Source organism: Dermacentor variabilis, chromosome 7 (assembly GCF_050947875.1).
Source record: "Dermacentor variabilis isolate Ectoservices chromosome 7, ASM5094787v1, whole genome shotgun sequence".
Taxonomy (NCBI): Eukaryota; Metazoa; Arthropoda; class Arachnida; order Ixodida; family Ixodidae; genus Dermacentor; species Dermacentor variabilis.
Genome location: NC_134574.1, coordinates 145,232,160 through 145,357,142, shown reverse-complemented (window position 1 = coordinate 145,357,142; position 124,983 = coordinate 145,232,160). Strand labels below are relative to the sequence as shown.

The window sequence follows — 124,983 nt, the reverse complement described above, 5'->3', positions numbered from 1 at the left end:
ATATCGCGAGAGCGGCTTGTGTGAGGAGAAAACAAAAGGAAGCGAGCAAGAAAGGAGGCAAACAACGCAAAAGCATTGCGAACCGGAGTCTGTGTATAGGCGGGCGAACGTGGGAGCGTGCGGAAACGCCCTATAGTTACATACTACAATTCCGAAGAGTGGCGTTTGTAGACCGGTCGGCCTGAACCGGGTCCGAGTTTTTTTAGCGGTTCCCGACGTGCGACGCTCATCGTCCAGACGATCGCCCCCGAAACGCGCCTGCACTGCACGCAACAATGCCCCTATAGCACCTAATTTAAGCCTAATCAACCACTCAATCAGTCGATCTACTTTTACGGGGCTGTGCATCGACTGAATATTTCGGCCTGATCAATCGGAACCTTTCAATCGATTAATTATTCTGCTATTCGGATTTCTGGATTTGTGTACGCTAGCTAAAAAAGAATCACGAGTGATGTTTTCATAGATAAACTTTGAGAAAACAAATACAAATGAACCGTGCAGCAGCTGGTGTGAGTGGGCATATAATAGGTATATTAAACTTAGATGAAATCAGAAGTCCAAGTGCAGTTGAGCTATTCGCTATAGGTGGTGCGGACGGTAATTTTCGAGACCGAATTGAATACGATTCGAATAGAGCCAGAAGCGAATCGAGTCATAACGAACATCGAATGACTTTCCAATAGTTTTACAGTAATGAATAGGCCATTCTCACCATAATTACAAAACGACATTCTCTACCTAGTATATTCGTAACGTTAGCATGTCTCAATGTCATTGCACGTCATTACAATGAATATGTTATGAAGCGGTGTTTGTCAAGAGAACAAATACATATAGCAAGTTTATTCGCATATTCATGTGACTGCGGATGACAGCGGTCTAGCCGTAAAATTATGGCGCCATATGAGTAACGCAGTACGCATAGCGTACTACGCTACGCAAGTTATCGTGCTTTACCTCTACTATAGTCACTTGTATGGAATTGATCCCAAAGTTCGTGATTTGAAGTATTCGAAAGCTATTCGAGCAATATTCGTGTTTAAGCATAACGACTGTTCGATTTGAATACCGAATTTAATATTGTTATAATCAATTCGTTATTCGAGAACTTTGAGTATCCTCAAGCCTCTACTATAGTCACTTGACCATCTGTCCCACTGGCTTGAGTAGCACACACGGTAATTCTAAACTTGGAGCGTACAGAGCACACGGGTGTCACATTTTGTCCCGACTCCTGAGTTGGATGCACAAAGGCGCCATCACCCAGCCCGACGTGCCCGTCCTCGCTTTCGGATCGAGTGAAGCGAGAACTTATATGCCGGGATGGGAGGGGGGGGGGGGGGGCTTCCTTGATTTTGCTCACGCGGCCTCAATCGATTAACCGTTATTAAAGCTATGATGAATTAATCTGAAGGTTGATCGCTTAACCACACATCCCTTACACCCTCAGTATAGCGCTGCGTACGAGTAAAAATGGTACTCTAAGGCTTTGTCCTTCCTTATTCTTTCCATCTAATGGACAAGAGCTCAGTTTCCTTCGCTCGCCCGCTGACCAACTTTTCACGCTCACCGGACTTTCTCGGTCTCCGACGGGACACTTATCCTCTCTCTCTCATTTCCTTTCTTTTTCTATTCAAAGGAAAGACGAAGCGAGAGAACTGTAAAAAAAGTGCGGCGGCAATGGAACTCAAAGGTCCGTCCACAATGGGAAGACACCCGCTGGGCAGTGAAAAAGAGTGGGCACAATAGGCGGGCAGCCATCCGTGAGCAGAAGGCGCGCCTGTCACTTGTCCCGTCACAGTTCTATTGCCTTCTGGTTCGTCGCGGAATTAGACGAGATGACACTTTCGTATATATGCGGTGCACGAGACAGAGCCTGCGAACGTGTTCCGTCGGAATGCCAGCCACGTCACGCATTACGCACCGAGTGGAGCATTTGAAGGACACCTTACGTTTTACTCCGCGGAACAATGCGTGACCAGCGATGCTTGTGACGAAACGGGAAGGGTCCGCGTCCATTCCTTTCGCGACACCGCATCACCTGTATACGTAGCGCACCCGTCGCCGTGGCACTGTGTATGCCGGTGGCGCGAGGTACCTGAGGACTGTGAAACGGCGCGGAAACAATTACATGCACACAGAGGCAGAGACGAACACCACAGCGCGCTCTCGGCGTTCACCGCAGCGACGAAGAGTGTTGACCTCCGTCTCTGTCTCCATGTTGATTTTCGTGTCCTTCGGTTTCACGATACCAACGAGCCCAGGCGTCCACTCTCGTATTTGAGAACATGAATAGCAAACATTTCGGATTAGTTCATTATTGTTGCGCTATGTACTACAGTATACACTACAACGGGGTCAAGATGGACACTGAATGTCAGTCTGCGCCTGCCTCCCCATTCAGTGTTCGTCTTGTCCCCGTTAGTGTGTACTGCACACAGCTCCATAGCGTTGAACGTGCACCAACTAGCCCACTTCATCGCACTGTTAAATTCCAGAAAAGAATCGATGGACTCTACGAGGGTGGCGATACGGGCTTGTTGATCGATCATCATCGAAAGGTATCTGTATAGCGCAACAAAAGAAGGACACAACAAGAAACGCTTGTCTGCATCTTCGTTTATTCTTGCGTCCTTGTTTTGTTGCGCTGTACAGATACCCTTTCGAGAATCGATGTATTGATGCGAAAGCATCAAATGCCTCATTGAGCGGAAAAGCCGTCGTCTGTCGTCTGGACAGACGACAGACAGATTCCATTGGCTGCGACGCCACGTCATGAGCACGCCACGACGGAGCAGAGCGAGTGAAAGCGAACACCTGCGGCAATAGCGCGCCAGGTGCTGCGTTGGGGAGAGGGCATCGCCGCGACATCCACGTCCACCCTCGCTCTCGGAAGCCTGTGTTATCCGTGCGTTCCTATTCCGCGCAAACTTTCGCCTGCTGCTTTCCAACCGCAAGTCAAAACGCGCCGAACTCAGGCACGCGTGCGCTCTTCTTTAGTGACGTCATGCTACTTGAACGGAATTTCCGTTGCCAAGCCCGGTGTTGCGTTTCGCCTGCGACACGCGGTTTTGCCGGCGCGACTGCGGCGGGGCGGCAGACATTTTGGCCCGTTCGGCGTCGCCGCAACGCTCCCCGCCAGGCGTTTCCAGGCGTTTCCAGGCATGTTCCGATGCCACGTGTCTTCATGTGCGTGTGTGAGTGTATGTGCCATTGTGCCCGAACCAGGCGATGCGACAGCAGGGGTCACCCTCTCCTTCCAGTCATTGTGCCCGAACCAGGCGATGCGACAGCAGGGGTCACCCTCTCCTTCCAGTCATTGTGCCCGAACCAGGCGATGCGAAAGCAAGGGGTCACCCTCTCCTTCCAGTCTTTGTGCCCGACCGGCGGCAGGGTGCGTCACCTTAGCCCATTGTACAATCACGTGCTCGTCTATTGAGGGGTTCCTTCTTGCCCTCAACTGCGAGAGTATAAAAACAGCTGCCCCCGGACGCCAAAAGGAGGGCTCCGATTTCTTCTGTTGAGTAAAGTGCTCTCCCGTCTCTCTACTTCGGTCAACCTGACCGCCAACTCTTTGCGATGTTAAAATAAACAAGTTGTTTTGTTGTTACCAGTCGACTCATGCTTTGCCGGGACCTTCGGATGCTTCCAGTTGTACCCCAGGCCGCCAGGCCAACGCTATTCTTGGGGCTTGCGACCCAGGTACAACCACGGGCGTCAGCGCCGAGTTCCCAACAACCGATGCCATCGGTGGGATCCAAACAACTGTCTGCCAGCGGTGAGATCGCGACAACGGAGGCCAGCAGCGAAGAGATGCAGTTGACTGTATGCTGAGCAGCTCAACGACGATCCGGGAGCAGTGCAACGAGCCCTGTGTGACGACTGGTTGCCTGCAGCGGAACGACTGCGCGGAATTCCTGCCTGCGAGGTTTGGTGAGTGCGGGACTTTCTTCTTCTGAGCTTTGCCAGGCTTTTGTTAGTGTCAGAAACAGAGCTGGTAATTGTGGTTGTCGTTGCTGCCGGGTTAGTTTGCGGCAAGACAATAGTAAGCAGTAGAGAAAGCAGCATTCAGAGCAGCCATGGATTTGAAGTCGTTGCGCAAACCGAAATTGTTGGAGCTTGCAAGAGAGTTGGGTCTGGATGTCTCAGACAAACTAAGAAAACCTGAACTGCTAAAGGCTATTCTGGAGTTAGAGGCTGAGGATGACGAGCTGTCGGAATGCCTTGAGACCATTGAAGAGAGGGAGACTGCAAAAAGAGAAGAGCGTGAACGTAAAGAACAGAAAGAGCGAGAGCAACAAGAGCGTGACCGTCAACACGCTTTGGAAATGAAGCGTCTTGAGGTAGAGATGGAACGCGCTCGTAATGGAAGTCAGGCACACGGTGCAGGAGAACGCGTATTGTTCAAAATGACTGACCTGATGCGGCCGTTTAAGCTTGGAGAGGACATTGGTTTGTTCCTGGTTAACTTTGAGCGAACGTGCGAGAAGCAGGGGTTCTCTCGGGAAACGTGGCCACAGCGCTTGCTCACTTTGTTACCCGGCGAGGCGGCCGACGTAGTCGCTCGCTTGGATAGAGAGGAGGCAGAGGATTTCGACAAAGTAAAATCGAGTCTGCTAAAAAAGTACCGGCTGTCTGCGGAGGCGTTCCGTCGGAAGTTTCGGGAAAATGAGAAAGGCAGAAGTGAGTCATATACAGAGTTTGCGTATAGGCTTATGTCAAACATGCAGGAGTGGCTCAAAGAAGAGAAAGCGTTTGGTGACCACGATAAAGTTCTGCAGTGCTTCGGGCTAGAACAGTTTTATAGTCGGTTACCGGAGAACGTGCGATACTGGGTCTTGGATAGGCCAGACGTTTGTACGGTGGCTAAAGCCGCTGAGCTAGCCGAGGAGTTTGTGACGCGTCGGGCTCGCGGAGCTAAGGACGGTCAAAAGGGTGAATTTGGCTCGAAGTTTGAGAGGCCGAAGTTCACACCCATGAGAGCAAAGGGGAACACGCGTAGTGCGGATGCGAGTGGAAGCAGTGCGACCGAACCTAAGGAGACGGCGGCAGCCGAAGCCGAACGCAGAAAGCGGTTCGAGATGAGGCAAGCGCGCGTTTGTTATACGTGCCAGAAGCCGGGTCACTTTTCGGCGCAGTGTCCGGAAACAACACCAAAAGTTGTGTTTTTTTCAATAGGCAGCACTGACGAGAACATGAAGCTTCTCGAGCCTTACATGCGAGACCTCCTCGTGAACGGGAAAGAGTGCCGAGTGCTTCGCGATTCCGCAGCTACGATGGATGTAGTTCACCCGTCTTATGTAGAACCCCATATGTTCACGGGCGAGTGCGCATGGATCAAGCAAGCCGTGGAAGCTCATAGCGTGTGTCTGCCGGTAGCAAAAGTGCTTATTGAAGGACCTTTCGGAGCGCTTGAGACGGAGGCGGCAGTGTCATCTATGCTGCCCCCCCAGTACCCGTACCTATTTTCAAACAGGTCCGATCACCTCCTGCGCGAGAAGGGGCTTTTGTTTGGTGAGGCTAGCGTTCAGGCCTTAACCAGGTCGAAGGTTCGGGAGCTCGCTGCAAAGGCGGTAGTTGCGGGGCCGACGTTATCAAACAACGAAAAAGGGTCAGAGGCGCAGCAAGCTGATATTCAGAGCACGCCCGAACTGAATAAACTTGAGTCTGTAACGTTAAAGGCACCAGATACCGGAGAGGAAAATCCCGATGCGGGAAAGTTAGAAGAGCTATCTACTGATTTGCTCATCGCGCCTACGTCAGACGGACTTAATAGGTTGCTAAAAGTCAGCCGGTCGGCTTTGATAGCCGAGCAAAAAAAGGATGGCAGCCTGGAAAACGTGCGCTGCAATGTCAAAGAAGGTATCGCCAGGAAAACTGCGCGTTTTGTGGAAAGAGGTGGAGTCCTGTACCGGAAGTATCTAGACCGCCGAGGAGTGGAGTTCGATCAGCTGATCGTGCCTCAATGCTATCGTCAGGATCTGTTGCGCTTGTCACACGGGGGTTCGTGGTCCGGACACCTTGGAGTTAAGAAAACTAAGGACCGTCTCTTGCAAGAGTACTATTGGCCAGGGTGTTTTCGGGACGCAGACCATTTCGTAAGGTCATGTGACACCTGTCAGCGGGTGGGCAAACCAGGGGACAAATCGAGGGCGCCGTTGAAATTGGTACCTATCATTACGGAGCCTTTTAGACGGCTCGTTATTGATACAGTGGGACCTCTGCCGGTAACAGCCACGGGGTACAGACACATTTTGACTGTGATCTGCCCAGCGACAAAGTTCCCTGAAGCAGTGCCGCTTAAAGAACTCAGCTCAGTTGAGATAGTTAATGCACTACTGTCCATATTTGCGCGAGTTGGTTTCCCTGCGGAAATCCAATCAGATCAGGGCACAGTGTTTACTAGCGCTTTGACGACAACTTTTCTCGAAAGGTGTGGGGTAAAGCTGTTACACAGCTCAGTGTACCACCCACAGTCGAATTCCGTTGAGAAGCTCCACTCCGTCATGAAGCGCGTGTTGAGAGCGTTGTGTTTTGAACATCGAACTGACTGGGAGCTGTGTCTGCCTGGGGTGATGTTTGCTTTAAGGACCGCGCCGCATGCGGCTACGGGGTTTTCGCCAGCTGAACTGGTGTACGGTCGCTCGCTTCGATCTCCGCTTCGCATGCTTCGAGAATCGTGGGAAAGTAGGGGCGACGACCCAGTCGTGGTGGAGTACGTACTTAAGCTCCTCGAACGCTTAAGAAGGGCACAGGAGTTGTCAGGTGAAGCAATGGCAAAGGCCCAGCAGAGGGCCAAGGTTTATTATGATCGGACAGCCAGGGCCCGTCGTTTTGAGGTGGGCGATGAGGTCATGATATTGCGCACATCGCTAAACAACAAACTAGACGTGCAGTGGGAGGGCCCAGCACGAATTGTTCAGAAACTGTCGGACGTTAACTACGTGGTAAGTCTGCCAGGAAAGCGGAAAGCACAGCAAGTTTACCACTGTAATCTGCTCAAACCTTATAGACAAAGGGAAGCAGTGGTGTGCATGATGGTAAACGTTCCTGAAGAGCTTCCGGTCGAGCTTCCGGGACTAGGCTCAGTGACGAACAGGGAAGACACCGGTCAAGTCATTAGTGACCTTATCAGTAAAGCACCGCTGTCGCCCGAGCAGAAAACCGAACTACACCAGCTATTACAAGAGTTTCAAGGTCTGTTCTCTGAGAGGCCTGGTAGGACTTCTGTACTTACTCATGATATAGAACTTACCTCCCCAGAGCCAGTACGATCCAAGGCGTATCGGGTGTCACCCCGGCAGAGCGATATTATGGAGGCTGAGGTAAAGAAAATGCTACAGCTCGGTGTTATTGAGGCAGGTGAGAGTGATTATACCTCCCCTTTGATTTTAGTTGAGGTACCGGGCAAGGAACCTCGTCCTTGCGTCGACTACCGCAGGCTTAATTCCATCACTAAGGATCAAATTTATCCGATCCCTAACATCGAGGAGCGCCTTGAGAAAGTTAGTAGCGCTCAGTTTATTTCCACCCTAGATCTTGTCAGGGGTTATTGGCAGGTTCCACTTACAGAAGAGGCTAGTAGGTATGCGGCGTTCATTTCACCAATGGGAACATTCCGTCCTAAAGTGTTGAGTTTTGGTTTGAAGAACGCGCCATACTGTTTTTCAAGCCTCATGGATAAAGTGTTGCGGGGACAGCAAGAATTCGCTTTACCGTATCTAGACGACGTAGCGATATTCTCCGCATCCTGGTCTGAGCATATGGCACACTTGCGGGCAGTGCTAACCCGCCTGCGCGAAGCGGGCTTGACAGTAAAGGCTCCTAAGTGCCAGTTAGCACAGGCCGAGGTTGTCTACCTCGGTCACGTGATTGGTCAGGGTCGTCGCCGCCCCTCTGAAATAAAAGTGGCCGCTGTGCGAGACTTTCCGCAACCGCGCACCAAGACCGATATTCGGTCGTTCTTGGGTGTCGCCGGCTACTATCAGAGGTACATCCCTAGGTACTCTGATATCGCGGCTCCCCTGACGGATGCTCTAAGAAAGACAGAGCCTCAAACAGTCGTCTGGGACGAGACAAAGGAAAGAGCTTTTAGCGCCCTAAAGAGTGCCCTAACAAGCCAGCCTGTGCTACGATCGCCAGACTATACAAAAGGGTTCGTTGTTCAGTGCGATGCTAGTGAGCGAGGCATGGGCGTTGTACTGTGCCAACGGGAAAATGGAGAAGTAGAACACCCCGTCCTGTATGCTAGTCGTAAGCTGACCAGTCGTGAGCAGGCGTATAGCGCCACCGAGAAAGAGTGTGCGTGTCTCGTGTGGGCCGTTCAGAAATTGTCATGCTATCTAGCCGGCTCGAGGTTTATCATTGAGACGGATCACTGCCCTCTCCAATGGCTGCAGACCATCTCTCCCAAAAATGGCCGCCTCCTGCGCTGGAGCCTCGCTTTACAACAATATTCCTTTGAGGTGCGTTACAAAAAGGGGAGTCTCAACGGTAACGCCGATGGCTTAAGTCGAAGCCCCTAACGTAGGAATCAGCCTCAAAATTGTTTGTTACTGATGTTTTTCTTCCTGAGGCAGGATTTTTTTTTAACATATTGCTTTTGTTTAGTGTTTCAAAGTGATGATATGCTTTCTAGTGCCATTTTCCAATTTGTGGACGCGTTCTGAGTGATGCTCGACTACTGTAAGGAACTAGGCAGTGGTATAAAAAGGGGAAAGAGCCTGGCAGGGCTTAGTGAGGGTTGTGCCGTGCTTGCTGACTGAGCGGTTGAGTTTCAGCGTAGTTCTAACGCTTGCCGGGAACGAGAACAAAAATGTGAACTCTCCCGAAGTCACTTTGCAGTGTCCCGTGCGAACCTGAACGAGAGAACGAGGCCTTCTCTGTGCGCTGCGCTCAAGAAACGTCGAGGGACGCCCGACTTCGGTTATGAGCATCATCGAGCGACATCCCTCCGGACAGCGGATGCAGTCCCCTGTCCATCGGGATCTCCTTCCCCCGGCGGGGCGGTCTGTTGCGTTTCGCCTGCGACACGCGGTTTTGCCGGCGCGACTGCGGCGGGGCGGCAGACATTTTGGCCCGTTCGGCGTCGCCGCAACGCTCCCCGCCAGGCGTTTCCAGGCGTTTCCAGGCATGTTCCGATGCCACGTGTCTTCATGTGCGTGTGTGAGTGTATGTGCCATTGTGCCCGAACCAGGCGATGCGACAGCAGGGGTCACCCTCTCCTTCCAGTCATTGTGCCCGAACCAGGCGATGCGACAGCAGGGGTCACCCTCTCCTTCCAGTCATTGTGCCCGAACCAGGCGATGCGAAAGCAAGGGGTCACCCTCTCCTTCCAGTCTTTGTGCCCGACCGGCGGCAGGGTGCGTCACCTTAGCCCATTGTACAATCACGTGCTCGTCTATTGAGGGGTTCCTTCTTGCCCTCAACTGCGAGAGTATAAAAACAGCTGCCCCCGGACGCCAAAAGGAGGGCTCCGATTTCTTCTGTTGAGTAAAGTGCTCTCCCGTCTCTCTACTTCGGTCAACCTGACCGCCAACTCTTTGCGATGTTAAAATAAACAAGTTGTTTTGTTGTTACCAGTCGACTCATGCTTTGCCGGGACCTTCGGATGCTTCCAGTTGTACCCCAGGCCGCCAGGCCAACGCTATTCTTGGGGCTTGCGACCCAGGTACAACCACGGGCGTCAGCGCCGAGTTCCCAACAACCGATGCCATCGGTGGGATCCAAACACCGGCGTGACGACTGCGGCGACGTCCAAATCACCGCAGCTTGTTCAGGAGCGTCCCATTTGATTTTATGGCAGTCCGGAAAGGTAGCATGACCCCTTGGGTCGAAATGCACCGGGCTTGGGCTATCTGCCAAGCGTCTCAACGCACTCGCTTGTCCGCGAGAAGTTCATAACTCGAAGGGCCGCTCAGCGGCGCTCAGATGGACATTAATGCTTTCGCATTCACAACTCGTAAGTGCTTAGGTGTCCTCGGTTTCTTTGTTCCAATTTGTGTCTTGTGTCTTTTGCCGCTATTTCGTAAGAACAGTTGAATAAAACCAGCTTTAGTCTGAATTTTTAACCCAGTTTGGCTTCGATAATGGGTATACATGCTCGGATCAGAGAGTTCGTGTTGATGTGGGGCAGTGCTTCCACAGCAGCATCGTTCAGCGAGTTTTTAACATTGTGTGGCTGCTTGTTGGTCTCCCTCTCAGTGAGCCCCCCCCCCCCGCCCCCCATACATAGCTGCGTTACAGGTTTATATTTTGCACTGCGGACGCCACACCGAGGGTGACGTGGTCGCAGACATTCACAACCAGCCACTCATTGGTCGAGCCGGCCTGGTAGGAAGAAGTAAAATCCATTAGTTAAGAGAGGCGTAATGACCTCGCGCACAGAAAGCTTGACTGTTGACTTTCCCATTTGAAGCTCCTCCGCCATGACCATAATTGGCTGCTCGGGGTTCTCACCAACCATTTCCTCCAGCTGCATGGAGAAACTCGAACGACTGAACAGCGCGTCTTACCAATGGCAGACCTATTTTTTTTTCTTTGTCGTAGATGATAATTGGCCATAAGTAGCAGGGGGTATCGGGTTCGATTCCCTGTTTCGGCAAGTACTCTCCTAAGGGACGAGAACGTATAAACGACGGGACGGGATAAGAACGGGTCAAGTTACATAAAGTTGCCAGTAATCGCAAAGTACCACCCAAGCGACAGCTATTACCTGCACCACGGCAGCAATAAAGTAGCCACAGACCAAGTCAAGCCAACTTACAAAGTTCTTGGTCAGTCTGGCCACTGACATCGTGTAGATTGTGTACGTCTGACATCAGATAAAGTTAAGTAAGTGCGATTGTCACAAGCACCTGATTTTTTGCAAGTCCACAAGTCCCGCAGGAACATCCCACAAAAATTTTACCAATAACACGCACGTTCTTTTTTTTTTCTATTTCTTTTTATGGCCAAACTTGGAGCTCACTCTGACATGCTGCGTAGAGTGCTTCTGTTATGCGGTTTCTTCTTTCCAGCCCTCCATAATCATCCTCCAAAAAAGAAACCGCGGATAATCCAACGAGGTAAGGCGCGCGCACTAAACCTAAGAGCTTACGTTGCACACGTACGGGCCATCATCGTAATGTAATGAATGAGGCTACTTTGACGTATGGCTCGGCTGTCGCACCAGGATTCCCCGAGGAAGATTGTCACGGATTCATTACTGCCCTGCAAGGAGTACGTGAACGCGAGAAGAAATGAATACGCCTTCTCACAGTCCGCACTCGCGAGTGGCAAAGAGGGCTAGGAGTAGTCGCGCGTGATTTGGGGAGGCAGGGTGGAAGAGCAGCAGAGCGCGATAAACAGAGCAAGAGAACGCAGCGCCACACCGAGACGCGGCGCTTGGAAAGTTCACAAAAGAGACGGGTGGAAAGGGAGGTTGGGTTGTGAGGCGAAGGTGAGCGAGGGGGAAACAAAAATACGCGAAGCAGAGAAATAAAAAGAAAGCAGAAGCAAAAGGGCGTGCCATGCAAACGCGAGATTTGTCGCCGCCGCCTCATCTGCAAACCGCGGGAAGCTCACGCTGGAGGTATGGTGGCCATCATACTGGAGGCGAGGAGTGTGCGTGTCTCGTCTTTCTCAAAAGAGAGAGAGAGGGAGAGAGAGTTGGGCCTCGCCGAGTGAAGGCGCTGTAGTGGCACGCGTGCGGCGACAGTGAGTGCTCCGGCACACGTGAGTGCGCTACTGTGTTCGTGCGCAGGTTAGGCCCGGCTGCCTTGGGACTCCCGCCGCATCGTTCTTGGACAAGGTAAGCTACTCGCCTTGTTCTGTTTTGACCCGCAGCCGCGAAACACAGACGACGGGCACGCGACCGTGCGGGGGAAGGAACAACGATCACTGGTCGATATGGAAGGAAACGCGTTCGATGTCGTCAGTGGACAACGGACACTTTCCCAGATCTTTGCAAGTTGGCTTCCCAGGAAAGCTTCGCAGACCTACCTCCCCCCCCCCACCCCCCTTTCTCCCGAAAGCTCTCGTCCGCAGTGGCATTTCCATCTATCGAGGAATGCGCTTCGCGGATTTCAATGTTCCACCAGACACTTCTTTTTTTTTTTTTGGTCCCTCTTCCAGTCGGGGGGCACGTTTGGTAGCTGTCGCATTTCAGCTTTGAATACCTTACGAAGCGGCCCCTCTAAGCGAAGCGAGCTAGCAGTCATTACTGGAGCACTAAACATTCACCTTGCGCATTTGTCTACAAATGTAAAAGTGGAAATGGTGGTTTGGTGGACGTGAGCTTCGCGGAGCGGACAGCTTACGGAGATGCGGGAAAGGTCCATTTGCATAGTGCTGTAAAGTCGGCTTGACATGGAAAGCCACTTGGCGACCGAAGCCTACGGATGGTGTGATAAACTAAAACATCCTTTGCGTCGACGAATGCTGTCGCGAGGAAGGGGCCCAAAATATGGTCTGCTAAAACAGACACTCGTCAAGAATGCAGAGATATAACAAAGAACACAGAAAGTTGACGTTCCGGGCCCCTGCGGGTTCCCCTTTGCCACGTGTCGTGTTCATCGCTTGGCGCGTCGTCTGAAATATGCAGTGGTTCTAGCATATACCTACGCTTGTGTTGCTCTTCAGCTGTGTCATGCTTCGATACTTTCCGGTTGAGGCTTTCAGTGCGTGGCGTCCACTCATCCGAAAGGCATCAACGTTCAAAAAAAAGAAAAAATTCCCTACCCCCACCGGAGATGGGTGCGCTTTATGTAGAAGTGTATGCAGTATGCAAAATAACCTTCGGTTACTAAGCTGCCTTGAAGAGCAGTCACTTTGCAGTATCGCTGTCGGTTGCTTATTTCACAAAAAAAGAAAAACGAAAGGAATTCTTAGAAGCGTGGCTTATGATCCCACGCACCTGACAGCAGGCGTTCTTCATACTTGACCACTGTGTACTACAGAAAAGTTCTGCGCACAAACCTGCAGGTTGGAGGCTTTCGGAAAAGGCAAGGCCAGTCAAACAGTGGCGTGAAAATGGGGGAGGGGGGAGGAGGAGGGGGTGTTAACATTTCGGGTGCGGCGCTCACGGGGGTGCAACTGAGAAGTGAAATGTCTAATGGCGTTTTTCACTGGTCGATGTGGAGCCGCCGCCGACATCCTCGAGCGAGCGCTCGGGTTTCACAAATCCGAATCGGCCAGCGGAGCGCTAAAACTCTCCGCGGGGGATCACACATAAAGTCTGCGTACACGTGACACAAACCGGATCCGGAAACCATGCCCGACTTCCGCTCTGTACGTTTCCAAGGCAACCAAAGTCGCCGTTTCCCCGCGCGTAATTTGACCGCGGCAGTCGCAGAGTCCGTCATTTCCATGTCGCGCCCGCAAGGATTGTGCATGGACAACGGTTCTCGAGAAGGCTTCTCGTACAGCACCTGTGTCACCTCGTAATCGCTGTCGTCCGAGCTCTGCAGCAGCACCGAACGCAGCCATTTTGCGAAGCAACACAATAATGTTGTGCGTACCAACCGGGTACCGATTTCGCTTGAAGACGGAAGTGACGGCAACTACTTCCGCCCAAATCCGCGCCTCGGTGGCGGAGCAAGTGACAGCGATCCGACGCGGAGCGAGTTGATCCGAAATGACCAGCGGAAAGCGCGAACCCGCTCCAGATCGCCCAGTGAAATTCGGATTCGTTGCCACGGAGCAAGAAATTCTGCTCCGAATTGACGAGTAAAAAACGCCAAAGAAGCGTAAAGGCGCCCGGCGCCTTTCGCTGAGTGGTGGAACAATGGCATTATCCGCTGACTACAACAAAAAAAAAAATCAATATTTGTAGCAGAGTGTCTTTAGCCAAACCTAATGGCTTACGGTACTTTAGAACGTGGAGTCTAAATGAAATGTACTCGCGTTAGAGTCGTCGGCCCCGAGAAGTACGTAAAGTGTTTCGCAGATACAGTCTCGTATCGCTGGTTGTAACTGCTGTAAAAATACTTCCTGCCAGGGCCGGCTGCGCTAGCGGATAGAGCGAGGCGGCATAAAGGCGCAGCCCATCACTTTGCTCATTGATCTGCCTTCGACAGATCTGTGCTGTCTGTGCATCGCTGCCCGCGTACACACACAGTTCAACAACTTTCGGCGCAGATATGTCGAAGGCAGATGAATGAGCAAATTGGAGGGCAGTCTTAAATAAATTGCACATATTGTGGATGGCTTACACTGTTCTCCAGCGATATTCGTTAACATTGCCTACACTACCTTCATTCAACGCTCTGCACTCGCTAGGCAATTGTTTACACCCTTAAAGATGCCGGTCTGTATTGTGACGAAAACATTTACCCTGAAGTCTTCAAGACGATGGAAAAAATGTACTGTATGCAACAGCCAGCTCGAAACTACACTCGAGATCCGAAAAAAAATAAGAAGCGTAGTTTACAACTATGAAGGAATTCTGAGTACATCCAAGTATCTGACACGTTAGTTTGGTAGTTAAGAATAACCTATCAAAAGTTATTTCGCGCCGTTTCCGTGTCGTCTGTCGCAGTATACATTTCCCCATGTTTGTTGGCGGCGAAAATCCTCCCCAATATCAAAACTTCATTGCTCATTTCCCCAGTCAAATCATGTTTTAAGGGAGAGGAAGCGTTAGCAATCGGACGAATCGAGGACACCTATGAGGATGTTGTTTGGTGTGTACATTCCTTCCAAGAACGCTGTGTCACGCTCATAGGACCTAAAGGAGAGCAGCGTTAAAGAAAGGAAGCGGCTCGCAAGATCACGACCAGTGCTTCGGGACAAGCCCCAAATTGTGTACAAATAGTTTATATTATATTATATGCTCAGTGGAGAGACTTATAGTTTACTTGCGTCCATCATAATTTTTTTTTTCACAAATACACCGCAATATCGAACGAGTACGTACACTTGAAAAATGAGTTTTATCGAATAGACAATATAGGATAAATTTTCCGTCTTTACACGTTACTTTCTATTCATTCTCCAAGAGACCATACGCTCTTAAACTCCGCGTCGAATGTTTACGCTGTCAGGAGATACGCCTCCCGCCTTCCGTCGATTTATCGTCGCTCAAAATCTACTTTCACGACAGCGTCACGGTTCGTGAAGAGTTCAGAAGATGCCAAAGTTTTCGGTGTGGCTGGAGGCCCTGCTACGACACAGCCTGCCGCTGCTGGCGCTGCGCGCAGGTGTCGTGACCGCCGCGACGACAGACGGCGCCAACGTCGACAGGGTCGTCGAGCTGCCGAGACTGCCCGACAGGAGAGCTTCGCGCGCCGTCGCCGGGTCGGTCGGACAGTCCAGCAGCTTCCAGACGAGCGACAACGGCGCGGTCACCAACATGCCGAACACCCGCCGGAAGATGGCGACCCACACTGGCTCACCGTTAACACCGCTAGGGAGCAGAGCTGGCGCCCCGCTCTCGCCCTGCGCCGCAGATCTGCGGGGCGCGGTTTCAAGGGTCAGTAGCGAATTTTAGTGCGTCCGGTATTCTGGCAAGCGCGGGCGGTTTGCCGGATGAGCGGGAGCGTAAACGTAAGCGGCCAGATTGGTGGCGCCAGCTGGTGGTGCAAAGCTCAGCCACATAAACACAGTCAAATACTACATTCTGCTTAGCTGCTGGTGTAAATTTTCGGCAGCGGCGTAATGGCGTAATCGTGTTCACAAGTACGCCGCTGCCCGAAAATTTGCACCAGCAGCGACGCAGAATATAGTAGGTCACTGCAATTTTAGCTCTGTCCGTGGTTGAGCATTACGTCACCAGGCGGCTGCACGGCTCCCACTTACGCCCCGCCCACCCGGCAATCCGCCCAATCCACCCCCGTTTGCCGGAATAGCGCACACGGTATTCTAGTTTCAAATTTACAACATGTTACGGAAAAGAAAAACAAAACTCACCGAACTACCTTATTTAAAAGCGTTTCTAAATAATGTGATCAATTACTATCCAAGCGAACGCAATTGCACAATCTCACAGACTGTAGTAGAAATCAAACAGTTCACACAACTCATAGCCAAATGCGCATCTGGCTATGTAGCATTGGAATTAGTTGCGCAAAGTGTGACCAGATGGCGCTACGTGTCCATGAAATCCGAGCAATGGCGTGCCACACTTGAGCGTGTGAGCATTGCCTCGTTTACTAGATGCCTGTGGTACACCTGTGGAATGGCTCGGGCTCCCAGCGAAACGGGCCTGCCTCTTTTCTGAACAGGCGCCGCGAGGTGGCGATCGCGACCGACGCTCGTTGGGAAAAAATCAAGGAAGAGATTGATACGACGGCATCATGTACCGGCATAGGCAGTGGCGCAGAGAGAAGTTTACCACTCCGCGCCTCGTTCACCCTTCACCTTGTTTTTGTGGTTATACCGCCTTATCTATGTAACAGGAGCAGGTTGAAGTACGAACTATTTGCAGCCTCGCGGAAGAACAGTGGCTGGCGGTTATGAGGGCGTGGGCGTAGCTTCACTGCATACATAAGTTGTATCCGGCTGTAGTGGCGGTCCGAAATCTATATGAGAGAGCGAGAGAGAGAGAGAGATTTCGGACCGACCGCCACTATAGTCGGATACAACTTAAGTCTGCCGTGAAGCCCCGCCCACGCCCTCATAACCGCCAGCCACTGTGCCTCCGCGAGGCTGCAAATAGTTCGTACTTCAAACTTTTCCTGTTACCTAAATAAGGCGGCAACCACAAAAATATAGTTATAAGCGCGTAATTTTATACGTCTTTTCATTCGTCTATGATAGTGGAACGGCGAAAGCCTAATTATTTACTGAACTGAAATAAAACGCTTGCTTCGCTGCAACTATCTACTGTCAAGTTTCACTTCATTTGGCAGTGAAGTTTCAACAGTAAAACGGGCTCAGCAATGAAATGAACTGTACCGAGGACTTTTGAAGAGTCAAATGCTCAGACTCCATACACTTTGACCATGTCTTCTGCGCACCTCATTGCTTCTGCCGATGAGGTGTGCAACAGCAGACGCTCCGGAGGTATCGACTACGACGCCATTTTGAAAACGCCGCATGATGACGACTTTGTTGGCTTCTGTGATTGGCTAGCGGAGTAACACAACGCCGCGCGGTCCGTGTGCCTTCGTTGCCAACTGCTGTTTTTTTTTTTTCAAGTTGTATCCTGCTATAGCCATCGCCTTGCTTTCACATTCAAGCTTTCCTTTTCATCTATGTCGCTGTTTCGGAGCCCACTTCCTGAAATTTTCTGTTCCGTGGGAAAGGGGGAAAGGAGGGGTCGTCAGAAAATTTCAGGAGGGTTTCGACCCTTCCTGGCTAAGCCAATGGGCATGGGTAGCGGTACGAAGCAGTTAGAGTTGTTTTCAGGTGAAAAAATAGATTACGGAGATGTGTACAAGAACGCTAGGGTGAAAAGCATGTATAGCATATCTGATTAAATCAAGCAGGCTCGGTGACTATTTGTCACCGCCCTATTTCAAAGGGAATGCCAAAAAATCGCAATCATCATCATCACGGCCGGCGGGCGGTACCGACGGCTCGTTGCCCAACGCACCGCGTCTACGCGGTCGTTATCGCGGTGAAACCACGTCGGCACAATTTTTTGGGTGCGCTTTTTAAAGGTCAGCTGTCTGGCTCTAGAATAGCTGTCGCCTGTAATGCCTGCAAACATACGCTGAGCTTATAATGGCCTTCGAGATCGGCGTGCCCGTTCGACGGAGATTTCGGAAGCCACGCGAGGTTACGCCCAGTATATTTCCGTCAGCCACATGTGGGGCTCGCGACCAACGCTATTTGAGAGCAGAAAAGGGAAAGGGTAGGGCAGCTGGTTTTCTGTAGCTGCCACAGGCATCCAGTAATGGAGGCAATTATGCGAGTGACTTGAAGACGACCGCATGACGATGATAGCCTGACCACGGCAGGATTGAGGCAAAGAAGGCTTCGCCCACGGTAAATGCTTTAGTATGCGACAGCGAGTAGGCGATGGTAGGCCTGCAGATGAGCCGATGCCGAAGTCGGGGCACTAAACTGGACCGATCCTGGGGGCGATGCGATGTCACATAGATTGAGGATAGTTACACACAAACCCGAAAGTGAATGATCGAGCAATAAAAAAAATCGATTATCTTACACTATGCTCTTCAGGTTTATGAACAGTGAACACACGCATGGAAGCGAACTAGCTTTTGATGCGTTTTCTTTAGCCTTTTCACTAGTTGCGTTAACTTTGACTGACGCTTTTAAAAATTTTCGTCTTTCGCCGTCCCTCGGTGTTCTGTTCCCTTTCGTTTTAAGCGCGTAAGCATTTCTATGCCTACTCAAAGAGAAAGCACGTCCATCCATCACGTAAGACGAGATCGCATTCAACATAGGGCCTGACCTTCGCGCCGCCCCTCGTTTGAACGCGAACTAAGCGGCGACAACGCAGCGCACACGAAGCTATCAGCATTCGTCGCACTCTGTGCCCATCGCAGATCGCGTTCAAGATAGGGCCTGCGCGGCCGCGCCATACCTAGCCGTCGCCGGAGTATAGTTGATAACGGTTCGCACAGAGAGGAGGCAGCGTCATCGACCACGTCTACGTACGAGGTATACCAAACGTGACACTTGTTCAGTTACGTGATCTACTACAGCACGCATCGGCCAGTGTTCATCTTCGACGAAGCAGGAGCATCATCCAAACGCACCATCATATAACATATGAGTGAACATTGCTACTACTCGCCCCCTTCTTGGTCGTCTCGTGCTGGGTTTCACGACTCTTTCGCAGAGTTTCTCGCAATTATACCTAACAGAGCAGCATACGACGACGAAACAGCAGGTGATTCATAGCATACGCTTACGCATCATTTAGATAACTGCCACAGGAGATTCTGTGTGTAATTTTTTCAGATGATTACTAGCGACATTGAAAACTCTAGCTAGTGAAGAACGGGAGGGTTGCTGGAGAAGTAGAACGTATGTATCAACTTCTCAGCTACTTTTCCGTACTACACTGGAGCTCCCCTTTTAGATGTAGCACCAGCTCGCCCAGCAATTCAAAACCATTTCATGGTGTACGTGTCTTCTGGGAGGACAGGCTGCGTTGTACAGTACGAACACCTTGCGCAACAGCTTGTGGTTACGCAATGCCGTGATGCTCTCGTATGGGCCCTCTATGAAGTGCAGCAGCGCTTCGTTTTGTTTATGTGAGGACGCGACCGCGATAGGGCGAGAAAGCTTGTGTAGCCACTAAAGCCCCTGAGAGGTAACAGAGTTGCGTTTCATTAATTGCTGATAATTATAAAACATGCATGCCCCTGCGACGCGTGTGTCTGCGTCAGTACGCGTCGTCTGCTAGCTTTCGAGCACACTATAGCTTCCACTCCAGCGCTGCGCCGTCTCGAAACCGCAAGTATTTCAAAGCATGCGCACCGAGATCCGGCGACGCGCGTAGCCAATCTCGGAAGCCGTGCGCACGGATTATTATCGAACCTGGGTAACACAAGCAGCGTCGCTGACGGCGCCAGGTGCAGCTGCTCGAGCGTCTTGCGGTAGTCCTCGCGCGAGAACTCGCGCAGCGGGTTGGTGCGAGCCATGGTGAACGGGAAGCAGGAGGGAAGCAACGTGGCCAGCAGCTCCTCCGTGAACCAGCGCACTTCGTCCAGGTACGCGGCCGCCGGAAACGACTTCTGCACCGAGCTACCGTTCGGCAGGTTGAGAACGATGTTCGCGTCGTCAGCGCCGCCGCCGGCGCGGCCGCGAGCTACTGTTGGCGTGAAGCTCGCCGACTTGCGAGCTTTGCCGCCTCCGGAGGCCTGCGACATTTCGGCGCTCGGGGACCGACTGCCGCCGCTGCTTCCAGGGCGGCTCGACAACCGACGGCTTCGGGCCCGGTTGCGGACGTTTGTACCCGACAGCGAGACACGATGCGTCACTTTGGTACTCGCAATGGCCTCGATGGCGCTCTCCTTTTCCTCGCCGACGCCATCTGCCTTCTTGTCGTTGATGGTAACGTGGACGTGCTGCCTGCTCGGCGACGACGCAGGGGGCGCTGCCGGCGTTGTCGCTACCGGTGATCCGCGTTCCTGAGCTGCTGCTGCTGCTTGTACCTTGAGGCAGAAACACTGGTCTTCAGAGAAGTTAAGCGTAGCCAATTTGTACTAACTATTAACAAGAAATAGAAAAAACGTTTATAAATACATGAATAAAAGGCAACCACTGTGGTGATTAGGGTGAGTTATCTGAATTAAGTCGTTTCGTTTCCCTGGTATGGCATCAAGCTTTCGTATATGGTTTTTCGATGGGCAGAGTTCCCTCTTCGAATATTTCAACCGCTTAACGTGGCGACTGAGCTCCGTGGCTGAACGAGAGATGTTCGCCAGATGATGGAGACGTCAAGTGATCGACAGTGGTCGAACAATGAATGCCTAAGGCTGGAACCAACGTTTTGACTAGAGGGCTTGTTTGACGAAGACCCGTGTTGTCTCCAGCTTGAGACATCTCTTGCTCATCAAATCTTAATAAGCACTAGCCTAGCTAATACCTGAATAACCGACACGTAGATGTAGGTGAGCAGCACAAACCGGGCTAAGCACGAACATTAACACTCACCCCCATTCAAGTCATCCGACCATACAGGCGCCTTTTCACCGTCGTAAACGTCTCCACGTCTAATTAAATGTTAAACGAATACCACACCCGGTCTTTGTAATACTCTTTTCTTTTTTTTACGATTTAGGCAAAGTAGTAACGTTAACATAAAAATTGTTACAGCGCAAACACATGCAACCACACAATTTTTCTGTAACAATTTTATGTCAAGTATGCACCAACTCGCCCAGAAAGAAGTTGTAATGTAGTAACGTTAATCGGAGGAAAGACGTACGGAAGTGTCGCCAGCCATGCTGTAACATGTACAGGCGCCGACAAAAGTGGTATATACCCCACGCAGATTGCTGCTGCATCGGCGTCGCTCGGCATTTTGGCGAGCTGAAGCACGAAACCTTAACGCGAGTCAAGCGACATGCCTGCAGATAATAAAGGGCACCCATTGGCTGTTTCAATCCCAGATGCTGCCTGTAGATGGCGTTGCGATGCAGTTTGCCGTAAGTTTGCCGTTGCTCCGGCTCCCGCTGCGTTGAGTATACCACTTCTGTCGGCGCTTGTACATCTTGCATAAAGCAACGCCGGGGTCTGTGCCGTTTGTGCCGCAGCGTTTGCGTAGCCTCCTCCTTCTTCCATGTGTTTGGTCTTTGTCAACTGCCCCTTTTAGTATTCAGTCTGAACGCGATTACTAACTAGCTCAGCTATCGACTTTACTCAACCTTGTTGCCAGATGCAAAAGCAATAATCAAATGCCCTCCGCGTCTACGGGACAAGTTCTCGCACGAAATATTCGCCGTATAATTTACTCCGGCCCTTACTCGATCCCGCCCACATCCTTTTCGTATACTCGTGGATGAGCTGGACCACTCCACCAGGACACCTCCGCTGCATACTTTGGCTCCGCGTGAATCCCATCCAAGGAATTTACCAACCTCTTGTGAGGACACGTGTTACCAGCGACGACGACTTGGAAAAAGGAGCCGTTTGTGCATAGAATTCATATTTGTACTATCTTAAGTGCTCCACTCATGGTACCCTACCCTAAATACTTTGAAGAGTATTTTGGTATCCTGAAAATGCTCCGAGAGAGAAGCAGGCCCATATTGTGCTGTAACTTAAATACATTTCGGCGTATCCTGTACCCATTATTTCAAATACTTAGACGGAACAGTCTATCCCCTTAGCGAGTCGGCACAAGACCAACCCCAGCTGCCGCCACAGTCACAATACCTTTGTTCAAGGTATTCAGCAGGCTGTAAGGCTGCGTACACACAAAGTTGTTCCACCAAGCAGTCAGGACCATCGTGGCACGTACGCGCGAATATGTTGTATGAAATGATTAATTAAGATCTCCATAATTCTGCACACGCTCCCACCGCCCCCCGATTTTTCTTTTCACCTTGGTTTTCTTTTCTCGTTGCCACTTCCCCACACGTGTGCATGTCCATGTTGTCCGTTTGGTAGCGCAGCTGTAAAATTCTGCGGCAACGCAAGGCCCCAGCTCGTTGTAGGCATCAAATCTTGCACCGAGCATGGTTTCCGTGCAGCTATCGGCAACAAGGAAATTTAGGCAAAGACAGGTTTCGTGCGCTTAATAAAACACACGTTTCGTGGGAAATACGAAACGGAAAAGTGCTGATTAATACATGAAGCGTTTTGTGTTTCGAATGCGACTGATAAGTGCGTAGGCTATTGCTTCAGTGAAAAAGAAAGAGCTCGATTATCTCGACAAGCGGCGTCGTGCTTTTTGAAATTGATAGTGGCATAATGCAAGTTCTACTGTTTCGGAACCTCCTTTGTAGGCATACCCCACGATATGCCTTTTTTGTAACCAGAGCATCGCACGCGTAATGCGAAGACATGGGATCGTTGCCCACCTGCGGAAAGTTGTTTTTTCATCCCCTTTCATTGTGATTAATTTATCATTTCTTTAACTCAGTAAGTACATGTAATTCCCCCTATGTTCTTCTTGGTGTCTTTGTTGGCTTCTCACAATACGATTTCTGTAACCACGTGACTTGCTGTCGTTGTTTTCGAAGATAATGCGGTCTACTTTTCCTGACGTCCTTTTGTCTCTCCACCTCTCTTCTCTCTCTGCTTTTCTTTCTTCTTTTTTCTTGCGCGCTGGAAAATGCCCTCGTTTGAACGATTGTTCCCTCGAGGGAAGCATTTTACGATTGAAATATCACTGACGAGGCTAAACGGCAATGTGGCAGTGTTAGCTGAGCATAACTCACAGGCACTCGAGAGCAGATTGCTACAATTTCGCCGCCAAAACTGGACCGTATTCACATACAAACGCATTCCCGGTCCTAAAACAAACTTTCGCGCATCGCGTCGAAATGGCGGTGTGCAGTGTCTGGCTACGGTTGCAGAATGCGCAAAACCGAGTGAGCGTCGAAGTAAGAAGACGAGAAAACAATGTTTTATTTGGAATTTACGTGAAAAAAGAAATAGTGGGGAAAGGTACGTAGGCACAACCTGGCGCGGGTTGTGGCCCAGTGATGGTGAAGCTGGCTGAAGCTATATCGCCTAGTGGCCATCAAGGTGTCACCGCCAGTGTTCTTTGTACAGGTAGCCTATTTAATCGGCCAACCGGGCTGCGTATAGGGCAGTAATTACCTTATATGGCAGAATAGCGAGGCACGCGACCAGCGTGCCACTCCCCTGGCTACGCCACTGCTGACAGGTGAATCTTACTATTTGACTGCTAGGTACACAACAAGAAAGCTGCATGCACGAACTCTACACGTGGGGCGCGTTCCTCTTATTCGAACACGTCAAGTGCCTGTGTATAGAGTACTATTTGATTGAATACTTCATTTTCCTTGGCTACCTTGACCGTCTCAAATTCGTGACCGAAAGCTTTCCGGGAGTCCCGAAGACAATGTAGCCACAACGCGGATAAAAGGGTGCATACGGTTGCTGTGTTGTAGACGTCTCTTTTACGCTGTCTATAAATCTACAGCAAGATTGAGCGGCGTTTGCGCAACCAACTGGCCCGTGGACCTCTCCCCGAGAGGGTTCCAGGCGTGGAGGGAGAAGAAGCGGCTGGAAAAGGAGCGTCACGTGACAAAACCGAAGCCAACCAAAGTCGTCCGAACACGTGATAACGTCGCCGTAGGTTTTTAACGTTTTAGTACTTGGCACCGCTGTCATGCCGCTGTGCTTATAGTGCGCGCTCCCCTACCTATGAGACGAAGGGCCCAACGGCAGCGTACGGGTTGATTTCCAGACCCAACGTTGCTACGAAGACTTAGAAAAGTTTGCACGCTTTGAGGCTTATCTTGCCCCGCAACCATAATCGTCATCTGTCTTGCGCACGTATACCTTTCCGTTCTTAAACGCTGCGCGCACCCTACAGCCCGGTACTTCCATGGCCAAGAACGACATGCGCATCATCAGCGTGATATAGCATTCTCGACGGGAAAGTAGCGAACGCAGAGTTCGCAAGAAAGGAAGCGCAAGCAAGGCAGATGACCAATTATCGTTGTGGGACAAGATAAGCCCCCCAGAGGGTGCAAACTTTTTTTAAGAGTGTATTACTTTGCGCGTCTCGAAATCTGACTTTGCATGTAGGTACTACGGAGGACGACGCGTTTTGCTCGCCCCGTTTAAACACCGCTTAAAATTCCGTGTCCAAACGGGCTCACAACGGCAGACACAGAGTCCGTAATGGCAAAGAGGCAGTTCTTTTTGTTTTTTTTTTTGTCAGTGGTTGACTTGTGCCACGGAGGCGCACGTAACATAAGGTTTGTGGCTTCCGGGTACGCCTTCGGCGCTCTGCCACTGTCAGGGTCGTCGGCGATGGCAGGCGATTTTTACATGAGCCACATGAATCCGCCCCTGCGTTTTCTCCGCCCAGCTATATGAACATGAACTTCGTTTATAAATTAACCTACGAATGGGTATTTAAGAACAAAACGAATTCGCAATGACAGCGAATTATTATTCGTCGGTTACTGAGATCCACGTGAAGCTCCGTGTCAGGCTTGGTTGTGAAGCACAGTGAAAAAACGAGCATTTATTGTGGAAGTCAAAGAGAGAAGTCATATTATTATGTAGCATTACTTCAAAGAAAAAAAAAGTATAGAACACGCGAGTCGAACCGACCTTCTCGCATTCACGAGCACAACCCTTTAGCGTGGCGCCACAAAACACGGTGAGCAAGCTTATATTCCGGAGCATTTATCGGCTGTCGCGTAGTGCCGCACGGCTAGGGACAAGCGGAGCAAAGCGCGCCTTCCTCCGCAGTGCCTAGGGAAAGGAAGATCTTGAGAAGCAAAAGTCCCCAAGTCTTCACGTCATCTAAAAAACGAATCCCGTTCCGCTTTTGTAATACACTTCTTTTACGCTACAGGCAAAGAGGTAACGTTAAGAGGCGGAAAGACGGAAGTGCGGATCAGACAACAAACAAGGGTGGATGATGCTCTCCAGAGTGAGAGGAAGAAATACGTCGGCGGGTCACTTAATGCGGTCAAGGCAGATCTCGTCGATGACGTCGCCAAACTTACCTTGGCAATGTTGGTGCGCGACTGAGTGCCGATGCTAAGAGAGACGGTGGGACCTTCCACGTCGTTCAGCGTGCGACACAGGTTGTTCAGCGACTCCTCGAGAACGCCCGCCCGGTAAAGAAGGGTGCGCCTGGACGCCGTGCGAGCCATCTCATCCATCCAGTCAGCCTCGGCTCTGAACGCGGCGGCCGAGGGAGTCCTGCGAGTCGTCAGTTCGTCGTCCACGGTCTCGTCGTCACCGTCGCTATTCACGAGGCGCTCGTAGAGCGGGCTCCTGGCCGTCATCGCCCTCTGCTCTCTCGGTCGCGAATGCGACGGCGGCGCCCTCTTCGTCGTCGCGGCAGCGCTGTCATCGCTGGTGCGGTGCGTGGGACCGAAGACGAGTGCCTCTTCCAGCTGGGAGTTGCTGGCCGTAAGGAACTCCTTGCTTTTTGTGGGACTCGAGGGCCTCCGCCCGCTCTTCCGCGACTGAGGAGAATTGCGATTCTGAACCACCGTGGCGCGCGTTGTCTGCTGGTGCGGCTGCGGTGGCGTTGACTGAGGTAGCGAGAGCGGCGGAGCCGCTGCTTCGCACGCGGGCTTCCTCGCAGAGGATTTGTGGAGCGCCTCTTGCTCAGTTTTCTGGATTTCCGGTCGAGTCCGAGCATCTGCAGGAAGAGGCGATTGCGGCGGCGGTGGAGTGGGCTGCGGAGAAGTGAGGCAAGAGTCGATGGCACCGGTTTCCTCCTCGGTGATGGTGTGGATTCCCGGTCGCATGCGAACGACAGAGACGTCCTGTGCGAGTGACACCGTCGATATTGGCGGCGGGGACGGCATTTGAACGTACGTACGCGGCGACCCGTGCTCGGGAGATTTCGTCGAGGTGTCGTTTGCTGGCGGCTTGGGCGGCGAAACGCTCTTAGACCTCTTTCCTTTCTTCTCATCCAGGGTGGCCTTCGCGTCCTGAGAGGCCTTGGAAGCGGCTGATTCGAAGTGCTTGATCTTCTGGGCGAGTTGGCTGAGGCCGGTGTCCTCGTTTCTAGTCGTGGAGCAAGGCACTGCCGCTGCCTTTGCAGCCACCTTCTTCAACGTCGCCGCGACATTATTCGAGTCTCCCGCGTTGTCTTTCGTTGGCAATTCGCGATGCTTCTTGCGTTTCTCAGAGCCTTGCTTGGCTTGCTGATCTGGGCTGCTGGACTGTTGCGCGCCTGAATTACACGGCTGCTTCTGGGAACGTGCGCCTGAAGAAGCCCTTCGCTTTTTCGTCCAAGTGTCCTTGTCTCCAGCCTGTTCGAAGGCGGCCTTTTCCAAAGCCGCTATCGCTTCGGCAGCGTCGCCGACGTTTCCCTGCAGGTTCTCCAACTGGCACGACCTCTTGTACGCGTCCGCATGTTGCCTCTGCCTTTCCCCCTTCGCGTAAACTTCGACGTTCTTGGCCAGAGGCGACGCCTTTGATTTGGTGGCTTGCCGTTCCTTCTTGGACTTCTGCTTCCGAGCAGGCTCTGCGAGTCTCCTTACGTGCACAGATACCTTGGTTGTCTCCGCGGCCGACGTTTCCAAAGATTTGTAGTCGGACTGCTCGTACTGCGAGCTACCCAAGACCTTGTCGGCAAACTCCTGCGCGAGCACGGCGAACTTAATTAGCAATGCGGGGCCGTCCGCGGTGTCGCACAACAGCGAATCGATGTCGTCCAATCCTACGAGCGGAGCATCACTAACGGCGACGCTGGTCGGGTTCTCTACCTCAGTCGCGCGAACGGCTTCTGCTCCTGGCGGCGGTGGTGGAGGCGGCGGCGGCTGTGGTGGCATGGTTGCATTAATCTCGTCCTTCCCCTTGGAAGATTTCTTGTGCGATCCCGGGCGTGCCTGCTGGTTCGAACTGTTTTTGGCGTTCTCAGCGACACCGGCCATCTCCCTCTTGTCATCGTTCGAAGCGGCAGGCTTCTTTTTCTTCTCATCGTCGACGGACTCGCCACCCGTCGCTGCCCCCGCGATTCCGGCGAGCGGATTCCCACTGAGTTCTTCCGGTGTTATTCCCGGGTCTTTCTTTTCATTGCTGTCTCCCATCAGCGACGCCAAGTCTCCAGCCAGGTCGCCGTGTACCTGGGCCGTGGCGACTGTGGCGGGCGGAACTAACGTGGCCTCTTCCATCGCTGCCAGCTTCTGGAGCAGGCTGTTGTACGACCGCTTGTCGTCCATGTTGATCTGCGTTGCCTGTTCGGCGAGCACCACGATGCTGGTCTGCACGTTGGCCTCTTGTCGCTTGTGTTTCTTCTTGGAACGTCGCTCTCCGCCCCTGCTGCGTTTTTTGGCGACGCCTTCAGCCGCCGGGGCTGCGACTGGAAGGCGCGCCGACGACGACTGGCGGTTCGCGCGCGCCATGCGGTCGAGGGACAAGCTCGTTTCGCTCGCGTTGCGCATGTCCGAATCGACCTTCCTGAGGGTGCACGAGGCCATGAGCTTGGCGAGTCGGTCGCTGAGCGACACCGGGTCGGTGAAGCCCACGACGGAGGCCTCGAGGTTGCCGCGCGAGCTGATAAAGAACGTGGACGGAATGGCGGTCACCGGGTAGACGAGGGCGAACTGGCGGCAGGCGCTGCTGTTTACCCGGAGCCGTATGGGAACGCAGCCCATGACGTCGATGAGCTTGTTCACCTCGGCGTCCTCGAAGGTGGACCGCATGTTACGCGAGGCCATGTCGTCGCCCTCGACGAACACCAGGAGCAGGGCGCGTCGGCTGTGGGCCTCGGCGATGGCCTGGAGCATGTTGCCGTTGAACCACTTCATGATGTTTTCATTCGGAAAGGAGCGGGCCCTGCCGTACCACGCTAATTTCGGCGGGACCTAACTTTGTGGAATCGTGGAGACGTGTCCGTTGTCAACGGTCGGCTCTTCGACTGTCCAGGGAATTTTGCTCGGCCCAGCCTTGGTCAAGGCATGATGGCCGTTTGATGATGATGATGATGATGTTCTCTTTTATAGCGCGCACCCACTACGGGGGATATGCCTAAATCGGGCGGTAGGAAGTGTTTAAGAAGAAGGAATACTTTATAACATGAAGGCTCTAGTGGGAATCGCCACGGCTTATGCAAGCAAGCACATTTTTGCTGCGGCAAAGCTACACAAACGATGGAGCATGTTTTATGATAATGTGAAGATATCTGCCCCGCGGTATATTTAGGCACCTCTGGTCTCCTTGAGGGCCTTGGGGTCAGCGAGAGGAGGAGGAACGTAAACATGCCCGCAATAGAGATCAGTAAGAGGCGATTGGAAGATTGGTGGAAGTAGGGAAACGACAAACAACGCAGGCGTACGAAAACAAAGTTCATAATAGGGGTTCAGAATGTTTGGTTATGGGAATTCGATAGTGGTTTTTTTTTCTTTTCTTTTTTTTTTTTCTCTTTAACATAGGTAGGGCATTAGGCAATATAATAGAGCTTGCTAGCGCAACCCACTACCCCGTTCCAAAAGGGACGCACATAGCATCCATCTATCCATCCATGTAGAGTTACTGTATATCGGTCCCGCAGGTAACTCTAGCTGATTGGCGACGGGCGCAATCGCCCCATGGATGTTGTAGCGGACGCGACGCACCACGAGGAGCTACAGAGTCTGGCGCAAGTCTTGGGTGCGGCGGCCCAGTTTGCACAGGTCTAAGGCATATATGGACGGGGGGATGTTGTCACGTGTGGTGACGTGGGGTGAAGTAAGGGCCCGCGGACATTCCCAGTACACGTGTACCACCTTAGGAAGATGCCGACACACCTGTCAGATGGGATCGCCTAGTCTACGCTGCAGGCGATGAACGATTGCATAATTAGGGAGAGTGGGGATCTGCGATTGTCGGCTGACAGTGTGCACAAGAGGAGAAACACCAATTTGGTTTCGTTCGCTCTTCCTTTTTCAGGTGGCACGTACCCACTATATGGGGGATTCGCCAAGAATTCGATGAATTAGGTAATGCATTTAGCCGAATTCAGAAAGGTTGTTGATAGGCTATTCGTGAAATTTTCTATAGTGACAATTAGTGAGCTTGTGTTTAAAAGTGATAGTTTGTCCGTGATAGTTCTTTATTTAACTGGTTAGTACAGGTGTAGTACGTGATTCTAACGACATAAATATTCCTTCCGTAAATATATGCGTATGGGTTAGACTGTTGGATTCGATATTCTATACTTGCCATTCGTAATCGATAGTTATTCGAAAAAAGTTCATATTTGCCCACCTCTAGTCACAAGTAGGATGAACAGAAATTTTCGGAAAGATGCGAATAAAAAATAACGCACAAGGAATTCACCTAGAAAATTGACTTGAAGCAACTAAACATTCCTCCACGGCTGAGCATCCAAGACAGGAGGCTCCCAGAAAAAGAATGCCCGGAAGGGAAAAATTTACGCCAAGTTGCCTGAAGAGTGATTTAAAACGCTTTTCCTTAATGATAAAAAACAGCGACAGGATAAGAAACACTGGTCAATCGTCTCATCTTCTTCACAGATTGGGTAAAGGGGGCAAGAGTCAAGACCAGAACCGTTAGAATAAATATTTAAAGCAAGTATAGCCTCCCCCGCCCCCCGTCCACGTCGACAACGTAATAGGGCAAAAATACACTTCCGTTTACCTAGTTTGAAATAAGCTTTTGTGCCAATGGAACAGGTCTCAATACTCCGTGAAAATACTTATAGTTGGAATAAAAAAAGTTTGGCATAACTTAAGTTTTTCAGTAGTTACCTGAAATGACGCAGGAAGTGCTGATAAAACAGGGCCCACTGAGAGCCGTTCTGGGAATTCTTGGGATTTTTTTTTCTCTCACCTACTCTGGACACGACACGACTAAGGCTGTGTCGGAAAGCTGCTGGTCGGCTGAATCCGAAGATCTCGGAGTCCTTGTTTCTCGGCCACCTAGGATACAGAGTGCACGCGGTGCGAGCTCCTGTAACAGTTGCGTATTTGAGCCGCAGCGCGTCGCGTCCACCGAATTTGCCGGCTGGCCGCCTCTTCGCCGAAAATCCATCGTCACAGACAGACAGACAGACAGACAGACAGACAGACAGACAGACAGACAGACAGACAGACAGACAGACAGGGAACTATATTGAATCGATCGTCGCTAAAAATATATCTTCATTCACGACAGCGTTACGATTCGTGAAGAGTTCAGAACCAGAACATATCAACGTTCTCGACGTGGCTTGAGGGCCGCGTGCGACGAAGTCTGCCGCTGCTGACGCTGCGCAGAGGTGTCCCGACGGTGGCGACGGCAGACGGCGGCAACGCCGACAGAGTCGAGCATGCCCGCAGACAGCCCGACGGGAAAGCTTCGCGCGTTTGTCGCCGTCGTCGGGTTGGTCTGACGTTTCGGCAGGTTCCAGATGAGCGACAGCGGCCGCGACCACGCCGAACGCCAACCGAAACATGGCGACCCACACCGGCTTTCCGTCCACGCCGCTAGGGAGCAGAGCAGGCGCATCCGCTATCACCGTGCGCCGCGGATCTGCGAGGCGCGGACCGCGGATCCAAGGGTCAGTTTAAGGCACGTAACGCGTTAAACTGAGTTAAACTGATTATAAGTCATTTCAAATTGCATCCGATTGCACTGAGCAAATAATACTACTACTCACGCGAAACTCACTGCGCAATCCCACGTACTGTGGTAGATTTGAATGACACGCGAAGCATTTTGCGGTTTGCTCTGTCGGGGATGTGCGAGGTTGTGCCAGATATGGCACAGCATGCCCGAGTGACGCAAGCGTGAGTGCAACGAGGCGACGACCGCACAATGAAAATAGCCTGACGATGACGACTACAGCAGGAGTAAGTAAACACTGTAACTGAGATGTTAGATAGTTTGACGGATATACCTACCCGAAAGTGCTCGATTGAAGCAAATAATGCGTCGCCTCAATAGTAATCGGTTATTTGTATGCTACTTGCTACTGTCTGTTCCTTTTTTTAATATCTGCTCAATTTAACACCAATTTGGGACGCTGGGTAGTTGAAGTTATAATGGGCACCTACGAACTGCTGCGGCGATAGAAGCGGATCAAGTTGGGTCTCTGGGTGCGTGGAACTGGGTGTGCGCCACTATTCGTAGAACCTCTCTTTCGTCAACTTGGGTCACTAGGTACGTACGTGCCGTTCTTCAATAAACCTGTTTGACGCCAGCTTGAGTCACTATAGTTATGCGCCACACGGCATGCGCCGTATTTCAATGAACCTCTCTGGCGGCAACTTGGGGTCACGTGTCACGTGTGCGTAGCGAACCGTGTATAAAGTGAAACGCGTGAGAGGAACCCGGTTGCAGTACGGTCCTCACGTGTGACGCGTTCGGTGGTGGTCATACGGTGTGTCGCTACATTGCTTCAGTGTTAATCGCGCCAACGTCTACAGTTATCCTGACGTTGTTTCTGCGGCAATTACATTAACCCTGCACAAATACAGCGAACAAGACGAGCTTAATTGTCCGGCTCTTTTAATGCGTTCTCTGCAGGCTCCTATACTAGTTGTGTTAACCTTCACTGACAATTGCTTTTTCCAAATATTTATCGGCCGTCGCCTCAACCTTTCTTGTAAAAGAATCAGTAGCGATACTGAAATCTCTCATAAATCTTCGGACACGCTTCCGCTCTGGTGTAGTACGGAGTGTAGTACGGTGTAGTGTAGTACGGAGTGTAGTTTAGTGTAGTGTAGTACGGAGAGGCTGCTGGAGAAGTGCAACTTATATATCGACTTATCTATAGCAGCCTTTCTCTACCACACTATAGCGCTCCCCTTTATCCAAAGTGCCACACGAACTAGCCCAGCAATTCACCACTATCTCGCGATGCACGTGTTGGAAAGAAAGCCGGTGCTATGCCGTACAACTTCGCACACCCCGTCGTGGTTCCGCAATGCCGTGATCATCGTTTCTAGGCAATCCATGAAGCGTATAGCGCTTCGATTTGTTCGCGTTCGGAGAAGGGGGCACACGGTTGGGCCAAAAGAGGCGCGCATCCCTCGTTATACAGCTTTTCTTGTCAGCAAAACAGTTGAGTGGTAACAGTTTCGCGTTTCAATAGAACGTTTTCAATAGAGGCTGATAACGCCAAGCTTCGCATTATCAGCCTTTATTGAGAACAGCCTCTATCAGTTCTGCGTCAGTGCGCGTCGTCCGCTGGGCGTCGGGAACTGTATTTTTCACTCCTGCACTGCGCTGTTTCGAACCCGCCAGTTCATGGCCACCGAGATCGGGCGGCACGCATGTGGCCGATCTCAGAGGCCATGTGCAGAGAGCCTCCCACCTGGGCAACACAAGGAGCGTCGCCGACGGCACCAGGTTCCGCTGCTCGAGCGTTTGGCGGTACTCCTCGCGCGAGAACTCTCGCAGCGACTTGGTGCGCGCATTGGTGAACGGGAAGCAGGAGGCAAGGGAACTGGCCAGCAGCTCCTCGGTGTACCAGCGCACTTCGTCCAGGTACGCGGACAACGGAAGCGACTTCTGCACCGAGCTGCCGTCGACGGGGTTGAGAACGATGCTCGCCTTGTCAGCGCCGCCGATGCCACGAACCACCGTTGGCGTGAAGTTCACCGACTTGCGAGCAATGGCGCCTCGGTAGGCCTGCGGAACGTCGGAGCTTGAGGATCGACGGCCGCCGTTGCCTCCCAGGCGGCTCGACGAAGAACGGCTCCGGGGCCGGTAGCGGGCGTTTGTACCCGACTGCGACACACGTCGATGCTTGGCTTTGTTTGTCGCTATGGCATCGACGGCGCCGTCTTCCTTCTGGTCGCTGACGTGGACGTGCTGCTTGCTTAGCGAGGCCGCAAACAGCGCGTCCGCAAGGACCACGTGTTGTGATACCATCACCTGGAGCTGGGGCAGGTAGCCGTCGAACAATGCGCACAAGGTTGATGGCCGATCAGGGCTTCCTCTTCCTTCTCTTCTACGCCTTCCATTCCTGATTGCGCTGAAGCGACAGCACTGACAGCAAGCAGCGCCTAGCGAACTATGGAACCAATAAGCGAGGGGCACGATGCGCACTCGTGGACGGCTCTGACCGCGTATCACGAGGCAATTGAAAGTGTCCGAGGCCTGAAAATGTCGAAATGCGCATGCTCGTCCTCTACATCAGATACCTGGTCGCGTATCGTCATCGCGGTTACTCATCCCTCAGGTCATATTTATGCACGCCGACAACCACTGAATGTGTTGAAATATTTGAACGATGTCTTACCCGACCTCAACATTGCGTTTGAGTACACCTTTACAAATTATGCTAAACTACTGCCTGATATTTAATTGACATCTTTAAAGACCAACAAAACCTACGCGCTATAATGACAACGTAATAGCTACTGACGCTTCTTTGTGCAGTGAGGTGGCCGGAGTGGGGATCTTCTCTGAATCTCTTCAATACTCTCTTCGCCTTCCATTTTCACACCCATATTTCAGGCACAATCTGCTTCGTTTCATACATCCTGTGCAATGTTGGGGGTTGGAGGATAACGAGACCCGATTAGCACGCTTAGGATACTCCACAGACTTTCCGTCCGTCCGTCCGTCCGTCCGTCCGTCCGTCCGTCCGTCCGTCCGTCCGTCCGTCCGTCCGTCCGTCCGTCCGTCCGTCTGTCTGTCTGTCTGTCTGTCTGTCTGTCCTGTCTGTCTGTCTGTCTGTCTGTCCGTCCGTCCGTCCGTCCGTCCGTCCGTCCGTCCGTCCGTCCGTCCGTCCGTCCGTCCGTCCGTCCGTCCGTCTGTCCGTCCGTCCGTCCGTCCGTCCGTCCGTCCGTCCGTCCGTCTGTCTGTCTGTCTGTCTGTCTGTCTGTCTGTCTGTCTGTCTGTCTGTCTGTCCGTCCGTCCGTCCGTCCGTCTGTCTGTCTGTCTGTCTGTCCGTCCGTCCGTCCGTCCGTCCGTCTGTCTGTCTGTCTGTCTGTCTGTCTGTAACCGTTTTCCCGCCAACTTGGGTCACTGGGTAGTCCGTGAGAGACAGAGAGAGTGATTGGTCGACAGAGAAACGGAAAGGCTGCTAACCGCACCGTAACTGTCTAGTATGTGGCTTACGCCTGTACAGTGGGGGAAAGGGGAGTAGGGACTTTCTAATGCAGGGGTCACCAAACTAAGTCCCGTGGGCCGGATTTGTCCCGCGACCGGTGGCGGTTTATCCGATGAGGGCCGGCCCGCAGGCCCTGCAAAGCCACCGCTGCACCTCCGCCTGAGCGAGGCGCTTCTTTACAAAACCTTGCTCCATTGCGCATCGTCACAGGAGAGCCGGCTTCACAGCACCATCACGACGTCACCTCATCCGAGAGAACGCCGCCGAATCGGGAGACTCACGTGGCCATTGCGTGAGGAGCGCGTAACGACCCGATTGGCCGGTCCCAGCCACACGTCAGAAGACGCGCCGAAGCTTCCTCGACCTCGCATATGCACACTAGCTGGCCCGAGCACTCTACCACCGGGCAACTCTGGAGCAGCCAGTTCCAGGGATCAAAGATAACATCATCACGTACAGGTAAATTGTAGATCATTACAAAGCCGAAGGAAGAATCTTTCCGCCACCGCATCGGTCTCTCTCTCTGGATCTCTGGAGGACGCTCGCATTTGGCGGCGCCTCCAGGGTAACAGTTATACATCACCATATTGGATCTACTTAACTCAGGCGAGGGATTATAATGGCGCCCTCTGCAAAATTTGTAAGAAGAAAGGTATGCTAGATCATCTAATAAGGGAATGTGTTGGCTCCCCACGCGCCAAGGAAAACATTGACAGTAGAGAAGCATGGGAGGCCTTGCTCCATAGCAAAGCTGAAGACGACCAGCGTCGAGCAATCCGCCTGGCCGTTGACGCCGTGAAGACTCACCGTCCTCAACGCGCGGGGACTGCTTCGTACTCTCCCCCCCCCCCCCCCACGAGCGTGTAGGTTAAGAGGCGGGCACCCCAGTTCGGTGAAATAATAGTTTTCACTCAATCAATCAACCTCGACCTGGCAGGGTGCGCTGCGACCAGAGAGCGCCTTGCACGTTTTTGCATGCGAAACTACATATAGTATAAAGCTCGTTTCTTCAGTCCACGGAATTCGTGGTACGGTGACAGGGGATGATATTTTTAAATAATTAGAAATGATTGTGTCCGCGTAGAGCTTGCGGTGGGGCAAACTAACATTTGTCCCATTTGAACGGGAAAAAACAATTCCGAAAAAAAAAGAAGCCTCGCAGGCAAGTAAAAGCTGCGGAAGTTGGCAAAGTCTCAAAATCAATGTTTTCGCACTGCACGATTCACCAGCATGTTCTGAAACCTGTTGTTTCAACTGGTATTGTTATCAAGTCGCATGGGCTGAATCACCGCCAATTCGGCAACTTTCTGAAGCAGACGAAACCTATGTTCGGAGAGCTCATGTATCACATGTCAGTTCTATGGTTGAGCTGCAGAAAGGTTTTGTCTCGTTTCTTTAACCTTAGGAATGATTTCTTTGTACACGTAAGGACCAGTCTGAGCCGCTACGGTGCAATTCCTAGCAGCTGGAAATTGGCCTTTTGCGTGGCCATACCGGCCCACACGAATAAGCTAAATGTGATACTCCAAGGAGAGGCACACATTATTCATGATCTGTAGATGGACACACAAGCTTATATAAATAACTGCAGCGTTTTCAGAAGCACGCGAAAAATCGAAAGTGACAGCATTTCCCTGCTGCTCAACGATTATGGAGGATGCGAATAAGGCATTATCTTTCCCTAATTTTTACAAGAAACTTCGGCAATCTGCACACGCAATTTGGCGACAGATTCTGCGGTCTTGATGCCAAGGAGGAGGAACTTCAGATGTTCCAATATCTATTCAGCTGCGATGTGGATGTAGTGCCAGGTTCCTTGCACTTAGAAGTAATTGAACTGAAGTCAAACGACTTTTTAAATTACATGTACAAGGAAAAATACCTAAACATTCTTTTTAGAAATTACTAGGTTATCAACATTTCTCCCAACTTCAAGCAATTTGCCCGCGGGTCAGTTTTGGCACTACGTACTTTGTAAGCCAACCTTCTCCAGAATTACAAAGTCGACAGAACCCACCTCACGATGACAGTCGTTGGAAAAGCGTTGAGCAGTGAATCACTATAGCCACACAACATTATTGCCACTGTCTAAACGAGTGATGCACGAGTCGTGTACTCCTCTTTCATGCTTCGGATGGATGGATGAATGTTATGAGCGTCCCCTTTGCAACGGCGCGGTGGGTTGCGCCACCAAGCTCTTGCTATTATACTGCCTAATGTTCTACGGATGTCAAAAAAGGAAAGGAAAAGACCCATGGTGAATTCTCATATAAAAATTTTCTGACCCCCTATTGTGAACTTTGTTTTTGTACGTCTTCGTTGTTTGTCGTTTCCCTACTTCCACCAATCTTCCAATCGCCTTTTACTAATCTCTTTGCGGGCATGTTTACTTTGCCCCTGCTCTCGCTGAACCCAAGGGCTTCAAGGAGGCCAGTGGTGCCTAAATCGACTGCTGGGCAGATATCCTCACATTATAATAAAACATGCTCCATGGTTTCCCTAGCTTTTCCCTAAGAATACTCTGCTTTATCTAGCGGCACCGCCGCGAAGCCTCCGGAATGGACGGCCTCCGAAATGCACGGCACGCCGGTGCGTGCGAACGCTGAAAAAAAACGCTGCATGCGGCAGCCGGGCTCCTCTCTCTCTCTCTCTCTCGCTTCTTTATAGACGCGTTGCGCCATCCAGTGGGGCTGCCGAGAAGTCTGCACGTGGCCTCCGAGACGGGAAGCGTGGCGCGCAGCAGCGTGCGAACGCCGAGAATTGTCCGCTCGCTTGCCGCACACTCAGTAGCACATGCTCAGTGATCCGAGTTGGCTATAGAGGTTCGCTGAAGAGCGACACAAGGCCAGTACGCTTGTGGCTCAGCCTGCTGCTAAAGCGTCGGGTTGCTGTCCTTGAGGAACCCGGGTGACGTGGGCTCTGTTTCGCCCAGACTCGGGAGAAATTTTAGGCGGGAAAACGGGTACCTATAAGAGCGGTACCATATGCACACATTTACCATATAATCAGTAATTCAAGTTGACCTTATTGTTGCGTTGCGAGCTCTATTCCCTCGGTGCAGAAGCCTGATGCTCTCACCGTTCGACCATGGACCCAGGTTGGCGGGAGAACGGTTAGATGGATAGTTAGCCGCCGGAAAGTCCGTGAAGTACCCGAAGAATCATTAACGCAATAACAATATCGCGAAAAAAATATACACCCTTGGAATAACATATCTGGACTTTGGAAATGCGTTTGACTGCGTACAACAAGGCCTCCTCTTGCGGCAACTTCCTATGGTGTTTGTGGCACGGCGTGAACATTGATTAAAATTATCTAACTTCGAAATTACAATGTACAGAATTAAATATAGCACTATCTTAAACACAAACAATTCATTATGATGCGCCGCGGAGATGTATCTTTTAGGCCAGCTATATTTCTATTTTTACATCGTCGATATTGTAAATATGTCGTACCAATATTTTTACGCAGATGACAAACATATTTTTGCCGATAATGACAATCAAGAACTAAACGAGGTCACTTATATATGGTTGGAGAATGTAAACAGATCGTTACTAGGAAACAAATTTCAATGAAACACCAGTAACACAAAGCGCCTGTCGTTTAAACATAAATGTTATCTGCACCCTACCTTTACGCTTTCGGAATGCTACTATTAAAAATTATACAATCAGATTTTCAAATGTTTTATTTAAGGAACATATCTCATGGTCACCCCGCATAGATTCCATAAGAAGAGATCTCTCCAGATATGTCGGCGTTTCAAAGCGTTTGAGGTATTCCATGGACTGTTCCGAAATTATTATGCACTCGTGCATTAAAGCCTAACATACTCCTCACTAGTACGGTTAATGACGACAGAAACGTTTTATCATTATTTTCCATACAGAAAATGCGGTACGCGCCATTAATAACATTCAACTGCATGATAACGCAATCCCGTATTTCAAAAGCTATAAGCTATTACCACTGAGGCAGCTATATAAGCACAAGTTATCCTTTAAAAAAATTCTACGCCAGTATCCTACATGCAAGACTCGGTTTCAAAACAAATAACACAATAAACACACTGCATACGAACTAATAATTAAAATCTGTATTAGGCGTTAATAAGGGTGCTCGATTAATATCCTCTGTAATACCGTACCCCTTAAACCAGTGTGCCATAGAACGCTCCATTCATCAGAAAATGTTTAACCAGTGTGACGTAAACAATCATTTAAAGAAGTTGTCCTTGCGGAACATAACTAAAATCCGTTGTCTAAAAATAAAGACAGCCTGTTTGTGTATCGGTTTCTATTCTCACAATGTTACGAGTATTTTGTATTCAAAACTAAACTGTATTTTATATTATTCTCGTACCGCGTTCCTTCCTCTGAGTGCTTACTACTGTTGCCAGCCTATAATGTTCTTCCACTAGCCTTACGTCCCTAACTACATAATTCGCAAATGTACAAATGCCATTACGTTCGTAAGATCTCTCTGCTATGTTCGACATATCTGTAATCTGTACGTTTTGCAGCCTACTTGTGTCGTGAAGCTGCTGTTGCTATGGCCAACTTGGGCAATTTCAAAGAATTTCGCCTTGTCTCCCAAGGCACTATCAGAACACTGTTCTGACTAATGATGAAATTAATTAATGAAAAAAAGAAAACCTCTGGAATAGAGCCAGATTTCGATTCGAGGCGCCTCGCGTCCGCACCACTTTGCCGGTTGGCCCACACCAAAATGTCTCCTCGCCTCGATGATCACTAAACATCTTTCGTTCGCGACGTCGTTGCGATTCGTGAACACTTCAGAAGATGTCAAAGTTGTCGGTGTGGCTTGAAGGCCTGTGACGACACAGCCTGCCACTGCTGGCGCTGCGTGCAGGCGTCGAGACGCCACCTGGCGGCAGCGTCGACAGGGTCGAGCTACCCAGAGTGCCCGACAGAAAGGCTTCGCGCGCGGCCACAGCCGCCGGGTCGGAGTTCAGCAGGTTCCAGATGAGCGACAGCGGAGTCGCCACGAACATGCCGAACACCAGCCGGAAGATGGCCACCCACGCCGGCTCGCCCATCATGCCGCCAGGGAGCAGAGCGCTCTCGCCCTGCGCCGCAGATCTGCGGAGCACGGATTCGAGGTTCAGTTTAAAGGGACACACTAAAGTGAAAAAATGATTTCTTCTGCATCAGTAAATTGCCGTTCTACAACACCAAAAACACCACTTTGACAACGATAAGACCGCTTGGTAAGCCAGGAAAAGCGCAAGAACGAAATACGGGTGGCGACGCCTACTGAAGTTCCCGCACCTGGAGGCTGTGACGTCTCGGATTTTGATGGCATCTTCTAGGGCCTACTAACTATATATAACGGTACAGATTGACTACGTTGTGTTCTAAAGGAACCAAATATTAAACATGGCAAGTTTCGGGAACCTTTATTCAGCCAACGCGGCCCAAATGCGAAAACATACTTTGGAATCCCTGACGTCACGCTGACGTACCGGCGCTGGGGTTTCGGCGCGAAGTTCAAATAGTGATACTAGAACCTTCATTTTCTCATCTAATAATCAAACTATTTTTTTTAAATGACTGCCTGCAGGGTTCTCAAATAATGCTTCATTAGTCTAAACTAATTTATTGTTTTGCTTTAGTGTCCATTTAAAGCTCGTGACGTATTACTGAAAAAAAGCAAAAATTTACAGATTACAATTCTACTTCATTTAAGACCGTTTCCGAATGCGTTGATCAATTACTACGATTACCTTCTGCTTTATAAAAAAAACTACAAAATTTCTGCTTTGAAGTTTGGCCAGCTTAGGCACTGATAAAGCGCAATAACGAAGCCACAAGAACGCCTGAAAATTCGAACACGAAGACCTGACAAATCCGTGTACTATAACCATCATTCCCATGGTGGCTGAACGATCCGAGAGCCAGAGTTCCCTCCAGTAATTTTAGTAATCTCTATGGACAGAATGCTGGAGGGACGCATACCTACCAGAAAGTACATGACTGAGGCAAATAATGCATCGCATGGAAATTAATCGATTATTTTGGCTGCTTTCCTCGGTATTATTAACATTGAAGAAAAAAAGATACAGCGACACGAATGAGCTCGTCTGGCTCTTTTAATGCTTTCTCTGCAGTCTTTCACTAGTTGTGCTCATCTTCACTCAGTTACTTTTCAAAACTTTCGTCTGTCGTAGTCACTCGTTTTCTTGTAAGAAGCTCGGTAGCGACACTGAAAACTCTCTCACAATTTTGAATGTACTGTAGCGCAACTATAGTGTGCAAAGGTTGCCAGAGGAGTACACATTAGCGCTTCCCTTTATCTGGAATGTCACAAGAACAAGCCCAGCAATTCGCAATTCTCTTATTACGTACCGGAAGAAAAGGCGGTGTTTTGCGAACACCTTGCGCACCAGATCATGGTTGGGCAATGCTTTGATGATCGCATCTGTGTTATTTATGAAAAGCAGCTGCGGCTTCGTCTTCATGTTCGGCAAAGGCGCTCGCAACAGGGCCAGAAAATGGCGTCGTTGGTTAAGGCCTGCCTCATTAATAAATAAATTAAATGGTAACAGCCTTGGGTTTCATTAGAGGCTGGTAACGGAAAGCACCCATGCTACTGCGTCGTGTGCCTCCACGTCAGTACGCGTCGTCGGCTAGCTCTCGAGCACCGTAGCTTCCACTGCAGTGCTGCGCCGTTGCGAAACCGCAAGTATTGCAAAGCATGGACACCGAGATCACGCGGCACGCACGCGGCCGATCTCGGAGGCAATGATCAGAGAGAGAGAGAGAATCGCACCTGGGCAACACAAGGAGCGTCGCCGACGGCGCCAGGTGCAGCTGCTCGAGCGTCTTGCGGTACTCCTCGCGCGAGAACTCTCGCAGCGGCTTGGTGCGCACCATGGTGAACGGGAAGCAGGAGGGAAGGGTACTGGCCAGCAGTTCCTCGGTGTACCAGCGCACTTCGTCCAGGTACGCGGACGCCGGAAACGACTTCTGCACCGAGCTGCCGTTCGGCAGGTTGAGGACGATGTTCGCGTCGTCCGCGGAGCCGATTCCGCCGCCGCGAACCACCGTGGAGGTGAAGCTCGCCGACTTGCGAGCGTTGCCGACTCCGGAGGCCCGCGACATGTCGGCGTTCGGGGATCGACAGCCGACGTTGCCTCCCAGGCGGCCCGACGACGTCGCCCTGCTTCGGGCCCGGTTGCGGACGTTTGTGCCCGACAGCGAGACACGATGCGTGGATTTGGCGCTCGCAATGGCCTGGACGGCGCTCGCCTTTTCCTCGTCCACGCCGTCTGCCTTCTTGTTGATGTGGATGCGCTGCTTGCTTGGCGATGCCACAGGGGGCGCCGCAGGCGCTTTCGCTGCCGATGCTGCTCCTCCCTGAGGTGCTCTCGCGTGTGCCTTGGGGCAGAAATACCGATCTTGAGATAAGTTTTGCGTATCCGAGCTGTACTAGCTTAAGGATAAAGATGGAAAAAGCTGTGGAAAAAACCACTGTGGGGGTCCCGGTGAGGTACCTGGATTAGATTGTTCCGCTTCTCAAAAGGTAAAGTATGGCATGAAGCTTTTGCACATACGGCTTTCCGGTAGGAACCAACAATCAAAGGCGGCCCAGTATAGGTGGTCAATTCGAGGTCGGTTTTAGTGCCTGCCAGCACTGCGTTCACCTAGCGCTGTTCCGATGAGACAAAGTGCGCAACGTCAACGTGCGGGTACAGTACTGGAACGTTGCTACGAATATATTCGCGTTACACTGAGACGACGGAAATCGCACATCCGGGAGTAAATCCACACGGAGCTTTCAGCAACGCACCTGAACAAGTTCGCGTCAATTAAAACTTACCGGGAATTCATACTCATTTCCATTTCATACTCGAGAGTTGCGCACAGAACACACGGACTAAAAGGAATAGACAACACGAACGCAGTCTCAAATGGTTCCTTTACGGTTTCGATATTGTTCCAATATGGTTCCAATGTTTTCAATATGGCACCCGTGACGTCACGGGCAAGGCAACAAGTATCAGGTGCACCAGTACCCCATCGCCAGATCAAGAGTGCTGTTCTGGTCACTTCCAAATTCCGCCACGTTGTAGGATTCCGCCATTTTGCCATTTTCAGCCAATCGGAGAAGGCACAGCTACTTAATGAGCCAATCAGGGGGATGTCGAGAAGGTGTATTCGACAACGTGGTGGAGTTTGAGGGCCCACGGACAGTGTTACTTCATATTGCCCCCAACTCTCGCACTGGAGCCATATACAAGGCACTACCCAAGGAAGCACCTCAGAGCCAATTAAGCCACGCCAATGCCATTGGCCACGCGACCATGCATACAGACGCTTTTACACCGTAGTGCAAGTTTCCACGTCACCTGAAATCATCCAACAGACGGCATTTGTAATATCCTTCTTTCATGATACAAGTAAAAGGGTAACTAAAATGTACAAAGACAGAAGTGCGGATCAGGCATCAAACCTGGGCGGATGATGCTCTAGAGATTGATAGTAAGAAATAGATCTTCAGGTCACGTTAATGCGATCAAAAGAGGTCTCGTCAGAGAGGAGGTAGGCAAACTAACCTTGACAATGTTGGTGCGCGACTGACCGCCGATGCTCAGAGACATGGTGGGACCTTCCATATCGTTCAGCGTGCGACACAGGTTGTTCAGCGACTCCTCGAGAACCCCCGCCCGATAGAGAAGGGTGCGCCTGGACGCCGTGCGAGCCATCTCGTCCATCCAATCAGCCTCGGCTCTGAACGCGGCGGCCGAGGGAGTCCTGCGAGCCGCCATCTCGTCGTCCACTGTCTCGTCGGCACCGTCGCTACTCACGAGGCGCTCGTAGGGCTGGCTCCTGGCCGCTTTCGCCCTCTGTTCTCTCGGTCGCAAATGCGACGGCGGCGCCCTCTTTGTCGTCGCGGCAGCGCTGTCATCGCTGGTGCGGTGGGTGGGACCGAAGACGAGTGCCTCTTCCAGCTGGGAGTTGCTGGCCGTAAGGAACTCCTTGCTTTTTGTGGGAGTCGAGGGCCGTCGCGCGTCATTCCGCGACTGAGGAGGATTGCGATTCTGAGCCACAGTGGTTTGCGTTGTCTGCTGCTGCTGCGGTGACGGAGCCTGTGGCAGCGGAAGCGGCGGAGCCGCCACTTCGCACCCGAGTTCGTTCATGGAGGATTTGTAGGAGTTCTCTTCTGCGACTTTCTGGACTTCTGGCTGAGTCCGAGCATGCTGAGAAGGAGGTAGCGGTGATAGCGGGGGTGACGGGGTGGGTTGCGGAGACGTAAGGCAAGAGTCGATGGCGCCGGTCTCTTCCTCCGTGATGGTTTCGATTCCCGGTCGCGCACGCATGACTGACATGTCGTGCTCGAGAATTGGCGGCGGCGGCGGCGTCTGAACGTGCGTTCGCGGCGACCCGTTCTCGGGAGATCTCGCCGGGTTGTCGTTGACTTGCGGCTTCGGCGGCGAAGCGCTCTTTGGCCTCTTCGCTTCTTCTGTTCTCATCTCCGCTCTTCTCATCCTTTTCTCATCCAAAGTGACCTTCGCATCCTGAGCTTTGACAGCAGCCGTTTCGAAGAGCTTGATCTTCTGGGCGATTTGACTAAGGCCGGTGTCCTGCTCTCTAGCCGAAGAAACGAACACTGCAGCTGCCTTTACGGTCGCCTTCTTCAATGCCGTCGTGACTTTCTTCGAGTCTCCCGTATGGTCCTTCGCTGGGTATTCGCGATGCTTGCGTTTCTCAGAGCTGTGCTTAGCTTGCTGGTCTAGAGTGATTGACTGTTGCGAGTCTGAATTACGCTTCTGGGAACGTGCGCCTGAAGAAGCGCTTCGCTTTTTCGTCCAAGTGTCCTTGTCTCCCTCCTGTTCGAACGCGGCCTCTTGCAACGTCGCGATCGCCCTGGCAGCGTCGCCCACGTTTCCCTGTAGGCACTTCAGCTGGCACGACCTCTTGAACGTGTCCGCATATTGCCTCTGCCTCTCCTCCTTTTCGTAAACCTCGACATTCTTGGTCGGGGGCGGCGCCTTTGATTTGGTGACCTGCTGTTCCTTCTTGGACTTTTGCTTCTGCGAGGACTCTGCGAATCTCCGCACGTTCGCAGATGCCTTGGCTGTCTCGGCGGCCGACGTTTCCAGAGACTTGGAGTCGGAGTGCTCGCACTGCGTGCTACCCAAAACCTTGTCGGCAAACTCGTGCGCGAGCACGGCGAATTTAATTAGCAATGTCGAGCCATCCGCGACGTCGCACGTCACCGAATCTATGTCGTTCGGCCCTACCAGCGGCACATCACTGACGGCGACGCTGGTCGGGTGCTCGACCTCAGTCGCGCGAACGGCTTCTGTCGCTGGCGGCGGTGGTGGAAGAGGCGGCGGCTGTGCTGGCATGGTTGCATTAATCTCGTCATTTCCCTTGGGAGAATTTTTGTGTGATCCCAGGCGCACCTGCTCGTTCGAACAGTTTTTAGCACACTCGGCCGCATCGGCCATCTCCCTTTCGTCACCGTTCAAAGCGGCAGGCTTCTCTTTCTTCTCAACGTCGACGGACTCGCCACCCGTCGCTGCCCCCGCGATTCCGGCGAGCGGATTCCCACTGAGTTCTTCCGGTGTCATTCCCAGGTCTTTCTTTTCATTGCCGTCTCCCATCAGCGACACCAGATCTCCAGCCAGGTCGCCGTGGACTTCGGCCGTGGTGACTGTGGTGCGCGAAACTAACGTGGCCTCTTCCATCGGTGCGAGTTTCTGGAGCAGGCTGTTGTTCGACCGCTTGTCGTCCATGTCGATCTGCGTGGACTGTTCGGCGAGCACCACGATGCTGGTCTGCACGTTGGCCTCTTGTCGCTTGTGTTTCTTCTTGGAACGTCGCTCCCCGCCCTTGCTGCGTTTCTTGGCGACGCCTTCGGCTGGCGGTTGTTTGGAGAGCGCCCTGGCGCCTTCAGCCGCCAAGACTGAGACGGGGAGGCGTGCCGACGAGGAGTGGCGGTTCGCGCGCGCCATGCGGTCGAGGGACAAGCTCGCTTCGCTCGCGTTGCGCATGTCCGAATCGACCTTCCTGAGGGTGCACGAGGCCATGAGCTTCGCGAGTCGGTCGCTGAGCGACACCGGGTCGGTGAAGCCCACGACGGAAGCCTCGAGGTTGCCGCGCGAGCTGATGAAGAACGCGGACGGGATGGCGGCCACCGGGTAGACGAGATTGAACTGGCGGCAGGCGCTGCTGTTTGCCTGGAGCCGTATGGGAACGCAGCCCATGACGTCGATGAGCTTGTTCACCTCGGCGTCCTCGAAGGTGGACCGCATGTTACTCGAGGCCATGTCGTCGCCCTCGACGAACACCAGGAGCAGGACGCGTCGGCTGTGGGCCTCGGCGATGGCCTGGAGCATGTTGCCGCTGAACCACTTCATGACGATTTTTCGTTGCGAGGGAACACGGTTCCCTGGTCCTGGTCGGTATGTTTCACGCCATCACTGGGCCCTAATTTTGTCGGACTGGGCAGACGCCTCAGCTGTCCACCCTCGGCTCTTTGGCCGTCAGGGGAATTTTGTTCGGCCCCAGCCCGGGACTAGGCATGATGGCCGATCCGAGTTTCCTCTTTCTTCTCTTCTACGCCATGCGTTACTGAGAGCACCGTTTCCTACGGAAATGACAAGAAGGGACTATGGCGTTAGTTTATATACAAGATGCTGCGGTTCAAGCAGCAGGAAAGTCCTGTGCAATACACAAATTCGCCTAAACTGCGTTCTTTAGCTTCAAACGGATTTTTGGATGCGCCAATATATCATTTTCAACCAGATATTGCGCTTAAAATTCAAAGATTCGCAACGATTACGCTTTATCTTTAAACGGACTTGTAACTTCGCAAATTAGAAGAGAATATTGCTCTATAAATTCAACGGTTCGTAACGATTACGCAAGTGGGCAGAGACCACTTGACTTGCTGTGTTTACGAAACTCTGAGGACTTGGAAATTTAGAAATATACAAGTGTTATAGATAACGTCACCTGCACGTTTGAAGCCACAAGCATGGATTTGACAAATCTATGCACTAGCCAGCATTTTCACTGTAGCCGAACGATTGCAGTGCCAGAGTTTCTTCTAGTAATTATCGTAGGAAAACTCTGTGTCTGAGAGTATACAGGGTGTGCTACATAATTTTACCCAAAAGCTAAAGATAAGGAAATGCCACATAGCTGGGTGGAACCAAGGTAATGTGGTCTGCCGTCGCTTAGAGATACTCGGATTAGTTTCTTCATTCCGCCTAATGACAAAGTTCGTCTTAGTTAATTAATCAATTTCTCTAATATTATAAGTAGAAAAAAAGTGTAAACGAGAAAATTGTAGAGCAACACGAGAAGCTCCCGATACAACTTTCTGTTGCTCAACACGTGCTACATAAAAGTTTTTTTTTTTTCTACCGTGAAAGAAGCCCGCAAACACCAGCGGCCTCTGGCGGCCAGTCGCGCGGCAATTCTGCGTGCATTCGCGCACCGTTATCGCTGCGTTCGTCTGCTCTATCGATCGGTGCCAAAGTCATCTACCATTCTCCGAGAATTTTATTCATCGATCGCCCAACATTTACGACACGTCCATTTAGTATAGGTACCAAGGCACATTGGACTCGATTTTAAGCATGAAATGCTTCTAGCTCCCGTTGCTCGCGATCAGCCAAAACCAGAACCGTTATCCGGGCACTCAAACGAGAACACCCGGGGAAGTTTCGAGAACACCCGGGCAACCAATCAACACCGCACTACACGCGCTAGTTACTTCCGAAACAACTTACAAAAAACATTGCTTCCAAGTTATTCCTTAAAGCCCGAACCAGACGTACGCGTTGGAACGCGTCCGCACGCGTCGCGCTCACTTGACGTCGCGTCGCGCCCGGCAGAGGGCGCGCACCCAAACGATGCAGGAGTTGCCGCGCGCTCGTCGCCGCGCCAGGACTCATCTCATCGTTACTGCGTGAAATGAGCCGATATTATTTACTAAGCGTTGTGCGACGCCCACTGATACGCCTCGAAGGTAAGTTCATCGCTGAGAGGTGCAGGGCAGTCACAGACGACGTACTGATTCCGTACGTTCTTGACGGCCCGTTCCTGGAAGGCGTCTATACATTCTAGCACGATAGGCCGCCGATCCACAGTGCTCGTGTTGTGCAAGAAGTGCTGGAAGAGAGCGCCGTCACTCTCTTGGAGTGGTCGCCTCAATCCCGGGGCGCCAACATCATTTGAAATGTCTGGGGCTCGTTGAAAGTATCGCTGGCGTACCATCCCCTCTATCAGTCGCCCGAGGATAGGCTTCGATCCACCATCGTCAGCGACTAAAATGTGCTGCGAATGAACACATCGCTGATCAAGTCACTCTACACTTCATTGCCTTCCACGTTGAGCGCTGTCATCGCTGCCGCTTCAGACATGACGAGATACTAACTGATGTTTGGAGCGTGACGTGTCCAATTCCCCGCCGGCGGGCAGGGTCTGTCTGATGTAGTGAATGATTGTCGAGAAAACTCACTTCCTGCTCATTGTCTTAACCTAAAACATTCCTTTATTCGTATCCGTTTGTTTCATCGGGTTCGACCCCCATAGTTATCATTGTTGAGTGCTTTGTTTTCCTTTCGAGTCAAATAAATACTGAGCATGTTGCGCGCACATCTTGGTGCGTCTTGTCGCTGCTTACCGCACACACAGTGAATAAATATACGTGCACGCGCTCAGTACCCCAGCCTTTCGAAAGAACAAACGAAGCATGCTGTCAAAAGAAGTTTGTGGAACGTTCTCCATTATCGCCCGAAATTATGGGGTATTACGTGCCAAAACCACGATCTGATTCTGAGACGCGCCGTAGTAGTGGGCTCCGGAAATTTTGACCGCCTGGGGTTCAACGTTGCCGCTAGTTGTCAGGTTATTACTAGGATTTGCAGCAGCCGCAGACAATGTAAACAGAGACCGCAGATGCACAGGTCTCTGCGGCAGTCCACAAGCTCAAGGACGGTTTTCGAGTTTTTGTCGATCCTTGGACAATAAAGGATAGACTATATAGCGCAGTGGCGGCGGGCGCCGAGTAGTTGTGGGGGCCCTGCAACGCCATTTTCTGGTCACCATGTTTGCTCTAGATCCATTGTCAGCATGTCGTAGAAAACAGAGAAAAAGTAATTATGAAAACTAAGCCGCAATGACCCGAGTTATCGGGTAGAGAAAATTCAAAACACGAGCCAAATGAGAGTTACCGTCCGCTTGAAGCTTTCGCGGCTTTATTGCGTACATTTCACTCTCCGACGACGTAATATGGTGCAACCCAATAGGAGCAGGTCATTGGAGAAATTCGGCGCGCCATGGCTGCCAAGCCTTCTCAGTCAGTAATTATAATCAGGCTGAGCAGGTCCGATCATAGTTTCAACAGCTTTTGCGAGGCGGCCTTCGTTGCATCAAAGTGCTCGGCATGTGATGCGTCATTCCCGTGGCTGCAAAACCTCACCCGCGGCTCTGGGACACTTGGGGCTCATTCGCACCGGCGACTGACAGTGTTCGCGCGACCAAGTTGGTCGCAAAGCTACCAGTCGCAAATGGTCGCAAACCGTCGCTTTTTTCGAAAAGCGACCATTTTGGGCCAGTCGCTCACTGCGCGATTCTTCAGTCGCGCGACCGCGGTCGCAAAACTGATAAACCAATCAGCGGCGTACCGGAAGTGATCTTTCACATGTCTACATCCTACCTCCTCCCGCGTCGCGGCAAATTCCGCGTAGATTCCGAGAGTTCTCGCTGAGAACGATAATCTCCGGGATTGCGACTTGCGGGTCGCGCTCAGCCGGGCTTGCCGGTGTGAACATCAGTCGCCTTCGGTCACATTTTGATCGCGAGTCGCAAATGGTCGCGCGACCTCCTCAAGTCGCCGGTGTGAATGAGCAATTAGAATGGTTGTAAAACGTAATGTCGTAGCTTCTTTCGCAGTACTCGCAATGTAGTGAGAAAGGAAGTCAAACATTATATTTGTAACCAATCATCATATTGTCACTGTCTTTCGTCACGTCCTGTCTATGAAGTACACAAAATGGCCCCATCGTGGCGATGTCATCGGTTCCGCTCAACAAGCTTTCCCTGGCTTGGGTGGCGCGTGGTGGAGTGCAGCTTCCGTCGGCTTCGGGAACACAGCAGACGAATATTGTTTTCATTTTTAACTTTCCATGGCTAGGGCATATCCACATGTCTGCCTGGTGCAAAGGGCACAGCTAAAGTTACTCATCATCATCATCATCATCATCATCATTCGGCAACGTTTTTTGATCCAGTCGACCAAAACTGCACGTTTTCTTTTTTTTTTCGCAAGATGTGAGACCGGATTAGTTGTTAATCTGTGATACGCACAGCGCGACAGCAGAAGCAGGACGGAAAGGCACGACGGAAGCGGCGGAGACAAGCGCTGCTGTGCCCGCGATACGGACAAAAACATCGCCACAAACGAACGTTACCTTCGTCTTCTTCAGTCGTGCCTTTCCGTCCTCTGCCTCCTCGCGCTACGCACATCAACGTTTCTCCGCAATCTCTCCTGTTGGCAACAGCCAAGAGGGGAGGATAATTGATAATGCGTATACGCGTCAACAACAACAACAACCAACAGTGCAATTACACGTCCACAGATGCGGGCCACACGTGTGTCCGAGACGGCCTGCCTCCTGGTCATCGCCCTCCTGGCCGCTGTTTTCTTCCTCCTGGCCGAATGCCACGGCACCGAGAGCAGCCGCGTGGGCTCCGACGGCACCTTGCAACAGTGGCACAGCAACGCCTCGTCGGCAGATGGCCGGACGTTCACTAACTCGCAGGTGAGTGTCTTCGAGAGCGGAACTTCCTTTCAGTCATGGATGAAGGAAGGATCAGCCCCGGCTGGCCCCCGCATGCAGTTGGAAGTGCGTGTGGCGGAAGTCACGTGGTGGCTTTTCCCATTGGGACTGGTGCGGCCATGCATCAACGTTGCCATAGCAACCGCGTTCCAGAAGCTTTCGCTGCTGCGCTCTAGGCCTCTGAACAGTGAGGCAAGTTTTTTTCGGCCCGTGTCTTTATCGCAGCAGATTCTGTTCGCGAGACAAGCTGACTTTAGAGTGTGGTGCGTGAGCTTGAATGTTGTGTTTGGGGTCTATGTGAATGTTAGCCAGCAATAGGGACACTCAGGTAATCACGGCGCGGTTCTTCGTCGTCGTCTTCAACGTGCCACGGAAAAGCACAGGAGCCGCCGCGTCTGCTTCAGTAAAACTGCTACAGAAGTTTCGTAGGCTTTGTTCCGACGCGCTTCGGCAGAACACGCTTCCGGCGGCTCGTAGCAGTACAAGTTCAAAGCTCACACCTATCTGCTCCGTCGAGCTGATTGGAGCCACTAAGCCTTAAGGGCAGACCAACATGGCTGCACTTCCAGCTTCAAAAACGTGACGTCAGGGCCTATTTTGTTTCTTTCGTCCGTGATTTCAGTACTATGCTCAGTACTTATCAGAAGCCCCCTCCCACCTCGTAGCTCGCATCAGTAGGCAGTTGCCCACCTGAAACCAGACTTCAATTGCAGATTATATGGGGGGCATGTGTTCCTCCCTTCGCGAAAGTGGCCTTTTCACGTTCCCGAACTAAGTGCATAAATTATGCGAGCTCTTATGAGCTATATTGCATGTGCGAACACTAGCCTATGCAATGCTTGCGCAGCGCCATATAATGTACTCTCATCGCACCTTCACTGATGTGATGACGACCAAGGAATGTGGAATTGATATGCACATAAATTCACATGAGTGAACATAGACGTTGCGTCGTCAAAATGCCACCATTACTATTCGGGATCAATACTCCATTTTTTTTTTGCTATTAGATGCAAATCAAACGCACGAATTTATCACAGAAGGCTATGATACACAAAAGGGAGAAAGTATAACAGCTTTAGAGAAAGGGTTATAACAAGGCATTTATATGGCAAGTATTCAAAAGCGTGATTTTATTTTTCTCGCAGATACTGTTTACTCGATGATGCAAGACATCTACTCTCCGCCGTATCGTGTCGCTATTTTTTTTTCTTCAATTTTATTGTTATCGTTCGTACCGACAGAGTAGCCGATCTAGGCGACTAGGGTGAAGCGGTCCTACGTGAAGCACTGCAATTAGCATAAAAATATATACAGTCGTTTGAAAATCTGGCCACGGCTTACTTGCTATTAAATACTTGAAGAGCGCTACGAAGACGCGGACTTAAAGAGGAACATGTACGACGGACAAGGCGCTACTTCCAACTAAAAGATTTTTTAGTCCGCGTCTTCGTAGCGCTCTTTTCTTCAAGTATATGCAAAACCAACTCGCCCACATCAAGCTTCTGTTGCTATTAAAGATCAACCGCCTCTAAATAAGGAGTTATGCAGGCTGCTGCTGCGTGTGTCCTGGAAAGTTTGAAAATCAAAGAGCTTTTTTCCTTTTGGTCGTTAAAAAATGTACCACGATTAAGCAATTGATTAAAATGATGCTTAAAGCAACACAGCAACACAATGGTTATCTATTTCACTTATTTCTTCCTTAAGGGCCCAAAGGCTCTATATTGGGGAGGGAGGGGAGAGCACACAGAGACATGTAAGCATGAGATAATACAAGAATAGAAAATATCACAGCAAAATGCGGTTACCATTCAGAATGCGATGTTACCATGCAAAATGCGAGTGAAGCGAGAAGCCGAGGGCGCCGTTTAATATTCACCGCGAAAGGTTCTTTCAAGAGCGCCCGAAGCTCTCCACACAGGCGTTACGGCACTCCTATAACGCTGTGGCCAGCTAGGAATCGAACGCAGAACCTCGCGCTCTGCACCGGAACGTCATAGCCACTGATATACCAAGGCGGGTGCCCAATAATGTCAATTAATGGTAAAAGAAAAAAATAACATAGAAAAAATACTCGCGTTCTTTTTCTCATTTACATATTGCGCACGCATTCACACGCGCTGATCACGGCCACCTCGAGATCGCGTACGAGATGGAGTTGCTGCAGGGGTGTCTCCACCCCGTAGGCGATCACTTGGAAACCGCGGTCCTGCCAGCGTCGGACGACACTCGATGAGATGAACTCGCTTCCGATCGACACGGCCGACGACCCTGCTATGGCCGGAACCAGGCGCTCAATTCCGTAGGCCTCGCTTACTAGATCGCGGTAGACGCTGGAAACTACGTTGTCCGCACGATGTTCCCGACTGCCGTTAACGCCGCTTACGAAAGCGGTCGCCAGGCTCGCTTCTTGCAGGCGTAGCCGGCGCAGGAAGGTTACGTCGTTCGCTGCAACGATGACGCGATTATTTGCATCGGGGTACTCCGCGACAACCGATCTTAAGGCCGCGATCGCGTCGTAGCCCGGGCTTCTGAAGAGTAGGAGGGCAGAAAGTTTCAGCGCATCGAGTTGTTTCAGCACGGAACGTGCAGAGTACGTCTGCTCTCTGCGCGGCTGGGTCTTCTCGCACGGCGTCGTCTGCAACGATAGGCGTAGTCCTTCTTCGGTTACCTTCGCTTCCAGAAGTACTCCGTCGAATCGGCGTGCGGCGATTTCAACCAAGGGGTCCAAGATGTCCGGACTGTCTCGCCGCAGGGAGTTACAAGACGTCGCAAAGATCCTCCCGCGCCTCTGCTCGCCGTCTAGCGGCACAGTCAGCACCTTCTTCGCGCGTCTCGAATGTATCGTGCCGACGATGTTGCAGCACTTGTCGGTGAGGGCTAGCATCATTGCACAAACGACTAAAATTGCAGCGAACTCCTTGATCATTGTTGTTATCCGTGTTGTTGCTGTTGCCTCACAACATGGCTCGTACCCACAGGGGGGATTGGCCACACCAGGTTGGTTGAAAAGGGCATCGAACAAAATACCAAAAGGGGCGAAGGCAATCATTCAAAACGAACCATTAGACAACTAAATGCTAATAGAAAATTGTTGTTGTTTCAAAACATGTCTCGTACCCACAGGGGGGATTGGCCACACTGGGTTGATTGAAAAATGCACCTAATAAAATATCGAAAGGGGGTAAAGGCATATGTTCAAAAGGAATCATTAGGCAACTAAATTTAGCAAAGCAATGAAGGGGGCTAGTTGGTGAACGTTCATGGTTATATTGCGCTCAGTTTTACAAACACGATGTTGCGCTGCGTCCGTCCACGTCCTGTCCTTCCTTAATATCGTGTTTGCAAAACTGAGCGCAATATAACCATGAGGCAACTAAATGCTAAGAGTAATTTCTAGAGGGCCTATACATAAATTTAGGATAAAATGAAAATAAAGTAAAGCGTCCCACAGTCGGTACCCTAGCAGCGAAACCTTCCTGACGCTTCAATGAACTCGTGTATAGCAGTAATCATTGGCCATTGGCTTGTACCTTATTGACAGGCGCCAAAGGACAAGATCTTTGGTGAAGTAAGCGCTAAACCCAGTTTACTAGTTGGAAATGAGAGGAACATTCTGCGGAGGAAGGAGAGGCGGCGGCAAGAAAAAATGGTCCATAGTTTCTGGTTCATTGCAAGAAGAGCAGAGGTTACTCACGAATAAACCAGATCTATGGAGGTAAACATTTCTGCGGGGAATTCTAAAACGGAAGCTCGTCAAGGTCACCTCGCACTGTCATGAAAGGCATTTGCTCGTGTCCCATGGGAAATTTAGGTGTCGAAAATCATATGCGGAAAGTAGGGATGAACCATTACAATTTAAAAATAAAAGAAGTCTAAATCTAGCTCCTGTTATAAAAGCGAAATGAGGAAGAATATTTAAGACTGGGCCACTTAGTGACGCGGATGCGAGTGAGTCACCTGATTCATTAAAAAAAAAAATTCCACTATGACCGGGGACCCAGACAAAGCGGACTTCAGACGTTCGGGGCAAGCGTCGATAATACACTCAGAAGGTGTGACCAATTATTAGAAGTATTAGAGTGCAAACTGAAAGCGCATCAGTAACAACTATTATTTTAGAATTCTGCGGACTCAATTTTCTCATGGCTAGAACACTAGCCAAAAATTCTGCAAGAAATATTGGGGTATAATCAGCGAGACGCAGAGCAAAAGAGAAAATTGTTCCTCTTTAGGACTGCGAAAGCAGCGCTAATTTCTTCCTCTTAACTAGTGGCTCATACCCTCTACGAGGAATCGGCCGAGACGAGGGTGAATAAAGCTAACGAATATAAAAATTATACTGCACTTGCATAGCTGCGAGAAAAAAAAAGTTAAAATAAGCGTTACAGACAAAAATGAATTACGTACCCTAAATCCATATGTACTGGGTAAAAAAGAGACGCTGTTTAACGTAATTACCCTAATTAACCGTTTAAGTACTTTACGGTACATATTTCAAAGTTTCCGGTTAGAACGAATTCTCAGGACTACACCAGTTTCGATATATTTTCAAAGCGTCCAACGAAATGCATTGGCGTTCCAGTTACTCTCGTGCGTCAGTGCATAAAACGGCGGCTTTTTTTTTTTAGGTAAGTGGAACAAAAATGCAGTCTTACCGCAAGTTTGACGCCGCATATCTCGAAACCGGTGCCATCCTCAGAATTCGTTCAAAGTTGATATGCGAACTCACCAGCTACAATCCATAGATAGAGATGTGTTGTAAAGCAAATAATTTAAACTTTAATTAGTGTAACTATGTTAATCATTCGATAAAGCGTTCTTGATTTCTCGTAGAAATAACGGCCGCTTAATCAAGCAATTCAGCTCAAGGGTTAGTATTGTGCTATCTGCCACAGCCAATTTTTTCACAAATTTTGTGCAGTTAAAAAAAACATACGCGTTATACGTAAAGCGTGCACCAAATGAAAGCGGAACACCTGGAGTTGTGGACATATAATTGTATAACATCTTGTATCTTGTATGAAGTTGAGTATCATTGTAAAGAAGTGTCAGTGTCCTTTCTTTTTCGAGCGCAGCTCTTAGGCGCCCGTTCCTGCGTTGAGCGTCGGCGTGCCTCGGCGTCCCACGTAACCGAGCGAGCGAGCACAGCGAATGATGAAAGAGCGAACGCGAAGCGCAGCGGGTGATGAAAGATGGCGATAGCGCAGAGAGCGCGAGGAGGAAAGCGGAGGAGGAAGGTGCAGCGGAGCCACGAGGCGGAGAGCGGAGGAGGAGGGTATGGCGAAAGCGTGAGAAAAGCGTAGCGCCGCGCAAGACGGGCTCCGCGGAGACGATGGCTACGAGACGGCGCCAGAGTAGCGCGCGTCAAACAGATGGAAAGAAAGCGCTGCATGAGCGGAAGTCTGTCTGCGGCTGCTGCTGCGAATCCCGCCCACGCGTCACCCACGCGCTGCCTCTCGCGATCTGCCGATTAGCGATGCAGTTGCGCCGCACTTCGCTCCGTTTGCAACGTGCCGCACGAGACCGATTGTCCGCGGAAGCCAATATATCGCGAAATGAAAACACCTATAGAACCGTGCTCAAATCTCGCATTAATGAGTATCGTAATCGTCGGTGATTTTTTTTTCAGTGCGCTCAACTTAATACAAAATATTGTACAGCTCGATGTTCACAACTCCGGGTGTTATTTGGTCCGCCTTGTACAATAATGTATACGTGCCATCGTATGTGTACACACGATACGCGTGTTTTATACGTATACACGTTTTAAGACACGTTACGTATACACGTTTTAAGTGTCCAGTCGGTTCGGCAGCACTGGTAGTCGGCACTGCATCGTTGTCTTCCTCGATAGAGTTGTTGCTTGTCACAACTGCTTGAGGCAGTGGCCAGTTTGGCCAATGTTGGAGTCATAGAAATTCATTGATGAGCGATACATACCCAATGACCCAAGCTGATCGGACGGTGGGTGCTGAGCCCGTCTCCCTCAGAACAGCAGCCTGATGCTTATGTCCATGAGAACATGGGACTTCCCGTGACCCAAGTTGGTGGGAAAACGATTAGGTAGATCGACGGACAGGCAGGCAGATAGAGGCTGGAAAGGGTGTCAAGTATGCTAATCGCATTACTGCTTTCATTTCAATAAATATATACTTTCAAGCGAACAACTCCTTCACGAAAGACATTTTTTTTTGTCTTCTTCCCTTTGTTATTGCACGTGTGCTCGGTCGGTTCCTCGGCGAATGAAGTGGGCCAATCCCGCCCAGACAGGGTAGTATTAAATCGGGTTAATCCCGATCCCATAGTAACGAGATTGCACTGAGTGTGGTGAGGGGCTTTGAAGGAGTTTGAAGTGAAGGAGGCGCGAGCTTCGCGGGGAGCTACGGCGCCAGCTCAGTTCTTGCGTCCAGTGCGCGAGTCGCTGCGTATAATGCCACCTTTCTTCCCGGATGTGTCGCGTGTTTGCACTTGCTTCGTCCTTTCGGTGCTTTACATGGACCAGAGTTTTCAGCGCTTGCATAGGCGGCAGCCATATTTTACCACGGGTTGAGTGATCAGGCGAACGAGCGCCGCGATAGCGCTCATCCTTATCTTATCGCATACGCTTGCCACCAGTGTGCGCTCGCCCTTGACTGCCACGTCATCAAACCCTCACTACTCGCGCCGGCCGCGCCGACAGATTGTTGCTGTTGCCTAGATTATGTACGTTTGCTCTAAACGCGGGTACCAGAGTAAAAAAAAAAAAATCACCGGCGATTACGATACTGCCCGATACGAAATTTGAGCGCAGCTCTATGTTTTCATTTCGCGATATATCGGCTGGACAATCTGCGGACATTGTCCCGTGCGGCACGTCCAAATGGGGCGAAATGCGACGCGACTGCCTCGATAATCTGGAGATTCACAGCAGCCGCCGCCGATAGACCCTCCCAGACGACGCGTGCTACCTTGGCGCCACCTCGTAGCCATCGTCGCCGTATTGTTTTTCTTCTTACCCTTTCGCCATGCCCTCCTCCGCTTTCCGCCTCATCGTTCCGCTGCACCCTCCTCTCTGCTTTCGTCCTTGCGTCTTTCGAGCCCCCCTGCGCTCCGCATTCATCTTTCATTGTGCTCGCTCGCTCGATTACGCCGCCGCCGCCGATTCTAATCGCAGGAACGGGCGCCTATAAGAGCTGCGCTCTAAAAGTCTGGTTTATTCTGGCCAGAACTTCAGCGTTAGATGAAGCTAACGCGCTGCCTCTGACAACCATTATCGATGGTTCCTTCCAGATTTTTTTCTTTCCACCGTGGCTAAGCATCCCCGCTCTACTTCGCCCCATATTCCCCGCGCGCTCGTTTTCCTCTCACGCCGTGAGTTGTTGTGGGGGCCTATCTCCCATGGTCCTTCCTTTTATTTCTTAATGGCCATAGGCTTCGAGATTGTCACGTGACACTCCCCCCCCCCCCCCAATGTTTTTCACCCTTGCTGATGACGCAGCAGCGCGCTCTCTCGCCCCTGGCGGCGGCCTCGCAGGTGCTGGCCTTCAACGTGTCCAACTTCGTCGCCGTCATGTTCCTCAAGGCGCTGCTCGTGGCGCTGGGTCTCGCCACGGGATTCAGTGGATTCGGCCTCTACACGGCCAGGCGCACCGACCCGCCCGAGTTCACGCTGCAGTACCGGCCCAGGCCGCCGTCGCAAGCGGTGCACGAGCCTCAGGACCACGGACACGTGCGGTATGCGGCGCGAACGATATCCGGCGCTTCGCTCTATCCACGGCCTCCGAGATCGGGCGGCGTCGACGGCGCGCACTGCCCAATCACGGAGGCCGTGTTGTATCCATAGGGTTTTCTTGAAAAATTTAACTAGAGGGAAGTTCCCGGCGCTCCGCTCTATCACGGCCTCCGAGATCGGGCGGCGTCGACGGCGCGCACTGCCCAATCACGGAGGCCGTGTTGTATCCATAAGGTTTTGAAAAATTTAACTGGAGGGAAGTTGCGCGTTGCGATCGCGCACCTACCATGGTAACGGCTATTTAATGTCTCCAAGCGCACACTGGGTTATGAAGGACGCCGTAGTGGAGGTCTGCGGATTGATTTTAACCACCTGTGATTATTTACCGTATTCTTTACGGTATTGCCTATTTTGCCCTTCCCGAATTGCGGCCGCTGCGGCCTGGATAAAATCCGCAACCTCCAAACTCAGCAGCGCAACACCATAACCAAGCCAAGCCACCTCGGCTGGTTCAAGCTCATACCAAATCAACTTTTCAACGGATAAAGAAAAAGAAATGTGTTTCTCCCGAAAGGCGAGGCATGTATTGATAGTGATAGCAAAATATGATGAACTATACGAAGCAGGGCTCGTAGTTATCACCCGTACAAGCTGCAGTAAACGTTCACTTACTAATTAAACTAGCAAGCGTGGAGTCACGCGCGCACAGGCGAACATGAAAAGATCTCGCTCGATGACCGGAAACACTCGCCGACACAACACCGGCTTGCTGAATAGCGCGAACAGAAGGGAGCGAACGCTTCCGCTGCCTAACACGTCTCCGAAACGTGGAGATTACGCGACCTCCAGCACCAGGCGCGCAGAAAGACGGCGCACGCGCAGTCACCAGCCCGATCGGCTCACCACGATTTCGCACCCGGCAGAGATTAACCTCCAAGATATGGTGCGAACCGCAAAATGTTTCTACCATCTCCCGCACGGCCGGGTTGAGGAGACCCGAGCTCACTCTCCCCCGCCCCCTCCCTCCTAGGGCGATCTTAATCACGTCACCTCCTACGCTAGGCGTGCATCAAGCCTCGGATCCTTCTCCTCTCACCCTAGCAAGCTTCCCCTCGCACCCACAACATACAGCGCGCGGGGCGCGAAAGGAGCTTGTCGCATTTGGGCTTTTACGGAACATCACGGCGACGCCAACGACAAAAAATTCGCCCGGAGTGTACACATGATTGCTATCGCAATAAAAGTATTACACAAAGCGCGGTTGCGCTTTGCGTAAGCTAGCGTGGCCTTCTTGTGCAAGCCAGCGTAGCCTTTTTTTGAGCCAATATCGAAGCAAAAAACAAAGGCAGAATTCAACAGAGTTTGGAACAGCACCTCGGAGCACTAAGCTTTCTACGAAAGGCAATTTTGGCTGGATGTCCAAGCTTCGTTCTTCCCTAAGACCGGAAAGGAACAGAGTCCATCCTACTGGTCGAGACTCCTACTTCCAGAAGTATGTCGAAATTAGATTACGTCTTCAAGCGTAATCTCGTAAATAATTTTTATATATTGTTTCTTTATGAAAAGGTCTTAGCTGACTTTACATGGGGCTGGCGTATCTAGGACCTCATTATCTTGTGACTACTTAAAGAAAAGTGAAATCTAACTTAACTGCTGCATCCTCCACCTGATCGCGTGAAGTGCCATAGTTCGGGACGGAGGAGAGCTGGATTGGAGAAGCAGGGAGAGTGGAGAGCTGCCGGCCACGCGAATGCGTTGCTCGGGCCTTGTGCGTGTGCTCTGAAGCCGTAAACAATGGGGGCTAATAGGCCCCATGCGTGGTAGTAGCGTGAAAGAGCAACAAAAAAAAACGCAGCGAGGGGCACATTCCAAGCGTTTAAGAAAGTGTCGACGCTAAACAAGATACAAATAAGAGATGAAATTAGTGAATAATTAACATGAAAGGGAGACAGAATAGAGATACGATCAACATTTAATCATGAAATCATTTTAACCGCTCTGTACGTCGATCTAGTCTTTTGTAAGGTCGACGCAAGTGTCTTACTCTTTTGTTTTTGTTTTCTATCTTTCTTGCTGCGCTAAACGTTTTCGCAGTAACTCCGTGTTGGTTGCGTTATGCTGCCGGTTACTTGTGCATGCAGCCTGTGCGTGTGAGGTGGTAGGCAAGGCCTGTGACGTAGTCTGCGGGCGAAGAGGCTCGCTCCTATGAGAACAAGGGCACGGTTGCATTCCTGTGAATTTTCGGATGATGTCGCGACACTGTGGCTTTCCTTTCTTTTTTTCACTCGGACACGATTGTGACCGCTATATTCACCGAGATAGTTTCTTTCAATGCCCATAGCCAGTGTGCAGCCCTTTTTTTAGGGGATAGCACAAGCACCCTCACTTCCTTTGTGCAGGTGGGCGACCACATACCTGACTTCCTTGAACACGGGTGACTACCGGTGCCTCAAGAGGATTGCATGCGAACAGCCTGAAAGGGCCCGTTTCTATGCCAGTCTAAAGGACACAATCGTGGCCGCGCTCAGGATGGTGCCGTGGTAAGCGCACACCTGTGGTTTTAGACAGGGTTACTGCGGAAACTCGCTCCAAAAAAAAAGAAAAGAAAAGAAAGAAGCTTCCACGTTCGACCAATTGCAAAGTCGAACCACGCTGCATAGAATTTCAGAAACATGTCCTGTTCATTTTATACTCTGGTGTACCAGACGTCACCATAAAATGTTCCTTTTTTTTGTCCGCGAGTACTATTCTGAGTATTGTCGCATTCCGCGATAATGTCGAATTTGTGACTTGGTCAGCTCCGATTGGCTAAAAATGGCGCCACTACAAAATTAGACAACACTGTGGAACTCAAAAATGTCCAATGTTCAGAATCGTACTCCTCATGTCACACGAGAACAACTGAACGAAATTACATGCAGTATTTTAAGCGTTCGCGTAAGTTAATGTTCTGGTATCATTTAAATTTATTGAGCAGAAGAGACAATGTGTACATTATTTCTTTACCGTTTAGCTGGACTTGCAACAACTGCATATTCCACATATTATACAAGCAACCCACTTCTGGGATGACTTATAGGGTGTTGCAGTGCTCGATCGCCTAAGCTACGGTGCTTTCTTCCTTGCGACACTTCGTCGCTGAACGCAAACAAGCAAATGGACCTGCCAACATCACAGAGCTCCCTGGCACAGGCTTCTGCGCATGCTGCCGCCATTCAAATGCATTCAAAACGCAGAAATGCTTCTCTCTCTTTAAGAGAACTAATGGAACAATATTGAGAAAATTTGTTGCATTTCAGGAAGAAAGTTAAATTCTAGTGACTGCAGAAGCGGAATTTTGATATAGAGCTTGGAATTTTTTTCACAGATATAGCCGAAAATTGGCAAGGTTGAAAAACTTTGATGCCATTACAAACACTGCGACTTCGATGCCATTACAGTAATGTATCTTATGGTTGGTAGGTAAATGATGATAATGTTTTATTTAATGAATATTATGAAAGGCAGTGTATCACATGCGCAGTTACCCAAATTGGCGTCAAAGAGCTTCATTGAAGAGTAGCACATAACCAAGTGACCCAAGCTGGTGTTAAGAAGGCTCACTGAAGAGCACCAGTTACCCAGAGCTACACACCCAGCGACCCAAGTTTGAACCCCACCACAGCAGCCCAGTGATCTGCCCATTTGACTGTGGACTACCTGAAAAAAAAATTTAATTCTAGAGTTTTACGCACCAGGACCACGATCTGATTATGAGAAAATTGGCTTGTGCTAGTTGGTTGCCAGTTAGTTCAACGTTGATAACACCATCGTACGTGACATATTATGAGGCACGCTGAAGTGGCAGACTCTGGATTAATTCTGACCTTCTGGGGGTTATTTAATGTGGGCCCAATGCACGGTACATCGGCTTTCTTTTTTTTTTTTGCATTTCACCCCATTGAAATGCAGCCGCCACAGCCAGGATTTGATCCCGCACCTTCGGGCTAAGCAGCGCAACGTAATAGCCACTACACCACCACAGCGGATCCTTGGACTACTTATAGTGGCCCAAGTTGGCGGGAAAGAGGTCAAGTGCAGACATAGAGACAAACTGCTGGGTGAAGTTTCTAAAGAATGCTAATAGTACTAAAAGAAAAGGTGCCAAACAGCCCTACTTTTCCAACTCTTTTGAATGAGAGACAATGTTCAAAATGAGTGAAAGCTTTTATTGTCATGAATCAGGTACTATATGCCTCATACAATAAACACCATTACGAAAGTTCAAACATTTGGCAAGTGCTGGCAGTGAGAATTGTCACTACTTCTTATTGTTTTTTTTATTCCTTCGAGGATGCTGAGCACAGGCATCAAGGGCTTGTTTTAATCGATAGCTGGAAATGTTTATCTGGAGACAGTGCTGCGCAAAGCTAGCTGCATGACTGAAACTTGTCTCCTTTTCAGGATGTTCCCTCACAACCCCAACCACGACAAAATCACAGAGGAAGTGAGGCTGGCTGCACGCATGGGAACAAGGTACCATCAACTCTGCCGCATCAAGTTCCCGTGCAGAAGCCTCCCATCACAAAGATGACATCAAGAGCTTTCGTAATTTTTTTTTAAACATGCAATGCATATACTCCGAACACAGCTCACAACGCTTATACTTCATATGCACATCATCATATGGATGGCGCAATCGTTTTATAATAGATTAACTCTGTCACAACCTCTCACTGACTGCTTATGAAAGGAAGCCGTCAATTTAAAAAGGATAGATGCTCAGTGTAGCGTGTGAGAGCTTTTAGGTTTTACTTTCCTCGCTGCCCTTGTTTTGTGTAGGCAGTAAAAGCCAGGGAAAAAAAAAAAGTTCAATGAGTCATGGAAAGCCAAAGGAAGGAATGCCGTGTGGCAGTCAGCGGAAAGGACTGCCACTTAACATGGCCTTTAAACTTGATTGGGTTTAGCAGTGAAAAAGCAAAAGAGGGCTGTGAGAGATGCCATTGTGGAGGGAGGGGGGGGGGAGGGGAGGCTCTGGACTGACTTTGACCAACCCACATCCTTCAGCATGCACTCAATACTTGGTACGCACGAGCATTTTTTTTGCATACCGCCATTACAGTTAAACTTCAATTTAACAAACTAGGATATGACGAACTAAAACTAACATCTTTCCTGCCAATATAAGCATGACACGCATATATGCTTATAACGAATATCGGATATGATGAAGGTACACTTGCGTAAAGTGGAACATAGTTTTGACAAGGCTCGACTACATAATGCAGCTGCCGCAGCCGGGAATCGAACCCACGACCTCATGCTCGGCAGCGGAATGCCACAGCTACTGAGGCTAATCTGGCAACATATTGTTAGTATATGCTAACTACGCAACTCCCAACAAAGAAGCCATCTTGCATTTGAACATGTTTAGTCGTTTGCCACATGGCAGCACGTGTGACAGAATTGGCCAAGGCACACGACAAGGCAACGGGGAAGGCATTGTGTATCCACAAAGCTCCAGAGCAAAGTTAAAAAAAAAACATCAACCAGTATATAATCTGCTTATGAGAATAACGACACTGCAAACATTCAGCCTGCGTTAAATTGTTCTAGTCCATCCGAGAGCAGAACTCCCCGTGCAAATGGCATCATGGGAGCGGCCCTGGAAGTGGCTTTCACTGCACCTCATGAAGTCAGCTTGACTGGTGTAATGCAATGCCACCCATATATATAGATATATATACTACGTTAATGTTAATACACACCTAATGAAACAAATGAGCATGGTTGTTACATTTGTGATCAACAGGCTGTTACTTGACAATGCTTGTACATCAAGTACTTTAAGAACATTCACTGAACAGTATTGTTAGTACATGCACCTCTTCAACACCATTAATGATGAACCGCAGCTATGGCAAACATATGCGGCTGAATAGAGAAATTTAATGCTGCAAAAGCGACTTAAACAGACTATTACAGGTAAAATCAGTGTCACAAACGAATAGATTCGCTTTCATCAAGCCATAGATTATGACTCGCAGTAACTGTAAAATGAGGAACGAAATGAAATACAAGAGCACTTCTTTCTGTGCTTTAGGGAAATGTGTTCAGGCACAAATGTAATTTAAAGTCGAATGTATATATGTGAATAAATGTGCATTGTGAAAGAAACTGTCCTAGGTCTCTTCCTTGTGCTGCTGGAAACACAGAGTGGCAATGGCACAGTTGAAGTTTTGCATTTAGAGACAATTTTAGCTGAGGCCCCCCCCATCCCAATCCCCTTTTTAAATATATGTTCAATGCAGAGATGCTACCATTAGAGAACCACCGAACTTATCTGAATGAAATGTGTCGTGCATAAAAGAGAAAAGCACAATTACTGACTGGCAGGAATGGATTTTTTATTTGCATTCTCAAATATCTAGCCAAAATACTGTAGCTGAACATGAAAGACTTAGAAAAATAAAAATTTAACCTCCGAAGTCCCAATGTCAATAATTTCACAATGGAAACAGCCATTGCAGTCCTGTGAACAGCAATAAAGGCCACCAAATATAATGTGTCAGTTTACAATCTATTTTAAATGGTTATTCTGTACACATGTATCCTGCTAAGGCCCCATTAGTATCGGACATGGGCAGTCATTGTATCATCACTGCTGCGTTTCAGTCATGCGCAGTACTGGCGGCGTGCTGTCTTGTGCCTACACAAGCAATGCTCTCAGTAAAGAATTGTTTCTTCCTGTTCGGGCCAGGATGCTGTGAGCATCGTGTTTGTGCTAAGATGGTGTCAGAAGCGGGATTTAGACACCACGTCACCGGGAAGAACCAACTGCATGTCGAAAGCAGTCCTTAAGTACGCAGGAGACAGCGTGCCATCAGTATTGCACATGACTGATGCACAGCTGTGCCTATACGACGACTACGTGTGTGCGGTACACCATTCACAAACTGTTGCTTTATGCCACTCCCCAATATGATACACAAATTTGTCTGCTTTGGACATCCTAATCATTATGACCATTAATTAAGATGTAATTTAGAGAAATGAAATATGTATCTTTTCATTGCGGGGTTGCCCAGAGTGCATTCTTAAATGTAACACTTCAATTTTTTTAAATACCCGATTTAAAAAAAAAATTTGTCAAGAACCTGAGCATCAGAATAAAAAATGTGCTCACAGCAGCCTATCTAACCTTATCTTTCAGATTCAACAAATTTATTCAAATCTGCTCAGCAGTCACCTAATAAAAGTGTTTCTGCATTTGACATGTTCTTGAAAAGGAGAGGTAAGAGCGGAGAAATCCTCTCGATGAAGTGTGTTAAATGTGTGGCAAAGATAGAAACACAGCCACGCTTATTCAAAGCTTGGCAATTTACAATCTCTAGATATGCAAAGTACACCACGAGTTTTCAGAAATAAACAAATACCACAAAATGTATTTAATACAGTTTTCTCTCACTAGATAGTTCGTGTCAACACGTAGCAGCACGCACTAAATTAAACTGCCACAATCCAAACTGTACATAAAAGAGCATTTGAAGCGATGTCTACCTATTCTTATGGCACTGGATACATGCAAGCAAGCTTTAAATGTAGGCTTCAACAAAACAAATGACACAGATCAGGCCCCAACACTGGGAAGTCAGCAAAGTACCCGTAGATATTCACAAAATGCTACAAGGCACCTAATTCGTATTGCCTACAAATGCACCATCCTACACACTTGAATAGAAAAGCAGCTACAGTCAAACCGCAATATAACGAAGTTGTACTTGCAACGAAAACCTTCGTTAAATTGCAAATTTCTTTAATTTGAGGTTTCAAAGCTTTAGCACTAAAAACAAATTCCCAGAGCGTTCCTAGTTGGCAGTACCGTGTCACTAAGCACTTCTAAACAAATCGCAAGAAGGTCGGGCCATAATAGTATGGTTGTGAGTGCCAGCATGCGCCGTGCAGATAGTGCCGAGAGCAATGCATCTACGAGGCTCACGGCGTTCGAAATTTGCGTGTGTTGTGTCGCGTGGCGCCATAAATCTTCAATGCGACAACTGAACCCACTTAGTGCACCACAGCCGCCATGAGATGGTGCCCACAAATTAATAACAGAAGTGTAACCAGACAAGAATATTCGTCCCGAACAAAAAAGAAAAAAAAAGCCAGTTTTGCCAGAAAGCTAGGCTGAGCACTGATAGCGATAGCGAAGAGACAACTACACGAAGTAAGGTTCGTAGATTTATCGATGTCACACGCCGCTCAGGAAAACAAAGCGGCGTAACATACCTCGCTCGATGACCATGAACTCGTTGTCACAACGCGACCAAATGCTTCACATGGCATCTCGAAAATTTGAGATTACGCGACTACCAACACTTCAATGCACGCGCGCAATGCACGAGCACAATGCATGAGCACAATGCACATCAAAGCTCCAAGTTCCTCAGCTCTGGCTTTGCACTTGCCGCAGATGACCTCCGAGATACAGCCACATGGCCCGCGTGTGAGGAGGGGACGCGTGCGTTATGGGGAGAGAGCAAATAGGCACACGTTCCTGTCCCCCCCCCCCCCTTTGCAGCGCCAGCTTTCGTGTTTCTCCGAGCACAGTGAGCTGGCATGCACCCCCATGGCCTCTGCGAGTTGTTTACCAATGCTACAAATGATGCAGCAGCGTTTGCTGCTTACAGCATCTTGATGCACGCACTTCAACGGCTTTTTTGCCGCTCAAACTTTTCATGCAGAAGGACACTTGAAACTACCTTTGCCTCCTTGGCTGACATTTTTATACTTTTCTTGCTACATTTACTAGCCATACAGGGTCCAAATACATGCTTGAAGTGGTCGTTAAATCGGGAGGAAAATGTACAGTTTTCAATGGAACTAAGCTCGGGAAATCAAAGTAGTTCATCACATCGTGAGTTTCGTTATATTGAGGTTTGACTGAATTTCTTAATACCTAAATTTATATAATACTATTGTACACACTACAACACACTACACTCTTAAATATGAAACATAGTCGTAACACGCACAGAGACAACATCTGAATGATCGGGCTGACGTCGTTATCCCAGCTGACCTAGAATTTTGCCCATGTAGGGCATCACTATGACTAAGAGCACGTGAACAAAAACTAACGTGGATAACGCTTTAGCAAGCGCTTTCTTCGGCCAGTGTGAGAACCATCCAAGACCACGAGTGCAATAATAAGTTTCTGATTCTATGTACAGGTTGTCTATGCAGAGAACAGAGATTAAGTGATAGCCTTGGCAAGGCTGCTACCTGGTTCTGTTCCATGCTACATAAACAAGAGGCCGCCACAACATTACAAAAGAAACCTATCTGACAAGGGGGAATACATATTTCCTAATTCAAACTAAAGCCAAAATATAAAAAGAAAGATAGAGGCCCCCATACACAACTTGCCATTTCAGAACTCTTATGTGCCACATCTCTTCATTCTTACTGCGAACATGGAAACTGACAATTCACAGAGAAGTACATGCGAATTAAACAACAGAATTCAGATTACGAAGTACTGCTGCACGGAGCAACGTGTAATGTAGAGTAAGACTTGAAGATGTGAAGGCAGCAATGCAGTGCCTTTATGTATCGTGCGAGCACCCAAGTGGCATGGATCAGTGCAAATTGAGGAAAAGTAGACTCTAGCACAGCCACTCATGGCTATGTACACCAAAAAAATACGTGGTGGCACGCCACAATAGATTGTGCAAAGCCTTTGGCGAGGCTATTGAGTGATGCGGTGGCTGACCTGTGCCATGACGTAAATAGAATGGCTTTGGTCTGACATAAAGTTAGTTATCCACTGCAATTTTCAGCATGGGGACACCAAGGAAAGGTGCATGACATACTGCAGGACTGTACATTTTTAGTGTGTTCTGCCTCTTCTCAAACGCGCCGACCCAGCAATACGAGAAGACGGGGTCAACGCCTGACGTAGAGAAATATTGGTCATACATTTTTGACCATGTTGACCCCACAGAACACAAGTATGAGGATGCCAAGGAAAAAAAAAAAGCACACGACACAGCACTGTGTCCTGTGTCTTCAAAGTGCAATGCCTCTTCACTGGCACATTAACTATGACATAAAAAGTCAGGCCCGATAGTGGCCGCATACTGGTAAGTATTTGCACATTATTGAGAAATGCTGGTCCTACATAGGGCCATATCGGCTCTATATTGGCCCCAGGTCCCGTGCTGCTTGGGACACACGATGTAACTAGCAGGGTTTCGAGTGTCCCCTCTGACAAAATAATGCACACGTTTTCCATGGCGAGCACAACTTGTTGCTACATGGAGTGTGATGCAGAGGCCTGGCAGCAAGTACTTCAGATGATAGTGCTTTGCCCTAGCTGACTCAAGCTGCCTAATACGAAGCGACACGTTTGTTCATTATGTTCCTGGACAAAGCTTGGCCTCCCCGAATGGTGGTAAACCTATCATGGCGTCCTCTCCTGGTTGTTCCAGAATGTATCAGCAGTGCTTCAAAGGCAGTGCAAAGCAGTACCTGAACTGTGTTGCGAGGCAAAGTGAGCTCCACTAGGGGCACTGAAACACCTGGTCGTTACTGCACTTGCAATACAGCTTGAATGCCGTCTTGCACAAATTTATAATGCTACAAGAACATCTTGAAACAGCTAGTTGGAGTGCCTTCTTAGCTCTGAAGATGAACTGCAGGTACAACACATGCCTGCAGTAGTTCTGCAAGGCCTGTACATATTCAGCAGGCCAGCAGGCCTGTACATCAGGTCTGTATCAGCAGGCCTGTACATATTTAACATGGCAACTACCAGCCCTGCCACCGTCTCTGGCACAGACTACCCAGACACATGACATGGCAGATTATTGTGCATCCTTCCTCGTTGCATCAAACATTTGACTCATGAGTCAATTTAGCTGTGGTTCAAGAGCTTCCCACAGGCAACAGTAAACTTCTGCACAGTAAGTTGCCACGCGAGAGAGTAAAAAGTTTTGTGCAAATACGAAACCTTTGTCCTTTGACAATTCACTGAGCAGCACTTTGGAAAACTTCATTAATGGTAGATATTTACTCACTTCATGCTTCATTCAGGCCACCCTTAGTGTTCCCAGGCTAATGCTGAGTTTGCTGGAAGACTTCAAGATGTAAAGGCTGCCGTGCCTTGGTAGGTGATGCAAGCATACATACACTTTGCACTGCTCGGTGCAAGAAAAGAACGGTAATTCTAGAACAGCCAGTGGCCGTTACAGCTGAGCAACATGACCGCACACTGCCGGAGGTCATTCCGCGGCAGGCAACGCAAAGTGCTGCTTCGTGTATTCCCATACCAAGATGGCTCCGCTAACGTGAACATTGAGAGAACGTATGACACCGTGTTGAGGAATCTCGACACAGACGTCAAGCAGCTGAATCAGCTCAACCGGGAGTCCTTCCTTCTCATTTCTAAATGTGATAAAAGAAAGAAGTGAGAATTTTATTGTGACAATCTCCTTTCTCTATACGCTAATCATTTTCTGAGCCAACTCCTGATCTAACGAACGCCTGAACATCTGCCAAAGGCTTTTTCAAATGCTGACTTGATAGTACAGAACTCTCGGTGAGTTCTGTTAATCAATATGGCCACAGAAATGAAGACATAATACACTGTTAAGATACAACGGCTAGAGGGAAACCAGAAACACATTAGGCTGGAACAGAACAAACTCTAACAATGGGTTATAGAAAATTTACTGAAGTGACTACGCCTATTAACTTGTATTATAAATTTGAATTTGACAATTAACTTCAGTTAGGCAACAAATAAAACGTGTTTTCTCCTAAAAAAAAATAAAACATGTCTTCTGACAACAGTTAACAGCAGCAATCCACAATGTCAGAGAAAACGAAAACTTCAGAAGACCAAATTCATGCACTGCGCGGGGGCTGAGGCCAGCCTCGTTACTAAGGTGCCAAAACGACTTACCCAAGCAAAAGCAGTGTCTTCTGCGGGAAGCTAAACTCATGCAACGGTTTGCTCCCAGTCGTCTGCTCAACACCTACCAGGGTATACCCTTCACTTCGCTTCCCGGGTAGGTATTCTTTCAGCTGGTGCACTTTTACCTAAGGCACACAATGTAGGTGAAAGAGAAAAATGGAAAAACAATAGATTGTAGGTGGCAAAAGGACACCCAAAAATGGCTCTTCAGTTCTGTGCGTTGGTCAACCAACATTGAAGAACGGCATAGACTGGTGACAACTACGTGCTTTTGTTTAAAAACCTGCAGTCATTTGAGTGCACTTATGTACGCACAACTAATACTGCGAGTTTAAAACATTGACTGGCATAGCAAAAAAAGGTTCAAACAGGTTTTAATTGAATAGATTTTGCTAATGAGCAACTATGTATAGCACAAAATCCACTAGATGAAGAAAGTTTTGTAAGAAAGAAGACTATCATCCACCCAAAAGTGGCATAAAGCTACAGAAAGAAACCCACATAGGTTCCTCGGAAAGAAAACTTCACAGGTGACGAAGTGCTGAAGATCTTCAAAACGTGTTCTGCAATTGCAAAGATCTTCTTTAATCTCAAAAAAAAAAAAAAAAAAAGAAGAGACACTGGCTTTTCTTTACAGCTTCATGCTAATGTCAGGTGGAGAACTAATTTCCCTTTCAGATTTTTAAGACATTTTCCTCAAGTCCTTAGTGATTATACGCAGATTTTTCTCAGCAGTAATTATTACATGATCTCTTTTTAAGTAGCAGCTTTCAAACGGGGGAAAGCACAGTCTTCCCAAGGTAATGGTGCTGTAGACTAACCTCACTTATGGTGATCCACTTTTCAGCCGATACGCTCAGTCCTTGGAAGTTCCGGTCTTCAAGGTACTTTAGCGAGCCTACCACAAACTCATTCACTCCGAATACCTCACAGGTCCTGCATAAACCTGCAAAGGTAAAAATAAAAAACGAAGAATATTGTTAAATTTTTTGACAAAAGAATGTTTAGATCACACACTGAAGAAGTTGACTGATAGATTCATCCGCTCCTCCATTCATTCATACAAGGCGTTTGTCCCAAAGAAACACAGCCATGAAATATGCCGCAACAGAGGGCTCCCTATTAACTTTGACCGTCTGGGGTTCTTTAACCTACGCCTAAATCTAAGTACACAAACATTCTTGCAGTTTACCCAAATTGAAATGCAGTTGCCACGGCTGGGAATCGTACCCTCAACCTCTGGCTCAGCAGCAGAATGCCACAGCCACTGTGGCACAGCAGCAAGTCCACACAAAAAAGAGTTAAATTGCAACAAGGCAAACTGTAATGCCAAATTTAGCAATGCAGTCAGATCGCATGATTGCACGAAATTTGAGAGCAAGAACCGGAATCATTGGCAACTGAACCACGAAGTCATGTTCACAACAATTTCGCAAGCCTGACAAGAACTTACCGCCCAAGTTGGGAATGCGGTCGATCAACGAGGCGACGACAATCAGGCCATCACCGGTCTTCTTTTTCGGTACGCCGAGGTCCCACATCAGGTCGCACGAGGCCAGCTGCTGCTTCCAGGGGGTGATCTTCTTCTGGTAGTCTTCTTTGTCGAGAACCACTTCAGCCTCCGCGTTAGTTCCTGCATCGTTTTCATCGTCAGGCGCCAAACTTACTAACTGCTAGCACTTGGACATCACGATCATCAGTAGCCTAATTTGCATACATTGTAGGGTGAAAGCCTCTTCCAGTGATCTCCAATTACCTGCCTTCTGTCAGAGGCTTACATTCCAATGCCAGCAAGTTTTCCAATCCTCTGCCTTCCTCAACTGTGTTTTCCTTCTTGTGGCACCAATTCTATTACTATATTACTATTACTATTCTATTACTTTATTATTATAACAGACCAGCAGGTACCCATGACTAGACTTACTGGTGACATGAGCTCAACGGCTTGTTTTTGATGGCAGAAAGCGTCTCTTGCTAACCGAGAGAAATATGATGACCGGCACCTGTTCATTCCCATTTCTCGTAAGAAAACATTAGAAAATAAGAGTGTTCCAAGTAGAAAATCAGCATTACTGTGAACTATCTGACATTGTCAAATAGTGCTGCTGTTCTCTTGCTTGTGCAAGAGATATGCACAAAAAATTTATTAGCGACATGTTAGCATTGAAGGGTGAAGGCTGTGCTGCACAAAGGCAAGGTGCCTTCTGGAAAAAGGAGTTTAGGGTCTCACGCAAGCCACACGCACTTTGACTGTGTTCAAGCTGTGTTCGAACGGCGATTCCTGGAAAGGTCTTAGTCAGAAGGTCACTCTCTGATTCTCAGTGTTTAGTTCTGATGCTGAAGACCCCCCCTCCCCCATCAGAGAACCTTTGTTTGTTTGTTTGCTTGTTTGTTTCAGCAGAGGAACAAGAGAATTACTGCCTTGAAACGCAAATCAAGTTCGTATTACCACACACAAGGTGGGAATAATTTTGAGGGCCAAACGGAAAGCAGGAGGATGTGGTACCAGGTGTGACAGAGAGAGTTGTTCACTGTGAAATGTGTACTTGAGTATCATACATCTAAACAACCACTATTACATGAAGATAAAATAATATTAGCACATTATATTTTACCCTTACAATTACGGACAATGATTCATGCTGTCATAAAATGAAGACACTGTGAGAGAACTCAATGCCAAAGAAGAACAATAGTGGGAATTCACACATCATCCACACTCTAATACAGTATAACCTCGTTCATAAGCCTTTGCAAAAGAAACATGAGAAAAGACTTGCTATCCAGGAAGAAGTATGATCCAAAGTCACTAAAAAATTTGACAGGCTCAACTGTAGTTGATATATACGCAATGCAAAGCATTGCGAGAATCGCTGCAGCATGAGATGAAAACACACATAGAGCTCGTGCAGCCCCGAGCTACTCGAAACGTGCGTTGTTTTTGTGGCGTCTGCGAGCTTGAGTTCGTGCTCCTCAAACTCAGGCTGGGTCAGCAGCTTCTTCGACCGGTGCATTTTGGCGGCAACTTGCCCCGCCCACTCAGTGCAAATTGATGTGGCACGAGTCAAGAACATGCATCAAGCTGGTGGGTTATGAGCAACTAGAGACACCCACTGTCGCTTTCCTATTGCATAGTATTTTAAGACAGCGACGGGGAACCCAAATGAAATTGAGCTGCTCGGTGACATCGGCATACGATACGCTCATGACGCCACTGGAGCGAAACATGACGTTCACTTCACGCCGCCTGCAGCAAGGGCCTGCAGCAGGGAACAGCGACGCATTTGGCCTAACGCCCATTCAAAGCACGCAGTATGCTTCCAACGCCACTACGCGCTATGCGCTGTGAAAAAGATAGGCGAAGATACTTAATGCAACAGGGTTGGCGGTGATAGTTGGGAATGCGGCGTGCGAGGACCGGGGAGGAGATTTGCCAGTGCTGGAATAGGAAACTGAGTGAACATGTGAGAATTTTCACACGAGATGGTCTTGTGTGAGTCTCATGTGAGCATTTTCACATGAGATGGGCAGGCAAGTATTGCAGTGAAGCTGCTGTGGGGGGTGGCTAATGATTGTGCACGCCTTGCACGTTTCCTTGTTTACATGGAAACGGTGACCACAAAATGTATAACATGATTGTAGTTTGGCGACGTGCTGAACGTAGGTGCCGAAAGATAGTGCTTTCCGGGAACGTATTAACAGGAAAAAAAGAAGCATGACTGTACTGGGTCATTTTCCATGTTCTCGATCGTGAACGTTGGCACCGGGAAATCGTACGGAACAAAATCGCATCTACGAGGTTCTACTGTGCTACAAGTTTCATATTAGTTGCATTATAATTTTTTAAAAGCACTTGTGAAGTTGTCTGCTTCTTGGCCAATACATCATAGCAGGTAAGAGCAACTGTTTAGAAACCAAAAAAAAATATATGTATATATATATACCTTCAAGCCAATGGCTGGGCTTAGCAGATGAAAGCCGGTCATCAAGGTTATACAGTGGCAAGGCAAGCTTCTCAGGACCCACGGTGAGGACTTCTTCAAAGACAGTGAGTGGAATGAACTCCCTGTCCGTGAGACCGGTCAGCCGAGGAAGGTCACAGAATATTGTCTGTACCAAGAAATGGTCCCACACTCGTAAAGCAAGACTTCACAAATATATTTGTGAAGTGATATTTTTTCAAAGATGCCCTTGTTCACAGATGACTGTCGTTTTTCGCCTAACCACTGACATAACTGATAACCTAGCTCGCCAAACCGACTTACTAAAATTAGATAAATGGTCTAGTGACTGCTCAGTGGTTGCGAATATACTAACAAAACATCTTTGGTTTCTCTTCATAATTGGCATGAGTACCAAACATATAAACATTCTCTTAATGGCAACAACATTTCACACTCTTGCGCAGAGTAAATAAGCATTCATATCTCCCACGATCTAACATGGACAACGCACATAACCAAGAATAATAATGATGCTAACCGACCTTTAGGTTACCTCAGGCGGAACATAGCACAGCCCTCCCGTTCGGTAAAACTACTATCTTAACACGCTAATCTGCCCCAAATTAAAATATGCTTGCTCTGTTTGGAATCGTGCTGAACACATTCCAACCGACCTTGTTGAATTGATACAAAAGCATGCCATTAAATTCATATACTATTCTGATTACTCATACACTACTCCCATAAGTACTCCCAAAAGAAAAAGCACATCTACGAAGTCTTTAAATACACCGCAAAATCGCAAGGCTTTCACTTTGTCATAAGTTTTTTTTCATGCGCTATCCAACTTGTTCTGCCATCAATGCAGTTCATCGCATCTCTCAACACACCAGTCATGCTGAAGCTGTATGTCCTCCCCGTGCGCGCACCACCATTCACCTTCAATCATTTTTATCAAGATAGCATCGACTGGAACAATCTTCCCTGAAATGCCATTCTTCGTGTCAACCCAGCTCTCTTCAAAGCCACCTCTGAGTCACTTTTTGTCAACATCAACTAACCTGTTTTTTCACCCACCCCTCATGTAAAACCTTGTGTACATAGTCCTTGAGGTATTGTCAATAAATAAATAGTGTAATCTCGACAATTTGATTATGTCTGATTACATACAAATTCCTAAATAACAGATGCTTTCAAGAGCCAAAGCGAAAATCCACTATGTACAATATACAAGCAGGTTTCCCTTCGAGCTGTGCTAGATAACATGATTGAGACACTGCCAAAATGATTCAAACACTGGTTGAATACACTGTTTCACAAATGTGACAAGCAAGTGCGATCAATGTTCGCTTTGCTCCATAAACTTTCAAACAATGCTCCCCGCTTTCAATAATCTGATGCACAACTTGACCTCTGGCAATGTGAGCAACGACAACAGCACAGTGCCTCCCATGTTCATTAAAGGTCTGACTGAGGGTGATGACAACCACTGCTTCCCATGTTCAGTAAGGGTCTGCTTAGCAACAGTCACCTCTTGCAGACATGTGTCAGGCCCCTCTGAATAGATGGGCATATCGATTCCAGTCAAACATTGGGAAGTGTTGAACATGCATGCTAACTTGCAAGAGCTGGAGTTGTGTTTACATTTGTTTTGACACCCTTTGGAACTTCTTCGACAACTAAATTAAATTAAATTAAACTATGGGGCTTTACATGCCAAAACCACTTTCTGATTGCGAAGCACGCCATAGTGGAGGACTCCGGAAATTTCGACCACCTGGGTTTCTTTAACGTGCACCTAAATCTAAGTACACGTGTGTTATCGCATTTCGCCCCCATCGAAATGCGGCCGCCGTGGCCGGGATTTGATCCCACGACCTCGTGCTCAGCAGCCCAACACCATAGCTACTGAGAATCCACGGCGGGTTCTTCGACAACTAATAACTGCACTCTGCAGCAACTGCATACAAGGGCAGCACTTTTTATTGGAACACGTGAAGGAATTTGTGCGCACTTTTTCGTAGTGTGAAGCGCTCGGAGGATGGCTGCGTGCGGTTTGCTTGAGTTTAGTAAATCTAACGGTTATATTGCTGCAGAGTAAGAATGTATTCTGTCTGTGGATGACCAGCAAACATTGTTGGATGAGAGCATCGAAGAAAATGACGATGATGACCCTGGAGAAAATGGTTCCTGTGGTGATCACCCACTTTATGCTGACTGGAAACTGTAAACTGTGCAAGAGCCTCAGGAACAAAAAATTTTTAAAATAAATCACCTACTACATGTTTGTTCACACGAGTGTCTTTTTGCACATTGTCCGAAACACTCAAAATAGTTCTTGGCCGCAACGACCACAAAGCGGGTAAATGCTCATGACCGCAAAAGGTTAAAGAAGTAAAAGAATACAAACGTGCATCAAGAACAACACTGCTCAACAGTCACATCATGTCAAGTCACACGAATTTCTCTTGATATAAGCACTACCCAGAGTGCTGCAAATTTTGTATTGTTGAGGTACTACTGTCGCACTCGAATTGCAACATCGAGATCCTCACCTGAAGTGTAAGGTCGTCAACGGCATTGAAGTCCTTGAAGTAAAAATCCTCCAGGAGCTTTTCAACATTTCTCGACCAGTTCCTGAAAACATTCAAATCACCAGTGTTATGAAGCTGACACGTAGCAGGAAGAATACCTTAATGGACAAGATGGTAATTTGTAAATAAAAGTGCATTCACTACAGATAAAGTAAGCCAAACATGTGCCATGACAACGAGGTAAAATCTTTCCAGAGCATAAACAAGCATGGTCGTGGGCAGATACTGTATATGCACGCTTTATAAAGTGCTTCTATTCCTAAGCAAACAAATGTAGCGTATCCTAGAGAATATGCTGTACATGAGATACATATAAACTAAGTTTTTGTTATTCACTTTGCTCCTTGTCCACCTTTCTTGTTTCCGTGTTTTTATCGCACTAAGTTACTACTTCAAATATGGACGACCAACTAGCCCAACAGTCAACTCATATATAATAGCATAATACTCTATCAAATATTCAAAAATATTGAATATTTGCAGAAGCCTAGTATTATGCTACTGCAACCATATCGTTATTTGGCCGCACTCAGCCATAAAGTCCCTTCAGAGCTTTGACAATTGCTAGGTGGCACATTTTGTCACTAAAAAAATAAAATAAGTATTACAGCACCAATTTGCCCATATTAAGGGACAGGTACCTTTGTGCAGATTGCCAAATTACAAGTTCGGACAAGTTACTCTTGCAAGTTCTAACACGGAAGACAAGACCAATGCCAACCCAAGTACATACGACTTGTGCAGGAGATCTGAATGCACAGCTCACCCCATCTGAATGGTGCTCTTCAGACACGTGAACAGGGCGGCATACTTCTCTGTAACCGAGCTCAATCCGTGCTCTTTGCTCCAACGTGAAGCTAGGTGAAGTGCCACCTGAAAGTACCCGACACGGCACGACGCTCCACGTTGAGCGTCTCAACAGACAAAAGCACCGAGAGTTGAGGAAAGTTGGTAAGCATTCGTCGTGATTGGAACGTTGACAGCACCAAAAGAAAGACAGAGGGGCAGGGGAACGGACGACACAAGTGTTGTGATAACAACTGAAGTTTACTGAAGCAGCATGGACAAAATAGACAAAAAAATAAGGAGCCAGTATCATAGCGGTGTGTGCACTGCACAAATTCTTCAAAGTGGAGAAATAAAATATATATATATATATACACCATGCAATGTATTCTGATGAAGGCCGGACCCCGGCCGGAACGTCAATAAACCGCTTCATACGTGTGTCTACTTCACTGTATATATATATATATATATATATATATATATATATGAAGTGTGCTAGCTGCCCCCTTTTTTGGCTATTTTTTCTGTGTTGCTTCAATAAACTTGTTGTCAGTGCAGTGGTCATCTTGTACTTTTCTCTGGCCCTCTGTCTGTGTCCTCTTTCGTGCTGCTTTTCCAACATTCCAACCACGTCTAAGCAGAAAAAAGTTGAAGAGAAAGAGTATGAAGCACTCAAAAAATACCAAAAAAATTCCGGTGCTTTGTACGTAATTGTCCACAGCCACTCTTGCTGAAGCCCTGAAATCAAGTGGCACTGAAGCCGTCAAATCAAGTGATGCTGTCTCAGTAAAACATGATAGCAGGTGCTTCACTTACCTCGCACATTTTTTAGGACACTGCAGCCAACACTGCAGTAGCATTACAATAACATCATCGTGACTCAAAAGTCAATGGAACGCCAGCCAACATTATAATACCAGCTCACGGCAGCCACAAGATGTGCACATGCCAAGATAGAAAGTGTCCAGTATAGGTATGTCGAGTCAACCAAAGAGGAAGTCGATGATCACTGAATGATGGATGATGACTTGGCATAAAAGAACAGTTATATGATCTGCCCCAAGTGATGCAATGCCCTTCACTTTTGTAAAGTACAGTAAGCCAAATTTGATCTAAACTGCACTGCTTTTTCATGCCCCGAAAGGCTGAGCTACACCACGATGACTCGCTGGGCAGCTTACAGCTCTGAGTGTGACGTGGTTGGAGTCCAAGCTTTGGCACGTAAGTGAAATTCATGCTGATGTTATCAGACAAGCGGGTTCAGCTGTTAAATAGAAATTTTTCTTTCAAAGAAAACCTAATTATGAAGCTGTTGTTACTCTTCACTAGAGTGTATAGATGCAAAAAAGAATTTGCTTACTTGGGCATACACCCTTGCATTGAAGTGCTGCCCCATGCTCCAAGGAAGCACAGCAGGAAGAAATTCCAGTAGGTGTGACTCCAGTTCGGTCTCAGGATCGAGGCAGGCACCCAGGTGAATGATAATAGCCAGGAAAGAACACACGCTTCCTGTCCTTTCAATACCTGCCTGTTTTGGAGCAAAGTCAAGGAAAAGAAGTTTCAACTGACTGCCTACGAAGATTAATAGACAAGCCCATATTCGTATGCAAAGCTTAAGTCTATTACATTGGCCCCTTAGACTTTCCTGCTTTTTCTTTCTCTTTTCTTTTTCTGCTACTAAATGCTAAATATATGAAAGCTAGCACACATTGCAACGTACAGCCACACCAGCAGAATAAAGCACACAGAAATGTGATCACATCATAGCACGTAAAACCTGGCATGGCCACACTGACTGGCGACTCTCACGTTAACAGTACCGTGATAACACCAGATTTTGCGTGCTCCCACAGATTCTCCCCCACTGGGATCCCCGTAGCTGTAAACAGCGACGATTCCTGGTGGAGTCGAGAAGGAGCAGTAGTTGTTCGCAGTGCTTGTCCCCGTGAATGAATTGAAACAGCCAGCGACACACCGCAAGAAAACTGCCACAAGACCAGTTCGCTCAGCAACAAAAAAATGTTGCCACTCACCCATTTTTGCACTGTCTATTGTGCGACCAGTGGCATGCAAATGCACGCTTTCTTAATTAATCGATGTGGATATACCTACATACCTAAAGGTGCAAAACAGTACGGTGCAGTACAGCACCATGCAATCTGGCACAATTAATGTAGATGGGGAAGTACAGAAACCTTCTGTCCTCTCAGTGTAGCAAAGAATCAAGCTATCCACTCACCGCCTCTTAACCTGCCGTTAGCTAATAAGGCCATTTAGTCTAACAGCAACTAGCGGAAAAAAAACAACTGTATATAGATAGTACACTGTACTATATGACTGCGTGCCATAGGAACACCTTAAAATTTCTCACCTGTTCCATGGCAGGAACCAGCTTTGCACGAAGTCGTGGTGTGCGGAGCAAAATAGAGACAGCCGTCCACTCCAGCAAGCAACGAATCGACGGTTGTTGGCTGTCTTCAACGAGCTCTTGAAAAACATATTCCAGAAGTTTTTCAAACATTTCCTGTACAAGAAAGAAAAAATTAAATGAAGGTCAGCAAAGAAATAAAGAAAATAAAAATCCATTGTCTACGCAACCAATTAACAGAAAAAGAAGTCTAGCCAGGCAATGGAACTGACAAGACACCTTGCTGCTGATGTCCATTTAACTGTTGCTGTTAAGTGTTTTCGTCCTTTTTTTATTTCTCTCATTTCATGCAGACTCATAATAAAGAGAATGTACACTATGATTGTTGGTAAGTGCCTTGCTAACAGTATCCTCGATTACACACACAATTCTGAAAATCCCTCTGATGTCTCACAAAACTTCCCTTCTGTCCCCTTTTAACTTAAACTCCAACCATCAAATTCACCCTCCAACTCTCACAAAAAAAGAAAAAAGTAAGAATGAAAATGAGAAAGCCCTACACAGAACATGACTAACGTTCATGTAATCGACGAAGTGAAACAGACGTGGACAGAAAACACATATGTACTGAACATGCACGACAGAAATGGCGCCAACTTACAACGGCAAGTTGGAAGCTAGCGCCCGTCCTGTCATGTATGTGTTTTCTGTCCACGTCTATTTCACACCCTTGATTTCCTGAAGTATGACACACCAATTAGTCAAAGCCAAGATTCTGCATGGCTAACCTCCGGTGTCTTCTCACCGTGAACCATAACCAGGTGCGTCGAGAAAATTTTGCCCATTGTAACAGGACGTTGAGACAATTTGCCACACAAGAACAACAAACTTTATTAGACAGCTTTAGTTTAGCATTTTCAGTTCGATCCACAGAGACCCATTCACACCCCAACAAGTTGTACACAGCCGTTCAGTGAGAATGGCAGCGTGCCAGTAGTGGAAAGCAGAATGCCGCCCTTGCCCATCTGTCAAGCCGATAAGCCGAATATGACGGTGCATACACTTGGCTTCTTTGTTTTGTCAACAAACTGACCATGGAGAGTCATGGTGCTAATGGCTCGTGCAACCACCACACTGGCACACCACCTGCCGGTTTACCAGTTCTCCCTACACTGGCAAATTAAAAGCTGCATTGCAAGCGCTCTGTCAAGTGGGCGTTAGTGTATAGCAGACAACAGAAATATTGAAAGGAGGTTTATTTCTAATTCCTACAGCTCTTCGCCATCATGTTATTAAGAGTTTGCGAGTCTAAACTACCTATCGATCAAACTCCAATATGGCTGCAGTGATTTTTTGAAGTTTTTGAAACAAAAGAAGCATTAGCTTAGGTCAGCTATATCAAATGCCAAATATACATTCAAAAGAGACAACTAGAACAGGTACATTGAATGTTTGCCGATTTGGTGAGAGTGCATTGTCATGTATTTTGTTGTCACATAGACTTCTACGTATTTGTTGTATTGTTTGTGGGCTGGAATGTGCCTTACAAATACAAAATTTGTCATAGCAGCATTACAACCTTAAAGGTGTTCTAGAATTTACATAAGACCCTTCAATAAATTTAATTCGTGCAAAATTCCCACTCTACGTATCAATATTTTATTTTGTTTCTATTTTGTTCATACTTTTTGATACAGTATTTTTAACAAAAAACAAGCCCCCCACCCAACACCCACCTCAGTGCCACCTTTTCTACCTCAGCAAAGGCAGTAGCCCCATGGATAGCTTGTGTTTCTGGGACACGCATTTATCGCAAATGTGAAATCAACACACTTCCTTGCAAAGCCCAATCATAAAGATCTGAGCAGTGCAAACTGTACGGTAAGCAACGTTGAGCTAAAGCTCTGTATTTCTTTGCAACATCAAGCGATTGAAGAGGCTTACCTCGCTCAAGAGATGCAGAAGGCACAGCTGAGCTTGCCAGACCCTGTTTTTAATTCGGTGGATCGTCGAGTTCCCAAAGTAGCGCTTCCGCGTTGAGGTAACTTCACGGTCGTACCTTACCAGGGCCTCCGAAAGCTTAGCTGGGGTCTGGACAGATGTTTTCTCACTAGAGCTTAGCTGGATCAGGAAGGCAATTCCCAGGGCTCGAACTTCAACGTCAGCTTGGTGTTCACTTGGAAGGGAAAATAAAAATAATACAGAAGTTCAATGAAGTAAGTTGGCATTGGTACAAAACAGCATAGCCTGGGCCACGGTACCATGGCAGTCACGAGATGCATGGTAAGGATAATTACCAATATTTGACGCATACAGTCTACTCTCATTAAAATGGACCCTTACAATCCGACAAAAAATGACTGTTTTATCCAAAGTCCATAATATTCGAAACACCTCACTTTCGAAACTTCGGTCACGATATGCAACAACGTTATTGCAAAGAGTGAGTGACAAATGTTCAAAGTAAAAAAAACAAACAAAAGTAGGTCGCAGTTTCACCCAAGAAGCGAAGCATCGATTGCAATAGCAAAATAGTAGACCACTATGAGATGTAAGGAGCACACTTTTATCGGCAGTGTATAATTGTAAACATTCGCTCACTAACTAAATTAACAAGAATGGTGTCACGCGGGCACAGGTAAACATGAACACATCTCGCTCGATAACTGCGAAAAGTTGCTCCCAAAACGGAGTGAGGGAGCGCCGTAGCAGCAGCGAGCGAACTGGCCTTCATGCTGCCTCTTGCTTCAACGCGAAACATCGAGAGCACAGCGCATATGAAGCCAACGTCACTGGGCACACTTTGTCCACAAAGCAGATCACTTTCAAGATATGGTGCCCGCACGGGCACTCCCTAAGCAGCAGCCGCCAGAGTAGAACCCCTCCCTCTTGACTCCTCCCCCCTACGTTCCTCGCACACGTAAGAATACGGTAGGCTTCTGCCCCGCCTTCCTCCCTTGCGCACGCAATATTGAGCCGCAATCGTTGGCTGATCCTTACAAGTCAGTTGTCAGCCCACGTCGACACGGCAAAAGTCAGTTTTATACGCCCGAGTTAGGCAAAAATTGCTGCTACCCGCCGTGGTTGCTCAGTGGCTATGGTGTTGGGCTGCTGAGCACGAGGTCGCGGGATCGAATCCCGGCCACGGCGGCCGCATTTCGATGGGGGCGAAATGCGAAAACACCCGTGTGCTTAGATTTAGGTGCAAGTTAAAGAACCCCAGGTGGTCAAAATTTCCGGAGTCCTCCACTACGGCGTGCCTCATAATCAGAAAGTGGTTTTGGCACGTAAAACCCCAAATATTATTATTATTATTAAAAATTGCTGCTAATTTCCTCCACTAGAGCCGATAGTCCATTGTGGCATGGTCCATTCAAAGCAAACTTCATTGCATTAATAAAATAGGTAGAGCAAACCAAGGTTTAAATATGGCCCATTGTATCCGAGAGTCTGTTGTACGCGAGTCCGTTGTAACGAGCATAGACTCATTACAAGAATCAGTTAAATGACTATCTACGATTACCGAATACTAAATATGCCCTACTACACAAACAAGCCATTAAAGTTAAAAATGCCAACCTTCGTAGCAGCTGGTTGACGGATAGGGCCTCGCCTTGCGCGGTCACAAAGGCCTCAGAATCAAAAACAATCCTGTAAGAAGAATAGGCGCAGTGTAATCAACGTGCAGCATGCAATACATGTGAGAAGAACAATCCTCATCTGCCAGTTGTATGAGCTCTTCAACTTTCTTCAGCTGTCAGTTGTACAATTATAAACCTTTCAGATAATCGCTTCTTTGCTAGGATTTCAAGAGATTTGTTGAATTTAGGCTGGGAATTGTAGATTGCTTTCGGTAACCAGCAGCTTCAGTTCGAAACTAGCACAAGATCACACATGACATAATGTGAAAGAAATGCCACCAGAGTCACAGTCACTCCGAAACGCTTTTGATGACTTTTAAGGAAAATGAACAGGCAAATGAAGCGAAGGATGTACAAGACACAGTAGCATGGCTTTCACTGCTGCAGATCATTCGCACGCTTCGCTTTCAGGGTCTCCTCTGCCATCTGCAGCTGCCTGAACATCTACCACACTATGGGTGTTCATACAATGCAGTGCATATAGAGCAACACCTAAAAAATATACAGCTTGGACAAACTGTACTGTCAAACAATAGGGCCAATGTTACAGTGCCTTTGAAGTGCACAAAGCACGTTTCTGTGACAAAATAACAGATTGATAGCCAATCCAATCTAGTTTGTGATGGTTTCTCATCAGAATGACAGTGCGATGCAAAAAAAGAATGCACAAAGAACAAAGCTGTCCTTGTTTGTGTTGTGCTGTCAGTATTATATAGAATTATTCTGCAATTCAATCTCTAAAGAGAATTCATATTTCAAAGGAGTACTGACATGACATTTCAGAATTGTATTATTATTATTATTATTATTATTATTATTATTATTATTATTATTATTATTATTATTATTATTATTATTATTATTATTATTATTGGTGGTGGTGGCGGCGGCGGCGGCGGCGGCGGCGGTGGTAGTAGTAGTAGTAGTAGTAGTAGTAGTAGTAGTAGTAGTAGTAGTAGTAGTAGTATTACCTGAAAGGCTCTGAACATTGGAAAAATTGCTGGCAAGCACCAGAATACACTAAATAATTTACTTTAATAATTTGTTTCTACAAAGCAGGTTTGGTTTTGGTACTTGGGATGTAGAAACATCATGAAACACTGGGTCACTCTGTTCCTATGGTTGCGGTAGCTGTCATGCACAAGCTCAGCCAAAAGAAAACATGCACAACACTTCTATGCAAGTTTTTTTATGAGCAACATCATCATACCTAGCCTTATTGCTAAATGACGTAAGCACATTTTGCTCTGTGTCATGACATCACCATGATTTCAGTGACACCAGGTGCCGCTTTCTGAAACAACTTCAGTATCAAATTAAAATGTTTCTCCCAACCTTCCCGTTCATTAAGTGTCAATATTTCATGTACGAGAAACATGTGGTAGAGTTTCTGCAACTTTGAAAATGTGTGAAAGTACAGTTATCATGTACAGTTATATGTCACAATACATTTATTGTGCAGTTATATGTGTAAGTAGAGCTGTTGTGTACAGTTATATGAGTGAGTACAGTTATAGTCTACAGTTACACGTGTAAGTACAGCTACTGTCTACAGTTATACGTGTAAGCACGGTCAGTATGTACAGTTATATGTGTAAATACAGTTATTGTGCAGTTATATGTGTTAAGTACAGTTATTGTACAACTGTTTTCATGGGCTTGCATTTAAGTGAGCAGTGCTCCCGTCGGCGCAGCGCACTTACCACTGCTTCGCAGAGGCCTAACGAAATATCACTTAATCCACACACACGTGGGAATCAATGATAAGTGAAGCTTTGATGTTTACCGAAATGTCTTCACCTCACTTCTCCTTTCTTCACTGCTCAGCAGTTCAACGCCCCTCACTCAGAGCATGCTCGAGTTCCCCTTTGTTGACTTCACACTGAGCTGCTTTTGTTGCCAATTTATTCACTTCTTGCCTCTCATTCCACTCGCCTCTTCGGGCACCCACACTGCGAAGCATAACCACACTGGGGGATGGGCCGGCGATGTTCACACACCCAGTGACACATGCCAAGTTTCACATACCCAGTTGCATGTAACCAGTGGCCCAAGTTGTACAACGGACAAAACAGCAGCGGTCAGCGCACCCAAAACGGGGAGAAGAGGCACGGAAAGCTTCGCATCAAAATGAGCCACCTGACACAGATGTGCGAGGAAACATACCGTTGGTCCTTGCGGTAAACGGGTCCGTACGTCAGAGCCTTAACCATGACATCCAGTTGGCTGTCCATCAGTATCACGCTGCCCTTCCATACGTCTATCAGTTTTGTAATAAGGGTGCAGAAGACACCAGGCATCACTTCTCCCAGATCCAACAGCTCGTCAAGATACTGCAGGTAAGGAAAGCACGAAGTTGTGTGCGACTCGAGCTGGTAAATGTGACAGGCTGAACTACAGATAGTAGCACTGTGAAAAGCTGGCCATTATTTTCTTCAGTGATACCACTTTAGCCATGTGCCCACAACACACTTACAGCACTGGCTATTACACCAAAAAATGGGAAATTTCAGAAATATTTGTACTACTATAGCATAAACCTCCAAGGATCAGGGGAAACAACAAATAAAGTTGCCAGAGCAGTTAGATGAAATAACAATTTCAACTTCTGCTGCTGTAAATTAGCATATATGAGTACGTATGCAAGTCCGTTACACAGTTGTGATACGATAAGTGATACATGCAGATGAGTAATAAAACTGCCGTGTTTTCCAAAACTTAAGCACCTCTGGAACCTAAGCCCCTTTGCCCTTCTGGGAAGAAAAGGCACTGGAACGAAAATATTCTGCACGAATGTAGGGCTTAAATGACAAAGTCTAAAGCTAGGCAGTTTTCGTGGTCAATTTCTGCAGCCAGATAAAAATTTAATTGGTCCCCGAGTACTTCTAAATGTTTGGCTTCTTTTTGTTTATCTATTAGAACATCTCTCTGAAGCAATGTTGACACATAAGGAGCAGCGCAGTTATGTTTGCAAAAGTGTGTTTACTAGGCCTCAGCCGACATTGAGATAAAGTCTCAGAAAAGCTACATTGCAACCAGCTTTGGATAAAACTTAAAACTGTATCAAATGACAGTGCAGGTGACTACTGTGAGGAAGCACAGTTATGGCAAGCAGTGTTATTTACCTAGCCAACCATAACTTGTTCTCAAATTGGGAATGATTCCGGACTGTTTATTTTCACTTTTTGCACAAAGAATAATACATAGTGGGCAATCCAAAGCAACAAGAAATGTTAAAATGTAATAATTTGATAAGTGTAGACAACAGCGATATTGAATATTGCTTTTACTTCAACGAGCTCGAGAAGAATAAGAAGCCAACCGCCAGCAAGTGAGAACACTGGCTCCCAGAGAAGAAGACAAAGTAAAAAGAGAGTGTGTCTTTCAAGGACTATATTCAAAATAACTCCTGCAAATAGTGTAAATACAGCTGTGCTTCATCCTAGGTGGTGAACATTACTTCAATAGCACAATGAGGTTTTCACAGAAATGCACAGAAAGACGTTTGTTTGTTTTGTTTTATTTTCCTTTTCAATAATAAGGTTTCCATGGCCAGAATACTAGTTGCATTTGTCACTGACAGGTGGCACTTGGTAGCATGCTTGGGTGGGAGCAAACACAGGGACACTATGCTAGAGTGTAGGGAGCCCTCCTGCACACACACAGGCTCAAGAGCTGTTATAAAGTGGTGACATTTCCAAAAGTTCTGCCGCTATTTCCCCCCAAGTTTGGCAGACCGCTATTTCTATTACCCATTCAGTTGGAAGGCCCGTTGCATTACTTCATGTTATGCGTTGGCATATACCATTAATAAGTATGCAATTGCCTTTAATTTTTCTTTAATTTATACGGCAATTCACAGAGCAACCTGAATATGCCTTCAACCTATTTGTCGCCTTTTTCTTGTATTTGAATGCCATGGACTTCATTTCTTTACATTTGCAAGTCGCACGGAACGCTGAGAGCAACGAGTTCTGCAGCATGGTGGCAAATGCTTGGTTAGCATCACCTCGCATGAAGAATGTGAAGTGCATTAAACCCTGTTCTTGCTCAAGCATCTGCACGTAAAATAAATGCATTCTTGAAGTTTTCAGTAATAAGAAATGTCCTACAAGTCTGTGTAACTATACATTAAACATGTGTGTATCAAGCTTACATATGCTGTATCTTTTTTGGTGGCTGTACACTTATTCAAGAAAAATGGTTACCTGCATCATGGGACCAATGACCACAAGTTCCGTGGCTTATCTTGGTCATGGCCTGGGCAGACTCCTGGTGGGCCATCATTTTGAGTCTCAGAAATATAGGTAAATTTTGCTGAAAGCTTAGCCCAGCATTAAGCAGGCGGCAGCATGCACCTTTTCAAACACTGGCCACTACCCTGGAACATTGTGTAGGCCTCCGTACAAAGGCTCCCTAAGCTACAGTGCTCACACAACTGTCAGTTCCAATGGGAAAAGCAACAAATCATCATCACTATCAACAACAACAAGGTACTGGCACAACTGAAGTAAATGTAAATGTAAAGTAAACGTAAATTTTCTGACAATAAACTTTTTTGTTCTAAAAAGATATGCTCTTTCTGTGCTATCTTTATGGGAACAACTTTGTGCTACTATACTGTTATTACAGTTTTAAAAAATTATTGAATATTTATTTTTTCTGGTGCATTTGGATCACCCTGCACTTTTCATACAAGAGCTGATATTTCTTTAACTGCCTCAAATGCAAGCATCGGTCATAACTTTGATCATGTGAAGGAAAGGGGAGAGGCAGTTCATGCATCTTGAGGGGCCCTGAACCACCCCTCGGGCTCGGTGAAAAAACACAGTTTACAGATGGCATACGCTGCTGTGAATATCTCAGCCAAGTTTTGCAGTTATGCGCGACGCATGAAGCTCGCAAACGGAGCATGAAGTCACCTTTCTCTCAAACGCTCTTTTCAACAGAAGGCCCTGTCATCACCACCTTCTAGACACACTATTTCGTCATTCTCTTAGATGGCTGCTACTGGCCGATAGCTGACATTAAGCTGCGGTTGGTAACATGGCGTAAATACCGCAGCCGTCGCGGGGTACCGTCACGAGTCCACTGGTTAAACGCACTGTGACTTGCCGAGAACAACCACGTTTGGCTTATGTTTAGTGCCTCATAGGCACCAAAATCGGAGGCCGTGTCGTCTACGTTAGTCTTCGCAGTGCAAGGCATTGAAGAAGGAAAGGGAGCACAGCGGAGGCCGTGTTTAATTTCCAATAACTCCGCTTATGCTGAACGCATTGAAGTACTTTTGCGGCAGTATTTTTGAAGCAGTATTTCTGAAATAGCACATTTTCACTTCAGATGCCTTTCTCCACTTCAATAAAAAGTGGTTCAGGGCCTTTAAAGAGAGATCATCACTCCACATGTCGCACTGCTGGGAATGGTAGTACCAAGCAGCTCCTACAGGTTCTCAAGGACACAGCAAGCTTGTGTACTGATACAATAGATTTGTCCCTAGGCCCTTATATGGCAAAATTAAAAGCAAACGTTTTCTATGCCACCGTATAACAAATTGCTAAAAACTGAAAACAACTTGCATGACTTAGTAGGCGTCCCTGGTATAGATGTAGTAGTGATGGCTGGAAAGCAAAACTGATGAACATCTCCACAGCAGGTCGGAATATGTCGCTCTTCTTTAAGTCCTTGCAGCTCTGCCAGCAGGCCTTAAGGCACTTGGACAAGAGGTCGGCATCAACGACCTTGACCTGCAGATAAACAAGCGCAAGTTTATGAGCAAGTAACCAGTGCCTATCATTTGAAAGTTGCACCAGGGGCTGGTGGGGTACAAGGGGGCAGGACTATGGATAAATTTTGACCCCCTGAAATTCCTTAATGCATATATTCAACCAAGTATGTTTTTTTTCAGGTACTTGATATCATTGTTTAAGGACTCCCAACAAAACACAACACAATTCACATTCACAGTTAACTTAAACATTTATCACTGTCTCATAACTTCTAAAACCTTTATATATGATGTAAAAAGTACATACAAAATCTTTTTGTTCAAACTCAGCATGTAACAAATACATGTTTAAACGAATATAGGATATAATGAATGATCGGCAAATACAAAATTTGTAGCAGATACCAGCTTGCAAAGAATACATGCTTATAACGAATATCGCATACAACAAATTATCGGTTATAGCAAAATATAATATATATCAGCATGTGATGAACATATGCTTATAACGAATACAGTAGACGTCCGTTAACTCAACTCCGCTTAATTCAATTTTTTGGTTAATTCAATCTCCACCGAAGGTCCCGGCCGGTGCCACGCATTTCTATGGGCCCAAACGTTCATTATTTCGATCCTAAAATTGGCATTTGCCGGATAAATCGAACTTGACCAGTCGACACGCACCTGCCTGACACGTATGGTGACCCCAATAGCAACCCCTTTAGCGGCAGCATCTGTCTCGGCAGAGCTTCGGGAACAGTGAATGCGATGAACGCATGTCATCTCCCGTCAAAAACGCCTCTTTTCGGCCCGCCCTAGGAAGATTTTCAAGCAATAACAGTAGCCCACGATGTCTCATTACTGTATTACCGGATTCTAACGCGCGACTTTTGTTTTCCAAGGAAATTGCGGCGAAATTTGCCTGCGCCGTAGAATCAGATACGAAACCAAAACCACCTTCGCGGCGTTCGTACGCTTTACCGCATAACACGGCTGTATTGCGGCAAAGTTGACTAAAATTATGCGGCAAAGCTTATTTTAGGAAGCTGGCCGCCATTATAAAAAATCTGATGTACGTTGGATTTCTATTTTGTTTAGGAGCTTTAGTGTTATTTCTACGTTCGTTTTCTACTTTGGATACATAGAAAGTAGGCGCGCATTTGATTCGGCGGCGTGTTACACTCTGGCAGATACTGTCATATGTATCAGTGGTGTGTCTTGACGTTTTTTCTGCATCTTGTTTAATTCGGCTCACCAGATAATTCGATCAGTTTCGTCGGTCCCGTCAGGGTCGAATTAGCGAATGTCGACTGTATGAGCTATAAAACGGTATTTTCATGTTACATGGAACTTCGTTAAAGCAAGGTTCGAGGGCACTCCCTTTCCCTCGAGTCCTATCATCTAATCTAGCAACAAACAAGAGGTTCAAAGCACATATGTCCCTGAGAAATGCTGCCTTAGTCACAGCTCAGCACTCTTAAGACATCGTAAGCACCTAAAGCAGCCTGCACTTACTAGTGACAGGGCATGTGACACGGCCTTCAGAATGTGAAGGCATGACTTTTGCGAAGCTGTCTCCAAGGCTTCGATGGCTTCCGCGATCAGCTTGTTGCAGAGCTTGTCGGTGGAGAGAGCGATCTTGGAGACGCTCTCCCAAACGAGTTCAGTCACTGCGGCCGCAAATGCCACCCAGCGCGACTTGGCAACTCGGTCCTGGATGCTGCGGAGATGTAAGGACATGAAACGGCGAATGAACTCGTCATAAACTGACAGAGAGTAAACAAGCTAAATGTGACAAAACTTGATGTTGAATGTTTGATTAATCTCCACACCACTTCGGGTTTGCGGTGTACGTACATCCACGAATCGGGTCTAGAGATCGGCCTTGAGATGCTTCCTTTCTCAATTACTTCAAGGAGCAATGCTTCCACTTCATTCGTCTTCCGAGGAAAGCGTTTGAGGACCCAGCGAAGGAACCTCCAGTAAGGCACCGTTTCCACAGACACAACTGCCGATGCCTGAAAAATGTGCAGTGAAACCTCATTAAAGGGACACAAGAGATAAACCTTAATGAGTTAAGATTGTTAAATTACGAGGGCTATTATTTTTTTCAAGGTCTGATCGGTTGCGAAATGAAAACCACAGTGAAAATACAATGACACTGTGCACAGATGTGTTGCACAGTGCCTCTAGTATGCCTCTCGATAGTGTGAGGTTGCAGTTGGCAATTCTGAGCATGCAGTGAGCACATAAACATGCCTCGTAAACAATAGAGTCTCCCACTAAGTGTGAAGTGCATGCCGTCATTCGATTTCTGCATGCTGAGGGGTGCAATGCAGCCAAAATTCATTGATGAATGAGTAATGTGTACGGTACAACTTTTATGAGCGACAGAAAAGTGCGGCAACGGTGCAGGAACTTTGAAGCAGGACACACAGACATTCATGATGCAGGCAGGCAGGGAAGGAAGCATGTGTCAACCGATGATCTTGTTCAGCGAGTGGATCAGGCTATTTGAGAAAATCATCAGTTCACAATTTCTGTGCCGAGTGCTTAGTTTCCTGAAATCGAGAGTGAGAGACTCCAGTGACACAAACTGTGCAAGATGGGTTCCCAAGATGCTGACTGACCATCACAAAGCACAGTGAATGGCTGCAGCCTTAACGTTTCTCCAGTGACACTATGACGAAGAAGAAGATATTTTTTAAAGAAAATCGTAACAGGGGATGAGACATGGGCCCAAGAAACAAAAGAGCGATCCAAACAGTGGGTGCATTCTGATTCCCTGTAAGCAAAGAAGTTCAAGCAAATCTTCTTTGGCAGAAAGCGTATGGCTACTGTGTTCTGGAACAGCAATGGTATTCTCTTGGTGGAAATTGTGGAACGGGGTCCGACCATCACTGTAGCCTCGTACAATATGACTCTTGAACGTCTACGAAAGGCAATTCAGAATAAGCGACGAGGAATGTTGTCATCAGGCACTGTCCTTCTTCGTGACAATGCGAGGCTGCACAGCGCAGCTGCAACAAAGAAGCTCCTACAGCATTTTCAATGGGAAGTGTTCGATCACCAACCGTACAGCCCGGACTTTGCTCCCTCTGATTACCATCTCTTCACTCACATGAAACGCTGGCTAGGAGGACAGGAGTTCGACACAGACAATGGGCTGCAGACCAGCATACAAACTTCGCTGAAGGCACAGCCAGCTGTCTTCTATGACGAGGGCACAGAAAAGTTGGTACCACGCTACAACAAATGTTTTAATCGGAGCGGCGACTATGTAGAGAAGTAGCTGGAAAGTGTATCTAAATGTTCCAAATAAAATAGTTTCAATTTTCAATGTGGTTTTCATTTCGTGACCAATCGGACCTTGAACAAAAAATAGCCCTTGCATATTCTTTCACAACTCACTTTCGTTAATTCTATGGCAACAGGTAGATTATTAGAAAAGAAAATGCAAATCAAAGTTCCACTGCTTTAATTTCACTCCGAAGCCCCAGTGCCAGTACGTCACTGTGACGTGCCAGATTTCACAGTATTTTTTTTGCATTTGGATACTTGTGGCTCAAAGTTACTGAAACTTGACAAGTTCTGTTTTTAGCTCTTAGAACACAATGCAGTCTACTTTTATCTATAAAAAATTAACTACATCCGAGCGGATGTTGTGAAAATCTACATCACAGCAAGCTGGTGCGGAAACAACAGGGCGGCATTGCGACCCATTATTTGTTTTTTCGTTGTGTCTGACTTACCAAGTCTCATCTTACAGTAAGAGTGGCTTTCTGGTAGTATTGTAGAAAGGTAATTTACTGATACAGCTGAGATAACATTACTCTTCAGTGCCCCTTAATGAAAAGCTATATTGCAGTAAAAATTCAAATTTACACAAAAGAAGAGAAAAAGACTAAAGAGGTAAGGAAAGGAAAGACTGGGAGGTTGACCATCAGATATCTCCAGTTGGCCTGGAGAAAGGAAAATTGGATAAAAAGATAGAGACAAAATAGAGGAAAACAAAACTGAGACAAAGTGCTGTCACAGACACGCAGAGTCACACACTCCATCTAGTGTCACACAATCTGTCACATTGTCACCTAGTCACAGTCTGTTGCACAATTTGATATACTATCTTTTTTAAATAACACAAAGCCACACCTTTAATGCCTGGTGTCAGTTGACAACAGTGTGTCACACACAGTCACACACTCAAACATAATATCACACACTCTGTCCCAGTGTCACACAGTCACAGTCTGTTGTACAATCTGATGCAATATTTCTTAAATAACACGGAGCGACACCTTTAATGCCTGGTGTCAGTTCAGAACAGTGTCCAAGAATCATGATTTCTGAGAGTGGATAATTGTCCACCTTTGTCTAGCGTGACGCACAGCACTGGACTGGCACACCACTTCACATTCGATCACGGTACACAAATTTGCACGCCATAAATAATCAGTTCAAGGACTAGCACATTTGGAAAATTTGTTGTAGCTAAAAGTGAGTGTTATGAAGCTAAGTATGTGTCTCTTGGCCATAAAAGCAAATACAGTAAAAAGGAGCATAAGAAATGTCCGAACATAAGAAATGCCATAACCGAAATAAATCTTGAACAGTTAAACCTCGACATAACGAACTTCAATATAACAAAATTCTCGATATATCAAGGTATTAAACTTTTTACAACTTCTTATCTATAGAACACCATGTATTTTGAACCTCAATAAAGTTAAGTGTGTTCATAAAGAAATGACACTGCTGCCATGAAAGAATACAGAGACAACAAATGGAAACTTCTGCAGATGCAGACAGTCAAATGGTTGAATTACATGTGCTTGCGAACACACCTCTCAAATCACGTGCCGAACTACCGATAGCGACTGACGAAGCGGAGCAGCATCATGTTCCATATAGAGTCCATGTGTGATAAGATCCTACGCACCCTGCATGCTTTAAGTGTGAGAGAAAGCATGCTGGAGTGAGCCGAGAAGGATGGTGGCGTGATGAGCGCCATCTTCGTGTGCGAGCAAGGAGAAAGAAACAGAAGGGAGCTAGCTCGTGGTAACGCGATCAAGCGTATGTGAAGGCAGAGGGAGGGGGGGGGGGGCAGGTTGGCAAGCGTCTCCTTTTCAGACAAGGCCATGGCTCAGCGCATACACAGCCGCCACACCCTGATTTAGAGGTAATCTGTCACCTGTGCAAAGAATGGGTAAGCTGAGATGGCGTGGCAATTTGCGCTGTGTTCCCGCACACTGAATGCTGTCGGTTGCATAATCTCGAGTTAAGGGACTCGTTGAAGCGAGGCAGCCGAAACATTTGCTTCCCGCTGCTGGCGTTTTGCATGATGGCGTCATCCCACTGCCGGCGACACTATCAGCCGTTGGGGCGAAGCGGACGCAAAAACATGACCGGCTTCGCTTCATACTGCCAATGTGAAGATACTGTCGACACGGCATGAAACCGTCTCTTTCGTCATCGACTCTCAAATTCAACAATTTTTTTCTTCTCATTCAAATTCACTTTTCCCGATTGCCCAATTATTCACAAAATCCTGGAACCCCTCCTGCATAAGAAAAATCCATTGGCGACTGTACTTCCTTGCACTAAAGTTCGAATTTTGACACAACGAAATTTCGATGTAACGAAGCCAATTGTCAACTTTACCAACTTCAATATGTTGACGTTTAACTGTATCAGAAATAAGCAAAAAAATGTAAACTCACAGTTGATTGTATGAGCTTCTCTCTACAAGTCTCGAGGCCCTCATTGATGAACTGGTAGGAAAGGGAGTTGAACTCGCGCTCGCCGGCAAGAATGTTTAAAAACTGGTAGTGCACTTGAGTTTCTTCAAAGTCATCCAACTGCCAAGAGAATGGAGAAGAAAACACAAAATTTCAATGGCTTCGAGATTTGCATTGCAAAGACGAAGACAAATCAAGGATACAAAAATCATGGCCATTTCCTTGAAAGTCTGCACCATTCTTAAAAACAAACAAGACTCAGCCCATGCATAGCATGTTCCAGCACTTCAAGCAGTCCTGTTTTAAGAAAATATTATTATTTTTAAATACACAGCTCGAAAAAGTACTCGAAACATGCAGGATTGCAATAAACAGGCAAGCGGCCTGAAATGAGAAGGAACAACAACTTGGGTGCATAGCATGCAAAACATACACTAAAACGAAAGATGGAGTAACGGACAAGTCATGTCATTATCACAGTGGTAACATTACAATACTAACATTGATAACAATTAGCTTGAACCAGAACAGCAACGCTGTTCTTTTTTTTTTTCTTAGCCTTCAGGAATTTAGAAACAGCATTTTCCCATCACAGGCCCTTGTTTTACACAAGCAAGCATGCTTTCTGCACATATCAATTATGTGGAGGGCTATGTATTCGCTGTGAAGCTTTTCATCACATAATTGGGCTCTGCCCTCACCACATGCCCGCACCGCCTGAAAGCTTGACAATACTACAAGGGGCGTGCAGTAGAAAAACCAGAGGAAAATTTCACGCAGTCAGTGCATTTGCTATAAAGCAGCTACTTTATCACTGCACAACTATGATTATTTGGGCTGAAAATGGAACATACTACCGAGTCACCATCAAGTGCAGCATAGTTTTAGGTTTACCATCTTGGAAGCCGTACAGAATTCGTGCAACAATTACCTCTTCTTGGACGACTACGCTTACACAGAATAGCTGCCCAATACGAACTCTTACTACGGAGGCACAGTTCTGGCATCCAAAGCTACAAATGGTGCTCCCGAGTCAAAGGTATTAAAGTACAGCCTTACACTGTTGATTGAAAGAAAGGCAAGCTTGTAGATGTACTCGTGCATCTCCTCGGCACGCGGCACGAGCAACAAGAGCAGCTCCTCTTGCAGAGAAGCTGAAAAATGCAATAATGAAGAAGAAGAGGCATTACAACACAAAACTACCTGCCATAATGTTGATATCCTTCACTTGCACTTTCTTGTGACCGGTACAGACTTTGGTAACCAGCGCAAGCACAAAAATGAGCAAATAAACGAAAGCGGGACTAATCATAGGGACTTGTGTGGTAAGCCAAAAAAATAATGCAATTTGTTATGTGACAGTAGACAGCACAGGAACTGAAGACACGCAGAAAGAATGCAAAATTACAAGGTATTGAGGTGCGAGTTCTTTCTTTCTGCCTACCATTTTCTGTTCCGTTTGTCGTCGCAGGCTATGCCGTAACCACTTGGCCCAGCGTTACACACTTCTGCAATTTGTTTTTTGGCCTGTGGATGTGCAAAGAAGTATACTCCGGCCGAACAGGACACCATATAAATGAGAGACTTCGCAAGCCCTGCCACAACGTGGAAAACGCCGTGAACATGCATTTAGGCATACGCTGCAAGAAGTGCCACTGGAATTCGACAGGTGTGCCTTTATGGCCAAAAACAGTCATCCCTTGACTCACGAAATCATTGAAACCAATCTTGTAATGAAACAAAAGGATCACTGCACTACTGCGGCATCCTTATCGCTAACAAACAAAGAAATCCCATTTCTATTGCAATAGCCTTCACCATGAATATTTCGAGCGCTCAATTATAGGTATCTGTTGACTGCTGCGTGTTTCCTTCATTTCTTTATGCACATCACCACGCTTATCTATCTGTATATACAGTCCAACTTCAATGCAAAGTAAGCCTAAAATGTTTCTTTCCTACATCAACATGTACCAAATATATGCTTACAATGAATGTCACTTTAGCTGCGTCTATCGCAAAAATAAGACAGCTGTCTAGCAGGACTGCATCTCATCTTTTCTTTGTGCTTTTTTTTCTACGTCTGTATTCTTAGTGCCATCCAGTTGAAAAAAATTAAGTTGAGGAGCACAAACAACGGCGTAAAATGACGACTCACAGTCGCCGTTCACTGGCTTGGCTTCGTGGTAGATCGCGATGAGCAACTGCGCAGCCCTGAGTGAGTGGTGTCGTGCGAGGTAAGGCCTCGTGCCAGAGGCGCTCAGGATCTCTATGCTCCCTTCGAGAAGCTTGTCCCACGTGATGTCGCCGCACAACAGCCTCGCATCGTGGAACAGCACCGCCATCCTGGCGAGCCGGCACACACAGGTCATGTTTGCCATAGAGCTGGGACCTGGAGATGGGGCAGAACAGGACAGCGGCATATGGAGCAGCGGGCTTGAGACAAACCAAGGAAAAAAACGGTACTGGAACAACGAAAGGTGAACAAAGAAGGGGCCACGAACGGACGGAGCGCTGTTGTGTGTGTGTTTTATTGCGATAGCAATTATACGGACACTCCAGGTGCACTTCTGCCGTCGCCGTGATGTTCCGTATAAAGTCCGAGGGTGATAACATTGTCGCCGCATGCCGTACGTGAGAGTGAAAGCGGGCGAGGGTGAGCTAACGAGGCGGCTCAATCTCTCTCGCGCAGTGGTGGAAAACGGAATGGAAGGCGGCTGTCTTCCGTGGCGCACAAGGCACTGGGGGGAGGGGAGAGGAGGCATTCTACTTCGGCGGCTTCTGCGTGTGGCCCGGCCACGCGGGCCCTGTCTGCCTTATCTCGAAAGCGATCTGCGATGAGTACAGAGTCTAGGTGCACCGGGAGCCCATAGCATCCTGCGCACTGTGTTCTCGCCACTCAGTTCGTGTTAAAGCTAAAGGCAGCATGAAGGTCAATTCACTCGCTGCTGCTGCCGCTCTTCCTCACGCTAGCGTTTTGACAGCGAGCATCCGCGCTCATCGAGTGAGGTGTTTACGTTTGCCTGTGTGCAGGTGACACCATGCTAGTTAATTTTGTTAGTAAGCCAATGTTTACAAGTTTATACCGCTGATAAAGCTACTATCCTTACTTCGAAGAGCTGTCTACTAACTTGCTATCGAAATGGATGCTTCGCCTTTCAGAGGGAACAGCAACATTTCTTTTTTTTTCATTCTGACACAAGTCAAACCTGTCTTGCTTAAACACACGTCATCCACACATCAGTGCTAATTAAAATCCCTCCTTTATTCTTTGTCGTCCCTGTGCTGTTGTCTCTAAGTACATATACAGTCGACTCTCGTTACAGCAAACCCTGATAATCCGACAAAAAACGTCTGTTTTATCCAAAGTCCGTAATATCCAAAATGCCTCACTTCCGAAACTTTCCTTGCAATGTCTAACAACTTCATTGCAAAGACTAAGTGACAAATGTCCAAGGTGAAAAACAAAAAGTCACAGTTTCGCCCAAAAGGCGAAGCATCCAGGGTGATAGCAAATTATGCAAGATAAGCACGGCAGCAGCAGCAGCGAGCGAATTGACCTTCGTGCTGTCTCTCGGTTCAACATGAACTAAACATCGAAAGCCCAATGCATACGAAGCTACCACCACTGGGTGCACTTAGTCCACATCACATCGCAGATCGCTTTGAAGATGAGGCCCGCGCGGGCGCACACTTTTTCCACATCGCAAATAGCTTTTAAAGGGACACTAAAGGTTACTATTAAGTCAACGTGGACTGTTGAAATACCATCCCAGAAACCTCGAAACGCTTGTTTCGTGCCAAGGAGACACTTACTTTAAGAGAAAATGCGTTCTGAAGCGTCCGCGTACCTCTAGCGCAGTTCAAATCGCCCGCCCTCCGATCGAGGAGAACTGACATCATGGTCTCATAGTAACGTTGCGCCATCGGTGAGTAGAACGGCGTCCGCAGACGGCGCTACGGCTTTTCTGCGCAAAACGCGAACGCGCGGCCAGAAACAGAGCCAAGACAGAGCCGACAGCAGAGCGAAAGCGGGAGTATGGTGGCTAGCGGAAGGAGAAACGAATTACGTCCCACGTTACGTCCCACGGCACACGGAGAGTCCGTTTTCGTTAAACTATAGGCTGCAGCGAGCTCGCAGCGTGGTCGGCGTGGTCTATGAGAAGCGACGAGCCTTTTCGCACTCGCAACAGGGCATAAAAATGTGCGAATCGACGCAAAACTCGGCCTAGAAACGTGCTTCGCCACAGCCAGGGCTCAATACGACCCAAGCTGGCACGACCCAGATGTCGTTTCCCGCACCGCCACCAGGCGCCGCTACTATACCTCACACTCCAGCGCAAGACGCCCATAAGCTGGTACTTCATTCTATGACGCTAACTTCGACGCTCGTCGCAATGGACCCTGACACCGACAGATTGGCTCGCGATGGTGGGCTCAACTTCAGCGATTTGAGCACCGACGAGCGCGACCTGCTTCTGAGGGCTCGCACTGCCGGCGTCGTTGCGTACTACGACGGCGGCCTCGACACCGGCTCTCCGGAGCGGGAAAGCAACGAGGGCTTCCCACGACATCACATGGACGTGGCATTCTCGCTGCTTGTTCCAAATGAAAGTTTCGCGAGCAGAACCCTCACAGCACGACGCGATAACGAAACTACTGAAACTCCAAAGCGTGCGCGGCGCAGAGTCGAGCGAAAACGAAACCTTTCGAACACCCATATTACTGAAGGGTAACGTCAAAATGTTATTTTTTCCTAGAATCAAATAGACGTAGACAAGTAGCATTTTTTCCGGCTTATAATCGAATGAAATGATATTTTTAATACGAGTAGTTGAGTATTAGTATCACAAATTATGAGGAGACCTTTCGTCATCGGGCTAGTACCGGAATGTCGCTGGGGGGTCTCAAATCGTGTCATGCATTTACCTCAATTTCTCGGTTACTAAAGCTCTGTTCGCGATTATATTGACGCCTTAGACGTTCTAGAACATTGCTCTACCACTTTAACTTGAGTTTCTGGTAACCTTTAGTGTCCCTTTAAGATACGGTGGCCGCGCCATAAACAGTAGCCGCCGAAGTCAAACCCTATCTATCGCCTCCCCCCTCCCCCGTGCCTCGCGCAGAAAGAAGATGGTGCGTTGCCTTCCTCCCTCGCATGCATGATATTGAGCCACGATCGTCGGCTGACCCTCACAAGTCAGTTTTCACCCTGTGCCCCCCACAATGTCAGGCTATTTGTTCCAATAAAAGATTCTGTAAGGTGCACATAATAGTCGCACTGAGGGGATAATCATACATGTTTAAAAGGTCACAAAAGGAGTAGCTAAATACAGTTCGACCAGCTGGTGTTGCAAAGCAGCATCAGGTGCATATGTGTGTTCATTGTAATTTGTTACACACTGTGAAAGCAGATGCAGAAGTTCCTGCAATTGAGGTTGCAAGACAAGCTCTCAGAGTAGGTAACCAAATGCAAAGAGCATAAAGGTTTTTAAAGATGTGCACCAGTAAAACCTTATTATTACAGAAATAACTGGACATGAGAAATACTACATTCATTATATCCGATATTTGTTATAAGCAAATATGCATTACATGCTGATATTAGCAAGAAACAGTTCACGTTTACTTTATTATATCCAAGAAATCCTCTTGTGTTTGTCATGTTGAGGTTAAACTGTATAACCAAAGTTATACAAAAGCCACAACCTTACATGCACATCTGGAATTCGCAGCTTCTAGCTGCTCCTGCTGAGTATTTGACCTTTCTTTCTCTATTAAAATATAATGTTTGAGCTGCGAGTGAGCAAATATTCCCTTTGCTTTAGCCAATATTGTCTCGGCTCTTGCATTTTCGATTCTTTTACAGGAATACTGAATGAAATAAAGCACAGCAACCATATCTCAAACTTCGTTATATCCAAACATTCGTTACATCTGTGTTCGTTATATAAAGATTCAACTGTTGTTTTAAGAGATGTCCATTGCAACCTACAGTCATCTCGTGCATTTGTTCAATAGATATCAGAGGCAGCAAATGTCTTGGTACACAAGTTGGATAGGAACCAGTTTCACCATAAGGGTAAAGCAATGAATGCAATAGCAACTTTTTAGAATATTACACGAGGTGTAAGACTCGTAGCTGTAGTGGCAATATGAATTCAAGCAAACGTAATCTGACTGAGTAAAAGCGAGCTGTTGTGCTAGGAGTCCTCTATCTTAATCCTGTCATCGGAGAGTTTCATTATGTTTATTAATTACAGCCAACGTCTTTCTTAGCGACTTTACCACCACTTTACCATAATGAGCATGTTTCAAACCTCTTTCCTGGGCCAATCCTGGAGGTAGCGCACAGTCATGCCGATAAAATTACATCATTTTCAGGTTTGAGCTCTGTTATTGTTTTGCACTTTTAATATTTAAGTGTGAGAAGATTTAAGATAAAAGGCATGCACTGTTGGTGTTTTGTTTCCTGACAGTTGTTTGTGGGCTGCCATTTTCAATATCCTGAAGAATCATTTTGTCCAGTATATAAGACCTGGTATCAGCAACTTTAGTGATTGAATGGTGTGGCAATATAACCCGCACATACCGCATGTCATGGCATGTAGCATACATATACCTAAATATGTGTGGAACCTCACAGCGACGACGACGACAATGGCAAAAATTCACTTGCAGTCTCCATGTAATTGCTATTGCAACAAAAAAAAAGTAAAGGAAAACCCTCCAACAACATGCAGTACATTTACCCCGAAGCCATGTCCACCACCCATAGAAGAGTGCAGCCCGTCAAAGACGAAAGCTCTGGTGAAGAGTGCGGGCCAGTCAGGAAAACTTGGCGTACAAGCCTCCTCGCTGGAGCACCGTTCAAGCTGTGCCACTTACAACTGGCTTCGATAAGGTCCTTAACTGAGTGCGCCAGAAAGCTGGTCACATCCGCTGGCCGGAGACCCGCTTCTGCAGAGTCCTCGGTCAGCAGGAGTTCTCGCAGCGCCGAGACCGCCACCTTCCACTGCGCCGAGCCTCTCATTATGACTTCTTTCCTCTCGAAGAGACCCAGGAATGCCGAGAGTTGATGGTAGTTCACTTTTGTCTGAAACGAAACACTTCATATATGAACAGAACAAGCATACCGAGCCAACTGCTTAATTATATCACGCAAGAGCTGACCAGAATTGTGGTCAGCCCCTTATGATCGAGGATGCTTGCATAATGGACAAGAGTAAACTTACGTACAAAACCCCTGCTTTTGCTCGTGTCATCTGCTAGGTTGTTATCCCAAACAAAATACATACCTGACAACTGTGGGACGATGCCCTCCGCGACGGACCTCCCGAGGTCCTCCGAGCTGTGATACAACGGGCTCGAAACATTGCCGGAATCATCTTAGGGACCCTGGACTGAGGGTTCCTCCCACACTGCTCTCGCCATTCAAATATTATTAATAAAGATGTTTTTACCTGACAACCCGTGAACATCAAAATTAGTACCCACCCATGAGGATGGATAAGTGAATAGCTCGCATTTTATTACTTTACCTTGAGCATACACTCTTTTTTACGATACATACACACTCCACTGATGATGATTTTCTTTTAGACGCAGCACACAAGTAGCAGTAAACACAGGGGAGCAGAGACTGACATCACTGTTTTTATATCAAAGTGACTTTTCCAGTGACCTTGCTGTAGCTGATATCGCCTGCTTTAGGAACTTCTCTTAATACGCTTGCTCAAAACAAATATCTCTGGTACATACATGGAAGCTTGCACTAGTACAAGAGGGCAAGCTTCCATGTATGTTCCAGAGATGGAGATGTACAACGTAGGTGCAATTGCAATTTCTATTTTTTTCCCCTTTTTTTCTTTCAGCATGCATTTCCTTAATCTTCCATTGTGCCGCCCCATCTTTCCACACCTTTAAAGCTTTCTCGCGAATAGAATTTGTTTTTCATAAAACCTATCGCAGCATTCGTAAAATCAGGGAACCAACCCAATTTACTAAACCTTGCAGAAAATTCTGGAGCGTTAGCAGGTGTGAGCGCAGCACCCATTGCTCTCACCTACAATTAATGCTCATGCTCATTGCTTCACTGTCCTATGCTCACAGCAGATGTGCATGGGCATTGTTTACATTTCATTTTCGACGCTTTACGTATAACCTCACATACGTGCATCAGGAAGCAAAAATCATACATTAGAAAATTTGGAAGATTGGAATACAGAAACAAACACTGAGGAGTGTTAAGGGTGGGCAAGGGCTGCAGCATTAGTGTTTGTAGCAACAGCGTAGCAGACGAAAATCACTAACACGCAAGCTTTCTGTGCACACGGATACTTTTACCTATCTTGCGGGCACGTGCTCCATCCACCCAACACTGACTGCCCAGCTAGTCCCGCCGAAAGTGACGACCTCATCAAGAAAAAATCAGCAGGATGCATCGCACAGAGGGCAAAGCACCTTTCAATAAGCGAAGCCCACAAATTTATGTTAGACTTGTATGGTGCCTGCTGCACTTACCGGATCGAGCAGCCGGAGGCAGACGACCAACAGGTAGCACTGAGCAGCTGCCCGCAACACCGGCTCTTGGAACCGCTGTATGTCAAGAATCACTGCCCTGCAAGGTCAACACGGTTTACTAGAACCTGACAACTAAATGCGCGACTTACTGAAGCATGAGGAGTGACGCACCCAACACTGACTAGAGCGGAGTCACCCAGCACGGGCTGCTTCTTGAGGCCGAGCAGGGCGTAGCTGATGTACATGAGGGAGACACCATTCCAGGATTGCTGCGACAGGGCTGCAAACAGCTTTTCGAGGTAGCCTCCTGCATTGCGTTAAAGGGAGCCGACAGCATGAGCCTGTGCCAACTGGCAGGACTCTAAGCATAGCAATCCTTTTTGACCAGCAACAACCGTTTTAAAAACCCACAAACAACGGAGTAGGGAAGAACACGAAGGAAACAAACTTTTTTTTTCCCTTGGACTAAGCTGTACAGTAATTCTACACGAGAAGAAATAGGAGAAAGAAAGTAAATGGTATAACAGCCGCTGCCATAGCTCAATCAGTAGAGCAGTGCACCCATCGCGTCTTAGGAGTGCGAAATGCTGGGCGAGTTGGTTTTCCATTATTGATGAAGAATCTCTTGTGTCCCTCGTGGATCATGCCATTGTTTGTCAAACGATCATATGCAGGTTGTGGGTGCGCATCCAGCCAGTGGCGTGCTGTCTGTCCTTCCACTTTTATTTCATTTTCCTTTATCAGTAATACAAGTAAAAACTTTTATTTAGTGGTTTTTCCAAAATTATTTGACAGCTGAGTCTTTACCAACAGCACATTTCCTCTTTCTTTTCTTCTCATGGCCTTTGTCAATTTTAAAGGGCAGCTCCCGCATTTTTTAAGCATACTAGGATATTGTCATTTTAAAGTGGCATTGACAGTCCTGTCACCGGTAGGGTAGTTCAATTTACTCTGAAATTCATCAATAATTTTAAATAACCATTAAATGTGATACTGAAACCGAATGGGGTAGCTACTTCATGTGACGTCACAATGAGTCGATGGCATCAGATCTTACACTACCATCATGTAAACAGGTAGAATGCGTGCTAAACGCGCAGTACAGGTGACGCTAACGCCAAAAAAGTGAAGCTGATGATGCCTCCTGACGACACAGGGAGCTTTTACAGATCTTCCGAACTATACAGCAGCGATTTCAGTGATGATGTCAGCGACAGTGGCAGTGTAGTCTCTGACATCACAAACACAGGGCGCACAGCAAAAATTCATAAGTCGGGAACACACAACCAATCTTTAAAATTCATTTTCAGGAGAACTGTATGACTCGCAGCCATATTGTTTGGCACCGATAATCAGAGTACTAAGGAGAATGTATATTCAAAATTTTATTAACATCAGTGGACATCGAAAAATCGCCGGAGTTGCCCTTAAAGGACTGCTATAGAGATATAATTAAGGCAAACTAAATTGGTAGTTTCTTAGAGTAGTAGTATCGTATCCAATTCTTGTTTCTATAGTAAGTTCACCCATGAACACCTGGATTCTTAGCCAGAGAGTGTTTATAGATCTATATGCTATTTTACAGAAAGAACTAGAATGATTCAGGCAATCGCTTCCACCCTCTGTCCCTTTCCCCTCTGTACACTTCTGGAATACAGCACAGGACAGTCCTTTGCAAGTGAGAAGCACAAGCTCAGCAGGCAGGACAGAACATTGAAAAGGCGAAGACAAGGTGCTACAAAGCGCTCAAGTTCACTACACAAGTTCCGACTCACATGTCGGTGTGTAAGGGCAAAAGAGAAAGAATAAAGCGCACAAAACAGCATCCATCAAATCATGCGGTATGAGCTTTCAGATTACGTTTTACTGTGATGTTTGGCTGGGTAAGTCAGGAAGGTCACAAAAGTTAAAGGTTGGTGACAACCACATTTTAAAGTTTATGGCATCAGCTTTCTCTGACTTAAGATATATATTTCGAAAGTGTCCGCTTGGGTCCGTTAATCACTGAAATCATCAATCAGTTAAAATCAGTTAAAAGGAACAATGTGCTGAATTCAGAGGTAAGTGAAGAGTCAACCTTAAAAGCCCAAAGAGTCACTCTAAAAGGTTTATAATCACTTCGTCCTGTCAGTCCACGTACCAAATTTGTCAGTGGTTGACAGCAAGTCTTGACAGTGTTTAAAGAAAACTTCAAGACTTTCCGACAGACGAGCCGGGGAACCAAGAGGATCGGTATCTTCCCTTGAAAGAAAAAAAAAGAATGAGAATGAGACGGGACAACTTTGAGAAATGTGCCACAGGTATCATTCTCTAATGACTGCCACACAGTAGTTGCTTATTACATCAATACTCCAAAACACAATTATCATAAAATAAACGAATTTATAAAAATATAACTAAAGTGCACTAAAGAAAATAAAGGAGCTTTTTCACTATGCAATCACTTTCAAAGAAAAATCTGCATACTATTACATTCTGGCAGCAAGTCCACAGAACACTTGAGTCAGAAATGTTAATCTCTAAATTAGTGCAAGGTTGTAAGATTCTTAGTGCTCACGGGATACCACATTGAAATCCCCCATTTAAATCTGCTGCTTCATGAGGTGAAAGGATTGACTTGATGAAGTATAAGCACTTTATGATATACACACCTAGCAAAGATGGCGCAGTCATTCAAAGAGCGCACTAGAGGACCCAGGACAAACTGCAAAAACAAGAAGAGTGAGGAATGTGCCGCCAAAGTACTCGCATTATGCTTTGCGCACTAAACTCCTGTGACATTAAAAACCCTCCACACCTTTTCCATGTCGTTGTCAAACATGAGCTTCACTAAAGCCGGCGAGCTTGTAAACTTGGAGATTGCCCACTTGACCACGGTCCGGCTCTCGTGTGTCAGCATTCGGTTGAACACCAGAAGTAGCCAGGAGATGTGGACTTTCGGGGAGGCCTCCATGCGCTCCAAGAAAGACGCAAACTTTGCCAGCATTGGTTTCACAACGTGGGGCTGAAATAGGGCAAGACTACTACTGTTCACCGATCCCACTGACAGTACTTCCTACATTGCGCTCACTGGCAAGTTGCATGCGAGAACATGCGAGTTGTCATCCACTTATGGGCTTGGTACTGCAGATAGAGTGGACCCAACGCCATCAAGGGGGGCATGCTAGGGTAAACTGGTCACTTTGGTTTCAGCATTCTGTATTAAAGGCTATAGTATATGTTAACCCGAAATTTTGTGGCAAATGGGGATACCCTTTATTTATTTATTTTATTTATTTATTTATTATCATACCCTCAGAGCCCAATGGCCATTACAGGCAAGCCCGCACAAGATTGAGAGTCAGCCGTGGTTCTTTTTTACCAGTATTTCAAGTAATTATGTGCCAACTTTTAGATGGAGTTTCAGATTTCAATGTGCCTCTTCTTGGAAACTAATGACAGGATGACCATTTAAAATTTTAATCATTCCGTACAATATTGTCGTCTCACAAAACCTCGAAAAATAGCTTGTGCTAGCAGCATTCAAGAACAAAGCCTTGCTCACATTCGTCATGACTTATAAGAAGGAAATTTAAAAATATTTTTTTTTCATCATTGTAAGGAATGTTTAATATCGTAGGTTTATACTGTTGACAACAGTATGTATTAAAGCCATAAAGGTTTCCCTATACATAATTACTCTGCACATTTCTCACAAGCAAGAGCATATACGAAATCTGCTGCAATTACATGACCTCACAAGCAGAGTTACAAAACGGCTTGCTGGCACTTCAACACAATAAAACCATCACAAGTGTATGACGAGGGAAGGGTAAAGCTTGAACTTTGAACAAGACAACCAAGGTGCTATGAGTGTTCAGTTAGTGCCATAAAGGTACAGTAAAGAGAAAAATAAGAAGAGCTGTTTTAATAAATTACCTTATTACACAATATGGCAAATGAAATAACCAGTCTTTTATTGTTTTTTTGCTGAATGATGACTATCTTTTTGTTGACTAGAATTGTTTAATCACTGAAATGATTGTACTTACATAATTATTTAATGATTAATTGTGCTACTGCTCGTATTTTATTGTAACTGGTTCTTATTTGCTTTTTTTCTGTTTTCCATTTCATATAACATATCATAGGAAGTCTCCGTACAGTGTTTTCACTATGGGATTTCCTTCTGTACAATATTGCACCCTACTTTGTATATGCTTTTTATCAGAATAAGCTTCAAACTTCTAGAATATCAGAAATGACGCAAGAACAAAAGACAAGTGACAACGCTGCCTTGAAGTTCACACACCAACCAGCTATGACATCCATGAATTCTGATACCCCATGCTCGTGCCAAGTTACTTTTTTATTGATAAACTTTGTATTTAAAAGGAGTATTTGTAACAGTAACAGTAGCAAACATTCGTAACAGTAACAAATTAACATTTAACAGCATGTAACGATTAACATTCTATCTAAAGACTGAACTTGGCAAGTTTCGAGAACTTTCACAGCGCCACAACGGCTCAAATAGGAGAGAGTACTTCTAAATCCATGATGTCAAGCTGACACCGGCAAAAAAATGCAAGTTCTGAAAGAATTCTTTAACAGACTGAAGCGATTTAGTATTTTACTTCAGTGTCCCTTTAAAGCAACACCAAAGAGAACTATTAGGTTAATTTATAATGAAATTCTACCAAAACGTAAGCTGCATTCATCGAATGGAAAATGGTTAATTAGTAGCGGAAATAATTTACAGGAAACTTTCATTTCTTGAATTTCGCACCAAAGCCTCAGTGCTGGCATGTCAGTGTAACCTAATGAAGTCTGACATAACATCTTTTCTCATATTCAGGCCACCTTGGCACAACAGTAGTTCTTAACAGTGGGAACCAGTACAAGTCCCATGGTTCCTTCACAATACTGAACTAGGCCAGATGCTGTTGAAATCCACGACGACATCATGGCGAGTTGGTGGGTGAACTTGTGGTGCTGTCACCACTTGCGTTTCGTTTCGGCGTCTTTTCCAGCTCGCCAAATCTCCTTTCACAGTAAAAGTAGTCGTTTTGCTGTTTCAGGGATGAGATTTATCCGTAAAGCTTAATCTTACATTCCCCCTCTGTGTATGCTCCCACTGTCCTCGTAACGACAATCCCCCATCTAGATACAAAGCTGTCATTCAAGTGTTTTTATCCTTGTCTATAGGTCTCTTGTATGTGCACTTGCACTCCTGCAACTTGTGTGCTTACGTCATCTTTTCCATCCTAAGGAATGAAAAAAGGTGTGCAGCATGAGACACAGATTCTCGCTGTGCACCACTTGAAGTGAAGCCATACAAACCTGTTTTTCTTCAAGCACTTCCAAAACCAGAAAGAGTTCTTGCCACACACCCATTAGCTCGGCTGTTTCATCCGGATTCCAGGAGAATACGAGACAAGAGAGGACCAATTTCTCGTCGCAGCATGCGTCCAATACGTGCTTCATGACGTACATAGACCTCTTTCGTGCCAGGGAGTCGGGGTGCACAAGGCCGTGCTGCACAATCTGCCAGAACAAGTCGTCACAGACCGAGGCGCTCTCATTTTGGTTCAGGAAGACAGTGTGTCGCAGGTACTGGGCAAGCCCGCACAAGATCGAGAATCCGCCGTGGCTCTTTTCCACCAGATACCCGCTGTCGTCCGCGCCGAAAAACGAACGCACGACCTCCAGGGCTCTCCTGACGAAGGACCGCAACTCGTCTTTTTGGAAAACTGCGAGTTCGGGCACGTACCTCGCGATTACGTGGGACACTATTGCGGGTTTGCCCACTTTCAGAGCGTCTAGCATTAGCTCCGACAAGCTTTCGAGACGCCCGCCTCTGCTGCCGATTCGAACCAACGCTTGACAACACTTAAAGCATAGGTTTAGCAGCGGCAACGACGGGTCGAGGATGTCGCTCAGAGCAGCAGTAAGAAAGGTTTCGGCTGGGCCGGCGACGCCGTCGCACGCCGCCTTCAGTTCGTCCTCTCCGAGCCTGCTCGCGCATTCCAGAAGGTGCGACACGATGTCCGAGAGGCTCGTCGAAAACGCCTGACGCTGAGGGCTTAAGTTAGACCGGCGGTCACAGAGGAGAGCGGAGACGGCAGGTGTTACGGCCCGTACGAGACGGCGCAGGCTAGCAGCGTAAGGTCCCTGGGCATCCAACAGTCCGCCTTCGTCGCGAAGGCAGGCGTCTTGGAGAACCAGCCTAGTCGTGCGAGTCACGGAATCGTCAGGCCAGCAGGTCGCCGAATCGCCGCCGCAGCCAGGGCCACAGATCGAGCTTCGCCAACAGCTCGCGAGCTTTTCTAAAAGACTGAGCGCCCCGTCGGCGTTGTCACCGCAGCAGCCGACGGAGATGAGTGCGAAATCTTCGAGCTCCATCCCGGAAGGACGCGACCGGGATCAGTTGACAGCCGTATACGGGGTCACTCCGACAGCTCTGTCCGTAAACAAGCACGGACTCACAAGTTGCACTCCTTACCACGTCTGTCCGAACGCATGCTTGTGCTTAACCACAAACCAAAGGCGACTGGCAGTGCGCACTGTAGAGATTGCAGCGCTTCAAACGGCCATTTGCAAAAAAGCAGTTGCCTGCCGAGCGCCTAAAAGCTTTTAAATAACGCGTACGTCAACGCTTCGTTGAAGTGCCATCGAAGTGCCAATTCGAAAGCACGTGTCCCAAGCCAACCGAAACGATCATAAATAACGTTCATCATCATCATCAATATTTATGCAAAACAGAAAATTTATGCGTTATGTCGCCAAAAACATTCTCTATTGCATTACAATAAAGTTGCTCTGTAACTGTTCACATTAAGTTAGATCTAAGCTTGTGTTGCAGTGAATAGAACGACGCGAGTGCCTTTGAAGAACGGCAAAGAAGAAGTGTTTACGTTTGCATCTTGTTTACAACATGGCTGCCCGGTAATGGTTATGCAGAACGGGTGCTCTCTCCGTTCTGCTTGTAGAAGCTACGTTTTAGCGTTTAGATTAAGTTATCTGCATTAAGGGAACAGCAAAACAATCGTTCAAAGATGCCGGCACTAATCGAACGACCAAAGATGAGCCTGCAGATGTGGGCGGCTTTGAAGAACCACATCATGCGCGAACGGGAAAGGAAGAAGCAAGAGCAAGAAGCTGACGAAGCAATCGAGCGGCTGCGTCGAGAACAGGAATTGAAGCGCAAACAGGATGCCATGACGTTGGAGGAGATAAAAGATCAGGTAAGCTTTCAAGAACAGGGTAGTATACAGTCCCCGGTAATCGCTGAGAAAAGAATGAGCCACACTTTATCGGGGCCCGTCGCCTCCCCTCTTCTCGATCCCTTCGCATCTTGCGTATTCCGTACCAAGAACCTCGCGGTACTGTAACGCCGATAGGCTGTACTGTTGCGCTTCGGCTCGTGTTCGCAAGATATAGCGCTCTAGAAGCGTTCGATTTGGGTAGTGCGCATAGCATCGTATTCTGTCGCCGATTTTCTGCACATGTTCCCGAGTTTTCTGTTTGCCCAAATGTTTCATTTGAGTCGTTGCAAGGCAATGGAATATTTGTGAATAACCGCGAGTGACGTAACGAATTCCCTAGGATGTGTTGCGAGTTTGTTGCGTTTCCGTTATGTTATGACTGCTACCGGGCAGGAACGGCATCCGGCCGGACGGCCAGGAGCATAAATCACACAAGAACGGGAACACTGCGCCCGTTTATTCGGTGACAGCCCTTTTTCCAGACGTTCCGAAGCAGCTCGCGGCACGTGTGGTGACGTCAGTCTCGCGTCACGGCGAACGCGGTTTTTCGGTCTTCGTTGTCGTTTTCACTTTGCAGCACGTTATCGTTCGTGCTTGCGTACTCCTACTATCAGCAAGTTCACGAGCTCTGCTCCCTAAAAAAAAATTCTGGCAATTCTTAATTGCGCACCATAAATTGCAGTAATCGAAACAGTGGCTGCATTAAGGTTAAAGCTCCAGACAGCTGCTAAGTTTAGACGCTTGCGTGCGAGCTAGTGCAAAATTGAAAACGAAGGAACCTTCTGATTGCCTTTCTTTCGCGCGGGTGCTACAGGTCATGCAGTCAGAGAAGAAGCTCAAAGAGCTGAAGGACGAGAAGCATCAGCTTTTCATGCAACTCAAGAAAGTACTCCACGAAGATGACACTCGTCGTCGTGCGCTAGACAAAGAGGCCAGCGAAGTGGCCGCAGCCCAAGCTGCTGCGGCCAGTCAAGCCTACGCTAACCACCAGGCACTCGGCATCGTGGGCGGAGCAGGCCAAGCCCAGCCGCTCTACATCCAAAGCCTAGGCCGCACACCTGTCCTGTACAAGATGACAAGCCCGCAATCTGGCAATACCATCAGGACCCACTCAAGCTCACTGAAGCGGCCTCACTCACCTTCGCCGCCCCTTTCGTCACACTCCCAGACTGGTTACCAGGCTCCCCAGTTCACGTACAAGGCACAGGTCACTGCATATGGCTCCAAGCTTGTCCCATATCCAACAGTCGTAACATCAGGAGCACAGCAAACTCCAGTCTACTATGCGGCTCACCACATCCTTTCGGGCGGGGAGACAAGCGCGTCGCCTATCTACAATGCAACCACATATGCACCGCAGTTCCCCACCCATTCCTCAACAGCAACGGAACTTGCGTTGAAACAGCATGGAGTTGTAACACCAACCTCGGCTTCATCATCACAGGGGCAAGGTTACACGCACATCTCGCAGCAGGCTTTCCAAAAGCATCTGGAACACGGCAGCAGCAAGGGAGCTGCATCTTCATCTAGCAGCACCTACAGCGACGACAAGTTTTACGTCCAGACGAATGTGATCCCTCGAGCTTCACTCTCTGGGTCACTTGTGACAGGGCAGCCGGTCGTGCCGGTGTCACGCCAAATGAATGGTACATTTGCGGGGCAGGGTGTTCAGCGTCACCAGTACACTAGTCAGTCGGGAACACGGTTTTACTGAAGCCACCAAAGCACACAGTTTGTTGTCCCTTTTTTTTTCTCTCTCTTTTACTTTGGGTTTTTTTTTTTTTTTTTTACGACCAGGCTTTAGAATGTTTGCTTTATTCCATGCTGTTTTCTAGCTGGCTATTGCAGCATCAAGTCATACACAACCCGCATTTTCTCTTTTTTTTTTCTTTTTTTTTCTACGGGAGAAGTAATTTATAGTATGGATTATTGAAAACTGTTCTGAAAAATTGTAGTCTTGTGCCTGACGCACATGTTGGCAATCCATTCACTTGTTTCCGGTGATGTGCCACAAGAGCCATGCTAATGTTGAGTGCCATATGAATGGTTTTGCATAATCTCGTTATTTTCAATTTGCAATCATTAGCTATTCATTCCATGCAGCACCCTTCATGTAACAGCATTGGTCAGCATTGAGAGCTTTCAGCTAATACACATTGGTGTATGTAAGTGACATGTGGAGTGAGCTTCTATTATGATGAATTCTCAAGCATCAGAATCTGATTCTGCTGTTCACATGGCTTGAGGTGAATGGTTATCCTTACTGTGCCCAAAATGCTCCATCTGATGGCATGAATGAAGTATGCCGCAGCAGTTAATTTATGAGTGAAGTCATTGTACATCCTGTCATTTTGCACTGCTGAAGCAATGACCCAAGATCTTTTTTTACAATATCAAAGTTATCCACACCATTGATATTAAGGACTCAACATCCTTGACACTCAACAACTTGACAAGGACATACCTAGATAACTAATGAGGACAGTTTTGTCATCAATATCAAGGACTTCTTATGATTGTCACTAAGCACATTGTTGTAACATTCATCTTGCCATGACCAAGGTGATTGAAACCATTTGTGTTGATCTCCTATAATGACGTCAGCAATAGCCTTGTTTTCTTTTTCTTTTCTTTTTTCCCATGTGTGCTGATGATTTGCTTCACATGCAATAAAAAGCAAACATCGCACTGAAGCTATAAACAGCTTTCCAGCAATTGCAGCTAACATGTCTTCTATGCAGTCATGCTTGTGTATACGAGCCTTGTCCCAAAGTTTCTGTAGCACTGTACGAACCGTAACATTACCAGTCATGCAGCATACAGTGATCTCCAAGACATTCTCTTTTTGGCAACATTGTGTTCGGCTCGACAACGTGCCTGCATTCACACTGTTAGTGGTGCTCAGGAACTGCCGCGTTGCGGGAAATACCAAGTTGTCCAACCACCGAGTCACTGTGTACAATTTACTGTAGCCCACTGTTCATGTATTATGTGCACGTGCCTGTGTCCTTTCTTCAATGCTTTTTCATGTTATGCAACTGCAGCCACTAATATTCAAGTCCACCCTCTGATATGCAATGTACGCATGCACGACTTGCTGTGGGGGTATTGTGCAAGTGTCCACGCAGTGGACATGTCCATTTCATCTGCTGCTGGAGTTGTGATTGGCTGGGCTGGGGTACGCGTCGGAAGGAGACAAGCGTCCCCAGCCAATCAGCACTTGAGCAGCAGAGGAAATGGACATGTCCACTAGGTGGAAACTTGCAGAATAGCCCCCTGATCTGTACTAAGCACACCTCTATGCAGATGGTTCGTCGACGTAGGACAACCTTCTGATTCACCTTATTACAGTTGCTTGCGTTACAGCCCAAAGTTACACCTGACACGTACTGATCCCAAAGACATGAAGTTTGTATAATACATTGTACTTTGCAACAGCTTTAATGTCATAATTATCATGTTTACAAACTGTATTTGTGCTGTTTACTCATACGTGGAAAGAAAAAGCACACCGTAGGGTATTGTTCGCTTGATGGCAAGACTCTTCTCGGTGTTGCCTGCGCTTTATGGTGAGCAAACTAGCATGCAGCAGCACCATCAATGTCTACAGTTTGGTCCACTGTTGAGGCGCAAATGTGCTAGAGCATTGTGTGAGCAAATTCGCCGGCGCAACTATAGTCAGTGATGGGTCAAAAACGCAGAAGCAAGTGTCTCTCAAAGGGAACATGTACACATGCAGCAGCGAATCACCTCCTCTATAGACACCCTATTCTTTCGATCCATTTCCTCGGCTTCAATTGGACGCTTCCTTAACAAAGAGCTCCTCACCTTGCTGGGAGATGTTTTACATACATCAGGCATAAGTGACAGGAGTGTGGAGCAATGAATCAGTCCATTGGTGCATTTAGCCTTTCGCGGTACATCAAAACAGTTTTTTTTTTTCCAGTTCAGTTTATTTCTGTTTATGATTACAAACGTTGCTGTAAATTGTTCGGCTAGTTGGTTCATTACGGCAGCAAACAGTGCCTAGAACATGAGAGACAAGCAAATGAGTGTCTCGGCCTCCTTGCTTGTCTCTCGTGTGCTCTGGCGCAGCTGGCTGCCTGTCTGGGTACACCTCTGCAGTAGTGAGCGAGATGGCGGGAGAAGCGGTACTAGAAGGGGGGAGGGGAGTTGGAGAGGAGGTACTTTGTGTACAAGGCCAGCGTTTCTCCTAATCCCCTTTTTCAAACGACCCATGTGTGCGACGGACTGTCTTCTCTGTTCCTATGCATGTACATTTTGGCTGCTCGTGTGTACGCTGCGTGACCACGACGTGCTCGTTGTTGCTCAACAGCTAGGGCTCCTCCCCTTCGTGCCAGTGGCATTTGTCGGGGGAACTGTTCCTTGAAGCGCGGAGGGGATAAACGACAGGTGCATTACGCTTTCCTGGGAGAAGCTCCTGTGCATTCTTGACTTGTCACTGACCATAGTTTGGAGACATCTGCACAGCAAACAAATTGAGGCTGATTTACCTGGTTTTCTCGAGTTTTACCTGGTTTACCCGATTTATCTGCTTAGTATGCTGACCCTGTTTCTGCTGGCAGCCACAGCTGAAGTGCCTCCAGAGTGTGAGACATTTGCTTGCATGTTCCACTTAGCACTGTACCACACTGTGCATACTAGTAAGCTCACATTCAACCTGTGGAAAAAAAAATAAAATAATTTGCATGGTGCTTACAACCTCTTGAGGTGTGTACACATTGGAACGATTTCTTGACCCACTTTGTGTGTCTGTTCTTCAGCCTGCCGTGTGTTGTACAAAAGTGCAAGATCTAATGTTTGACCATGTCTTGTACATTTCTTCAAGTGTACTTTCCTTTTTCAGAGTCGAGCCTTCGCCTCGCTTTAGTCGAAGTTTTACAATGTTTGCTTTTTGATGTTGTGCCGACCTCTGCTTACCTGCTTGTTTTTTAATGTGTCCGTTGCTTACAACATGAACATATATATATATATATACATGCTTCTGCTACTGCAAAAGTAGCGACAGAGTAGCTTTGAACAGCTTCAGCTGTTTGAGGGCGTAAGAGTACTGCAAACAGGTCAGAGTACTTGGAAATGCCAACCAATCAATAATATTGAAGTCACTATCAGTGTTTTAACATTATTGTCTACAAGCTCAGAGTGAGAAGTCATTCTTTCATAAATTATTTCCCATTATTTCTTGTCCCCTCTCTCCAAACTTTTTTCTGTCCCTTGTCATGTGCTCTTTAAAGCACAAACCAGAAACCCTTGGTCAGCTTTCAGTTGTGATGTACCTGCCAACTTTTCAAGTTTGTTGTATAAGCTCTGACCATATATAGGCATGTCCTGGGTTTACCAAGCCTGTCTGCAGCACCTTGTTACCCCCTCGCTAGCACTTCGTTCACAGTAGGTTCTTGCCTTGTGTGGCATTGTGTACAAAGGTGTGCCATTGGTGGATGTATTTCCACTGTGATTATTACACAGCAGTCACATCACCTTTCTCACGTGGCTGCGCTTTTTTTATGCAACCTCCCACACTGCAGAACTGGCCGTGCGTCACAATGCGCAAAAATATCTGTTTGGAGATTCGCCAACTGGCTCAATTGTAAGCAAGTGGCCAGGTAACGTTGCTTGAAGAGAAAAGGCCCACAAGTACAGAGCCTTCCATGTGCGAAGAGTACACAGCCATTAATGCATGCTCCAAAATGAAGAGCCTCAGCTTCCTGTTTTCAACACAGTTGTACCTAGTTTTCTATTCCAACACAACCTTTTTTATATCCTGTATTCTTCAAAAGCACGTTTGTCAAATGCCAAGATTGTTGAGAAAAATTTGACTTTATTATTATATCTGTGTTCGTTATATTGAGGTTCGACTGTACAGTTAAATCAAAGAGTTGGTAAAAATAAACTGTGTCTACAGAGCATCTTAGCAACGACGAGATGGCTGTGTTAGGGATTTTGGCTTGGCTGCAGAAGCCGTCAACAAATTTGCCCAAGAAGCAAGAAACAACCAGTGGATCATGGGACATGCACTCCCGCAAAGAGAACCATTTAGGTCTATTCTCGGCCAAGGCAAACTCCAGCCTGTGATTTGCACTGTCGCACTGCCTTTCAGTCAATAATATCACAGCTCTTGTGCACAGATTGTGACAGGCACGGGGATTCCTTGATGCATGCTACATGACTGGAACGGCAAATAGCTGTAGTCATCCTCGCACTTGCAATGTCGCATTCAGCACTGTCTGCCTTTTGTCCCCTCCCATTGACGGTACTCTTACCATGTTGGAGGCTCTGGAAGAGAACATCGTTGAAGTGGCAACTTGTGACACGAAATGCAAGCTTCCTGCACGGAGCTTCATTTTGTATAGCAACCCCGATACCGTAGTTGAGTTCTCAGACACCTGGTGGTGCTAACGTGATGTAGGTGCAGACACACCTGCAGCATGTGACACCTTGTAGCCACGCTGATGAAGCGAGTTTCTCCGATTCAATATTTCTCGCTTCCTTCCCGGCACCATACTTGTCAGCCTGTACAGCTGCTAGCAGTTTGTTTACTACTTTTTGCCATAAATTTTTCTGTACACGTAAGAAAAAAACCTATTCAGAGCCCTATATATCTATACAATATATAAATACATATATGTATACACTCATATATATATATATACACATATGTATACAAGATTTTAGCATGGAGCATTTTGCCAAAGGAAAGCTGTGTCATTTTTTATCCTTTCTGTCCTCTCCACTCTTTCCTGCCCAGTTATGTTTTTTGTTGTATATTTACATTGCAACAATAAAGGGAGCCAAGTGATTGTCTCAAGTCTTTTGCTTGTCCTTTCTAGCATACTGGAAACAAGTGAATGATGCTCTCGAAAGCATTAAGGAAATGCAGTGTCAAGAGCGTTGAATGATATGCCACTCTGGCACCACTTCACTAGTGTTCAAGATGACAGCCTCTTTGCTGCAACTAGCTTTAAACTTTCTCGAAGGCTTGAAGAAAAACTAGCAAAATATGGAAAGGAGGCACTTTAAAAGGCATGTAGTGAGGGACAGCTTTTATTCAATGACCAAGAGTTTTTATGCCAACTCTAACGAAATTTATTGTTAGGTTCACCAATTTTAGCTCGTTCCACAATTTCATTAGTGTTGCATGAAGTTCTGTGAAAATTTTGTTTGCAGAAAATGTTTTAAAGGCGCTGAAAAGTGAGAGATTGCAAAAATCTGCAAAACGTAAACTGGTGGCTGCGCCGCCCTCGTTATAACAGCGCAAATTGTACACCAGACGAGTACTTGCTTCAAGCAAGTTTATTCAGATAAGTTCCTGAAGTAGGTGAAACTTGACAGCAGCCATGTTGATGAAAAAAAATCGCTGTGATCGAAAAGCAATGTTGCCAGTCTCTGCTGTTCCACGTTTGCTGTTTGTGTGCTACGGTAAATAATCGTTAATGGAGTTTAATTTGTATGTATCTAACAATGTAGGAGCTGAAGGCAAACAAAAAAATTCATGCTATTCCTTTCACTTCCCCAATGCAGAATTTTGTGCCGGTGGGACTTTTGCGAATGCGCACCCGTTACAGCGGATCCGCATACAACATACTTTCGGATGTAACACACCATTCCTTCACAATTAGTCTGGTCTGTCTGTATTGTCGTTGCGACAAATTCCGCTTTTAACGGACCCGGCGATAACGTACTATCGGCGACAACGGACACATTTTTGGCCATGTATTGTTTATACACAACGTACTCTGCCGCGGCGATGTGGCAATGCGCGCAACTATTTCCGGTCGCTTGCGGAATGAGCGAAAATGCAATTTTTCCTAAGGAACGAATACGGCAAGCTTCCCGCATTGGCATACCGCGCAGCGCACTACCAGTGAGGAGTTCTGTAGTGGTTTTATTGCCTACCACGTAAGCGGTCCATCGCCGTCCACAGCTAACGGATCTGCAGCTCTGCAGGGCCGAGGTGTGCCGCTAGGCCTAACCAGCTTCGAAGCGAAGTCGTAGCATTCGGCGCTTCAAAACTTAACCGCCGATGATTGCAAAACGTATCGTTTCGAGAACGCTCTGTTTCTGAACTCATCATTCTTTATTGGGTACGTGGCGTCCAAAATGCAAAAAAGGCGCGTGGTGCGATCGATGTTGAATAAGCTGGTTAAACTTGCACCGTACTGGGGCTCTCTTTCGATCGCGCTACCGGTATTTTTTCGCGAAAGATAAAGTTAAAACACCGGGTCGTTCTACCGGCCGCTATTTCGTGTGAAAAACCAATTGTAGCCGCGTCGTTTAGTCGTCCGGAAAACGGCGGTCACCAAGATGTGACGTCGTACGAACCGCGGGACTGTGCGGTTACTGCCTAAACCCGTTTATCGGTAGTTAATTATTTTAATTTCGATGTTTTTTTTTTATCATTCTTGCGATCGCCGACGGGTGAGACTGTGGCACAGGCGAAGTTCCACCATTTCACAACATACCGCGACCGTACATTTGGACAGAAGGGACTTCGAATATAAAAGACCTTTTCCCTAGATTATCACAGTCCGTTGAAACGAGCGTCGACTAAAGTTCACAGGTTGGCAGCTATGCCAAGAACTATATACAGATATATACATATATGATATATACAGATGAAGATAAAAATCAAATGTTAACCACAGTATGCAGAGGCGAGGAAGAAATTTAATTCAGGAATTAAACCATTTACTGAGATAGCACTTTTTGACATCCTGATTCCTGTGTGGAATGACCCACTGGTGATGCACTTGTCATATTAATCACATGAATCGTGACCCACTGGTGAGCCAATCGCCAGGGAGTTATGTTCGTTTGAAACTTCAGCAAGGTGCCGTAAAGAATGATTGCATTTGAAAGTGGTGAAAAGTCCACCTGGCAACACGTTCTGCGGTTCTCTTGTATAAAACACTCAAATAGGCAAAAACACCTGAAAATCTGCATCGTTAGGAAAAGGTCAATGGCACAGTTCAAACTTTTAATTCACAAAGGGACAGAGAGTTTTCATTTTGAATGTAATGAATACAGAACCTCCTGCTACCATAGAAATGCAAGCAGAGTTTTGAAAGCACACACTGCCAATCTGAACCAATTTACTCCCAAGCAGCAGCAAATGCAATTTGATGTTGACCAAATAATAAGTGGCCAACTGAAGGACCAACACAATTCTATGTCGGGCCAACATTAGCTGTTTTCTGTGCTGCCAGGACTCTTTTTTTTTTTTAATACTAGATTGCAGTGTTTTTGAAAAAGCATTGCCCAGTGATGATTATGTCCAAGTAAACTTAGCACATGAAAACTGAATCCTTTCCATGTTTTGGATAAGCCGAATTCGTTCAAGTTTACAGTTTATAGCTGCAATGTGTATAGAATAAAGCATACACAGGCGTATTGCTTAACAGTACAACAAAAGCTATTTTATCGTGTTGCAAATGCTACAGAAAAAAGAAAAACTAAATTTTTTTCTTTGTTTGGAATGGCAGTATTACCTTGAGACCAACTCGGATTTTCCCATTAAAATACTCGTAACATGCATAATTGCTTCCGTTAGGCAACTGCTCAACCAATTTGGATGATGTTTGTTGCATTTAAAACAAAAAGTGAGAAAGCTGAATGTAGGCAGCACAATGTTGATTTAAAGCCTCAATTCCTTCATAACTGATTAAGATTAGGCAAGTTTATAATAAACTGAATCACAAAGTTTACAAATACATAACTTTGCACCAAACATTGAGATTGCAATTCTGTAAACTGTACCTGTTAGACCGTCGAAAGCGGATGAATATCGCGACTTATACAAGACTTATATAAATTTACAATTTACAAATTGTTATAATGCTTAAGAGGGTTTTGCAAAAGCCCTACTCACAAATTAGTGGTACATTGCAGAATTGTGTACAATACACCAATTTTGTTCACTGTGTGAGCCTGAACAGGGTCAGTTTACAGAATTGCAAGTTTTTATTGCAGAGTTAGTTGTAAACTTGATACTCATTTTTCTTTTAACTTTCAATTATTTTTGCAGTAAAACTGTAAATTTAAGATCTGGTCCCTGCAGTTGGTAGGGCTTTCATGTGCAATCAAGCTCACCAAACTGGGTAAAGTGAATTCCGAGAAAAGGTTATATCTCCATTCTTATGTATTTAAATAGAGAGATACTAGATTAGCAACAGAGCTAGTAGATTTAGATAGTGAAGCTTACACTTAAGCAAGCATAGAAGGTTGACTACATGAATTAAAACATTAAAGATCTTTGTAAGCTTGTTTTTGGCCTGTCATACGGCTATTAACAAGGCTGGCATGCATTCATTCCACGGTGCAGAAGTCAAGTGTTTGCAGGTAAATTTTGCTACAGCAATGCTCCTCACACACACAACGAGAGAGTTCAGTTCTTGCATCAAAGGGGGCCATAGTACACAGCCTAGCCTACACAGAACAAACAAAAACAGGCATATAACAAAATACGTTTTATTTTGCATTACTCTTCATCTTCACTTTCAGTGGATGACGAATCACTTTCTTCATAGACAATGTTGGGACGGTTAGTGTTGACAAAGAGGTCATCATCTTCATCGTCACTGTCTTTGGGACTGGTGTTGTTACCATCGCCTTTGCCATTGTCGCTGTCGAAAGCCTTTGGCCTGTAAGGCACCGAACAAAAAGAGAAGCATGACCACATGATGCGCCACAACAAAAACGCTCCCATATACCATATCTACTCAGGTATGACTCCCACTTTTCCCTTCAAATTTTACAGGGCCCTGTACTCCATTTCATACATAGAAGATATCTCTACGAAGGCTACAGAGACTTCTCTGACTGCTCCCATTCTTGACCGAAAATAGAATGTCACATTTGAAAAAAAAAAGAAAAAAAAAAGATAAAGTATGCATCGAGTAATTCGATTTAGCGTTGAGTCTAAAACAGTCATTCTCTTATGTCGCATAATATGACAAAATACATTACCTGAAAGGTGTTGAATATTTGAACCTGTTTACCACTGAACTAGCGGAGAGACTCGTATCAGCCACCAGTGGCCACAACTTGCACTTGTGACCAGAACACAGTATATATATTGCATACTGGAAGCATGAAGGTGCACAAATATGTGGTTTGATGCAACTATATATCCTCAACTTCTACGAAAGCATTGCTTGCATAGTTTCCTCATCTTTCCAAGTATGAAATTGAGTATGGCCTCGCACCAATTGGGTTTATGGCTACCCGCTGTCACCAAACACTGTGCAGATATGCGGAAATTGCAATCGTCAATTAATTAATGGGAAAGCTGTTTCCCAAATTTCCACATTTTTGCTGTCTCCTAACATGGCCTGCTTTTGGCAAGCTAATTGATGAAAAATTTTGTCCCCCAAGTTTTGTGAGCTCCGATACAGAGTGTGCGGGCATTAGACCAGCAAATGTGGTAGTGCTTTGGTTCTGTTACAGCGGTGAAACCTGCCTTGACGAAATTCTGAGTGGAACAAGTAGGATACTGAAGAACATTCAGTGAAATTATAGTTAAACCTTAATATAACGAAGCTAAATATAACAAAATTCTCGACATAACAAAGTATTTACATTTTCAGAATTTATTGTTGAAGGAACACCACGTATTCGGAACCTCTATATAATAGTGAGCACCCTTCAGTGTGCAGTACATAATTTTCCATATTGCAGGAAGAGAAGTGGAATGAGCAGACCATGCGTTTTGTACAGTAATGATATGGTTAAAACGCAGCTGGAGTGCTCAACTGGAAGCACCTTATTCTATGGCTGTCTCATGCACTTTGCTGTGCGCCAAGTTAGTGAGTAACACTTCTAAAGGAAGCCCACAACCCTTCGTAAAGCATGGAGTAATTAAAGTAAAATGTTAGTGATGTAATTGTGTAATGGCTAAATTCACTGTGAGACACAATGGAATTATAAGCCCGAAAGAGAAGCAATAGCAATTTTGCTGAAAATTTGATGGTGCTCATCTCGAAGCTGGCACTAGTTTCGAAACACGCTCTGCTTGAGAACTGACCAACTTTAATTTACTAAACACGCATGCCTAGAAATCACTAAATTAAAAAAATCACTGACATATTGCTAATTAGCAAAATATTTAGCAACTTCTCTAGCAATGAACTCATTGAATTCATTAATTGAAACCTGCCTTAAAGTGACTAATTAATAAGCTAACATAATTGATAAATTAATTAATGACACTTTAAAAGTTATATAAACATTTAAAGTGATTTCTCTTGCAGTTATTAGAAGTGAATGTTGATATGTATACATAACTGAGTGAAAGGAGTTCAGCTGCGTTACACCGGCCCAGGTTTCCCTCAGAACAATATTGTAATAAACTCTAAGCTAATAAATAATAAGCAAGTACGTATTCAATGGAATCAGGCTAAGACATACCACAGGCCCTCCTCCTTGATGTACTTTATCTGGTCACGGTACAAGATGCGCTCGATCTCAGCCTTGACCTTGTCTCCCTCCTCAATAGGCTCCACGATGACAAAGTCACCTGCAAAGCAAAATTTTATTAGTCCCCTTTCACCCATAAAAACCACGGACATACAGTTCCCTGGCCAATGCAAACATATTATCTCACACACAATGCAAGAAAGTGTTGGTGCGGGCGGGCAAGTGCAACAAAGACGGGAGATGGCAGGCACATTGTTTAGTATTACTACTAGTAATGCTCTCGCCAGTGTTTTTTGTATGATCGAAAAGTAACAGAAGAGTAAAAATTCAATTATGCTAAAAGTATACATCCACATGGTTTTCCTCGAAACGTGCCGCAAGAAATAAACTTGTTTTCAATGACAAAAAAGAAGTTATTGCCAGAATAGTGACATCTGCCACCAATACATGGCAATTTGTGCCACCGCACAAACTTATGATTGATGATGATCACTAATTGCCCCTTTTGAATCAGGGGTGAGAAATAGTCACCTAGCCCCCGTAAGTTGATTAAGTTTGGCTATAATATGTTTGAACCCAGCATTCTTCTTATCTCTACCTTCTCATATCTGTCAACCTGTGAGCATCGAAATCCGTAAAATAAAATACCGCCGACACGACTTCAAGATGGGTGGGAGGTAATAGCATGCACTTTTCTTTTTTAAAGCTTTGCCCTTAGGAAACACCTGTTGTGGGCTGCATACATGATTATTTAGCCTTTAGACAGCACACAAGCAGTGACAAACTTGGAACTGCACAGATTGACTAGAAACATATTGTTTTCTTATTACAGTCACTTACTTCATCAGCAATTTTTGCTATTGCCCGTTTCACCTGGCTCAGAAACTTGTCTGGAGAAACTTCTTAGGAGTGAGTGCCTCTCTTATTTGACGATTAGACAGACATACCCAATCCTGACTGGGAGCTTACCACCATCGCTGATAGGAAAAGGTTACACTCACTGCATTCTGCTAGTGCTAATACACAGGACAGAAACCTGGAGGTTAACGAAGAAGCTCGAGAACAAGTTAAGGATTGCTCAAAGAGAGATGGAATGAAAAAGAAAAAAAAAAATCATGAGCCATTCCACTCTGTGAAGGTAAATGAAGAGCGAAGCTGGGGACATATTCTGAAACAATCCACTTCGGCAATACTATGACCAAGACACGCTCCAATTGGCTGGTTGAGCAAAATCGGATTACGTAATGCTCAACCAGCGAATTAGCACTCGCTGATGGCGAAGGCGTGGCTGACAAATTAAATAATTTTTAATTGGCTACCTCCCATCTCTTTCAAAAATATAAAAAACTTTGTCCTGTGTGTACATTTAAATATATTGTGTATGTTTGCAGTATTTACAGTGTAAATTTAAAACAATGTTGCAGTGAGAAAACATGGATGAGGCAGCCACTGCTGATGCCTTTAATGCACTTGTCCTCATATTGCCAGGATTTGCAGAAATAAAGCGAAAGTATGACTTAAAAGCCGTGCACGTCCATGCCAACAATGATGCAGTAAGGTATTAGCCCCAATAAAATTTCAAGTGAAAGGGTCGATGCCTTATGTATGCCTCTGGGCCTTCGAGACTTCAATAAATGAAATGAAAGTACAAATAAACCTCAAATGATGTGGGTGACAACGCTCTGGTAATGACACTTTAGGTGTGTGTGAGGGGGCTTCGGCATCGCCAGTGTGATCTATGCACTGCACTTGTTGTCTGTTAGCAATGTACAAACCTGGTTAAGTGCCCCTTTAAAGGGACACTAAAGGCAAACACTAAGTTGACGTGGACTGCCTAAATACCATTCCTGAAACCTCTCAACGCTTGTTTCGTGCCAAGAAAAGTCTTAGTTTACGAGAGTATTGCATCTGAAGGGTCCGAATACCTTTATCGCAATTCAAATCTCCCACCACCCAACTGGGGAGTGGCGACGTCGCACATGCCATCACCACTCTGCCACCGTCGGCGAGTAAAATGGCACCCGACCGACGGTGGCACAATTTTTTACCAAAAATACAAACACGCGGCCATGCAGAAACAAAGCCAATATAGAGCAGTGGATTCGCCATTGTAGCTGCTCTTGGTTAAGTGGCGCGGACCGTTCAAACATCCTGCAACGTCACACAGAAGTGGAATTCTCTGCTACTTGCAGTTTGTGCGAGTTTTGCGAGGCAGCAAAACCAGTACAGCACTATGCGATAACGAAACTGCAGTAATGTGACCGGCGCAGACTTGTGCGAACACGAAACTGTTCGAACGCCTGTGTCATTGTCAAGGGTAATAATGAGTTCTTTTTTCTAAAATTGAAATAGAACTGGACAAGTGATATTTTCTTTAGTCTCATAATTCAATACAATGACGTTTTCATAATGAG

At 47.1% G+C, this 124,983-nt stretch overlaps 5 protein-coding genes across 9 annotated transcripts in view; 2 read left to right on the top strand and 3 right to left on the bottom strand.

The window, feature by feature from the left end:
* Positions 1-11,705: 11,705 nt before the first annotated feature.
* On the top strand, positions 11,706-62,182 carry LOC142588096 (uncharacterized). Of its 2 annotated transcripts, none has more exons than XM_075699562.1 (5): positions 11,706-11,794; positions 49,695-49,877; positions 57,412-57,611; positions 60,009-60,149; positions 62,053-62,182. In XM_075699562.1, the coding sequence occupies exons 2-5, from the start codon at positions 49,695-49,697 to the stop codon at positions 62,180-62,182; spliced, it is 654 nt and encodes a 217-aa protein (XP_075555677.1). In that variant the 5' UTR covers positions 11,706-11,794. The 2 variants fall into 2 exon arrangements, with proteins under 2 accessions (XP_075555677.1, XP_075555676.1); XM_075699561.1 differs by having other exon boundaries at positions 57,379-57,611.
* Positions 14,828-27,830, bottom strand: LOC142588875 (uncharacterized). The gene is made up of 3 exons (XM_075700693.1): positions 25,065-27,830; positions 19,438-20,054; positions 14,828-15,433 (listed from the first exon to the last, which is right to left on the bottom strand). The coding sequence occupies exons 1-3, from the start codon at positions 27,828-27,830 to the stop codon at positions 15,106-15,108; spliced, it is 3,711 nt and encodes a 1,236-aa protein (XP_075556808.1). The 3' UTR covers positions 14,828-15,105.
* On the bottom strand, positions 37,568-109,567 carry LOC142588095 (tRNA (guanosine(18)-2'-O)-methyltransferase TARBP1). Of its 4 annotated transcripts, XM_075699556.1 has the most exons (26): positions 108,213-109,567; positions 105,688-105,894; positions 105,542-105,594; positions 105,031-105,131; positions 103,062-103,197; positions 102,891-102,987; positions 101,256-101,463; positions 96,526-96,759; positions 95,427-95,521; positions 94,350-94,487; positions 90,487-90,647; positions 90,145-90,349; positions 88,481-88,648; positions 85,071-85,237; positions 82,843-82,914; positions 81,208-81,439; positions 79,267-79,419; positions 78,256-78,423; positions 76,873-76,979; positions 76,068-76,149; positions 73,513-73,678; positions 71,022-71,201; positions 70,390-70,514; positions 69,557-69,693; positions 40,865-41,472; positions 38,995-39,174 (listed from the first exon to the last, which is right to left on the bottom strand). In XM_075699556.1, exons 1-26 carry the CDS (start codon positions 109,272-109,274, stop codon positions 39,131-39,133), a joined length of 5,106 nt encoding a protein of 1,701 aa, XP_075555671.1. In that variant the 5' UTR covers positions 109,275-109,567; the 3' UTR covers positions 38,995-39,130. The 4 variants fall into 4 exon arrangements, with proteins under 4 accessions (XP_075555672.1, XP_075555671.1, XP_075555674.1 ...); XM_075699557.1 differs by lacking the exon at positions 40,865-41,472 and having other exon boundaries at positions 37,568-39,174; XM_075699559.1 differs by lacking the exons at positions 38,995-39,174; positions 40,865-41,472 and adding an exon at positions 55,863-55,992.
* Positions 109,568-109,769: 202 nt separating this feature from the next.
* Positions 109,770-116,963, top strand: LOC142588092 (uncharacterized). Its single transcript, XM_075699555.1, has 2 exons — positions 109,770-110,116; positions 110,952-116,963. Exons 1-2 carry the CDS (start codon positions 109,928-109,930, stop codon positions 111,849-111,851), a joined length of 1,089 nt encoding a protein of 362 aa, XP_075555670.1. The 5' UTR covers positions 109,770-109,927; the 3' UTR covers positions 111,852-116,963.
* Positions 116,964-120,606: 3,643 nt separating this feature from the next.
* The window catches only part of LOC142588090 (putative RNA-binding protein EIF1AD), a 7,067-nt gene continuing 2,690 nt past the window's right edge, over positions 120,607-124,983 (bottom strand). The window contains exons 3-4 of the mRNA XM_075699553.1: positions 122,561-122,669; positions 120,607-120,795 (exon numbers count right to left, since the gene is read on the bottom strand). Of these exons, the coding sequence (XP_075555668.1) occupies positions 120,633-120,795; positions 122,561-122,669 (272 nt within the window). The 3' untranslated portion in view covers positions 120,607-120,632. The remainder of the gene's footprint in view (positions 120,796-122,560; positions 122,670-124,983) is intronic.

Bases quoted from the DNA above. Each gene is read 5' to 3' on its own strand.
- LOC142588095 (XM_075699556.1), bottom strand. From the start codon at position 109,274: ATGGAGCTCGAAGATTTCGCACTCATCTCCGTCGGCTGCTGCGGTGAC. The intron at 78,424-79,266 runs GTGAGAAATTTT...GCTCCAAAACAG, and splicing joins TGGTTCCTGCCATGGAACAG to GCAGGTATTGAAAGGACAGG. The intron at 70,515-71,021 runs GTAAGTTCTTGT...TTACCTTTGCAG, and splicing joins CCGCATTCCCAACTTGGGCG to GTTTATGCAGGACCTGTGAG.
- LOC142588096 (XM_075699561.1), top strand. From the start codon at position 49,695: ATGCGGGCCACACGTGTGTCCGAGACGGCCTGCCTCCTGGTCATCGCC. The intron at 57,612-60,008 runs GTATGCGGCGCG...TCCTTTGTGCAG, and splicing joins CAGGACCACGGACACGTGCG to GTGGGCGACCACATACCTGA. The intron at 60,150-62,052 runs GTAAGCGCACAC...TCTCCTTTTCAG, and splicing joins GCGCTCAGGATGGTGCCGTG to GATGTTCCCTCACAACCCCA.
- LOC142588092 (XM_075699555.1), top strand. From the start codon at position 109,928: ATGCCGGCACTAATCGAACGACCAAAGATGAGCCTGCAGATGTGGGCG. The intron at 110,117-110,951 runs GTAAGCTTTCAA...CGGGTGCTACAG, and splicing joins TGGAGGAGATAAAAGATCAG to GTCATGCAGTCAGAGAAGAA.
- LOC142588875 (XM_075700693.1), bottom strand. From the start codon at position 27,830: ATGAAGTGGTTCAACGGCAACATGCTCCAGGCCATCGCCGAGGCCCAC. The intron at 20,055-25,064 runs GTAAGTTTGGCG...TTCTGCCTCAAG, and splicing joins CGCGCACCAACATTGCCAAG to GTACAAGCAGCAGCAGCAGC. The intron at 15,434-19,437 runs GTTCGATAATAA...CGCGCCCCGCAG, and splicing joins ACGCTGCTTGTGTTACCCAG to ATCTGCGGCGCAGGGCGAGA.